Here is a 122,018-nt window from a genome sequence, read left to right as displayed (position 1 = left end):
CTTGGAAACTCTATTGGGCAGTTCTACTCTGTCCTATAGGGTCGCTATGAGTCAGAATCGATTCGACGGCAATGGTTGGTTTGGGTTTAGGAGGCTAGAAGTCTGAATTCAGGACCAGCTCAAGGGGAAACCTTTTTCTATCAGCTCTGGGGGAAGGTCCTTGTCTCCCCAGCTTCTGTTTCCAGGTTTCTTGGAGATCTCCATGTGGCTTGGCATCAATCTTCCCCATCTCTGCTCTACTCGCTTATTCAATCTCTTTTATATCTCAAAAGAGATTGACTCAAGATACACTCTACAGTAATCCTGCCTCATTAACATAACAAAGACAACCTATTCCCAAGTGATATTGAGACAGGCAGCCACCAGATGGTGGGTGGACAGAGCTAAGTCGCTTTTTTCCCTCCTTCAGGGTCCCAGTGCAACTGCATTGACCCGATGATGTCAGATCATTATAGGAACTGTCCACCAATCCTGACAGACCATGCCCCTGAACATGCCTTGAACATGCCCTGCAGAAGAGCCCACCCCTACTCTGTTTCTTCCCCAGATATAAACCCCTGTGCCTGCCGATCGAGGAGGCATCTTGGTGATACTGGTCCCGGTGTGCTCCTTTGCTTGGCTAACCAAAGTTTGATGCTTAGCCACCCGGAGATGCAGTTGATGACATCTTCCCCCTTGGACACCCCCGCTGGGATCACAATCACAGAAAGAGTATGGTATGGTCACCCCTTATCGGGACTGTCTCTTAAAAAAAAAAAAAACTTAAAAATGGAATACCTAAACTCTTAAATTGGAATAAGGTATATGAGATTAAACGGCATAAAGATGAGGATCCTTCAGCTTTCCTCAAAAGGATTTATGGAGTCTTTAGACAATACACTGATCAGGATCCAGAGGACCCAGCAAACGCTCAGATGGTCAATAGTATTTTTATAGGACAATGTGCCCCAGATGTTGGGAAAAAACTTTGCCAGATGGGACAGTAGCTATAAGTACTGGATACCTAGTTAAGATGGCATTCAAGGCCTATAACAACAGGGAAGACAAAGACAGAAAGCACCAGTTTGCCCTATTAGCAGCAGCAGTACAGGCTAGGTCCCCCAAAAGGAGAAGACCCTCAGGCCCTGATAGGGCCCGACCCTGGCCCCCACTGGGAAGGAACCAGGGTGCATATTGTAAGGAAGAGGGCCACTGGAAAAAAGAGTGTCCCAAGAACAACAGTGGGCAGTGAATAACTCAAATGCCAGCCCTCGCTCTGGATGAAGACTCTGACTAGGGCAGACCGAGGGCAGGACCTCCCCCTGAACCTCTGGTTATAATGCATGTGGAAGGAAAACCGACTCAATTTTTAGTTGATACTGGAACTACACACTCGGTCCTCACCAAACCAGTTGGATCTCTGTCCAGACATAAGATCCCAGTAGTTGGGGTAGCAGGTAAGGAGGACACCCACCCATTTCCTCAGCCCCTTACCCGCTCCCTCCCTGGCAAAGTGAACACTCTGACTCACTCTTTCCTGCATATGCCTGATTGCTCTGTCCCATTGTTGGGCCAAGATTTATTAAATAAATTGCAGGCTGAAATACACTTTGGCCAGGGACAGATGCATGTTCAAGTTCTAGTAGAACAGGGGTGAAAGCACACTTGCGGTCGTGTTCCACTCCGCAAAATCAGGGACAAGAAACAATCCGTTTTCTTTGCCAAGCCATGGCGGCAAAGATTAACCCAGTAGTGTGGGCCACTCAAAGACCAGGCAGGGCACACAATGTACACCCAGTAAAGGTGGAGCTACTGCCAGGAATAACCCTGCCTAGGATAAAACAATACCCAATAGGACAAGAGGCTCAGTTGGCAGTACAGCCTTTAATACAGAGATACTTAGAATCTGGACTGCTAAGGCCTTGCATATCTGCCTTCAACACTCCCATCTTGCCTGTGAAGAAGAAAGATGGCTCCTATCAATCATCGAAGATCTGCACGCTATCAACCAGGTAACAGTAACAGTACACCCCACTGTGGCTAATATTTATACCTTGCTCTTTACACTATTACCTGCTTGGAAATTTTTCTCAATTTTTGATTTAAAGGATGCCTTCTTCTGTGTGCCCTTGGATTTCCAGTAGCCAAGAGATTTTTGCCTTTGAATGGGAAAATCCACATACCAGACAAAAACAACAATATTGCCAGCAGGTTCTGCCTCAGGGCTTTAAAAACAGTCCCACTCCAGAATCACCGTGGCCTGAGAGTTCCAAAGGCTGCCACTGACTGATGGCACCCTGTTGCAGTATGTGGACAACTTACTGCCAGCTTTGACGAGCTCAGCTGTGCAGAGAACACTGTGACTGTGTTAAACTTTTTGGCAGAGGCCAGGTACAGGGTGTTGGAAGAAAAGGCCTGAATGGTCCACCAGAAGATCACTTATTTGGGGTTTATCACCAGTAGGGGAAAGCTGGAGCTGCATCCAGACAGGAAAGAAGCTATATGTATACTAGTGCCCCCAGAGAACCAGAAACATCTCTGAGGGTTCCTGGGGATGGCAGGCTTCTGCAGGATTTGGATCCCTAATTTCGGGCTACTTTTTACCAAGCCCCTCTATGTCCTCCTAGAAGGAAAAGATACAGCAGTGGCCCAGGGCAACTGAAGGGCTGAATTAGAGGCCAATGACCCCAGTGGTAGTTGCTGCCCTCTTTCCACACCTTAGCTTGCCACGAGCCAAGGAAGACCCTGGTTACAATGAAAAAGACCCTTATGTGGCCAATCAGTGGCAGCTCCAGAAAAAGGATAAGTGGTTCTGCACAAGGGATGGGAGGCTATTCATCCCATAACACAGGATTCCTGGCATCCAAAAGCACCTACATTAGGCCACCCACTACTGGTGGGAAGCGATGTATGATTGGGTAAAGAGACAGTTTTTCAGTCAGAATTTGCAAGCTATTATCAGAGACATTACTAGACAATGTGTCATCCATCAGACCTTCTCGGCACTGCCAGAGGGGACGCGGTACCAAGGATATGTTCCAGGAGAAGACTGGCAGATAGACTTCACTGAGATGCCCTGGGCTCCAAGTAATTACAGGTATTTGCTAGTGTTTATAGACACCTTTTCTTCTTAGGTCAAAGCATTCCCCTGCAGGACTGAAAAGACCACAGAAGTTGCCAAAAGACTGCTGGAAGACATCATTCCCAGTTATGGCCTTCCCCAAACCACTGGGAGTGACAACAGAACACACTTTACTGCTCAGGTCACACAACTGGGGATTAAGTGACAACTTCACAGTAAAAAAAAATTTTTTTTTTTTCGCAATGCATGGAGACCCCAATCCAGTGGAAATGTAGAAAGAATGAACCAGACTATTAAAACCCATCTGGCCAAATTTTGCCAGGATACCAAATTTACTTGGGTTAAGGTCATTCCCTTGGCTCTGTTCAGGATTAGAGTTGTTCCTTGAGCCAAACTTAGGTAAGCCCCTTTAAGCTTCTGTACAAACATCCCCTCCTCTGTAACTTTTGGGAGGGCTTAAATACTTTGGATCCTGAAAACACTCTGAAGGCTGAGAACATGCATAAGCAAGGCCAGTTTGCTGTTAAACAATATTTGTATTCTGCGGCAGAGGCACTTGACTCTTTACAGGTACACGACGTGGCAGATTCTTCCACAACCCAAAGTCTCTCTCCACATTTCAAAGCCTGGTAGCTGGATATATGTCAAGACGTGGAACACTGCAGACCTGGCAGAAAAATGGAAGGGACTTTTTGAGGTGTCGATGTCAATCCCCACTGCAGTCAAGATCCCTGGAAAGGGGGTGTGGATCCACCACTCTCGCTTCAAACCAGCTCCCACTGCTGATAGCCACCAACAAACCCTGCAAAACAATAAGAACTGGCAAGACGGTGATAATTGGGAGACTCAGCCTTTAGAGGGTTTAAAGTGGTTATTTAAGAGGAAACAGGCAACATAGACAATTGTGTCAGTTGATTGTCATCTCCTGGTGGCTGTGGGGGTTGTTTTAGCCTTATTGGTGGTTATTTTCTGGCTTTCTATGACCTGGTGGTTGTTTCCTGCTGGGCTCAATGACTGTCAGCTAGCTCTGTTCGTAACTCTGTTCACACTTCGGGCTGTGCGCACTGCTGCTCACACGCAACCTTATATCCTTTTTGTTTATCTCCTATGTCTATCTGGGGGAGAGGCAAGGCCCCCAGAATGGCAAAATAACTATCTCATAAGTACCTCGAATGTTCTCCACTTAGATTGCTGGATCTGCTTCACACCTCTCCCCACCGCCCCCAACAGAACTAAAGACAATGTAGAAGCAGTCCAGGTCATCAATTACACCCAAATGCCCTACCTACTAATAACACCAACGGATTCCCCACGCGATGGGTCTCTCTCTGGGCCCATTTTTCATTCACTCCCATATACAGGGTTAACATTTCCTGGGTTGAGAACCGAACCTACTCTGTTCACAACCCATTGACCAAGAGTTTAATTCCTCTAATTACAATAAGGATTTTGTCCAACAGACTATCTGGAGTCTCACTGACTCCAATGCTAAAACCCCAGACAATTAGAATGAGACAACTTATATCCAAACTAATCTGACCAACCAAATCTGCTGCACAGGGGCACCTACCGAGTGAAGGTATCCAGGAATTTCTCAAGAACTTTTTATTTGCTCTCTAACTACTGTTTGCCCTACCACATGGGGCCTACACCCCCAAGGACACTCCATCACCTGCAAAGCATATTTACTATGCCACAGAGAGAATATCAAAGCTCTGCATGCCAGGTATACCAACCTGAACTTTATGGTCCCCTAGCTGTGAACTTGCAGAGCAACGCTTGGCTCAAGCAAGCTAAAACCACCCTCAATAACTGCACCATCACTGAATCTTTATGTGCCCCAGGAGGTATGTCTGGATATGGCTCATACTCAAATAGCCACAGCCCAGCTTATCACTATCCAAGCTATGGATGGGCAACTCCTTCCATCAACCCTGTCACTACCAATGGTCAATCCTCCCTAGGATTTTTGTCCCCCTCAGGCACCAGTGTCCAAATATAGCAGGCCTCCAACTGAACCTCAAGTTATAGACAAAAGAGAGTACTAAGTTTAATTCCGACTGGGTCAGGTACAGTAATAGGGCTCCTGGCCCCTTGGAGAGGATTTGCCTATCATGAAGCCACCCTCTGTAGTCTGATTTTGTCCATAGAAAATATTGCACAGTTCACTGCTCGAGCCATCGAAGATCAACAAAAGAGCCTTGACTACCGTCTGGGGTCTTAAATGCTAGCAAGCGGCCATCTAAGATGCATCAATTGATCTCAACCCACCCGGAGCAAAGGAGAATGAAGAACACCAAAGACACAAGGTTATTATGAGCCCAAGAGACAGAAAGGTCCACATAAATCAGAGACTACATCAACCTGAGACCAGAAGAACTAGATAGTGCCCATCTATAACCGATGACTGCCGTGACAAGCAACACAACAGAGAATTCCTGATGGAGCAGGAGTGCAGTGGGATGCAGACCTCAAATTCTCATAAAAAGACCAGACTTAATGGTCTGACTGAGACTAGAAGGAACCCGGAGGTCATGGCCCCCAGAACTTCTGTCAGCCCAAGACAGAAACCATTCCCAAAGCCAGCTCTTCAGACAGGGATTGGACTGGACTATAAGATAGAAAATGATACTGGTGAGGAGTGAGCTTCTTAGCTCAAGTAGCCACATGAGACTATGTGGGCAGCTCCTGTCTGGAGGGGAGATGAGAAGGCAGAGGGGGACAGAAGCTGGCTGAATGGACACGGGGACTACAGGGTGGAGACAAGAAGTGTGCTGTCCCATTAGGGGAGAACAACTAGGAGTACATAGCAAGGTGTATATAAATTTTTGTATGAGAGACTGACTGGGTTTGTAAACTTTCACTTAAAGCACGTGCATGCACACACACACAAAAAGCGCCTTGACTCCCCAGTGAGGGTGGTCTTAGACCATCGTTTCGTTCTGGACTACCTGTTAGCTGAACAAGAACTCATCTATGCAGTAGCCAACACCTCTTGTTGCACTTATGTCAACACCTCAGAAGAGGTGGAAATACATGTGAGAAAGATTTATGAAAAAGCTAAATGGCTACACAAGTTCTACCAAGGCCCAACTTCACAGGATATCTGGGATGCCGTAAAGGCTGCAATCCTGATCTTAACATGGTTTCTTCCCCTTCTAGGACCCTTGATCATAGTAGTCCTGCTGCTTGTACTCAAGCCTCGTTTGTTTAAGCTTTTAGTAAAGTTTGTATCTTCCAGGTTCCAGAAGTTCCACCTGCAGATGATGTTACAACAGGGATATCGCCCCATCTCCCCTGAACCGGTTACAGCCAGAGTCCAGTTCTACACCAGCACCCCTAGCCAGCATGAAGTAGTTACAGAAGAATGGCCTCTGGCCCACGTCCCCGTCTCACCCAGGATTTGGACCTTATATGGGATCCAAATCCTGAAGAGAAAAGGGAAGGATGAGGCAGGCAGCCTGGATGGCGGCTAGGTGGAGCTAAGCCGCCATTTTCCCCTGTGACAGCTCCAGTATGACTACGCTGACCTGATGACATCGGCATCATTACAGGAGCTGTCCACCAATCCTGATGGACCACACCCCTGAACATGCCCTGAAGAAGAGCCCACCCTTACTCTGTTTCCTCCCTATATATAAACCCCCATGCCTGCCAATTGAGAAGCCATCCTGGCAGTGCAGCTTCTGGTGTGCTCCTTTGCTTGGCCAACCAAATGAAGTTTTTCTTCGTTCATTTTCGCCCGACTCGTGCCTCAGTGTCACAGTGAACAAGACCTGGAGGTCCAGTAACAGTATTATACCCACAGGCATAGAGGTTAGGATTTACAACACATATTTTGGGGGGACATAATTCAATCCATAGGAGCCCCGGTGGTGAAGTAGTTAAGAGCTCAGGCTGCTAACCAAAAGGTCAGCAATTCAAATCCACCAGCCTCTCCTTGGAAACCCTATGGGGCAGTTCTACTCTGTCCTATAGGGTTGCTGTGAGTTGGAATCAATCCAAAGGCACACAAAACAATTCAATCCACAATACTTGCTGTGTAAACTTTCACTTAAAACACAATAAAGTATTATTAAAAAAAAAGCACAGCAGAAATTTATTCTCTCACAGTTCTGAATGTGTTCTTGTTAGGGGCCATCGAATCAGTTCTGACTCATAGCTACCCCATGCACAACAGAACGAAACACCGCCTGGTCCGTACCATCCTCACAATTGTTGCTATGCTTGCGCACATCATTGCAGTCACTGTGTCAATCCATACGGTTGAGGTTCTTCCTCTTTTTCATTGATCCTCTACTTTACCAAGCATGATGTCCTTCTCTGGGAACTGATCCCTCCTGATAACATGTCCAACATGTGAGATGTAGTCTTGCCATCCTTACTTCTAAGGAGCATTCTGGCTATACTTCTTCCAAGAAACATTTGTTCATTCTTTTGGCAGTCCATGGTATATTCAATGTTCTTCGCCAACACCACAATTCAAAGGCATCAATTCTTCTTCGGTCTTCCTTATTCATTGTTCAGCTTTCACATTCATGCATATGAATGCTAGGAGTCCAAAATCTAGGTATCAACAGAACCATGCCCTCTGAAGGCTGTAGGGAAGAATCCTTTTTTGCCTCTTTTAGCTTCTGGGGGCCCCAGACCTTCCTTGGAGTGTGGACATTTTTACCCTGATCTTCACATGACCATCATCCCTGTGTGTCTATGTCCAAATCTCCCTCTCTTTTCCCTTATAAAGACACCAGTCATTGTATTTAGGGCCTATCCTACATCCAAGATGATTTCATCTCGAGATCCTTAAGTAATCACATCTGCAAAGACACAAGGCAATAAGCAAATAAATATAATCTAATGTCAGGTAATGGAAAATGCTAAGCAGGATAAGAGAATAGAAAGTGATAGGGCAGGTGCGATTATAGATTATAGATAGGATGGTCAGACAAGGCCTCGCTGAATTTTATCAGAAATGTGAATGAAGTGAGAGAGCAATCCCTGTAAATATCTTGCAGAAGAGCATACCAAGCAGAGAGAACACCAAGTGTGAGAAGGCCCAAGATGGGAGAATGCTTGGTGTTTTCAAGAGCAAGGAGGTCGTTATGGCCAGAGTTGAACAAGGAAGAGTATGGCAGAAGATGAGGCTGACAAGGTGGCCAGGGGCCAGACCATGGGAGACCTTGTCAGCCATGGTAAGGTATTTGGATTCTATACTGAGTGTGTTCCAGTACAGTTGATCTTCATATTTGCAAATTCCATATTCGTATTGTAGATTCCATATTTGCAAATTCACCTACCCACTAAACTTTATTTGTAACCCCGAAATCAATACTCCTGGCACTTTCGCTGTCATTTGCAGACATGTACAGAGTGGCAAAAAATTTGAGTCATCCAACCCACGTGTTCCCAGCTGAGGTCAAACAGGGTAACACTCAGCCTTCTTGTTTCAGCTTTCATACTGTAAATGTGCCTTTTTCGTGGTCTATTTAGTTCCACGTTTTTTGCATTTTTGTGCTTTTTCATGGTGATTCCACTGTTTAAAATGGCCACCAAGCATGGCGTTGCAGTGCTGTCTAGTGTTCCTAAACTAAAGAAGACTGTGATGTGCTTTACAAAGAAAATATGTGTCTTAGATAAGCTTTGGTCAGGCATGAGTTATACTGCTGTTGGTTGTGAGTACAATATTAATGCATCAAATATACATATATAACCCAATTAAAAATTGGGCAAAGGATATGAACACGCACTTCACTAAAGAAGACACTCAGGCGGCTAACAGATACATGAGAAAATGCTCTCGGTCATTAGCCATTAGAGAAATGCAAATTAAAACTACAGTGAGATTCCATCTCACACCAACAAGGCTGGCATTAATCCAAAAAACACAAAATAGTAAATGAGGCTGTGGAAAGAATGGAACACTTATACACTGATGGTGGGAATGTAAAATGGTATAGCCATTTTGGAAATTGATTTGGCATTTCCTTAAAAAGCTAGAAATAGAACTACCATACGACCCAGCAATCCCACTCTTTGGAATACATCCTAGAGAAATAAGAGCCTTTACACGAACAGATGTATGCACACCCATGTTTATCGCAGCTCTGTTTACAATAGCAAAAAGATGGAAGCAACAAAGGTGTCCATCAACGGATGAATGGATAAATTATGGTATATTCACACAATGGAATACTATGCATCAATAAAGAACAGTGATGAATCTGTGAAACATTTCATAACATGGAGGAACCTGGAAGGCATTATGCTGAATGAAATTAGTCAGGTGCAAAAGGACAAATATTGTATAAGACCACTATTATAAGATCTTGAGAAATAGTTTAAACTGAGAAGAAAACATTCTTTTGTGGTTAGGAGTGGGGAAGGGAGGGAGGGTGGGAGAGAGTTATTTACTGATTAGATAGTATATAAAAACTACTTCAGGTGAGGGGAAGGACAACAGAATACAGGGGAGGTCAACACAACTGGACTAAACCAAAAGCAAAGAATCTTTCCTGAATAAACTGAATGCTTCGAAGGTCAGCAAAGCAAGGGCAGGGGTTTGGGGACTATGGCTTCAGGGGACATCTAAGTCAATTGGCAAAATAAAATCTATTAAGAAAACATTCTGCATCCCACTTTGAAGTGTGGCGTCTGGGGTCTTAAACACTAGCAAGCGGCCATCTAAGATGCATCAATGAGTCTCAACCCACCTGGATCAAAGAAGAACACCAAGCTCACAAGGTAATTATGAGCCCAAGAGACAGAAAGGGCTACACGAACTAGAGACTACATCATCCTGAAGAACTAGATGGTGCCCGGCTACAACCAATGACTGCCCCGACAGGTAACACAACAGAGAACTCCTAGGGAGCAGGAGAGCACTGGGATGCAGACCCCAAATTCTCATAAAAAGACCAGACTTAATGGTCTAACTGAGACTAGAAGGATCCCAGTGGTCATGGTCCCCAAACCTTCTGTTGGCCCAGGACAGGAACCATTCCCAAAGACAACTCATCAGCCATGGATTGGACTGGACAATGTGTTGGAGAGAGATACTGACGAGGAGTGAGCTACTTGCATCAGGTGGACACTTGAGACTATGTTGGCATCTCCTGTCTGGAGGGCAGATGGGAAGGTAGAACAGGTTAGAAACCGGCAAAATGGTCACGAAAGGACAGACTGGAAGGAGGGAGCGGGCTGACTCATTAGGGGGAGAGTAAATGGGAGTTATGTAGTAAGGTATATATAAGTTTGTATGTGAGAGACTGACTTGATTTGTAAACTTTCACTTAAAGCACAATAAAAATTATTTAAAAAAAAAAAAAGACTTCACCAAAAGAGTAAAAAGAGAACCTACAGACTGAGAAAAATTAAAAAAATATATATATATACATATATATTACAGCAGTGGGTTTTTTTTGTTTTGTTTTTATAGAGAGAGAGAGAGAGCCCTGGTGGCGAAGCGGTTAAGAGCTACAGCTGCTAACTAAAAGGTTGGCAGTTTGAATCCATGCTCCATGAAAAACCGACGCTCCATGGAAACCCTATAGGGCAGTTCTACTCTGTCCCATAGGGTTGCTATGAGTCGGAATCAGCTTGACAGCAATGGGCTGGGTTTTTATATATAATTTTTAGATGTCTTTCAGCAGCTACCAAAATGTCAGCAGTTTGAATCCAGCCACTCCCTGGAAACCCTATGGGGCAGTTCTACTCTGTCCTATAGGGTTACTATGAGTTGAAATCAACTCAATGGCAACAGGTTTGTTTTGTTTGTTTGTTTAAATGGAAACACACATAAAATAAGGTTATGTATTATATGTATTGACCAGCTGACTTGCAGGAACTTAACCATGTAATTCCCTTAGGAGCAATGGTTCAGTATTCACTAGTTCATTGTTTGTGGCTAATAACAAAAATCAACTGTAGATGTCTAGAAAATCACTGGAAGGATACACGAGAAAACTGGTAATGGCAATTATGGTTGTTGATTCTTAGGAAGTGGGCTGGGGGACTAGGTGATGAGGTATGGAAGGTAGGTATACTTTTCACTACATATCCTTTAGTCCTGTTTGAATTTGTATCATATATATAGTTACCTTTCAAATTTTAAATAACATATTTCATACAGTTCACCTTCAACATCTTATTCTGAAAAAAAAATACTCATTGGTTCTATGGAAAATACAAAAAAGTAGGACGTGTCCTCAAGGATATTACAATTTGGAGGAGGGAAGTATAATGCATGTTTATAATTTTTTTTAAAGGCGATGCAAAAGAAGGAAGTTGGACCCCTGCTTCACGCCACATACAAACGGCTCAAAAAGAGATCACAGACCTAAATGTAAGAGCTAAAACTATGAAACTTTCAGAAGAAAATGGAGTAACTCTTTGTGCCCTTGTGTTAGGCAAAGCCTTCTTAGATATGACACCAAAAGCACACAAGCAACAACAACAAAAAAAAAATAGATAAACTGGACTTCATCATAATTAAAAACGTCATTTTGCAAATCATACCATCATGAAAGTAAAAAGACACAACGGGAGAAAATATTTCCATATCATGTATGTATGTGAAACAAAGGCTTGCTGTCCTTGCTTCTAAGGAGATTCTGGCTGTACTTTTTCCAAGTCAGACATTTTCATTCTTCTGGCAGTCCATGGTATAATCAATATTCTTCGCCAACACCATAATTCAAAGGCATCAATTCTTCTTCAGTCTTCCTTACTCATTGTCCAGCTTTCACATGCATATGAGGTGACTGGAAATATCACGGCTTGGGTCAAGCACACCTTCGTCCCCAAAAATGTTATCTTTGCTTTTTAACACTTTAAAGAGGTCTTTTGCAGCAGATTTGCCCAATGCAACATGTGATTTGATTTCTTAACTGCTGCTTCCACGAGTGTTTATCCAAGCAAAATGAAATCCTTAACAACTTCAATATTTTCTCTGTATATCACAATGTTGCTTACTGGTCCAGTTGTGAGGATTTTTGTTCTTTATGTTCAGGTGTAATCCATACTGAAGGCTGTAGTCTTTGATCTTCATCAGTAAGTGCTTCAAGTCCTCTTCACTTTCAGCAAGCAAGGTTATGTTATCTGCATAACGCAGGTTGTTAATGAGTCTTCCGCCAATCCTGATGCCATGTTCTTCTTCATATTGTCCAGCTTCTCAGATTATGTGCTCAGCATACAGATCAAATAAGCACGGTAAAAGGACACAGCCTTCACGTGCACCTTTCCTGATTTTAAACCATGTAGTATCCCCTTGTTCTTTTGAGTGACTGCCTCTTGTATGTACAGATTCATGGCTTGGGTCAGGCCACACCTTAGTCCTCAAAGTGATATCCTTTGCTTCTTAAAACTGTAAAGAGAATAATTAAGGGTTCTGGAATTCCCATTCTTCACAATGTTATCCATAATTTGTTATGACCCACACAGTCAAATGCCTTTGCATAGTCAATAAAACACAGGTAAACATCTTTCTGGCATTCTCTGCTTTCAGCCAAGATCCATCTGGCATCAGTAATGATATCCCTTGTTCCACGTCGTCCTCTGAATCCAGCTTGAATTTTTGGCAGTCCCTGTCAATGTACTACTGCTGCAACCATTTGTGAATTATCTTCAGCAGAAGTTTATCTGTATGTGATATTAATGATATTGTTCAATAATTTCCACATTCTGTTGTATCACTTTTCTTTGGAATGGGTACAAATATGGATCTCTTCCAGTTGGTCGGCCAGGTAGCTGTCTTCCAAATTTGTTGGCATAGAAGAGTGAGCATCTCCAGTGCTACATCTGTTTGTTGAAACATCTCATTTGGTATTCTGTCAATTCCTGGAGCCTTGTTTTTTCACCATTCCCTTCAGTGTAGCTTCAACTTCTTCCTTCAATACCATCATTTCTTGATCATATGCTATCTCCTGAAATAGCTGAACATTGACCAGTCCTTTCAGGTAGAGTGACTCTGTATATTCCTTCTACCTTCCTTTGATGCTTCCTGGATTGCTCAATATTTTGCCCATAAAAACCAAACAAATCAAACCCATTGCCATCAAGTTGATTCCAACTCATAGCAACCCTATAGGACAGAGTAGAACTGCCCTGTAGGGTTTCCAAGGAACATCTGGTGGATTCAAACTGCCGATCTTTTGGTTAGCACTGAGTTCTTAACCGCTGCGCCACCACTGCTACATTTTGACCATAGAATCCTTCAAAAATTGCAACTCAAGGGTTGAATTTTTTCTTCAATTCTTTCAGCTTGAAGAATGCTGAGCGTGTTCCTCCCTTTTGGTTTTCTAACTCTAGGTCTTTGCACATTTTGCACACTTTATTATAATACTTTATCTTTCAAGCCACCCTTTGGAATGTTCTCTTCAGCCCTTTTACTTCCTCATTTCTTCCATTCACTTTAGCTACTCTACATTCAAGAGCAAGTTTCAGAATCTCTTCTGACACCCATTTTGGTCTTTTCTTTCTTTCCTGTCTTTTTAATGACCTTTTGCTTTCTTCATGTATGATGTCCTTGATGTCATCTCACAACTTGTCTGGTCTTCAGTCTTTAGTATTCAATGTGTCAAATCTATGCTTGAGATGGTCTCCAAATTCAAGGTCATACTTTGGCTCTCGTGGACTTGTTTTAATTTTCTTCAGCTTCAATTTAAACCTGCATATGAGCAATTGGTTGTTCCACAGTCGGTCCCTGGCCTTGTTCTACTGATGATATTGAGCTTTTCCATTGTCTCTTTCCACAGATGTAGTCAATTTGATTCCTGTGTTCTCTATCTGGTGAGGTCCACATGTATAATCATCGTTTATGTTGTTGAAAAAAGGTATTGCAATGAATAAGTTGTTGGTCTTGCAAAATTCTATCATTTGATCTCTGGAATCATTTCTATCACCAAGGCCATATTTTCAAACTACTAATCCTTCTTCTTGGTTTCCAACTTTTGCATTCCAAACACCAGTACTTATCAATGCATCTTGATTGCATGTTTGATCAATTTCAGACGCAGAAGTTAGTAAAAATCTTCAATTTCCTCATCTTTGGCACTAGTGGTTGCTGAGTAAATTTGCATAGTAATTGTATTAACCGGTCTTCCTTGTAGGCATATGAATATTATCCTATCACTGACAGCCTTGTGCATCAGGATAGATCTTAAAATGTTCTTTTGGTAATGAATGTGACACCATTGCTCTTCAATTTGTCATTCCCAACATAGTAGACCACATGACTGTCTGATTCAAAATGTCCAATACCAGTCCATTTCAGCTCACTTAGGCCTAGGATATTGATCTTTATGCATTCCATTTCATTTTTGATGACTTCCAATTTTCCTAGATTCATAATCTGTACATTCCATGTTCCAATTACTAATGGATGTTTGCAGCTGTTTCTTCTCATTTTGAGTCATGCCACATCAGCAAATGAAGTTCTCAAAAGCTTGACTCCAACCACGTCATTAAGGTCAACTCTACTTTGAGTAGGGAGCTCCTCCCCAATTGTATTTTGAGTGCCATATGACCTCAGGGACTCATCTTACCACACTACATCAGACAATGTTCCGCTGCTATTTGTAAGGTTTTCATTTTTTTCTGAAGTAGACTGCAAGATCCTTCCTCCTAGTCTGTCTTAGTCTGGAAGCTCTGCTGAAACCTGTCCACCATGGGTGACCCTGCTGGTATGTGAAATACCATTGGCATAGCTTCCAGCATCACAGCAACACACAAGCCACCACAGTACGACAAACTGACAGAATCACCATATGACCCAGCAATTCCATTCACAGGAAATGAAAACATGTCTACACAAAAACTTGTGCATGATCACTCAGAGTAGCGTTGCAAATATATACATACTTACGTACGAAATGTACTATGTATATCCATACAATGGAATATTATTGATCAAAAAAAGGAATGAAGTACTGATACATGTTACAACATGGATGAACTCTGAAAACACTATCGTTATGAATGAATTGCGTCCCCCAAAAATACATGTTGTAATTCCTAACGTCTATGCCTGTGGTTACAATCCCATTTGGGAATGGGTTGGCTTTGCTATGTTAATGAGGCAGGATTCATATAGGGTGTGTCTTGAGTCAATTTCTTTAGAGACATAAAGGAGATTAAACAAGCAAGTGAGCTAGAGATGGGGGAAAAGAGATGCCAAGTCACTTGACGATTGCCCAGGAGCAGAAGCTCAGAAGAGAAAAGAATCTTTCTTCAGAGCAGATAGAGAAAGAGAAAGGCTTCTCCTAAACTTGTCATCCTGAATTAGAACTTCTAGCCTCCTAAACTGTGAGAAAATAAATTTGTTTGTTAAACCCACCTACTTGTGGTATTTCTGTTACAGCAGCACTAGATAACTAAGACAATCATGTTAATTGAAAGAAGCCAGTCACAAAAGTCACATATTGAATGGTTCCATTTGTATGAAACGTCCAACATAAGCAAATCTATAAAGACAGAAGGAGCCCTGGTGGTGTAGTGGTTAAGAGCTTGGCTGCTAACCAAAAGGTCAGCAGTTCAAATCTACCAGCCATTCCTTGGAAACCCTATGGGGCAGTTCTGTTCTGTCCTATAGGGTTGCTATGAGTCGGAACCAACTTGACGTGACCTAACAACAAAGACAACATAAAGAAAGAAAGTTGATTAATAGTTGCCAGGGTCTGGGAATTGACTGCAAATGGGCGTGGTGTTTCTTCTGTGGGGACGAAAATGTTCTGGATTAGATTGTAGTGATCGTTGCCCAGCCCTATGATTATACTAAAAGCATTAAATTGTGTACTTTAAATAGGTGAATTGCATGCCCATTTTTTAATTGGGTGTTTGTTTCTTATTATCAAGTTGTAAGAATTCTTTATATATTCTGGATACAAGTCCCTTATCAAATATTTCACTTGAAAATACTTTTTCTCATTCTGTGTCTTTTCACTTTCTTGATGGTATCATTTGCAGCACAAAAATTGAACTCTCAATAGAGCTGTTTCAAAAACAAAAGGAAAACAAGGTATATTGTGCTGGAAGAGAGATACAGGGAGAGTGACCCACTCCTTCTGTCTTCTCCAGACACTTTAATACACTCCCTTACACTCTCATTTTCCTGACTAAATCTTTCCTATGTGTGCTAACCTTCCTGGTACCTAGCTCTTCTTGGAGAAACTATATCCTCTGTAGCCCTCTTGTGTGGAGCTTGCTCAGTCATCTTCCTTCTCTACTCAGGTTCTCCAGCAGAGATGCAGTCCTCCACTCACGTCAGGTGTTCTTTCGGACCGCAACTCCTCAGCCTCTTGCTAAGAAGTAAAAATAAAAACTTTCTCCTTTGAAGCTAGTACTTTGTTATACCAGTGTCCTTCTTCATTGTCATTACCAAATTCCCTCTCACACTCCCTTATTCTCTGAGGACTAGGTGCTTGCCTCTCAGTTCTCCACTCTGCCCAAGGACCTGCCATGATTCTAGACTTCTCCACACACAAGAATGAGTCTGGGCTCTCATTTCCTTTACCCCACCTCAGCTGCCCACTCTCACAGCCACCTACTGGACCTCATCACCAGAACTGTCTTAATTCTGAATTTTTAAACTTATGCCATTCTCTGTCCTCACTCTCCCATCCTTTCAGTCTTCATTCATCACTCCTAGTACACTTATAATTCTACCCCATTGAGACCTCCAGGCTTTTTCTCTCATCTCTCTACAGTCTGTCAACCCTCCCCGCTCTTTACTTCTTTGCCTATCTAGCTCAGACTATACGGACTATCACTTTAATTACTCTCTTGCCAATATTAAATCCCTTGCTCAGATGTTCTATCCTGCCCACAAAGAATGACCCCAATCCTGCAGTTGCCCATTTATTCCATGACTGCATCTGTATTATTGTGTACTGTTGACGAAAAGTATAAAAGGAGTATATCAGTGCCATCAAAAATTCACAGTTCCCAACCTCTATTATGATCTCAAATCTGCCCCCCATTCTCCAAAACTACTACATGGGAGCCTTTCCACATTCCTCAACTTTGAATCTGACTTCCTTCTGCTATCTCTGAACGGATGGCATCACATCTACTTCACAGAGAGGTTAACTTGCCCAAGGTCACTCATTCAACTGAGGAAGTGGGAGAATGAGGACTAGAACCCAGGTCTGCCTGACTTCCAAGTAAAAAAGAAAAAAAAGACTTCCAAGTACATGTGATTAAACCTTCTCTATTACACTTCCTCACATCTATTTTCAGACTGGAAGCACTAGTTGTAGAGTCAGAGGGAAGTCTGAGAGGCTTCCCAAGTTTGCATGTTCCAAACATAGGAAAGCTGATCCTTCTGCTAGGAACCCTGGGACATGGGTATGTGAAAGGACCCAAGATGGGGAGCAGAGCACTGAGAGGCTCTTCTCTTTCATCCCCTATGGGCCTCTCCTTTTCCCAACCTAAACTCTGCATCTATTTCTCGTAGGAGTTCAGGGAGATACTTTTAAGACCAGGGAGCCAAGACCTAGGGAGGTAGTTTAACTGCTGACCACGAATGGGGTCAGTGGTGCTGGGGGTCCAGAAAAGCAGCAAGAATGGTACGAAGAACCATGAGACTGGCAGAGACCTGAAGACAAGCTGTTACCACTCTGCCACCTCCCCTCTCTGGGTTTCAGCTTCCTTGTCCATAAAAACAGGGCATAGTACTCCTTGCCCTGCCTGCTTTACAGGACTGTTTAAGGCACAATATGATAACAGGTAACATTAATGAGTGCCATCTCTGTAGCAGGTACTGTGTTGAGTGCTTTCCATAATCCTCACAGCCCTATGAAATAGGTGTGTTGTTTCTCCCCCTCTACTTTTTATAAATGAGGAAACCAAGGTTTGGAGAACTAAGTTCCTTGCCCAAGGCCTCCAGCTCTAAGTGACATCTGAAATTTGAACCTGGGCAGCTGCGAAACCACAGGAGGGAGAGTGTTGGTGAAGTCTAAAGTATGACCTAACCCTCGTACCCTTTGGGGCATGAATGTACCATACAGTATGCAGCTGGCTATGATTGGGACTGAAGGTGAGTGCCTGGTGGAAAGCATTTTCCAAGGAGACAGTTCAACAGATCTGATGGATAGAGTGGAAGGGCTGTTGCCACCACACTAATTTGATTCGATCTCCATGGACTGGGTGGGAAAGAAGGAGGGGGTAGAGTCTGAATGGCTCTTTTGTGGAAGATCATTCTAGAGCAGGTTGAGGTAGGAGAGGAAGTTCCTGGGGTATCAAGGCAGAGCCACAACAGTCAAAGCCCAGGCCTCCAGCAGGAAGAGAACTATAGTGAGTTGACAGGAGCCTCTCAGATGGGGTGAAGGCAGGGAGCAGCTCTGGTTCTGTCAGAACTTTCCAAGAAACTGGGGACACACAACCCAGGAAATGAGCAAGTTTAAGAGCCAGCCCCACCTGTGACCCATTTGTCCCCTGCCTCTTTGCCCTGGGGTTTCCAGCCACTCAGCTTCAACACTACTCGCCCTGTATCCACAGCCCACTCTTTTGGCTTCCCCATACCCCCCTTCCAGGCTCATTCTCCTTTCGCACACACCAGAACTCTGTCTGCCATGGCAGCTCCTTTGTTTACTTCCAGAGCTCCCAGCCCCACCACCAGCCAAACACAACGAAGCCTGGCCAGGAGGGCTAGGCTCCAGGCTCAGTCTGGCCTCTCAGGGACAGGTAACAGCCTCCAAGCCAAGGAGGCAGCTCTAAGGTAGGCTGCCCCCTGTACTGGCTCTTGCTTCAGCTCCTGACAGCCCAGATTTCAGGCCTAGAGGGAAGGGACACAAGATCCTCCCATAGCTGGGCAGGAATCCCTAAACGTTGAAACAGCTTTGGCTAGGAACCCTGGGAATTAAAGACCCAGCTGGAGAGAGGTGGGGAAAAATCTGAGGCCCCCTGGGTGGCACCCAGAGGCCTAGACTCCCTTCTCCTGGTCCTCCCTGTATCTTTCCTCAGCCAAGTAGAACCTGGTCCTGAGTCCTCGGCCCAAGGACCCAGACCCTCAAGTTTCCCTACCAGAAGGACTTGTGTTCCTCTCCCAAGGGTTCATGTCCCATGCCTCCCAAATGATTCTAATAAAGGAAAGACAGTGAGCATTGACCCTGAGCCAAGTCCCAAGCAGGAAACATTGTCAAGATATGTCTGGTATTGGTCTGTCAGGAGTACTGGGGACGGTACTTATCTAATGTGTAGGCTCCAACATGGTTTCCAGAGATGGGGGTGAGGAGGTGGGAGGTGACATGAGAGCAGCGAGGAGTAGTGAGGATGCCAGCCTGGAGGGCCACAGACAAGGTCATGTGAGGTACAGTGGTCAACAGCAAAAAGAAGTTGCCCCAGTAGGGGGAGATCACCGGCAGCCCTAATTCCCCAGTGGAAAGGCAGATGATGGCCCTTTAAATGGTGGTCGGTTAATTCTGTTACTATGTCGGGGTAGGGCAAGAGGCCAGGGCAGACACTAATGAAGTGGGGATGATTTTAGAGGAAATGAAATCCCTTATTTCCTTACCATTTAGGAGACAACAAACTTGACTGAGGAATGTCAGAAAGAAAACTGAATTTTGTTGCCAGGCTGCAACAGAGCAGATGGAGCTCCAGACCAGCAGACCCTTGGAAGGAACAGGAATGGGGTTAGAGGTGAGCACTGGCCCTGCTCAGCCTGTACTCTCTGTCCCATTCTGCTTCAGTTTCTAGGGGAGGGAGTGGGGAGTGGGCCCTGGAAACGAAGTTTACGTGCAAAGCAACTCTCCTCCGCACCCTGGATCAATTATTCTTTGAGTTTTTAGGGGCCACTGGGTCCCCAGAGTACACAAGAAATTTGCCACAGTTTTAGGCACAGTTTTGCTTTTTATCTCATCAATGAACATTTTAATCTAATAGTCTAACAGCCTCACATACCTCACCCCTGCCCAAGCCCTCTCCCCCTCTCTCCCACCCCTGCCCAATCAGCATCTCATCTGCTTCGGACACAAAGGCATCTCGAGGAGGGGGTGGAACCTGTGGCTCTCCCAAGAGGAGCTCAGGATAGCACCAGATCTCCCTGAAGAGCCCAGAGGCCAAGAAGGCCCAGCTAAAGGAGAGATCGTGGGCTGAGCCTCATTGGAAAATATCCTCCTCTTCCTGGGTCTCAGTCCCACTCAAAGTCTGTCTTCCTGGGCCAAAGCCTATCCCTGCCAGTCAGGGTGGCAGAGGGGCAGAAATCCTCTGACAGGGGGACTTGTAGATGAAAAGGGACCTTTACCCCAAGTCATACAGTGAGCAAGGCTTTTGGAATCCCTTTCATTCAGGCTGTGTAGAAGCTCCTAGCTGCAGCTTCCTGATTCCAGGAGTACAAGGAGGGGCTCTTATGACCAGTACCCTAGGGATGTGCCACCCAGGAAGTCAGAGGGCCAGTGCTGCTACCTGCAGCCACAAGACTCCACAACCATGTCCTCATACTGCTTATAGACCACGTTGTTCGCAGAGTCGATGAAGAGGATGCTGATGGGACTCAGCCTCGTGGGCACACAGCAGGTGGGTGGTGTGGACTCAGGGTCCATGGAGTTCATCAGGGTCTGGATGACCGCATGGTTCGTGGGCTCCAGGTGAGAGCGCAAGGGGAACTCACATAGCCCCTCACAGTGGAAGGCTTCATACTCAAGGGGTGCAATGATCCAGTCATCCCAGCCCATGTCCTTGAAGTTGACGTGCAGTGCCTTCCGACTGCAGCGGGCTTTGGGGTTCTTGCTGGGCCGCTTGCCCTGGCGAGTGGCCAGTGGGGCCCGGCGTTTTCGCCGCTGGCTGAACAGGTACTCATACACAGTCTTGTCATCCTGGCCAGAGCGGGCCTTAATCTCATTAAAGAATAGGTCCCGTTTCTTGGTGCGGCCAAACACCAGGAACAGGGCCTTCTCATGGACCTGTCGTGCAGCCCGGTCAAAGCCCAGGCCACGGAGGTCCACGGCCCGGCCCCGTTCCCAGGCTTCCAGCTCCAGGCACAGCTGGGCTGAGTTCTTAAAGTTTCGAAAAAGCTTCCAGATGTCAAACACCTCCCAGCCAGACCCATCCAGGCCTGGCACGGAGCGCACATCCAGCAATGCTGCCGGCTGCCGGCCGCTGGGGCAGCTGGACAGCTTCAGCTGGGCAGTCCGCCCACCGCCGGGGGCCGCTGGCTTGGCCGTGTCTGAGGGCTTCTTCCGCAGGATCCGCAGCTCAGCCCCCAGCAGCCCGTCCTTCTCCAGGGCACTAATGTCAAACACGTACCTCTGCTTCCTGACAACAGGGCCTCGGTCATCTAGAAAGAACACCCAGAAGTCATCCACTGTACCCTCAGCAAGGGAGTCAGTCACCTCCAGGTCTCAGGGGAGGGCCACAGAACTAGCTTTCCATAACCTGTTCCCTACTCTGACAAGGGCCAAGATATAAACGGCTGAGAGCCTTTTTCGAAATGAAGGATCTTCCTACCCAGCAGACCAAGTAGGGGTGTTTATCTGTAGACATGGCTATCGACGATCTGAGTGGTTCTTTGTGATTCTGGGTGCTTTTGTCAATGATCTATGTTTATCAGAGATTCATTAACTTTATAACTAAAAAAAAAAAATTTTTTTATAACTACCTTCTATATATCCCTCTCTCAGCCATTATCTAATTAGATACCTCATTTGTAAGGTAGGTGGGGTGGGTATTATCATTTCCCCAGTTTTCACAGAGTAAGAACCTGAGGCTCAGAGAAGTTAGGTTACTTGCTCAAGGTCACCCAGCTAGAAAAATACCAGAGTTGGAACTGTAGCCTAGAACTTTTTATATCTAATCCTGAGCTGCTTCTACTATACTTAAAAGAGACCTGGTGTTCTCGCTTTATAGATGAGACACAGAGAGGGCAAGTGGCTTGCTTAAAGGTCACACAGTGAATTAATGACAAAACTGGTCTACAGTCCAGTTTCCCCAAACCTCCCAGTCTAATGATTTTGTTGTATATGTGTTTTACCCTATTCAGTGTGTGAGGGTGTATATGTGACGGTGTGTGTGTGTGTGTGTATGATTGGGCTCATATGCGAATATGAAGGGTAATGCATGTGGTGTTTATGTGTATGTATAATTGGGCTTGTATGAACATTTCAAGGGTGTGTATGATCCCTGTATGTAAGAAGTATCTCTGTGTGTGTGTATGTGTATGATTCTGTATTTGTGAAAAACTGTAAGACTGAGTGTGTACAAGGCTCCATAGTATGTACAAATCAGCATGCCTCCTTCCAAAATTCCAATTTACTATCGGGGAGCTTTCATATATTCTCTAGAAGCTAACTAATTAGGCCTTTAAACTCCCCCATCCCCCCTCCCCAAACTCCCTTAGTGTTGGGGGGCACAGGACTTATTTTATGAGCCCCCAAGGGGTCACAGCTTTCCCTGGCTGGGCAGACAGCCAGGCCACCTCCCCCACCTCAGCCAGACCTGCTGCCTCGGTGCCTCCCCTACCCAACCCCCTATCAGTCCCCTACAGGCCAGCTCTAATAAGGAGCCTCTCCCACTCTCTGACCCCTCCCCCACCCCGCCAGCCAAAGTCCTAAGACTTCCAGAAGCAGGGCATGTCAGCTGAGAGCAACCTTACCAGTCTGCTGGTCTAACCCCCTCTTCACACTTATGGAGAAACTGAGCCCCTGGTAGGAGAAAGGACTTGCTGAAATCACACAGCAAGTTTAGAAAAGCAGCCAAGACACTAACACCCAGTGGGCAGGGGAGAAATGAGAGAAACAGGTATCCTGGATTAATGATGAAAATTATCTGTGTTCCACTGTCAGGACAGGACATAAAGTTTTCATATTTGAAGGGTTCTCGGAAATCTTCCATCCCAACCTCTACATAGCTGTAGAGATGGGCAAACTGAGACCTCAGGGGAAAAGGGCTTTCCCGAGGTCACATCGCGAGTTAGACCCTAGGTCTCCTGCCTCCCAATACATCTAAACATAGTTCCACAACTCCAAGATGCCCCATTTACTGTCTTCACCTACCCTGCCTCCTCTGCCCCCTAACCTGAGGGCAAAGTTGAGAAACCACTTAGAAATTCATTTCTCTCTCTGCCATCTGAGAAAACCTACAAACCCCTGGAGCCTGGAAAGTTTAGCCAACGCACATAGGTACAGAGCATGGCTTGGCAATCAAGGATCTTGGAGTCTGGTCTTCAAGTCTGCCAACGGCTGGCTGTGTGACCCTGAGCAGGTCTCGTCTCTTTCTGGGCTTCAGTGACCCCCTCTGCATCTTGCAGGAATTGGTCTTGGCGATCCCTACGTGCCCTCCAGCTCTGACGTATCATCAGCCCAGGATCTGGTACGTATGAGGCAAGTCCCAGACACCCACCCCAGGCCAGATGCACATACCGTCTCCCAACAGTGCAGTGTCAGGGCTCTGAAAGCCCCTCCATGCGGCCAATGCCCCTCCCTCAAGAGCCATGCCCCTTCGACCCCGCCCCCTCACCTTGCCCTTTGTCAATAAAGCTGGTGATGGTGTTGGCCAGGCCAGCCTCCAACTTCACGCTGCTGTTGCCTCCCTTTCTGTCAGCATCGGACAGTGTCCTGTACAGAGAGAGCATGTACTCGTGGGGCGTGATGGGGGGCGGGCGGAACGGCTCCTTGGGCTCTCGAGAGGGCCCGGGCTCTCTGGCTTTCTTCAGCAGAAAGGGGCTGGGGGCAGATCCTGCCTTTGGGGGTGCCTTACCCCCAGGAAGCTGTCCTTTTGGGGTCACAGTCCGCGCTGCAGCCTGCCTTGTCTGGGGAGGGTGTCCTGGCTTGGGTTCAGGCCCACCCGATCTGGGGGGCAGCTTTTTGGGTTCACCCTTCTTGGGCTGTGTCAGGCCCCCTGTCTGCCCACTGCCCCCCTTTGCCCTGGCATTGGTGGCCCCCCCACCATAGCTGTGACCTCCTGGCCTGAAGATGTTCCGGGCCAGGGGGGGCCTCTCCTTGGCCTCTGCTTTGGCCAATCCTGGCCTGGCCCCCTGGGGTCTCTGGGCCAAGTCTGGGGCACCCAACACAGTGCAGATGAATTCCAGTTCCAGCCAAGCCAGGTGCCAAAGCAAGAAAGTGAGGAGTTTGGGGAGTCTCATCCTCTGGCCAGCCGCTGAATGGCACCAAAGAGAACGGCAGCAGCAGCGAAGGTGCCTCTGGTTTGGCAGGAAAAACCATGAAAGGAGTGGACCCTCAAAAGCAGCGGCAGCAGCAGTAGCAGCAGAAGGAAAGGCTTTCTCCTCAGTCTGAGACTCTTTAAGTCTGCCGGGTGTGTGTTTGTATCCAGTCCCATAGTGGAAATGCTCTCGTATCCAGACGTGCACCGGTCTCCAGTCAGCAGCTGAAAATAACTCGTTCTTGAAAGGAGAAAGCCGACCGCCCCCTTTCTCCTGCACAACTGACTGAGGGCTTGAAGGAGGCTTGTATAAGGCTGAGGGATTTTTCCAAGAAGGAAGAATGGCGTAATGCTGCCTGTGTGCTCCAGTTTTTTTTTTTTTTTTCCAAGTTTTGAATCCTTTCCAGTGAAAACACTTCACACACACAAACACACAGGCCTGCAGGTGCTCAGAAAAATCTTTTACAAACCTGAACTCAGGAATTGGAAACGGAATTCCAACCCAAACCAATTTAATTACTCTCTGATGTCATGCTGTCTAAACTCATTTAAGTGCGATATATTTATGTGAAAAAAATCACTGCTGCCCTTTCGAGGCCATGGCTCACGGGGGCTCTTGGCACAGAGCCCCGCAGTGGGACTTGAGACTTAGGGGCCTCCCAGTCCGTGGAGCAGACTTAGGGGTCTTCACCTCTACCCCACGGAACAGCCCACCCCACCTTCCTAAGGAGAGATGCTGAGGAATGAACTCAAGGATCTTAAGCCCCAGAAGCACGGGGAGTTTGGGTTTTCAGTTAAGTCCTTGGAGTGTTTTCAAAGCAGTTATAGCCCCTGCGTCTAGTCTGGGGCCTGATTTGATGGGGGGGGGGGGGGGATAGCACAGATGGCAGCATTTACCCACAGTTTCTTTTATTTTAATAAACTTGTGGTGACCCAGAGACAGGGAACTATCAATGCCCACTACACCCCTCCCCCACAAATGCCATTGACTGAGCTCAGATTATTTATTCAGGCTCAGGGGCACTACCACCCCTGAGCCCACTCCTCAGAGCAAGCAGGTCTAGGGTGTACCCTACCATCACCCCAGCAAAGACGTCCTCAGAGTTTTCTTGGAAAGGACTGGCTGAGTCCAGAGGCAGCAGCCATAAGCTGGGGCAGCAGCCACAAGCTGGGGCAGCAGCGGCCCCTTCAGGAGGCTGGAAAAAAGATTTCCCACATACTGCTTTTCTCGTAGCTCTGGAAGAAGTCTGAATTACAGCCGACTCAAGGGTTTCTTCAAGTGCCTTATTGAAATGCTGAAGCCCCTTCCTTTGGGGAGACTGCCCCACAGACCCTTTGGGCAACTCACCACAAGTCACTTGAGGAAACGGTTCCCTTCACCTGGAATATCATTCTCTCACTCTCACAACTGGAGGAAGTCCTTCTCATTCTGAGAAGTTCAGCTGAATTTCTCCTCCTTTGGGAAGCCTTCCCTGACCCCCAGACAGCGCCAATCACTCTCACTTGTACATCTCTCTACAGCACTTGTCACATTGTCAGAGTCACAGCAGCAGTAGAAAGCAGTAGTCAGGTAGGCTTCCTTCTCAATCTGAGATTCTCCGAGCTTGTCTAACAGGTCTATTTGCACTCCAAGGTCACCAGATTGGTTTCCCCACCTAGCCCAGCCTAGACCAGAAGCTTAGTATTTGATGAATGAAATAAGATCCAGCCGGTGCCTAGGGTGTCCAAGTGGCTGCCTGACCAGTCTTTTCACAGTGACGTCCCCAGGTCCTCAGAGGCTATCCGAGCACAGAAGCACCACTCGGCCATTTTCCAAGCTTCCTCTGGTAGTCTTAGATCAGGAAACTTCACTGCCCTATCTGTGAAAGCCAGTGCACCACCAGGCACTCTTCGGGGGAGCTTTAGGGATGGCCTACAACAATAGACTCATACCAATGATCATGAAGATGGTACAGTACTGGGCAACATTTTATCCTATTATACACGGGGTCTCCAGGAATCAGAGCCAATTTGATGGCAACTAACAACTAAAAGAAAGGCTGAATTAATTATTGTCACTCCAGTCACCCAGGTTCACAACTCTTGGCTTCTCTTTTGATGTTTTGATATTGTTTCTCCATCCATTATCTCACTGGCACCTCACTGATGACCCACATAACCAGTCATATCCAGTATCTTTGGCATTTCTCCCTCCTCTCCAACCACTGCCTCCCCCACTGTCTCAGTCCTCCTCCCCCCTTGTCCTACTATAACTGGCTTCTAAGCCTCCAGGATCTCTCCCCAAGCCAGCTCTCAATGGCTCCCCCAGCAGAGATCCTTGGGAACTGCACCTTGTCAGAGTGGCTAGGCCTGTTTCCACAGGTCCTTCCTGCTGCAACCCTCCCTCTACCTAAAACGTACCCACTGCAAAAGAGCCAACTCATGAGCCACCTCCTCCGTGAAGCCCTCTCCCTCCCCCAGCCAATGCACATTCCTTCTGAATTGTCGCCACATATGTCCCGTGCCCCTTTTCATTTTGGCAGCTCAATGATTATCCAGTCTGCTGCTGCCTCCTGTCTCTAACACACTTCGTTTCTCCCTCTGTCTGCACTTTTTTCCTATTTTTTTAAAATCACAACTTAATTCCTTTTAACTGTAATAATTTATTTATATATCTCTCCCATTAGATTGTGACTAGACTGTACCTTATTTCTCTTTCAATATTTTCATTGAAATCATTATTCCCAGTGTTTGGCACAAGGCCCGGCACATAGCAGATTCTCAGTATGTGCTGTATGAATGAATGAAACTCTAACTGGCCCTTATATATAAAAGACACCATCTTCTACTTTAAAGTATAGTTACTTGCAGACATATCATGCCTTCTCGTTTGACTCTGAGTTCTTTTAAAGGGATTCTGCCTAGCTTATTTATTAGGCACTTTGTAAGCCTGAGTGAAGAATGAAGGAAGGAGTTAAGCAAATAAGATGTCCCTGCACATAGTCTGAAAAAGAGCAAGGGCTCTAGAGACCACCAAACCTGATCTTGAAGCCTGGTTCTGCTACTTACCCATTGTTCAATCTTTGGAAGTCTCTAAACCTCTCTGGAACTCTAACAGGGATCATGACAGTACTTACAGGGTTTTTGTGACAATTTAATGAATCATAAAAAGTGATTAGCCTACTGCAGATCACCTTTCAGCCAAATAACAGATTGGCTTATAAAATAAACAATATCACCTGTGAGTAATATGCTCCCTTAAACAGTTCACTATACGAGACCAAACGGTCAACAGTTACCCAAAAGCAAAGATTGAGAAAGCAAGGAGGGAAAGGGAAGCTAGACCAATGGAAACAGAACAAACAGAATGGAAATAATGACAATGCTGACACACTGTAAAAATTGTAACCAATGGTATTGAACAATTTGTATAAAAATTGTTAAAAGGGAACCTAATTAGCTGTGTGCACGTAAAATACAATTTTCTTAGCCTAGCACCTGGCAAATGATAATGATAGCTATTACTTACCGAACATTTATTGTAGTAAACTAGACTCTGGCCTATTTTCTCATTGCATTTTTACCTTTATCTTCATAACAACCCTATGGTGAAAAAATGGTGAAGGCACCCTTAATACCCCCATTTTAAAAGATGAAGAAATTGAAGTTCAGAGAGGTTAAATTATTTTTAGCCTAACTCCCACTTCAGCATATTCCATACCTAAGAATCTTAACCTGGCTTCTAGAAACACAAGAAGAACTGAAAGGGGGGCGAGGGGGAGGCAGCTACAATATTCTTGATTTTCAATGAAGGACTCATTCAGTGGGCTGGGACTTTGGGGACATAGAACAGTCTCAGCTAGAGACTGTTGCCTGAGGACCAGGGCATCCCTAGAAATGGGTAGGAGCAGGGTAAGAGGACTCTTAGCTTAGTTAGAAGGGCTTCTCAAGGGAGGAGCCCAGGGGACCTGCCTGGCTCTCACTATAAAGGTGACTAATCACTTCGGTCCCCTCTGGTAATTGCAACCAGATGCTGCCTTTGGCAGTGGTTCAGTCCCGACATGTTTAATTACTGGGACGCAGAGTCCCTGGGTCCCTCGAGTCTCCCTCACCTCCCCCTCGGCTGTCAGCAATATTAATGTCAAACTTGAAGCAGAGGATGGGAGCCTAGAGAAGCCACTGGCATGGAAATAATCTTTAGAGTTCCTTCCATGATATAGAGCCTTTAACTTTTATGAATGTTTCCCCAACCATTATCTCACTGGAACCCCACAAAACATCCTTATAAAGTCAGTAGGGCAGGGTATTATTATCCCCATTCCATAGATGAGCAAACAGTAAACAGAATAATGATAATCCCTTGCTGTTTTCAAGCACTTAACAGTTTTCAAGGTGATTTCACATTCATTATTCTGTCTGAACCTCCCAGGATCTCTTTGGGCTAGTCCAGCCTGGTACAATGGCTAAGTGTAGAGACTTTAGGGCCAGACAGCTGGCTTTGTGTCCCGGCTCTGCCACTTGCCAGTTGGATGATCTTAAGTTTTCGTTCATGTAGTAATTATTCAGAAAATATTTATTGGGTGTAGTGGCGTAGTGGTTAAGAGCTATAGCTGCTAACTAAAAGGTCAGCAGTTCAAATCTACCAGCCACTCCTTGGAAACCTTATAGGACTGTTCTACTCTGTTCCATAGCGTTGCTATGAGTCAGAATTGGCTCGATGGCAACGGGTTTATAGGTACCATGTGGTAGGCCCCGGGCTGGAGCACTGGATATACAGCAAGGGACAAGATAACCAAGTCTATACTTACATGCTGGTGGAAGAGACAAACCCATGCATATGTTCAGAGAACGGTACATGCTATAAAGAATAATTAAGCAGGGTCAAAGAGGTGTCCATTTTAGATAGGCTGGACAGGGAATGTCTCTTTGAGGGGGTTGACATTTGAGTAGAGATATGAATGTAGTGAGGGAACGAGTCATATAAAAGGTCTGGGAGATGAGCATTTCAGGTGGTAGCGGTTGTTAGTTGCTGCTGAGTTGACTGTGACTCATGGCGACTCCATGTGTGCAGAGTAGAACTGCTCCATAGTCTTCAAGACTGTGACCTTTCAGAAGCAGATCGCCAGGCCTGTCTTCCGGGGCGCCTGTGGGTAGATTCAAATCACCAACCCTTCAGCTAGTAGTCAAGCACTTAACGATTTACACCACCCAGGGATTCCATTTCAGGTGGAGGGAACAACAAATGCAAAGACCTTGAGGCAGGAATGAGCTTGACATCTCTGAGGAATGATGAAAAGGTGGTGTGGCTGAACCAGAGTCAGTGAAGGGGGGAGTGGCAGGAGATGGGATCAGATCATGCCAGGGCCATGTTGTGTACGGCCCTGGAAGCCAGGAAAAGGAGGCTGGATTTTATTTTTAGTGCAGTGGAAAGCCCAGTGGAGGATTTTATGCAGGACAGTTGTCTGATTTGTAACATAATGATTAAGAGCTGGGCTACCTGTCTTCAAGAAATCTCAAGCAACTTCATCTCTTTGTGCCTCGGCTTCTTTACCTACCAAATCGGAATAATAATAATATACCTACCTCATACGGTTGTTGTGAGCTAAGTTGTTAAGCTGTTGTGAATAAAGTTCTTAGAACAGTGTTTTGTGCCATGGTAACCACTAGATAAATGTTAGCCATCATTTACATTTTTAAAAGATGCATAATCACTTATCTGAACCTGTGTCTTTACCTGTAAAATTAGGATAACAATACCTGCTTCACAGAGTGGTTTCAAGGACTAAATGTACTTACATATATAAAGAACTCTTCTCTACATCACCAGCAGATAATAGGTGTTCCATAAATCATAATTAAAAAAAAATAATTCAGTTGTTAATATTGTCCCTGTTTCTCAAATCAGAAAACTGAGTCTCAGAGAAGTTAAGTGACTGGCACAAGGTCATACAGCTAGAAATGACAGAGCCGAGATGCAACTCAGACACCTGACTCTGAAACCAGTGCCCTTCACAGCAAGGGAAGACTGGCCTTCTTTCTCTGTATCGCCCTGCAGGGTAGGTCTTGGCCGGAGGCAAGGGTCTACAATCCCTGCCTCTCCATCTGTTCTCCTCCAAACCTCCAGCCAGGGGATCCCAGAGAGCCCCTGCAAGAGCAGAGCCACCCCCTTCCACTACCCTCTCACCCACTCCGCTTTCCATTCCTTTCCTCCCCGCCCCAGCCATTCTGCTTTGTGTTTTTGCAATAAACATGATTTAATTTTTTAAAAAAATTTTAAGCTCATATATACTTAGCCTATCTAGGTGGGGCGCAGGGAGTGTGAGGCGCTGTGGGCTGGGGTGGACCTGGAGGGCACTGAGAAGATGGGGGGGTCACTGTGGCTGAAAGAACTGTCAGGTGTACTGGCCGTGTGCAGGACCATGGCTGGAAAGAGTGGAGCTGCCAAAGAGGGGGACCCCTTGGCCCACTCACAGTGAGCCGAGTGGTGATCTCCACCATGGGGATGAGGGAGTAGGGGAGACATGTCAGAAAGGAAAGGAAGTGGCTGCAGCTCTGAGGATGGCTGGACCCAGCATGGCCTCAGTAGGGGGCCTGGGAGGGAGGAGGCTGTGGGCCCCAAGTGAGAAGAAACCCTCTCACAGCCCAGTCCCAAGTGCATACAGCACATGTGCTGAGTTCCAGCTAGAGCCCAGGAGCCCTTGCTCCTTGTGCTCTGAGTACGTGGTCACCTGTTGCTTGTCCTGGCCAGCTGTGGACACAGCTGGGGTCACGCATTGCACATGTCCTGTGTGCCTGATCACACTTGCTGGACACCCCTTATGACTGTGCACGTGCCTGTTGAACATGGCTGGGACAACTGAGCTTGTCACGCATGTACCTGTGTGTGTTTTTCACATGGCTCCAGAGGCTGAGTTGCAGTTGTCCTGACATGCCACATGTCACACGCCACATGCTTGCCAGCAGGGTGAGTTTTTTTAGGAGGCTAGTTGCTGGAACCTGCCACTGTACTGTAAATTCTCCAGGAATGAGCTCTCAATGGCTCCCCCAGCTAACCACCTTGGGAACTGCACCTTATCAGAGAGGCTGGGCCTTCTGACAGATTAATCCATCCCACCGCAAACACTGCAGTGAACAATCCAAAGCTGGAAATTTTGTGTGTAGGTGTATGTGTGTTTGCATCATGTATTTTTCATTTTTATTATTTATTTAAAATATCTTTTATTTTAAAAATAATGTTAAACTCTTTTAAAAACTAATATACATTAAAAAGAAAAGAAATACAAATTCATGATGAAAAAAATTCTAACAGTACAAAAACATACACAGTAAGAAAAAGTACTCCCTCCCACCTCAGGTCTTCAAGTTCTCCTCCCCAGAATTAATCACTCTTACCAGTCTCCTGGATGACTTTCCAAAGATATGCTACACAAATATAAGCTTATCATTTTTTTATTGAAGTATGATATTCACACCAAATATATCTTAATTAAAAAATTAAATCACACTTATTGTAAAAATAAAAAATACCAAAGTTAATAAAAACGAAAAGAGAAAGCCCCTCCCTCATGTCCTCCCCTTCTTTCCCCACACTCTGCCTGAATCTCTCTTCCCAGAGGTAACCACTGTTAACACTTGCAAAACCAAAAACCAAACCCAGTGCCGAGTCGATTCCAATCATAGCGACCCTACAGGACAGAGCAGAACTGCCCCATAGAGAGCAGAACTGCCCCATAGAGTTTCCAAGGAGCGCCTGGTGGATTCGAACTGCTGGCCCTTTGGTTAGCAGCCGTAGCACTTAACCACTATGCCACCAGGGTTTCCTGTTAACACTTAAAAAAAAAACCAAAAACACTTAGGAACCTGGAAATCTTACTGTCATTCTTGAGCTCAGAAACCTCAGATTCTTGCTGGACTCCATCTACTCCTCCCTTCCTACGTCTAATTCCATCTCACTCTTCCCACACTACAACCCTAGTAGGTGAATATTAGGACCATTCCACAGCTAAGGAGTTTGAGGCTCAGAGAAGGGAAGTGGGTTGCTCTAGGATACAAGGCTTAGCCAGGAGTTCAATCACACCCAGTGAATGTGTCTGACTCCAAGTCCAATGTTCTTTCCACCATGTTCCTTCCTTTGCCTTGTTCCAGCAAATAAGCTCTAAAGCTTAGTTGCTGTGCCACCCGAGGCAGCAGATAAATTTTTAGATTGCAATATAATTAAGGGCTCATTTTTTGAGGAAGGAGAGGACCTTGTTCTGTGGGAGTTGTGACCAAGTGTCCTTAGTGCCCAAGCCCTGAATGGTGGTGAAAAGATGGTACCAGTTTCAAGAAGTGTCAAACTCAGGTGCAGCTGGTTACTTAGAGCACAAGTTGGCTAGGTCTATAACCAGACCTGCCCACTGGGGCAGGGTCAGAATCGAGGGAAAACATCCAGCAAATGGAAGGCACCAAGAAGAGTTTTACAGTCCAATCAAACGGCAGTATCAACAAGAGCTGGTTGTCCAGAGGAAATTCCTGCCGTTCCCCAAATATCCTATGGTCTTGCACATCCCAGCGCCTTTACTCTGCTTGGACCATCCTTCCCACCTTTGTCTGCTCATCATCACATTTATCCTTCACAATCATGTTATAATGTCACTACCTCTGTGAGGTGTTTATTAGGCATTGCTGAGTTGCTTCTGACTCACACTGACCCTATGTACTAAACACTGTCCCTCCTCACAATCATTGCTTTGTTTAAGCCCACTGTTGTAGCCACTATGTCAATCCAGCTTGTTGAGGGTCTTCCTCTTTTTCCCTAACACTCTACTTTACCAAATATCATGGCCTGCAAGGCAGAGCTGAAGGCCAGTGCCGAGGGGCCTCTACCCAGAATCTGGAAAGTGTGGCTAACAACCAGAGTTTGGAGGGCCAGGGCCATTGCCTAAATGGTATTAGAAAACCGAGGATTATTTTCAAGCCTTGAGAGCTAATGCAATATGTTCTGCTGACTTGCTTGATGTCTATTATTCCTTCTTTCCCTCCAAGTTCTTCCATTTGTAATGGAAATGTCTACCTGTGCCTGTTCTACCAATTGTACTTTGGAAGCAGATAACTTGTATTCTAGATTCCACAGATGAAGAAGAATTTTGCAGAAAATGAGATTTTGGACTTGAAGTTGATTTAAGACTTTTGGAATGATATGATGGGGTGAATATGTTTTACATGTGGCAAGGACATGAATTTTGGGGGGCCAAAGGACGGAATGTTATGTATTGAACTGTGTCCACCAAAAACGTGTCAACTTGGCTAGCCCATGATTCCAGCCAGTATTGTGATTACCCACCATTTTGTCATCTGATGTGATTTTCCTATGTGTTGTAAATCCTACCTCTATGGTGTTAATGAGGCAGGATTAGAGGCAGTTATATTAATGAGGTAGGACTTAATCTACAAGATTAGCTTGAGTCAATCTCTTTTAAGATATAAAAGAAAGAAGCCAGCAGAAAGAGAGGGACCTCAAACCACCAAGAAGAGCCAGGAGATCAGCAAGTCCTTTGGAACCAGGGTCTCAGCATTGAGAAACTCCTACACCAGGGGAAGACTGATGACAAAGACTTTCCCCCAGAGCTGACAGAGAGAGAAAGCCTTCCCCTGGACCCGGCACCCTGAATTTGGACTTCTAGCCTCCTAACTGAGAGAGAATAAATTTCTCTTTGTTAAAGCCATCCACTTGTGGTATTTGTTTTATACCAGTACTAGGTAAGGAAGACACCAAGCATGACGTCCTTCTTCAGGTTCTGTTCCCTCCTGATAACATGTCCAAAGTACGTGAGACAAAGTCTTGCCATCCTCATGTCTAAGGAACATTCTGGCTGTACTTCTTCCAAGACAGATTTGTTCATTCTTCTGGTAGTCCATGGTATATTCAACATTCTTCACCAACACCATAACTCAAAGGCATCAATTCTTCTTCAGTCTTCCTAATTACTGTCCAGCTTTCGCATACATACAAGATAATTAAAAATACCATGACTTGGTCCAGGTGCACCTTAGTCCTCAAAGTGACATCTTTGTTTTTTAAGACTTTGAAGAGGTCTTTTGCAGCAGATTCGCCCAATGCAATACGGCATTTGATTTCTTGACTGCTGCTTTCATGGACATTGATTATGAATCCAAGTAAAATGAAATCCTTGACAACTTCAATACTTCCCCATTTATCATGATGTCGCTTATTGGTCCAGTTGCGAGGATTTTTGTCTTATGTTGAGATGCAATCCATACTGTAATCTATAATTCGTACTATGGTGGCTTGGATGTTGCTGTGATGCTGGAAGCTACACCACTGGTATTCAAATACCAGCAGTCACCCTTGGTAGACAGGTTTTAGTGGAGCTTCCAGACTAAGACAGACTAGGAAGAAGGCTCTGGCGATCTGCTTCTAAAAACCTGGCCAGTGAAAACCTTACAAATAGCAGAGGAACACTGTGAAGTGAGCCACCCCATAATGGTAGCACTTAACACACTGTATACGTTTGTGAATTATTTGTTTACATGCCCGCTCTGGGCAGGGTCTCTGTGTTACTGTTCTTTGGGTCTCTCTCCCAGTGTCCAGCTCGGGATCTGTAAGTGCTCAATTGATATTTGTTTAATGATGAATGAATGGACTCAAATGGATAGCAGCAAGTTGTTTAAATTCTATTACTAGAGACTGTGTTCTTTTGGGGCCCCAGCTCTGACCTGCTTCAGATCATTAGCTTGCAGTGACAAAGACGGGGATGTTTGGGTTTCTTCTCTATTTTTCTCCTTTTCCATCCCCAGCTAGCTCACTCCAGTCACTCACGGTGTTAACATGAAGAGCAACATGGGGACAGGGATGGGAAGTTTTTTTGAACTGGTATTGTAGTAAGCTGGCTTTGTGCTTTCTGGGTCTGGGAGAAAGCTGTCTTTGTTCACAAAGGGGTGCTTCAGGGATTCCCTTCTGGGACCCTCTCCTGCAGTTCCCTTAACAGGGCACCTCTATTACCATGGTCATTTGTCTAGCTTCTTACTTCTGGGGTCCCTTTATCTCTCTAAGAGGCCCTACTGAACAGGACCCTATGCTGGCTCTCTTTCTCACACTTGGCCCACTTGTGACTCAAAAAAAAACACTCCCTGACAAATTCTGGGAGAAGAGACCAATCACAACATATCAGCACCCTCCTGGGTCTGCCACAAACCAGCTGGCAGGCTTGTCTTGTTTGCTAGATTTCCTAGGCAGGAGGCAGACCCCAATCACTGTGCTCCCCAACCGCAACGGTGATGGATTCGGCCCCTCAAGCTCTTGTGGAATCCACCCCCCACCCATCACTTGGCTTGAGCAGTGGAAGGTAGAACCCCATCAATCTTCCCCCAAGGAGGGGTGGGGACTCACAGCCAGGCCAAAGCTCGTGTTAAAAAAATAACTCCACACAAATCCTCTCCACTCTCTTGACTCTTATAGTCTTGAAATGGACAAGGAATTTAAGAACTTTAAAACAGACTTTAGGTTATTTCCTTAGGGGGAAAAATATATGGTGATTTAGCACCTCACTTTGAACTTTCTCATACACAATTTTAAAAAGAAAATCAGTCCAAGCAGCCTCTTGGCATGAAGCAGGGAGAATATCTATAAACAATGGGCAGGGCTGGGGGTGCAGGATCCATGTTACAGACCTGGGAGATGGATAGAATATCAGGCATGTTCCCAGAGATGGTATCTGGGACCTAAGGAGAGAAGCCCAGTTCATCTGGAGAGGACCAGGTTGGTTTTCTTCTGACTAATTCATTGTCTTTCAGTCCAAACCAGCCTCCTTTGAATCCTTCTCCCCACCCTGATGCATCAGGCAGGTCTGAACACAGCCAGACTCTAATTGTGTCTGGTTTAAGTCTTTTCCCATAGGGCTCTTGGGCCCCAAGCAATTCAAGTAATGCATGGGCACCTGCTTCTAGGTCTCAAATGTTCCTGGCACTTTACAGTATGTTTGTGGGCTGATGCGCTCTCAGCAGCTAGAGAACCTCTAGGGAGCAATGTTACCCACTTTCACACACCAGCTGACTCCACTTTCTGCTCAGGCCCAGAAAAAAGGCTCTGTTGTACTACTTTATAGTTTTAATACAATTTGCAACTTGCTGTTAATACATTGTATTATTATCCAATACTACTACATAATAAACGTTCAGTAAATATTTGCTGGGTAAGTGAATAAACACGGCAATGAATGAATGAATTTCCCTTCATAAAGATTATTATTTTGTTTAAATCCCCTTCCACTTCAGTCACTCTATTAGTATGTCTTGGAAGCCTGAAACCTTTGCTAACCCCTCACTGTCTCAAAATATACTGTGTAGTTTGCGATGGATTTTACATCATTAACTTTGACTTTTGATAACAATAAGGCTGACTTGATTCATTCGTTCGACAAATACTTATTTAGCACCTACCATGGGTTCTCCAGAAGACCGGCTTAAGCAGAATATTAGACAAATCGCAGTTCTTTGGACGGATGTAGGACATGCAGGCAAAAGGAACAGCCTGTACAAGGACATGGAGGCGAAACATAACTGCTGCGTGTTCGAACGACTCTAAGTAACTATGCTGTGTCATCTGGCCTGAGGTTGCCTGGAGCGCCGGAGTGTGAAAAGGAGAAAAGCCTAAACCCGGTCGCCCTGCAGGTTTTACCACAACCGGGAGCTAGCCGCCTTCTGCTGCACGCAGTTGTAATTGCCGTACTTGGGTTGGTGGGTGGAGCAGTGAGCGGGAGCGCCTAGAACCAGAGACGCATGCGCAGTGTGTAACTACGAAGTCAAAAGGGGGACCAAGGAGGGCAAGTTTTTTCTGCTCCCAAACCCAGCTGCTCGAACCCAGCGACTCTGACGGTCCCCAGCTCTGGTGATGGATCTCATGCCTCTTAATATAACCTTGCCCTTTTCCTTGTGGACCTCGCTAGTAAATCGGCTGCCAGGACGCAACATGGCGGCAGGACGCGGACTCCTGCGCAGTCCTCCTGCGGGCGCGCTATCCGGGGGGACCCAGCCGGAGGGCGGGAGTTTGGGGGCGGGGCCTGGGGCTCAGCGGGGTGGTGGGCCCCCGCCCCCGCCGGGCCTTTGCGGCAGGTCCAGCTGCTCCCGTACTGAGGAACTCGCTGGGAGTCCCCGGGAGCCGATCGTGGTGAGGTGGTACCTCGAGGGCAGGCGGGAGGTGCCTGGGTTAACGGTCCGAGGTTTAGAGGCCGGTCTGCCTAGGGCGCCCGAGGGAATCCCGTTCGGGCAGCAGCCCCCCGTTACCCAGGAGGAAACCGAGGCCCAGAGAGGGACTGGGACGGGTCCTAGGGCTCCCGGCTGGCTTGCTTTAGCTTCCCACTGCCACCACCACTCGGGATTCCAGTCCACGCAGAAAGGGAACTTCCCGAACCTCATATCCAAAAGCCAAAAACCCCCGGATTGTCAGGATAAGGCACGGCACCCTCCGGCGCATCTCGCTCCCTGTGCCCTTGAGGTTTTACAGTAATCTGTCTGAAAACCCAATCCCGCTACCACCCCCGCTGTGGAACTGTGGTTCTTCGTGACCCAACTCAAGTATCACTTTCTCGAAACCTTTCCCACCCTCTTTCCCCTGACTCAGTTAACCTTGCTTCTCCATTCCTGCACTCTTTGCACCGATTTGCTTTTCCTGCTCATTTTATGCACCATGAGCTGTTTGGGGGCATTAGGCCTTGCCTTTTTCCTCTCTATATCTCAGGGTGTAGCACGTGATGATGATGGTGATAATAGCTAATAATAACTGAATAGTCACAAAGTGTCAGCTGCTACGAAATGCATTACGTGTCAAGGCCCACGTAGTCCTCACAGCAATTCTATGAGTTGGTGTGTTGTCTTCACATTTTCACACGAAGAAACTGAGGCACTCAGAGGTTAAGCAATTTGCCTGGAGTCTCGCAAGTTAACAAGTGAGTGAAGCTGGGAAATGAATTCTAGACTGTCCCCAGGGCATGTGAAAATTTCAGTAGATTGCCTTTGGGTTTGGTCAGTGTTTGTGGCTATTCACATCAACCCCATGAGTTATGGAGACCACCGTTCTGATCCTCATTTTACTGAGAAAGTTCAGAGAAGAGAATTGATGTTCCCAAATTTACAGAGTGATTTCATGACAGAACTAAGACGAGAACCTAATTTGTTGTCCTGCTGGTTCTCCCTCTGTTCCTTCAGCCACACTCTTTCTTTGCACCTTTTCTATCAGAGAGCTGCATATGTAGACCTTACCATCTCACACCTTACATGTAATGCCCCTCACCAGAGCTATAATTTCATATTTTGTGCTTTAGGAGGCAGGTGAATGTCATGGAGAGCGCATAGAGTTTGGAATCATATTGCTCTGACACTGACCAGTTATATTTTCATTTTGAGCCTCAGTTTCCTCGTCTGTAAAATGAGGAAAATAATTTTATATTAAAGGGTTTTAATGAAGATTACAGGTAATTGTGAGAGCGTCAAGTGCTGTACAAACTGTAGATTAGATCCATAGTCCCTGGTTATAGACCCCAGGTTAAAGGCCTCTTTTTTGCCTTTTAAAGGGTTATAGACCTATCAGCATTTTGCAAGGCCATGGATGACACTATGGATCATGTTACCCAATGTCCTTATATTCAGTCATTCATGCAGTCAGGTATTTAATGGGCACCTGCTATGTGCCAGCCGCTGTTTTAGAAACTGGGAATACAACAACCAATAAAGTATTCATTTTGTGCTTGTGAAATTCACATTCTGGTGGGAAAGAGACACATAATAAACAAGCACGTAGGGACAAATAAAGCACGGAAGAGAAAAAGAAATGCCAGTGTGTCTGGAGAGGTGGTGCTGGTTTATACTGAGTGGTCAGAAAACAATGAGAGGGTGGCATTTGAACAGAGATCTGAAGGTGGTGAGGGAACGATTCAAGAAGATGACAGGGAAGAGGCCCTGAGGTGGGTGTGAGGTGGGTGTGTGCTTGGTGCGTTCCAGGCGTGCACAGCAAGGAGGGCAGTGTGGCTGGAAGGGTGTGAGTAAAGAGGAGGGGAATAGGAAATGGAATTAAAACAATTGAGGACTGGGTCTAATAATTAGGACCATGTAGGCCATTATGATTTTGTTAGGTGCCATCAAGTCGATTCCGACTCATAGTCAGCCCATGTGACAGAGTAGAAGTGCCCCATAGGGTTTTGTAGTGCGTAGTCTTTACGAGAACAGGTTTCAGTGGAGCTTCCAGAGTAAGACATACTAGAAAGAAAGGCCTGGATTCCTACTTCTGAAAATTAGCCAGTGAAGACCTTATTGATCACATCAGAGCACTGTCTAACTTGATTCCTTTGGACACAGCATCAGGAGGGATCAATTGCTAGGGGAAAATACTGTGTTTCGTGAAATAGGGGACCAATAAGGGTGAGGGAGACCCTTGGTGAGATGGATTGGCACAGTAAGCAACAACAGACTAGAACATGGTGGCGATTGTGAGGATGATGCAGAACTGGGCAATGTTTAGCTCTGTTGTACATACAGTTGCCTTGACTTATGACGAGGAGTCAACTGGATGGCAGCTATCTGTTTATCTGTCTAGGCCATTATAAGGATTTTGGCTTTTACCCTTGAGTAGCCATTCAGAGGGTTCTAAGCAGCACAATGTTTTATGTTCTAAAAGGATCAATCTGGCTGTTCTGCTGAGGAAAAAAAAAATTAGGAAGCAAAGATAGAAGCATAGAGACCAGTTAGAAAGCTCTCGAAGTGATTCAGGTGTATTATCTATTGCTGCTCAAGAAATTACTTCAAAATTGAGTAACTTAAAACAACAAACATTATCTCATACAGTGTCTGGGTCAGGATTCCAGGAGCAGTTTAGCTGGGTGATTCTGGCTTAGGATTTCTCATAAAGTTAGAGTCAGGTTGTCACTTGGGGCTGTGGTGGTCTGAAGGCTTCAGCCGGGGCTGGAGGATCTGCTTCCAAGTTGGCTCATCCGTAGGGCTGTTGGCAGGAGGCCTCAGTTCCTTGCCACAGGGCCTCTTCACAGGGATGCTTGAGTGTCCTGAAGACATGGCAGCTGGCTTTCCCCAGAGCGGATGATCAGAGAGAAGGGGAGAGAGAGCTAGCAGGGAGCAGGAGTCCTTTTATCAGCTTGTCTTGGAAGTCATTTCCACTTTATTCTTCTTTATTCCACTTTATTTTAAAAACCTAATCAGTTGCTGGAAACCCTGGTTAAGTGCTACGGCTGCTAATCAAAGGGTCGGCAGTTCGAATCCACCAGGTGCTCCTTGGAAACTCTACGGGGCAGTTCTACTCTGTCCTATAGGGTCGCTATGAGTCGGAATCGACTCAACGGCGCTGGGTCTGGTTTTTTTGGTTTAATCAGTTGCTGTCAAGTCGGTTCAGACCTCATGGTGACCCTGTGTGTGTCACAGTAGAACTGTACTCCACAGCGTTTTCGATGACTAATTTTTTGGATGTAGATCACTAGACCCTTCTTCCGAGATACCTCTGGTTGGACTGAAACCACCAACCTTTCAGTTAGCAGCATGTGTGTTAACCATTTGTACCACCCAGGGTTAAGGTTAAGGAGAGAAGATTAGGATCCACCTCTTGAAGGAAGGAATATCAAAGAATTTGTGGATATACCTTAAAGCCTCCATACCAGACAAGAGAGAGTGGCTTGGCTCAGAATGGTGGTGATGTGGGGTTGAAAAGTGATAGGATCTGGGAATGTTTGAAGGTAGAGCCAGCAAGAGATTTGCTGATAGGTTGGTTATAGGGTGTGGGAAAATAGAATAAGTATGACTATAAAGCTTTTGGCTTGAGCAGCCAGAAAGTTGGAATTGCCGTTTATTCAGATGGGAAAGGTTGCAGGAGTTCACTTTTGGATAAATTAATGGAGAAATGACATTTAGACACGTAAGTGGAGAAGTTAAATAGATATTTGGATTTAGTATAGGAATGTGAAGGAACACTGGTAGTGCAGTGGTGAAGCACTCAGCTGCTAACCAAAAGGTCGGCAGTTCGAACTCACCTCAGCAGCTCCCTGGGAGAAAGACCTGGTGCTCTCTTTCTGTGAAGGTGACAGCCAAGAAAACCCTATGGGGGCAGTTCTGTTCTGTCACATGGGGTTGCTGTGAGTTAAAATAGACACGACAATACCCAACAACAACAACAACGGAATATGGAGTTCAGAGGGAGGTCTGGAATGGAGACGTAACCTTGGGAGGTGTAAGTGTACAGATGCTATCTTAAGTCGTGAAATTGGGTTCCTAGGATTTCCTAGGAAATGAAGGTAGATGGAAAGGAGAAGTATGAGACCTGAGCCCTGGGGCCTCCAACATTTAGAGTTGGGGAAATGATGAGGAGCCAGCAAAGGAACTCGAATGGAGCCTCTTTTATTAACACTTTGTCAGACCCACCAGGGAGTAAATTAGCAGAGCTCCAAAGGAAAGCTGGGAGATTGGTATAAGGAGCTGCATGCTAATTTTTTTTTTTTTTTAATGGAATAAGATTCAAACAAATTATTTCTGCAGACAAGTATATGCAGTTCCTTTGCTCGGAGAGTAAATTGTCTGTGCCTTTGAGTTTTGGGTTTTTTTCCCCCCTTTTTGCTTTATGTGACAGATTATATTTAGCAATACCTGTCCCTGCCTTGGGCCTGGTAACCTTTATGCCTCTACTCCAAGTTTAAGTGATGTCGCTTCTATTTTTAACTTTGGATACTTTTTATTTAGATAGTACTCCTTTTGGAGTATTTTGGATGGGGGGGGTTAGCTGTGTAATTTATATCACTCTTCTGTCATTTCCTATGCTTTGTGGCTATTGGTCTTTAGCAAGGGTCTGGACCTTCTCAGACTGATTCCAGCAAAATTAGGATGTAGGTTTTGTTCATTTCAGTACCACAATGGCGGAGTCTGGGTATGGCGGAGTGCCTGATACTGGGTTGGACTTCGTGAGTGTTTATGGGATAAATTCATGTTTAAAAGAAGTGAATCTTTTCCTTTTCCTGCAGTAATGATAACATCTGTTCAGTACAGTTTACAAAGTACACTGACACCCATTATCTCATTTGAATGCAACCCAGTCTCTTAACCATTTGCCAGCTGCTAGCCTTTTTCTTTTCTGAGAGACATGGAAACCTACCTTTCCTTTGGAGCTCTGCTAGTTTATTCCTTGGTGATCTGACCCATAAAAAGAAAGAATTTTGTTGTTATCTGGTAGGTTCTGAATCACAGTGATCCTATAGGACAGAGTAGAATTGTCCCCTTGGGTTTCCAGGCAGTGGCTGGCAGAGTCTAACTGCCGACCTTTATGGTTACGCAGAACTGCATCTTGCAGAAGCTCAGAGCTAAAGCTCCATTTCAGAAAGATTCTTGATGTAATTTTTCTCTGTCCTCTCCCTCTTTTTTATTCTTGTCTTAGCAAATTTTCAGTTTCATAGTTTATGGGAATTTTTAGAGGCTTTCATTATAAAACAAGGAGCTCTGGTGGCACAAGGGTTGAATGCTTGGCTGCCAACCTAAAGGTTGGTGGTTGGAACCCACCCAGCAGTTCTGCGGTAGAAAGACCTGGTGATTTGCTTCCATATAGATTACGGCCTAGAAAATCCTATGGGGCAGTTCTACTCTGTCACATGGAGTTGCTATGAGTCGAAATCGACTCTACAACACCTAACAACAACAATCATAGAACACTTCAAATCATTTTTTACAATAAACTTATTTTTTAGAATAGTTTTAGATTTACATCTTATAGTTTCCATATACCCTGCACTCAGCTTTCCCTTTTATTAACATCTTACATTAGTATGGTACATTTGCTACAATTTCAAGTCACTTTTTGAGATAAGTGGTACATATATATAAAATATGAACAAAATGACATTAGTTCATCTACGTAGGTTTCTGTTTCCTTAAAATGAGAGGATTGGAATAAATGTCTAATAGTTCTCAAAATTTTTAATTATCTGCTGAAGTAGAATAACCATATAATTCCGTTTTTCTGCTGAAGCATTACTAACATAATATCACCTTCCCAAATAATATTTGCGTGTTCATAGCAGCCTTATTCTAAAAGAGGATTTGAAATGAGAGTTCTGGGAACTTCAACAGGGCTGCTTATGGAGATATTAGATTGAACTTCATGAAATTGCCATTTCTGTAGTTGAAAGTATGGGTGAATGTTGGCAGTTTCATGTGGTTCAACCTAATATTTGGAAGGATTCAGTGGAGAGTGAGAGGACCTTTGTTGTTGTTAGGTGCCATCGAGTCGATTCCAACTCCTAGTAACCTCATGTAATCTTTATAGGAGCAGATTGCCAGGTCTTTTTCCTGTGGAGCCTCTGGGTGGTTTTGAACCACCAACCTTTTGATTAGCAGTCAAGCACTTAACTGTTGCACCATCAGGGCTCCTTGAGGGGACTTTTGGATCCCTGAAACTCCCACTGTGTGTGCAAAAGCCTGGCCCAACCCACACAGTATTAGGAGAGAAAAGGCTCCCTACCTCCCTTGGAACAACCAAGATGTACCCTTATTGTTGGTAGAGTGTTGCTGAAATCCTGGGATAGAGAGCAATTTCCTGGGAGGTTTGTACCTAGGTGGCAGAGAGGGATTGAGTGCCATTTAATTCAGCAGAGCCAGCATTTCACAGAGCCATAGTGAGTTGGTTGACTAGCCTTGGTGGAAGGGAAGGAAAGAAAAGGAGTATGTTTGGGGTATGTGGGAAGGCTGTATTACCTTGGATTATAGACTAGGAAGAGGCAGTTTGGGTGTTAGTACCCTCAAGCCATATTGGTGTCACCCTCCTCTTCCTGCTTTATGTACTTTCCCTACTGCTTAATACAGGCTCTGCAAACTCAGCTATGTTCATTTGCCCAGCAGATAATATAATGAGTAAAGTGAGGTTTCCTCTGTAACTCTTATAAGACAACAACGCACAAGTGCGATGATAAATGATAGTGGGAATCTGGTATCAACGTGAGGGAGAGAATAGGCAGTGGGGGCCTCTGGAGCCAGAGATTTGGATTTTTATATGCATTCTCCCATTAGTAAATGTTGGCACTTAATTTAAATTTTTAAAAGCCATCGTGTGGATCACACAATAGTTGAAAAGAGCCCGCAGGCCACTGATTTGTAACCTCTGGCCAAGGGTTTATATCTGCTAGGAGTGAGACCCACACACATCTCTTCATTCTGTATTGTTGACGAGGTACTAAAGACTAAAATGAGTAAGACAGCTCCCACCTTTGAGGCACTCACAAGTTAGTAGAGAAATTAGACAAATAATAATGATAAAACGTAATATAGGACATATATTAAAATCAGCCTTAAAAGTGATTGAGTCGTCCTGGGATACATCTGGGAGAGCATCCCTGGAAGTGGCATTTGAGTCAGAATGTATGAGATGAACAGTTTTGTGCATTAAAGGGATTTGGGGCCCCTGAAAATCCCTCTGTGTGTGCAAACGTTAGATTTGTATTTCCTGTATATAGCAGTCTCTTGGTAAAACCAAAAAACCCAAAACCCAGTATTGTTGAGTCGATTCCGACTCATAGTGACCCTACAGGACAGAGTAGAACTGCCCCATAGAGTTTCCAAGGAGAATCTGGTGGATTCTAACTGCTGACCCTTTGGTTAGCAACCGTAGCACTTAACCACTATCCCACCAGGGTTTCCAGTCTCTTGGTAGGTGGTTGGAATTATAGACATTATTTAACCCTGCTGGTGGGAGTCTCAGGGCTAATAAAATGAGAGCTCTAACCTGTCCTGTTTGTCGTCTCCCCCCTCTCCCATTGTTATTATAGGATTATCATGGGATTTAGAGACTTGAGAGACTCAGAGGTCATGTAGCTGGATGCCCTCATTTTTGGATGTGGAGTAAAAGGGAAGCGACATACCTGAGGTCACAGAGCATTGGAGGCAGGGCTTGGACAAGCACCCAAAATTCTTCCTTAGAGCTGTTCCTCTGCTTCTCCCAGGTTCGGCTGGCCTCCCCTGCCTGCCTGTGGCCTGCTGTCCTGTGTGGCTCAGCTCTTGGCAGGTGAGAAAGGTTTGTCATCCTGCTGCAGTGGGTTCTTTCTTCCCTCTCATTTGAGTTCCCTGCCTGGAATACCTGCCACCTGTTTTCTTTGTCAGAGAGTGAGACTACCTGTGTTCAAACCCCCAGTCTACTAAATACCAGCGTGTGACCTGGAACAAGTTGCTTAGCCCTTCTAAGCCTTTTTCCTCATCTACATATCAGGAGTTATAACATCCTAAAGTGTGATGGAAAGGCATTGGAAGGTTTCAAGGTATTTATGCTAAATGCACTGGGTTTTTTTTTTTTTTTATGCTAAATGACGTAATGCGTGTAAGCACTTAACAAAGTGACTGACCTGTAGAAGCACTCAGCAAGTATTAGCTATGATGATGATGATTCGCACAGCTCACAGCCCCCCAGACTGTGCTAAGTGCCCTTCCTTCCCCGTTGCTGTCGAGTTCATTCCAACTCATAGCGAACCTATAGAACGGAGTACAACTGCCCCATAGGGTTTCCAAGGCTGTAATCTTTATGGGAGCAGACCACCACATCTTTCTCCCAAAGAGCGGCTGGTGGGTTCAAACCACCAACCTTCTGATTAGCAGCTGAACGCATTAACCGCTGCACCACCAGGGTTTCTTTGCACTTCCTTAGCGTTCCCATATCATCCCGCGATCTCTCTATTATTTTTGTACATACCACATTTTACCATGACTATATCTGTCTCCGCTGCAAGACTAAGAGCACCTTCAATGCTTCATTTCACAAATGTTAATTTGGCACTGTGTTGGGCGCTAGGGATACAATGGTGAACCAGGAGCTGTTGGCCTGGTGCAGAGCTTGTCTCGTGGTCAAATAAATTTGGGAAATGCTGCTCATCGTTGCCCCCCTTAGAGATTACTGGTAAACCGGTTGTTGGCTGATTTTTCAGAAGTAGATCGCCAGGCTTTTCTTCTGAAGTGCCTCTGGGTGGACTCGAATCTCCAGCCTTTCAGTTAGCAGCTGAGCATGTCAACCGTTTGCATCACCCTGGACTCCCTTAGAGATTAGGGTCCATATTAAAGAGTATGAGTATTTTAAAGCTTCTGAGGAGTCCTGTAGTAACAGAGCCTGTTTACTTTCTCTAACCCAGCTTTGCCAGGCTTCATGAGTGCTTGTTGAATAAATCTGAGTCATTTAGATAGTTCTTTCAACTCCATCGTGTGCTTTGGCCCCCAGCTCAAAAGGAGGTCGAGGTGGCCCAGCAATGGTTAGAGACCCTGCTGGGGGTGAACAGCCTGTGGCTGCCTAGGAGCCTGTGGCCTGTCTGGCCCCCATGGAGACAGGAGGCCCTGAGCTGAACAACATGAAGCCCCAGTCACTGCAGCTGGTGCTGGAGGGGCAAGTGCTGGCACTACAGCAGCAGATGGCAGAGAACCAGGCAGCCTCCTGGCGAAAGCTGAAGAGCTCCCAGGAGGCCCAGCAGAGGCAAGCAAGCCTTGTGAGGAAGCTGCAGGCCAAGGTGAGGCACCCGCCTTTTCTGGGAGGGGAAACGAGAAGAGCGCCCCCTGGAGCTGGGTGCCAAGTTGGGATAAGTGTTGCAGGAGGCAGAACCATGTGGTGGGAATGGCCCAGACCTAGCTTGGCGAGGTAGGGAATCCAGACCTTCCAGCTTTATACACAGCCTCTCCTTTGATGCTCACACCTGCCACATGAGCTGTGTATTAGATCCCTTTTAAAGATTAGTCTTCAAAGGTTAAGTTAGTTGTTCACATGTGCTCTCCTAGTCTGGAGCTAAGGCCTGACCCTGGGTATTCTGGTTCCAAAGCCGACACAAGAGGCATTTAAAGGTATTATTTAAATGCCCAAGTAGAAGCTATAAGATGCTATAGCCTTTCCTCACTCTTGTCACCCAGTTCCCCTATACACAACAGGTTCACCTAAGATCCTGGGGAAAGGCTGATGTCAGTGGGTTTCTTTGGTTTGGACTGTTTGTGCCAGCTGTGCCCATTACCCAGGGCCGGCTCTATTTGCCACAGGTGTTGCAATACCGGAACTGGTGCCAAGACCTGGAGAAGCGGCTGGAAGCCACTGGGGTAAGTGAGGTTGAGTTCTGTGCTCCCCATGAGACCTAAGTGAATATACTTGTTAGGCTTCATTTGCTGACTGAGGGAGCCTGGGGTTGGATAAGGGGATGTTTGGTAGAAGTCACTCTTTTTTCAGTCCTGGAGAGCTTTATCACCCAGATATCTCCAGTGGACCTGGCTATTCTCAGCCCATCAGATTCTGACCCTTTGCTCTCTAAGGATGAAATTCAGCTTCAGGAAACGTAATCAAATTGGAAAAAAACAGTTGCCATCAAGGTGATTCCATCTCATGGTGACCCTATGTGTGTCAGGATAGAACTGTGTTCCATAGGGTTTTCAATGCATGACTTTCCAGAAGTAGGTCACCAGGCCTTTCTTCCAAGGCTCCTCTGAGTAGACTTAAATCACTAATCTTTTGGTTAGCGGCCACCCCCAGGGACTTAGAGGGGAGAAATGCATTTCTCCTCCAGCAGGTGTCAGTGTTTATCTGTCTTAGAGAAATGTGTTTCTTTGAGGGCCTGAAAAACATGTTTGTGGCCCAGGGATTTATTTCTGCTGCTGACTGGGTAGAACTGGCTTTGAAAAACCCAATTTTGTCTTTGTTCCAGCTCCCTCTCTGCACCTTCTGCTATATTCCTCAGAAAAGTTCTCTCTGAGGAAGGAAAAAAACAAAACTTATTGAGCATCTTCTATGTGTAGGCCAGGCACTATTAGGCATTGTTACGGACGTATGTCACCTAATGTACAAAGCGACTTTCTGAGGGACGTGCTGTCACCTTTATTTTGTAGCTGAAGGTATGGTGACCCAGAGAAGATAAGTAATTTTCCAAGGTCCAAAATTTAGTGTAATGGAAGTCAAGGACGTTAGTGAAAGAGGTATCTTATGATTCTTAGTTTGAAGGTTTTTCTCACTATCAAATGTCATCTTTCAAAAGGGGTCACTGGTTTATTTTGGGAAAGAGAAATGCAGTAGATTTGCTCTCAGGATTCAGTGATTGAGAAAAGAATATTGCTAACAAAGGGGAGAGATAATAAAAAGAAAGTAGGCTGGTGTCAAAGGGGCATTAAGGAGTCGGTCTGAGTGATGTTCTCTGTGGAAGTAAATAAAGCTTGTCTCTGTCTGGCCAGGGGCCGATCCCTCAGAGGTGGGAAAGCATGGAAGAGCCAAACCTGGAACAGCTGCTAATCCGATTGGAGGATGAGCAACAGAGGTGATGGACCCCAAATTCCCTGGCCTGGGTGATTGGCTGATGGGTGGACAAGGTTGATGGGAAACCTCTGTCCTGAGGGCTAACATGGATTAACACCATGGACTTCAGCCTGAGCCTGTAATTCCTGCCAGTGGAAAATTCCAATGGTTGTCATCTTACTCCATGAGATCCAAGGGTTGAGCCAGACTTTTATTTTGCCCTTGCTCCCACCCCTCCCCAGTGCAGGTGTGAGAGTCTAGCAGAGGTGAACACCCAGCTTCGGCTGCACATGGAAAAAGCTGATGTGGTGAATAAAGCCCTTCGGGAAGATGTGGAAAAATTGACAGTGGACTGGAGCCGTGCCCGGGATGAGCTAATGAGGAAGGAGAGCCAGTGGAGAATGGAGCAGGAGGTAGGCGGAATAGGAGCTAGAATGTGAGAAGAGGGCTGTACACTCCGGGCATTGCCGTGGTAGTGCTGGAAGGGATTAACTTCAGGGCTTGGGTGGAAACTGCCACAACCCATGCAGGCAGCTCTGGTCTCCTGGGCCCTTAGCTGGATTCTGGCCTTAACCTGCCTAGTCTAGGTTTTGCTGGCAGATGCATGACACTCAAAGCAACTCTGTTCCTGCAAAAGTGACTAGCTTAGGTTTGATGGACCTGAAAGCTTACTGAGCCCTAGTCTGGAGGTCTGCAGGGGGAAGAAAGACCAGATATGGGTCTTGGGACATTTTTAGATCCCATTTAAAGGAAACTAATGTTTCCTAAGCCTTTGCTTCGTGCCAGGTATCATGCTGGGTGATTTACACAGGTTATGTCACTTAATTCTCATTATAACCCTATGATAATAAAGGTAATAGCACCCAATTCTTGAGCAGCTAGTGTGGGTAAGGCACTGTGCTTAGCGCCTAACATTTGTTATATATATTATTTTATCTTCACACGATCTAATGAGATGTAGAAGTTATTGTTCTTATTTTACAGTTGAGTAAACAGACTGAGAAGGTAGTGCCTTAAGTCACTCAACTAAGAAGTGGCAGAGCCTGGAGTCCAACAGAGATGTGTCTGGCTCTCTCTACAATGCCACATTACCTCTGAGATCCCAGCCTCCTGAGGAAGCAAATAAGCTTCCTGAAAGGAAATAGATTAAAGCATGTGCAACTATTTCCTTTTTACCCCCATGTGTGTGTCAGTTTGTCATATTGTGGGGGCTTATATGTCGCTGTGATGCTGGAAGCTGTGCCACCGGTATAAATAATACCAGCAGGGTCACCCATGGTGGACAGGTTTCAGCTGAGCATCCAGACTAAGACAGACTAGGATGAAGGACCCAGTGATCTGCTCCTGAAAAGAATTAGCCAGGAAAAACATTATGAATAGCAGTGCAACATTGTCATTTCCTTTGCCTTCCCCCAATTATAAAAGTAATATGTGTTATTATAAGGAATTTGAAAGATACAGGAAAAAATGAAGAATAAAATAAAAATCATCCATAATCTCACCATCTGAAGGTAACTAATGACAACATTTTGGTATTTAGTTTTCTAGTCTTTTTTGCTATTGCACGTGCACATGTGTTTGTGTGTGTGTATATATACACGTGTACACGCACACATACACATTATATATTCTTACTACTGTTATGTGCCATCGAGTTGATTCCCACTCATAAAAACCCTATAGGACAGAGTAGAACTGCCCCATAGGGTTTCCAAGGCTGTAATCATTACAGGAGCAGACTGCCACATTGTCTCCCATGGCCAATGGGTTCAAACTACTGGCCTTTTGGTTTGAGGCTGAGCGCTTTAACCACTGTGCCACCAGGACTGTATAGATATACATATGTCTGTTTTCTTTACTGACGTTTTACTTAGAAAGTAGTTCACAGTGTGTGGCTTCCAGTGTTTATAGCCCAGGTGATGTCACAGCACATCAAAAGATGTGGTTTCGTGGTAGCGATTGTTCTTAGAAGCCACAATCGCAACATACTAATGGCACCTGCCTAAAATTCCTCTTGTGTTCAGGACAAGTGTGCCTGTGGGTAATGGTATTTCCTGACGTCTTTAGGGAGAAATTTTCTTTTCTGATCTAGCTGAGAAGTAGGCCATATTCCCATACCAGATCTTTTGATCCACTGCCAGCTTTATTAAACCCTTCAACACAACATGAATATAAACTGCCGTGTGTAATTATCTCCTGTAAGTTCCTGCCCCCTGCCCCAATAGTCAAGAGAAATCTAAGACTCCTATGTTGGCAAAAGATAGTCCTCTGCCCTTTGGTATGACCTGGGTTTCTGAACACATAGTTCTTCAAGGACTATCTGAAGGGGGAGCATGGTCGCCTTCTCAGCCTATGGAGGGAGGTGGTGACCTTTCGACGCCACTTCCTGGAAATGAAGTCAGCCACTGACAGGTCAGTGTGGGGATAAGAAGGGAGAAGGTTTGCACTTACCAGTTGTGGACTTATGATGGTGGGCTGCTGTAGAAGGGAGCATCAGAGTGGTATGGAGGGGAGAGGGAAAATTTGGTGGGAAGACATAAGGAGGACATTAGGGAGATTGGCTTTATCTGGGGTACTTGAGTAACTGGGAGTCCCTGGGTAGTGTAAATGGTTAACACACCCAGCTGCTAACCAAAATGTTGGAGATTTGAGTCTACCCAGAGGTGCCTTGGAAGAAAGTCCTGGCAATCTACTTCCAAAAAATCAGCCACTGAAGACCCTGTGAAGCCCAGTTCCGTTCTGACACACACCGGGTTGTCATGTGTCAGGAGCGACTTGATGGCAACCAGTGGTTTTTGGATTCAGATGACTTTTCCCAGACATACTCCTCAGGTCTCATTGGGTCTGACCTCCATGTTCCCTTCGCTGGTCTGTCTTGGAGTCTGCTCTCTTCCTTATTTGTACTCAGAGATCTGACGGAACTAAAGGCTGAGCACATGAGGCTTTCAGGGTCACTGTTGACCTGTTGTCTGCGCTTGACTATGGGAACACAGTCTCGGGAATCTGATGGATCTGGGAGACTAGACGGGAGTGAGCCAGCCCAGCTGCTGCTGCTGTTAGCCAAGACCCAGGAGCTGGAGAAGGAAGCCCAGGAGAAGAGCCAGGAGTTAATACACCTGAAGAGTCAAGGGGATCTGGAGAAGGCCGAGCTTCGGGACCGGTGAGAGGGGGTTCGAGGAAGAGCTCGCAGAGGGCAAGCTAACTCCCGTGGGGATTCAGGTACAGGCAGGGGAGATGCCAAGGGCATTCCTACCATGAGAGGGAAAGGAGATAGGCCAGAGGAAGGCTAGTTTGAAACCCGATGCCACAGCTGGGGCATGTCACCGGCCTCTGCCCTCAGACTGTCCTGTGCTCGTTTCCTCTCCTGTTGATTTCCAGGGCCAGCTGTGCCTCTGTGTTCTTTCAACACGAAACTACTCACTATCCCATCTTCTGTGTTTCCCTGCCTTTCTACCTGCTGACCTTAACCTGGAGTGCCCCCCTCCCTTCTCTGCCTTATCCTTTAAGGCATAGTTCAAATGCCACCTCATCTACGAAGCCTCTGACCTCAATAGGCAGAAGTAATCTGTTAAATTACTATGCCCCTGTGGTCTTTCAACCAGTTCGTTACAGCATCAGTCTCATTGTATCTTACTGAATATTTAGTCCCTGTGCCCTCTTTTTTTGGTTTGGCTGTTTTAATTTTTGGATTGCGATGAAACGTTGTTGTTGTGTGCCATCAAGTTATAGCGACCCTATAGGAGAGTAAAACTGCCCCATAGGGTTTCCTAGGCTGTAATATTTACGGAGATCTTTTCTCCCATGAAGCTGCTGGTGGTTTTGAATTGCCGACCTTTCAGTGAGCAGGCAAGTGCTTAACCATTGTACCACCAGAGCTCCTTATAATAAAATAAATTTTTAAAAAATGATTATAAGATGGGTAGCAACCTAAGCAGGGAACCTCTTTTGAGTCTCAGGCCAAAGTTCAGTTTATGCTCAGTGACTAGGGCTGTGTCACCACCTGCTGGCAGTGTACATAAATTGCAGGGGTTTTGTTTTGTTTTTTGGTCTCGGAGTCACTGAGAAGCACATGGGCAAAGGCCTTGTCTTAGCAAGTTTTGTGTTTCTAGTGCTTTGCACTTTACCTGCTATACGACAGACAATAAATGTCTGTTAACTGATACAATAATTGAACCACCATTTGGTGAGTTAGGGCTCTTAGAGCTGGTATAGGGTAAAAATATTAAAACTTTCAAAAAAAATGACTGTCGTTCAATAAATATTTATTTAGCCACCCATGTAATACCAGGTATTGAGCTCCAATATACAGCGTTAAGTGATAAAGATAAAGTCTTTGAACTTTGAGGTTAATATCAGGGAGGTGGACTGTAATCTCTCCCAAATTGTCCCTCTGTTTCCCCTATCAGAGTCAGAATCTTGGGCTGGAGGGACCTTGGTACTATCCCATGTGGCAATTCTGATGTTCTTATTGGCTTCAGGGTGCTTGACTTCAAGATCAAGCGAGGCCTGGAAGGGCCTGGGCCAGGGCTTCCCTTCAGCTCTCGGGCCCCCAAACACATGTTCCAGCCTTAAGATGTGGTAAATCCCCGCATGTCTTCTGAGTGGCGCTTTTGGCTTCCCCCAGTTCAAGGCTATAGCACCATGTGGTGTGCAGGGGGTGCAGAGGGGCTGGGGGTACCCAGGGACTCTGGGGAGGCTGCAGGGGGAGCATCTGTGTTGGGGTTGGGGTGTGCTGCGTAGTAGCTGTGTCCACAGAAGTGGGTGGCCTAGGTAACAGTACTGTGCTCTTGTCTTTAGGGTAACTGAGCTCTCTGCCCTCCTGACCCAGGCTCAGAAGCAAAATGAAGACTATGAAAAGATGGTAAAGGCTCTGAGAGAGACCATGCACATCCTGGTAGGTGATTCTTTGTTCTGGAAAGGAATTGGGGGTGCTTGTCTCATCTAAAGGGGACATCCACTGTACAGCTAGTATAAATTGCTGCCATGTAGGAATGTGGGCTGGGTATAGACCACTTGTTAAGATTTTGGGAGAAGCTGGGTCCTAGGGGTCAAGCGGGGAGGAGAAAGTCAGATTTTTAATGCAAATTATCTCAGTTTTTAAATGGTGCTTCAGATTTTGTATGTTGTTGTTGTTGGGTGCCATTGACTTGATTCTGACTCATAGCGACCCCATTTGACAGAGCAGAACTGCCGCATAGGGTTTTCTTGGCTGTAATCTTTACGAAAGCAGATCACCATGTCTTTCTCCTGAGGAGGTCTTTTTTCTCTCGGTTAGTGGCCCAGTGCTTACCTGTTGTGCCAGCAGGGTTCCTTAGATTTTGTATAGACTAAATAAGACATACCTGTAGCCCTGAGTGGGCCTTTTGTGCTACCCTATGTCCTCAGGCCTTCGCCAACACAAATATAGGTAGGAAGAGAGGAAATCTTGAGTCTTCTAGCTTTGGGCCCTGAGGTTTCTCTGGTTTCTTCTTACGTCTCAAACATCAGTTTGCTGTGCAGAGGTAGCAGCCACCTCCCCATCCAATAATAACTCATTTGTTGAACATTTGCTTTGTGCCAGGCACTTCGTTGAGTAATTTCAATGCATTTTTTCATTCAAACCTCAAAACAAATCTATGAAATTGTTGCTGTTAATTATTATTTCTGTTTTAAAGAGAAGGAAATGAAAGCTCAAAGACGCAGTTGCCTAGAGCCTCAAGCTAGTAAACGAGAGAGTTGGAATCTGAGCAGTCTAATTTGGAGATTGTAATCACTTAATCTGAACTCTTAATCACTGCATTGCGTTGTCTTCAGACTCTTGAGGGACGCCATTAGGGCTCATGTGTGGCCAGGGAAAAAGTAGGTTGACAGAATGGACAGAATGAGACTTGGGTTGGTGTGGGACCAGGAATTATAAAGTCTCTTCTGAGAGTTTGGCTCATAGGCTCTGCTTTGTTCCCTGTACAGGAGACAAATCATGCAGAATTAATGGAACATGAGGCATCTCTTAGTAGGAATGCCCAAGAAGAGAACCTGTCTTTACAGCAGGTGATCAAGGATATAACCCAGGTACCGGTGAGCCTCTTGTTCTTGGTGACCAGATTGTGCCTCACTACTCTCCTTTCAGTCATGCCTAGATTTCCACTCTCTGCAGGTGTTTGAGCTTAGGGCCTGATGGGGGTGAGTTCCTGAATGTATTTGAAGACTAGAACCCTAAGGGAGGGTAGCTAAGGATTCATGTCTAGACAGGCCTTCTTTCTTCTTGCCAGCTGCAACTCTCAGAGGCTGAATTCTAGCCTCCATTACCTCATTAGCCTCCTCTTCCTTCCTTACTTCATTTGTCATTACATCAGGGAGTGCTCTAGCCCTGTTGCTAGTCCTAGGTTTGGGGGATCAAAGGTGGAGAGTTGAAGGAACCAGACATTTTTAGCCGTTAGATATCCCTCTCCTACCCCCTGGGGAGAGGAGTTGAGATGGAAAACATCAGGTACGTCCAGGTTGTAGACTAAGTCCTCTGTATGGACTCGAGGTCTTGGTCAGTAGGGTGGTGACGCCCTGTGTTGGGTTTCAGGCCATGGTGGAAGAAGGGGACAATATGACCCAAGGCTGTGGTCCTGAAAGCTCCTTGGAGTTGGACTCTAGTGGCTTCTGTTCCCAGCTTGACCCCCAGGACCCAGGCAAGGCTCTTACTCTAGTGTGTTCAGTGCTGACCCAGAGACGCCAGGCGGTGCAGGTGAGAATCCCCAGCATTCCTCCTCAGCCACAAGAGTGGATATCTAAACTGATTTGTACCCCAGGTAACCCCCAGCCTGGACTGCCCCTTTCACTTGGTTGACCCATCATGAGGTGCTTGGGTAACACCCCAGAGTGCTCATTAGAATCTTTCTGTGTCCGCCCCATTGTACTTGTGGATAACAGACACATTCTCCATGTCAGTGGCACACTCCACATGGCACTATGCAAACATTGGCAACCGGAGCACTGGGAGACTACTTTCCCCCATACCACTGTACCCTTGTGCTTTCCCAGGGCTCTCAAGCCACAAAGCATTTGCAGATCATAAACTCTAAGATGCTAGAGCCACAGAAGCCCAATGACCTCTCCTCTTCTGTTTCCTCAGCTGGTCACATCTCTTCTCAGCTTACCCGTGCTGCACCAGCCCCTGCCCAGCCCAGCCCTGCATTGGGGCTTGTGGCATCCCTCCTTTGCCCTTGCCCTCCAGCCCCTTGTACCCTTTCTCTGGCTCTCCCTGCACAGGACCTGAGGCAGCAGCTTTCGGGCTGTCAGGAGGCTGTGAGCTTCTTGCAGCAGCAGCACGACCAGTGGGAGGAAGAGGGCGAGGCCTTGCGACAGCAGCTGCAGACACTCACTGGGGAGCGGGACACCCTGGCAGGGCAGACGGTGGACCTCCAGGGAGAGGTGGACTCTCTCAGCAAGTGAGCAGCAACGGTTCCTCCACCCTTGCATTCCTGCTCTCAGTCCTCATGTAGCCATTTATCTACTCCCATCATGCTTTTGGTTGGCTGACCCTGCTCTCCCTGAGACCCAGGGCTGCTCGGGGCTGCCTAGCTTTGGATGGTGCTTGTTCCTTCCCACTTGGTGCTGGGTCTTGGTGATTCTAAAAAAGGTTTCTCATTCAAAAGAGAAGATGAGACGCTTAATAGAAACTGTGCCTCTTCCCTTCGATGCTGTGATGTCTACTTCTAGGAAGAATTTTGGGTCCCAGGATCTCTGTCCATCTCCAGCACTTTCTTCTTCCAGGGAGCGAGAGCTCCTAGAGAAGGCCAGGGAAGGGCTGCAGCAGCAACTGGAAGTGCTGGAGCAGGAGGCCTGGCGACTACGAAGGGCAAACGTGGAGCTTCAGCTGCAGGGGGACTCTGCCCAGGGGGAGAAGGAGGAGCAGCAGGAGGAGCTGCACCTGGCCGTCCGTGAAAGGGAGCGCCTGTAAGTGTGCCCAGTCTCCCCCTCACTGGGGCCTGGCCTTCCCTTCAATTGCATGCCCTCCCTCACCCCCACCCACTCCCCTCTCTTGGAAAGTGGAGTAAATTGAAGCCTGGCCTGCAGTGGGTTCAGATTAGCGTACTGCTCCTTCCTTTGCAGAAAGATGAATACGGAAAGTTCACCCAGGCTTTGCTGAGCATCCACAATGGGTGAGGCACCATGCGGGATAGAGAAATGAGCATGACAAGGGTCCTGCTCTCAGGGAGCTTAGTCTAGTAGGGAAGACAGACAAGTTAACAGCTAACTGACATGAGGCCAGATGAAATACAGGTTACTCAAGCTAGGTCCTTCGGTGGGTCAGAGTAACAGTTAATTATTGAGGACCAGGGAAAGCTTCATGGACCAGGGGTAGCCTTTGAGCTGGGCTTAACGTATTTTAATTGGTAGGGAATCAAAGAAGGACTAAAGGAAAGGAAGCAGGAAAGTTTGTAGTTTGGGTCGGCTAAAGGGTAGGAAGGAAAGGGATTATTTCCCCAGCTAATCTGTGAATTCCCTCTGTGATGTCATGGAAAGAGCAAAGGCTTTAGAGCCAGGCAAACTCTTGGTTTAAATTATGACTCTGCCACTTGGGCAAATTTGTAAAATTGGAATGATGATTCTTACCTGGAAGCGCTGTGGTGAAGATTAGAGCGGTGTTCGCAAAATGCCAGCATAAGCCTGACATATGTTGGGTCTTCAGTACCTGGTGGCAAGGACTCTATCTTCTCCGTCTTTGGTATGCCCCCTCCACCTGGCCCTAGTTCTTTGCATCCACTAGGCGTGAATAATTGAATCTTGCAGGACTGCCATAAGGGTCATGACTTGTACTCAGAGTGATCTCCTAGGTACCAATGGGAAAGACCAACAATCTACAGAGATAATTATATATTTTAAAGTTTTTATTTTTTAAGTCATTTATGCATTTGTATGGTTCAAAAGTCAAAACTATACAAAAAGATATACCCAGAGAAGTCTCACTCCCACCCCAGCCCCCATCATCCCACAGCTCCTCCTTGGATAACCATTTTAACTAATTTCTTGTTCATCTTCCCAGTGCTGCTTTATACAAATACAAGCCTCTATTCTTATTTTCTCCAATTTCTCACATGAAAGGTAGCATACTATATATACTGTTCTTTACCTTGCTTTTTTCACTTAACTATGCCTTAGAGATGTTTCCTTTTCAGTTTTTAGAGACCTTCCTCATTTTTTTTTCTTTTTTGTCTAGCAGAGGTAATTATATTCCTTTTACCTTTAGGGGTGGCCACTCCCTAAGACTTCTCTAACCCCTTTCCTTCCCATCTTAGTCAGGAGACACTGGTGGGCCTGGAAGCCAAACAGTCGGAATCCCTCAGTGAATTGATCACACTTCGGGAAGCCCTGGAGTCGAGTCACTTGGAAGGGGAGTTACTGAGGCAGGAGCAAGCAGAGGTGACCTCAGCGCTGGCTAGGGTGCGTAGGGCTTCTCTGTCAGTTGCTGGGTGGGCAGCCTCCAAAGATGTGTTTATAGGTAAAGGGTATGCAGTCTGCCTCATTCCTCACCCCTCAAGCCATGATCCCTCATATTTCTTGCCTCAGTTACTGTCTTTGCTTCTGGATTCGCTCCCTCCCAGCATATCCTCTATACTGGAATTTGCATGAGTTTTTTAATGTATAAACCTGATTATGGCAGTCTCTTTGTTAAAACCATTCAATGACTTCCAGGCTTCTTGGTGCCACATTCGAAGCCTATTGCCATCTGGCCCAAACTGTATTTCTAGCATCCTCTTCCACTCCAAATTCCCTATGCTAACTTCTCATTTATATATCTTTGTTCCTGCCGTTGTCATTACTAGCTGCTACGCAGTTGGCCCCTGACTCATGGTGACCCCATGCGCAATGGTATGAAACACTGCCTGGTCCTGCACCGTCCACATGATTGCTTACAGATTGGACCATTGCAATCCATGGGGCTTTCGCTGGCTGATTTCCAAAAGTAGATCTCCAGGCCTTTCTTCCTTGCTCCTGCTCGCAGCACTAATTGCATTCTCAGTTTTACCATGTTTTTTCTTGACACTAATACTTTGCGTATACTCTTCCCTTTGCCTGGACTGCCTGTGTCCTCTGTATTCAACCAGCACGCTCTTCCTCATCTCTCCATACCCAAGTTAATTGTCAACTCCCCTGCCAAGCATGTTTGAGTCTCCCAGACTGAATTAATACCTTCTTTGAGCTCCAGACCACTTCACCCTTACATTTTCAATAGAATCATTACAGTTGTAATTGTTTATGTATCCTGTGTCTGTGCCTTACACTGTGAGTTGCGGTCTTACTCATCAATGACTGAAGGGAAAACTTGCTTAGGATGTAACGGAGGGAATGGAGTGTTTAATGATCTTTGTACAAAGAAAGCAGCAGATGCTGAGGATGTGAGCTGTTTAAGTTTGCAGGAAAACTGGAAGTAGGGAACTCTTTCACCCTCTTTGTTTTTAGGCAGAACAGTCAATTGCAGAGCTGTCGAGTTCTGAGAACAGCCTGAAGGTAGAAGTAGCTGATCTTCGGGCTGCAGCTGTCAAGCTCAGTGCCTTAAATGAGGCTTTGGCCTTAGATAAAATTGGATTGAACCAGCAGCTTCTCCAGGTGAGCAATGATTTCTCTGATCTCTGGCGTAGGACTGGCCCTGATCGAGGGCAAGTTAGCGACAGCTACAGCTGGTGCCCATGACAAAGAAGAGTCCCCAAATGGAACAGTCCCAGACAGATTGCTCCCAAATGTAGTTGTGAAATGAGCAAAAGGAACATTTACAATGTGGAGCAGAGCAAAGAGTATAAGGATTGACCTTAGCCATTAAAAATATTCCCTTCCACACCCAAAAGAAAACCATCTTTGGACTTTAAGGTAAATCACCAGGGCTAGGAAGGAGCCCCATGTCCTGTAGAAGGGGGCTCCTTCCTAGCCCTGGTGATTTACCTTAAAGTCCAGAGATGGTTTTTTTTTTTATCATGCTTTAGGTGAACGTTTAGTTTTTTAATCTATGAGATAATAGCCGTCACCAGACAAAGATCTGGCAAAGAGCCCAAGTCTTAAAGAATCTTCTTTATAGGTTACAAATTTAACGTATCTCCTCCCTACCCCTGTTTTCTTGAGCCCCAGAAATGTTTTGTGTTCCATTTTACTAAAGTCTTTGAGAGCAAGGTTTTGTCCTTTTGATCTCTATCCTCATCAGCCAGCCCATCTAGTACCTGGAATGTAGGCACTGGTTCAAATGAATGGGTTCTCCCCTCTCTTATAAGCACTCCTGTGTTCATCTTTGGAGAATAGATTCAAATCTCACTTGGATTTCAGCTTCAGCACCTGATCCCTAAACTGTAACCATGTGTTGTCAATGTCCTTTTACCCCTTTCCCTTTTTGACCAGTAGTTAGAACAGGAGAACCAGTCTGTGTGCAGCAGAATGGAGGCAGCAGAGCAGGCAAGAAATGCTTTGCAGATGGACCTGGCAGAGACAGAGAGGAGCAGGGAAGCCCTGTGGGAACAGAAAACGCACCTGGAGGCACAGCTGCAGAAAGCAGAGGAGACTGGGGCTGAGCTGCAGGCAGATCTCAGGGGCATCCAAGAAGAGAAGGAAGAAATTCAGGGGAAGCTGAGTGAGGTGAGAAGACAAAACAAACTAAACGCCGTCACCTTAGAGTATGATGCATGTTCATTATACAAAGTTATAACACTACAGAGATTCCAGAAGTGAAAGTCTTAACTTCCTAGAAGTGACCAGTGCTACTAATTTGGGATATAATCTTCCAGTTTTTTCTAAGAAGAAATGTATAGAAATGGGATGTATGTTTATATATACTGTCTTAGTTATCTAGTGCTGCTACAGCAGAAATACCACAAGTGGGTGGCTTTAACAAACAGACATTTATTTTCTCACAGTTTAGGAGACTAGAAGAGTTCTGTCTCTGTAAGCACTGAAGGTCCTTGTCTCTTAGAGCTTCTGTTCCTGGGCGGTCATCACGTGGCTTGGTATCTTTCTTCCCCCATTTCTGCTTCTCTAGCTTGCTTGTTTAATCTCTTTTATATTTCAAGCGATTGGCTCAAAACACACCCTACACTAACCCTGCCTCATTAACATAACAAAGACAACCCATCCCCAAATGGGATTATAATCACAGGCATAGACACTAGGATTTACAACATGTATTTTTGGGGGACACATTTCAATCCGTAACACATACACATATATATCTATATAAATTATGATTATTTACAGAAATGGCTTTCCAGAATTTCTTTTTAAATTTATTTTACTACTTCCTTCTAAAAATTTCCAGGATCCCTCTTTTTTACATCAACCCTCTGAAAGCAGCAGTGGCAGTACCTACACAAGAGATTGTTCACAGTTTGGAGTTCTGTGGCCCCTTTCTGTACCAGTTCTGCTACCTTAGCATCCCTTGACTCTCCTCTCCCCTTCGCTGTCTGTAGGAATCTCTGCTTCCCACTCCCCTTAGGCCCTACTTCACACAACCCAGTTTGATTAGATGCCTCTCAGGCACTCTGACGGCACATCAGACTTCTTTCAACCATCACACCCTTCAGACTATATTGACTTGTCTCCCCCATTAGACCAAAAGCTCCTTGAAGGCAGGGCTATGTCTTGCTTGTTTTTATTCCTCCAGCTTTTAGCACAGTGCCCAACATTTAGCAGGGATTCTATTTTTAAAAAAAAAATTTTTTTAACCAATGACCAGGTTCAAAAGTCACCTGTCCACTTAGTGCCCCAATAATTATTCATTATTTCTCCTCGGAGTCTCTTTCTCAGGGCACTGATCACTTTCTTTCTGGTACTATGTGTTTCACTTCTTAAGACTAAAAACTCCTTAGGGGCAGGTCTCCTGCAGTCCCTAGCACAGGGTCTTGCTCACATAAAAGTATGCTTCCTAGGCTGGGTACTCTATGGGATGATCAGGGAAGCAGATAAATTGAGTGGAGGCGGGCAGGGCTCAGGGCTCACAGCTGGGCTCAGCATCTCTGAAGAGCTGATGGCCCTATCCTAGCAGTTGGCCCCAGGGAACATCCTGCCCCTACTGCGCCTCACCACGTTCTTCCCCTCAGGCGTGCCACCAGCAGGAGGCAGCCACAACTCAGCTGGAGCAGCTACAGCAGGAGGCAAAGCGACAAGAAGAAGTGCTGGCCAGGGCGGTCCAGGAGAGGGAGACCCTAGTACGAGAGAAGGCAGCTTTAGAGGTGCGGCTGCAAGCTGTGGAACGGGACCGGCAGGGCCTCTCTGAGCAACTGCTGGGGCTCAGGTAGGGCCCAGACCCAGTTCAGCCAAAGGCAGAGCAGAGTTTTGCAAGGCAAGGGGTAGCCAAGCTAAGCTCCCTGCCCTACGTGGTTGGGTTCTAAAAGAGTTATGAATTTATGGTTGCCCCCCTAACCTTCTCCAGGTAGTTACTACTTAGAACACTACTATTCTTAATGAAGGCAAGGAGCCCTGTGGTGCAATGGTTAAATGCTCGGCTGCTAACCAAGAGGTTAGAAGCTTGAACCTACCCAGCTGCTCCACGGGAGAAAGACCTGGTAATCTTCTCCCATAAAGATTATAGCTTAGAAAACTCTATAGGTAGTTCTACTCTGACACATGGGGTTGCTATGAGTCAAAAATCAACAGCACCTAAACAACAACAACAACGAAGGGCTTGAAGGGTAAGACTTCTTCCTGATTCTTGAATCTCACAGCTCGGTCAAGGAGCTACTGGAAAGCAGTCTCTTTGAGGCCCAACAACAAAATTCTCTGATAGAGGTCACCAAGGGGCAGCTGGAGATCCAGATTCAAACTGTCACGCAAGCCAAGGACGTGATCCAAGGTGAGAATCCAACTGGAATGGGGCCTACTCCTTCCCCAGCCAGGCCCAGAGCCTCTGAGATAGGAGGTGCTCATGAAGTGGAGGAGGGGGCAATGTTAATAGGAGGCAGGAGTGGGGCAGAGGCTCAGAGACCTGATCCTGTTTGCTGGCATCTTAGGGGAGGTGAGGTGCCTAAAGCTGGAACTGGACACTGAACGGAGCCGGGCAGAGCAGGAGCGGGATGCAGCAGCCAGACAGCTGGCCCAGGCTGAGCAAGAGGGGCAGACTGCCCTGCAGCGGCAGAAGGCAGCCCATGAAGAGGAGGTGGAGCGGCTCCAGGAGAAATGGGTAGGTGGTAAATGTGGCTGGGGGTGGGAGAGGCAAACGTGGCCTCCCTCAAGTGAGTGCTCCACTGCTGACCAGATATTGCTGCTTATAAGAGGAAAAGCTGAACCCCTCTTTCCCATCTTTTTAGTGGCTTTTTGAACTAGAGTGCAAGATTTGATTCATAATGGGTATATAACTGTGACATTATAGATCGCTGCTCTTAGGCATCTTAACAGTCCAGTAGCTTATTCACTGGAGCCCTGGTGGTGCAACGGTTAAGCTATTGGCCACTAACCAAGTGGTTGGTGGTTCAAACCTACCCAGAGGCTCCATGGGAGAAAAACCTGGCGATCTGCTTCCATAAAGATTACAGCCAAGAAAACCCTATGGGGCAGTTCTGCTCTGTCACATGGGGTCATTATGAGTAGGAATTAACCTGACAGCACCTAACAACAACAGCTTACTGGGTCATTCAAGCAGTGTTGATGGAGTACTAACCATGTGCCAGCACGATGTTGGGGGCTGAGGATACAGTGAGAGTGACCCAGACATAGTTCTCCAATGGAGCTTGAGTGTTGGGAAAAGACAGGTATTAAATGAGTTAACACATAAATGAGTAAATGACTATAAATTATAAAAGGTCTACGAAGAAAAAGAACTGGGTGTCATAAGAAAAAATAACAAGGGGGATTTATTTAAGTTGCGTGGTTGGGGAAGTCCTCTCCAAAAAAGTGTCAGTTAAGCTGAGATGTAAGGAACGATGGGATGGGGCCAAGGAAGAGTGTTCCAGGTGGTATGAAAGAGCTTACTGTGCTCAAGGAACTGAAAGGAGGCCAGTGTAGCCAGAGTGTCAAAAGTGGGGGGAAAGCTGCACAAGATGACATGGTGGAAAGGGGTGAAACACTAGAGTCACTCCATTAAATAAATGTTGTTGTTGTTAGGCGCCGTCAAGTCGGTTCCAACTCATAGCAACCCCATGTATAACAGAATGAAACACTGCCTGGTCCTGCACCATCCTCACAATCGTTGCCATGTTTGAGACCATTGTTACAGCCACTGTGTCAATCCGCCTCGTTGAGGGTCTTCTTCTTTACCAAGCATGATGTCCTTCTCCAGGGACTGGTCTCTCCTGATAACATGTCCAAAGTAGATGAGACAAAGCCCTGCCACCCTCACTTCTAAGGAGCATTCTGGCTATACTCCTTCCAAGACAGATTGTTCATTCTTCTGGCAGCCCATGGTACATTCAGTATTCTTTGCCAGCACTGTAATTCAAAGGCGTCAATTCTTCTGTCTTCCTTATTCATTGTCCAGCTTTTGCATGCATATGAGGTGATCAAAAAGACCATGGCACTAAGCCAAAAGCAAACAAGTTTCCTGAATAAACTGAATGCTTTGAAGGCCAGCGTAGCAGGGGCAGAGGTTTGGGGACCATGGTTTCAGGGGACATCTAAGTCAATTGGCATAATAAAATCTATTAAGAAAACATTCTGCATCCCACTTTGGAGAGTGGCATCTGGGCTCTTAAACACTAGCAAGAAGCCATCTAAGATGCATCAATTGGTCTCAACCCACCTGGATCAAAGGAGAATGAAGAACACCAAGGACACAAGGTAATTACGAGCCCAAGAGAGAGAAAGGACCACATGAACCGGAGACTATATCATCCTGAGACCAGAAGAACTAGATGGTGCCCAGCTACAACCGATGACTGCCCTGACAGGGAGCACAGCAGAGAACCCCTGAGGGAGCAGGAGAGCAGTGGGATGCAGACCCCAAATTCTCATGAAAAGACAAGACTTAATGGTCTGACTGAGACTAGAAGGACCCTGGTGGTCATGGACCCCAGACCTTCTGTTGCCCCAGGACAGGAACCATTCCCAAAGCCAACTCTTCAGACGTGGATTGGACTGGACAATGGGTTGGAGAGGGATGCTGGTGAGGAGTGAGCTTCTTGGATCAGGTGGACGCTTGAGACTATGTTGGCATCTCCTGCCTGGAGGGTAGATGAGAGGGTGCAGGGGGTTAGAAGCTGGCGACATGGACACAAAAAGAGAGAGTGGAGGGAGGGAGCGGGCTGTCTCATTAGGGGGAGAGTAATTGGGAGTATGTAGCAAGGTGTATGTAAGTTTTTGTGTGAGAGACTGACTTGATTTGTAAACTCACTTAAAGCACAGTAAAAATTATAAAAAAAAAAAAAGACCATGGCTTGGTTCAGGTGCACCTTAGTCCTCAGTGTGAAATCATTGCTTTTTAACACTTGAAAGAGGTCTTTTGCAGATTTGCCCAATGAAATAAATACATCACTACAAATTTATATGTATTTTAAAGGAAAGGTGCAGGGAAACACTAATGGGATGACGATAGCTATTATACACTGAATGCTTCCTCTGCTGAGCACTGTTTAAAGCACTTTCATGAATTATCTCAGTCCTTAGTACAACCCTTGGAGGGCACTATTGCTATCCCCATTTTCACAGATGAGAAAACAGGCATAGAGATGTTTAGAAATTGAGGTCACCTAAGTAGCCTGACTCCAGAGCCCAAGTTCTTAACCACCGTACTGAGAGCTGCTAATAGAAGAACCTGGACTGGTCTGGGACACTGGTGGACCTCTGGGAAAACCAGGGCTCCCCTATCCTACGCCCTCGTGTAATATAGGGAGACACCCTAGCTAGGCCCTAGTTGCCGTCAACTCATGGCGATGCCGTGTGCATCAGAGTAAAAGTGTGCTCCATAGGGTTTTCAATGGTTGATTTGAGGGGGGAGAGGGGTAGATTACCAGGCCTTTCTTCTGAGGCACCCCTGGATGGACTTGAACCTTCAGTCTTTTGATTAGCAACCAAGCATGTTAACTGTTTGCACCACCCAAGGACTCCCTAGCTAGGCTAGGTCTGGTTTTTTGGGGAGGCCAACTTTGCAGCCCTGAGTAGAGGGACATGGGCAGCAGAGAGCCAGGGTCTGCTGCCTCAGTTCATCGTTACAGCTGTTGATCATGTTGTGGTTGCTTTAAAATAACAAATATTCATAGCTTAAGTTAGGGATAATTGCACTTTAGAAAGCACTTTCGCATGTATTATATCATTTGATTTTATAAATATCATTTGAAAAATGATATTTATAAAATATCATCTTAAAAAATCTGGTGAGATAGATAAGACAGGGATTATTAGCCTCACTCTGCAGATGAGGAAACAGTCTCAGAGATATAGCAAGGTCACACAGCTATTCCAATACAGTTCTCCTGCCTCTTCTTACCTTTCTGGTTCTAACAAGTGTTTCCTTCATGTGACCAGGAACAAGAGCGCTCCTGGCACCAGCAGGAGCTGGATAAGGCTGTGGAGGGTCTAAAGAGGGAGAAAATGGAGCTGGAAATGAGGCTGAAGGAGCAGCAGACAGAAACCGAGGCCATCCAGGTGCAGAAAGAGGAAGAACGGGCCCAGGCTGAGAGTGCCCTGCGCCAGGTGAGGAGATCTGAGGGCTGGAGCTGCACGTTCAGTCTGTGATCCCCTGACCTGTGGACACTCCCTTTTCCTCTTCCAAGAGTGCTGTGGCAGAGGGGCTGCCAGAGGAGGGAAGAGCTGCCCACTGTACTACCGGTGTGCAGGGTGATGAGCACCGTTAGCTAGAGGACCTACAGCATGTCCTGCTTCCTGAGGGAGGGCTCACATTTACCACTTCCTGTCAGCTTGCAAACCACTGGCAGTCTTTGCACTTCCTGGTTCTGCATCAGTGGGTGTAGAACCTTCCTTCACCCTCAGCCCTCACCCCATTTGCTAGAACAGCCCTAGAACAGCTGCCGTGTACTCACAGGTGAACATGATAACCCCCACCCAGCAAGCCCTTGCCCCTCCTACCACTCCACAGATGCAGCTCGAGATGGAGAAGGAGAGAGTGTCCCTCCTGGAGACACTGCTGCAGACCCAGAAGGAGCTGGCAGATGCCAGCCAACAACTGGAACAGTTGAGGCAGGACATGAAGGTTCAGAAGCTAAAGGAACAGGTATGAAGGATGGCCCTGGGCAGGGAAGAAAAAGGGGCCTTCATTTGCTATTCCAACAATAAGTAGTTATTTGGCACTTATGCTCCAGGCCCTGTGTAAGGTGCTGACACATAATAAGTACATAAAGGTCTGGCATAACAGAACATGACAGACACCGTCCCTGCCCTCAGGGAACTTGCATTCTAGTGGCAGAGACAAAGAAAAACAAGCAGATGCAAAATAAATAATTACAGGCTGTAATAAGTGCTGTGAAAGAAACAAATAGGATGATTTCATTGAGAGTGATTCAAAAGAGGCCACTTTGGAAAAGATGGTCAGAGAAGGCCACACTGAGAAAGTGACATTTGAGCCTTGACTTGACGGTTAAAAAACAAGCCAACCACATGCTAACAACATGGATGAGCCTTGAAAATATTGTGCTAGGTGAAAAAAAACAGCCACAGAAGACCACATATTACATGATTCCTTTATATGAAATGTCCAAAATAGGCAAATCTATAGAGACATCAAAGATTTTGACACCTCCTTAGACGGGAGGATGACGTGGCTTTGTCTTACATACTTCAGACATTATCAGGAGGGATCAGTCTCTGGAGAAGGACATCATGCTTGGTAAAGTAGAAGGTCAGCAAAAAAGAGGAAGGCCCTCAATGAGGTGGATTGGCACAGTGGCTGCAACAATGGGCTGAAATATAGCAACGATTGTGAGGATGGTGCAGGACCAGGCAGTATTTCGTTCTGTTGTACACAGGGTCGCTATGAGTCAGAACCGACTCAATGGCACCTAACAACAACAATAATGTAGAGAAAGAAATTAGATTCATGGTTGACTAGGGCTGGGGGTGTGGTGGGGGAGAAAATGGAGAGTGACTGCTAAAGAGTATGTGGTTTCTTTTTGGGGTGATGAAAGTGTTCTAAAATCAATGGTGGTGATGGTTGTATGACTTTGTGAATATACTTAAACCATTGAATTGTACATTTTAAATAGGTGAATTATATGATATGTGAATTATATCTCAATAAAGCTATTTTTTAAAAAAAGGCAGTAGAAGCTAGCCACTCGAAGGATACTTTAGGCGGAAGAAATAGCAACCATAAGGGCCCAGGGACAGACAGGAAAGGGCTTGAGGAGTTCGAGGACAAAAAAGGAGGCCAGGGTGGCTTGGGCATGATAAACTAAGGAGAGAGGTAGGCAGGAGTCCTTTGGCAGTCAGGTTGGTGCTTAGGTTTTGTTCTAAGGGCTGTGGGAAACTGAGGATGGTATTATTTAAAAGCAGAGCTGTCAACTCTTCAGACATGTATTGGACTGGACAGTGGGTTGGAGAGGGATGCTGGTGAGGAGTGAGCTTCTTGGATCAGGTGGACACTTGAGACTATGTTGGCATCTCCTGCCTGGAGGAGAGATGAGAGGGTGGAGGGGGTTAGAAGCTGGCAAAAAGGACACGAAAAGAGAGAGTGGAGGGAGAGAACAGGTTGTCTCATTAGGGGGAGAGTAATTGGGAGTGTGTAGCAAGGTGTATGTAAGTTTTTGTGTGAGAGACTGACTTGATTTGTAAACTTTCCCTTAAAGCACAATAAAAATTATTAAAAAAAAAAAAAGGGCTGGGGCGTGTTCCAATAATAGATTTTAAACAACATAGTTTCTGTGTGTATGTGTGTATACATAGGGGACAATGGGGGTGGCATCAAATGGAAGTAAGGGTATGGTCAGTTAGACTACTAGCAACTCAAGGACCCTGGCCGAGAAAGCCTGGGGGAGCCAGTGCTCTTAGAGAGAGAGGAAAGGGACTATGAGGCAAGGAGTTTAGGGAGCTTGAGGTGGTAGGGCATCATAGAAACAACATGGGTTGCTATATGCCCCTCAACTTTTGCCAACCCAGCTAAAAAGCTAGTATTTATATACCTTCCTCTACTCCTTGATGTCTCTGCCCCTGCAGGAGACCAGTGGGATGCTGCAGACCCAGCTCCAGGAGGCCCAGCAGGAACTGGAGGAGGCAGCCCAGCAACACAGAGATGACCTTGTTGCCGTCAGAGCAGAGGGCAACACCTTGCTGCAGGATAACATGGACCTGCAGAAGCAGGTCTCCGCCTCTCCAGCCCCACAGCCCTTCCCCAGCATGGCCAGCTCTCCACTCTCTCCTGCAGACTAGGAGGAGCCGTGGCCCTGCTGCCTGACCTTGAGGGGGGAAGGGTAGCCACAGTACTGAGTAGAATGTTGAAGGGTGCTCAAAACAAAATCAAAAACCTGTTGCCATCGAGTCGATCCCCACTCATAGTGACCCTATAGGACAGAGTAGAACTGTCCCATGGGGTTTCCAAGGAGTGGCTGATGGATTCAAACTGCTGACCTTTTGGTTAGCAGCCAAGTGCTTAACCACTGTATCACCAGGACTCCCTAAAGGTATTCAGACCCTTGCAACAGTAATCTCTTCCTCTGTTGTGACCACAGAGCTTAGGTTTTCTCAGGCAGTCCCAGCTTCAATTGTTCTTCCCATCCTCCCCATAAATCTAATATTTTTATATACCAGATTGTTTTTCCTGCTCAGTTGCTTCTCCTTCTCAGAATCCTATATTAATAATATTCTGATTTTTACTTTAAAAAACACGATCACCAAACACTCTCCCATCACTTTGCCTTTGGGCACAGTTCCGTTCAGCCAATATTTTTATTCAGGCCTGCCTTTATACAGCATATGTGGGGCTGGGGAGACAGATGACTAAGCTGGGTAATGTTGGGGAGGGGCATGGCTAAGGACAGCCAGAGGGATTGATGGAGACTCCAGAGCATTGGAAATGGGCCGGTGACTGTGGTAAGTCTTGAAGGGCCCCAAAGCCTTAGGTGAGAAGCACTTTCCCACTGGCCCTCTACCCTGTTATCTTGGTCTTCATGTCCTTAACTTTCTAGGTAGAGAACTTGAAGTCTCAGCTGGTTGCCAAGGATGACTCCTGGAGGCTCATGGAACACGAGGTTCAGGAGAAGCTAAGAGAAGCCCAAGAGTATACCCAGATTCAGAAGGAGCTGGAAAGAGAGAAAGCCAGGTAGGCTAGACAGGCCATGGAGTTGGCTTTTGCCCATCTACCTACAGTGGTCACCATGTGGTTGACACTTCTTTACTCAGGTCACCTCACATGAATTTCTTGAGCCTTTCAAGTCTCCAGGTCTGGTCTGTATATGTACTGTGTGGAGAGGACACTCCCTGTCTTCACAGCTTACACTCCATTCATTTAATAACTATTTAGAGAACACCCGTTACGCACCAGGCACTGTGCCAGGAGCTGGGGACACAGCGCGGTCTCTGCCTCAATAGAGTTTATAGGTTTGTGGGGAAGATGTTAATTAAATAATCCCCCAAATAAATGATAATAGGTTACGATACATAGTATGGAGGAGAGAAACAGGGTGCTGCAATAGAAATAAGAGAGAGGAGACCGACTTCAGATACGTAGCTAGGAAAGGGCTTTCTCAGCAGACAGCATTTAAACTGAACACCGAGGATGAAATGGAGCAGCCCATTCCCAAAAGCCCTGAGGAAGATGAAAGCTTGGGTGTTTGGTCCAACTGAAAGGGTATGGCATGGTTGGAGCACCGTGCATGAGAGAGTGGCAGGAGCCAGACAAGTGCCATATCACTGAGGATTTTATAGGCCAAGCAAGTGGTTTGCAGTTTTAAGTTTGGTGGGAAAGTGCTGGAGAATTTTCAGCGGGAAAGTTGACATGAGCCAATTTATGATATGTCAGAGGGATAGTAATGACATGAAACATAAGGACCAAAGTGAGACCATTCAGAATGAGGAGCAGCACGTATTCCCAGTGCTGTGGGAGTTTGAGAAGGGACAAACCCCTTTGGTGATGAAACTGGAGTCAGGAAGACAAGTTTAGGAGGTTGGTACAATTGTCTGGATGAGAGAGGCCAAGGCTGAACCGGGGTGGGAGTAGTGGGGAAGGAGAGGAGAAGATGGGCTTCAGGGACATTAAGGGAGTTAGAATCAGTTACGTTTAGTCATAGATCAGAAGTGGATGAAATGAAGGAAGAACTTTGATATGGCCAAGGTTTCTAGCTTGGGGCACTAGGTGGATACAGTTGCTTTTTACTGAGCTAGAGAACGTAGTAAAAGGCGATAGCTGTGGGCGAGGGGAAGCGCAGAGGGATGGGAAGTTTTGGACAGGTTGAGTTTGAGGTACTTGTCTGGAATACCTGGAATTTGCCAGAGAAGAGTAAGTCGTGTCACTAAAATGAAGTGCTCCATGCATGCAGGATCTAGGGCAGTACTTGGCATTCAGTAGGTGCTCAGTAAAAGTAGCTGTTATTTACACTATAATCGTTATCATTACCCTTTCTACCTGCATTACTAATGCTGTATTTAGGAAACAGATGAGAAGGTAGTTCTTTGTTTCCCTGAGAGAATGCCCCAGCCCTCTGACCCCTCTCATTTTAGCCTGACTCAATCCCTGGTGGAAAAGGAACAGAAACTTCTTGTTTTGCAAGAAGCTGACTCTGCTCGACAACAAGAGCTGAACTCCTTGCGCCAGGACATGCAGGAGGCCCAGGGAGGGCAGAAAGAGCTCAGTGCCCAGGTACTTCCCACCCTGATTATGAGCCCTGCTTCCTTGGTGGAAGCCTGTCCAGGAGTGGCAGGATGATTGTTCAGAGTTCCCTCACTGAGAGGCCATTGTCTTGTTCCATACTACAGAATAGGCTGTGACCTCAGTAGCCCTGGCAGGAGGGGGCAGCCAGGGCTGGGCAGGGTGGGGGCTTGGAAACCTGACCCAGAAATGACAATGGCCCTTGACATTGGGAATGTGACAACCTAGAACATAGTGCCCAAAGTGGTAGAGCACACGTGAGCCTGCTTCACATACAGCCACATCTAAGACACAGCTTGGGGAATTGAGCGACAAGTACTGTGCCAGTTAGGTAGGCAGCAATAAGTGGACTTTCCAGGGACTCAGTCTACTCACAGCAGGACCCCAGACCTTGGGTGCAGAAGAAAGATGGAGTTGGGAGGGGAAGGGGAGGAGAGTTAAGAGCTAGACAGTAGGTTGCAGCAGTTAAGGTGCAGGTCTGTTGTTAGATAATCCCGGGTTTGACTCCCAGCTGTACTGCTTCCCAGTTGTGTGAGCATCAGTTTCTTCATCCATAAAATACGATGACAATCCTAACCGTTATAGGAATATGAGGAAACAATGGGATTGTGGACCTAAAGTGTCAAGAACACAGTAAGCATCCAGTAAATGGAAGGCATTATTATTGTGACTGCTCAATGTCAAGTGTCAGGGCAGAGTTCTAATCCTAGCAGAAAGCTGCCATATCTGCCAGGGGAACCGGAGCAAAAGCCCATTTCTGTAGCCCGGGCCCATGTGTCCAGCATCAGGGGAAGGCCAATCGGTAGATAGGCATCTACCTACTAGGTGTCAGATCTAGGCTAACACTCATTTCAGAGCCCTGCCTACTTATTGAAGAGCTGACCCCACTGAAATCCCTCCAGCCCTGATCAAGGTTTGCACAGGGATTGAGTGAGATCTGGCCCAGGAGGAAAAAGCACCCCCTCCCTGCTCCAAGTGACTGCACATCTTCCCTGGCAGGTGGAATTACTGAGGCAGGAGGTGAAGGAAAAGGAGGCTGACTTTCTGGCCCAGGAAGCACAGCTGCTGGAGGAGCTGGAGGCATCCCGGGTCACGGAGCAGCAGCTGCGAGCTTCTTTGTGGGCCCAGGAAGCCAAGGGAGCACAACTCCAGCTGCGACTGAGAAGCATGGAGAGCCAGCTGGAAGCGCTGGCGGCAGAGCAGCGGCCCGGGCACCAGGCCCAGGCCCACCTGGCCAGTCTCTATTCTGTCCTGCAGCGGTGCCTGGGGCCTGTTAGTGAGAGCAGGCCTGACCTCAGTGGTGGGGGAGACTCTGCACCCTCCCTCAGGGGCCCCGAGCCAGGTGAGGCAGCTACCCAGGAACTCAACCCTTTGGGTCAGGCCCAGATCCCAGGGGAAAGGGAAGAGCAATGTAGTTGCTTAGGCAAGGCTGCACCAAGGTTCAGGTCACAGCTTCTGGAATTCATTCTGAGTGAACCCCAGCTCTGCTGTTTGATAGCTGTGTGTCCTTGGGCAAGTCACCTATCCTCTCTGAGCTTAATTTTCTTCAACTATAAAATGAGAATACTAAAAGTCCCAGAAGTCCCTGCATGGTGCAAACAGTTAAACACTTGACTACTAGCTGAAAGGTTGGTAATTCGAACCTACCCATTAAGTGCCTCACAAGACAGACCTGGCAGTCTGCTTCCTAAAGGTCACAGCCTTGAAAACTCTATGGAGCAGTTCTACTCTGCATGCGTGAGGTTGCCATGAGCCAGAATTGACTTGATGCCAACTAACAACAACATGAATACCTAATCTCCGAACTTTTCAGAGGAGCTAATGAGATTACAGATGTAAATTAGCTCACAGAGTTCCTGGCACTTACTAAAGGCCTAACACAGTAGCCAGCATTGCCTAGTGCCCTATGCAGAAAATAATGTGAATGAACTGCTAAGAAGGGGTTCTTTGAGGAGAGGAGGGGTCAGTGGTAAGGCCAAAGCATGTCTGGGTGCTATGGCTGTTTCTTTTCATAGAGGCAGCCAGGTCAAGAGGTTGCTCCTCATTTTTTCAGACCAGAATGAAGTTGGGAGCCTCTTTAAAGGAAGGCCCCTTCTGACTGCTCTCTCAGCTGAGGCAGTGGCATCGGCCCTCCACAAGCTTCACCAAGACCTGTGGAAGACTCGACAGGCCCGGGTAGGTCTCTCTGCTCTCTTTCCACCTCCACCTACGGCTTGAGAAAAAGGCTCTGAAGCAGTTTGACCCGTTTTGCTCCTGAGATCACGTTGGGGTGCATTCCACCTCCAGCACTTACCACCTGGCAGCTACGAAAAAGCATTTGGATTTTCTGGGCCTTGGTTTCATTTGTAAAGTAAGGCAAATAATACCTGCCTTACAGGGTAGCTGTGAGGGCTAAATGAGTAAGAGGTTTGAATGAGCCCTGTAAGCTATGAAACTCTTACAGATACATGCTATTGTGTTGCAACATATTTTCCTCTCAGCCATGGATTATTTCCATACCAAGACCTCCAGGAAAAACCTGACAAGCTGGGGGCACGTGATATTTGATGTTGCCATTTACAGGAACATTCTAGGGCTACACCTGACCTAAATGTCCCACAAATTCCCCCTTACAGTGAACTTATCAGTTAACAAAACTTGAGGGCCACCAATGTGCCAACCACTCTGGGATACAAAAGGAGAAAGACCTGATCTCTGCCTTTAAGAATGGCCTGTGACATGGCTGAGAAACGAACCTGCATTCCAATATAAGGCAGAATTAATAGAGTCAATAATAGATGCAACTGTTGTACTGTTGAAACTAGGAGGAAGGGGCAATTCATTCTGACTTGGGAGGGAATTCAGGAAGGATGAGGCGACCTATGAGCTAACTCTTGAAGTCATAGTTCAGGGAGGAAAGAGAAGACACTTGGGCTAGGACTTCAATCAGAAGTTCAGTTTCAAAATACATAGGCTTGACAGAAGGAGATTCTAGCCTCCAGCCATTTGGAGCAGAGCCTGTTATCACTTCAGGAAGTCAGAGAGTTCAGTTACAACCCAGCAGCCTGCGAGTAGGTCCACGATGGCTGGCCACCACAGAGGGTGAGGATGAGGAGAGAGCTTGAGTCTGGGACTGGGACAGCTTTGTGAACGAGGAGGAACTTGAGTTTAGCTGGCCCTTTATTTCCCAGGATGATCTGAAGGATCAGGCCCAGAAGCTGGAACAGCGTCTAACTGTTATTGAGGCTGAGAAGAACCAGGTTCACACAGAGTTGCAGGAGCTACAGAGCCAGCTTTCCCAGTACCAGGAAGGTGAGAAGCTCAAAGCAGGAAGGGGGACTTGGAGGGAAGAGAAAGAAAAGTGGGAAGCCCAGGAGTGGCAGGAGCCGGCCTAGCAGCCACTTTTTCTACTGCTTACCCACAGCTGTGAGAAGGTACCTAGAGGCATTTCAAAATGGGTGATGACCCCCCTTGAGCTGTTTTTCTGCTTTGCTTGACCTTTGAGGGCTATCCTGGAAGAAGGGTTTGGGGGAGACAGATTTGGTGCACTGAGAGGAGGAGCTGGCCGGACTTCCATTTTCTGTCTCTGGAGGAGGTAGAGAATTGAAAACCCAGGACCAGGGCTATGGGAAAATGATAAAATTCTGTGTTGTTTGTGCTTTGTCCAGGTTACTTATTTTTATCATCTCCAACTGTGTCCTCAAAATGATTAGCCTTTGATGGCAGAAGGATTGTCGGCTGGTCAGGGAGATAGCAAGGAGGGGGAATCTGGGAGAACATATTCGTGCCACAACCCAGGGCTGGAAAGAGTGGTGACTGATTGGAGAGGAGAGGAGAGGGTCTTAAAGCTTAAAGCTTGACTCCGGAAGAGAAGAGGACAACTTGGGGAGTGGGCCTAGGCTTTGAGAATGTCCCAGAGAGCTTCCTGAGAGACATACAAATAGAGCCGGCTATTCATTCATTCATCAGAGACTAATCATTTTGAGGACATGGTTGAGAACATAATGCACGTTCCAGAAATGGAAAGCAGCTAACAGAGCAGCCCGTGGTTCTAGGAACCTCAGCAAAATCACAGAATTGGGGCTGGAAGAGACCTCCGATGTCATCTTGCTCAGCCCTGTCTGGTGCCCAGGGTTGAGGATTTATGTGTGTCCGGATGAGGAAGTGTTAGGATGATTATCAGGCAGTGCTGGGTCTGGAAGCAGCAGGGAGCCTAGACAAATAGGAGCAGCTGACAGATGGGAAATGTCTCTATGAAACTGGATGTAATTCTCCCCTTTTCGGCTGTCTTCCTCCTTGAGTCTGTTTCCCCATCCTGCATCTGCCTCCGCATGCCTCTTTTCCCCACTCCCCCAGTCATGATCATGGGCCTTGCTTCACTGCCTCTCCTTTTCCCAAAGAGAAATCCAAATGGGAAGGAAAACAGGACGCCCTAGAATCTGAGCTGACGGAACTGCATGAAAGTGTGGCATCCTTACAGAGTCGCCTACGGCAAGCGGAGCTACAGGGAATAGAAGCCCAGGTAAGATGGTGCTGGTTTGGCGGAGGGGATTGCTTTAGGCCCAGGGTTCCAGCTCCTGGGCCCACCTTGGCTTGTGGTCATGCCCCATTTATATGCAGTACCCGGTTTCCTCTAAGTGTCTCAGTCCTTCTGACTGTCCCCATGTCCCTGAGGCCCATTATTAAGGCCCCAGTGAAAAAAAAAAAAAACCAGTGAAGCCTCCTTTAATTACTTTTTCTAAGTTGAGGTGGAGATTTTTATCCCTTGCCCTGAAGGACCAGAATAGGGGATGGCTCATTTGCACCAGGTTTTCTCCCGGGCATAGCAGAGCCCTGGGATGTGGTAGGAATGTTCATTTTCAGTGTCAGCTTAAGTGAAATGCACCAGATCTTTTTGCCCAAGCTTTTGTCACTGCTGGTACCACAGGGTAACAGTGGGAAGGGCCTGCATTGAAACAACAATATCAGGGAAGTGTAGTCTAAGGTGGTTTTACATCTTGTTTTCCAGAATGAGCGAGAGCTACTTCAGGCAGCAAAGGAGAACCTGACAGCCCAGGTGGAACATCTGCAAGCATCTATCACAGAAGCGAGGGCCCAAGCAAATGCTGCTGGGGTCCTGGAAGAATACCTGAGAACTGCCCGCTCAGCCCTGAAACTGAAAAATGAGCAGGTGGAGAGTGAGCGTGAGAAAGCCCAGGCTCTGCAAGAACAGGGCGAACTGAAGGTGGCCCAAGGGAAGGCTTTGCAGGAGAATCTGGCCCTCCTGGCCCAGGCCCTATCTAAAAGAGAAGAGGAGGTGGAGACTTTACGGGGGAAAATCCAGGAACTTGAGACGCAACGGGAAATGCAGAAGGCTGCTCTGGAAGTGCTATCTCTGGACCTAAAGAAGAGGAACCAAGAGGTGGATCTGCAACAAGAACAGATTCAGGAGCTGGAGAAGTGTAGGTCTGTTTTAGAGCATCTGCCCGTGGCCGTCCAGGAGCGAGAGCAGAAGCTGTCCGTGCAGAAGGAGCAGATCGAAGAGCTTGAGAAGGACCGGGCGACCCAGCGGAACATCTTGGAACGTCAGCTTCTAGAACTTGAGAAGAAGGCCCAAGTGATTGAGTCCCAGAGAGGCCAGATTCAGGATCTGAAAAAGCAGTTGGTTACCCTGGAATGCCTGGCCCTGGAGCTAGAGGAAAACCATCACAAAATGGAGTGCCAGCAAAAGGCAATCGAGGAGCTGGAAGGCCAAAGGGAAATGCAGAGGGTGACTCTGACCCATATGACACTGGACCTGGAGGAAAGGGGCCAGGAGCTGCAGGCCCAAAGCAACCAGATCCAGGAGCTGGAGAGCCACAGCACCCTCCTGGCAGGGGAGCTCCGGGAGAGGGGCCAGGAGGTGAAGTGCCAGCGAGAACAGATCGAGGAGCTGCAGAGGCAGAAGGAGCGTCTGACCCAGGATCTTGAGAGGAGGGACCAGGAGATGAGGCTCCAGAAGGAGAGGATTCAGGTCCTAGAAGATCAGAGGACACTACAGACCAAGATTCTAGAGGAGGATCTAGAACAGATCAAGTTGTCCTTGAGGGAGCGAGGCCGGGAGCTGGCCATTCAGAGACCACACACGCAGGAGCGGGCAGAGGAAGGGAAAGGCCAGAGTAAGGCACAGCGCGGGAGCCTTGAGCACATGAAGCTGATCCTGCGTGACAAGGAGAAGGAGGTGGAATGCCAGCAGGAGAGGATCCAGGAACTTGAGGAGCACAAGGACCAGCTGGAACAGCAGCTCCAGGGCCTACACAGGAAGGTGGGAGAGGCCAGCCTGCTCCTGACACAGCGAGAGCAGGAGGTGGTGGTCCTGCAGCGGCACCTGCAGGAAGCCAGGGAACAAGGGCAGCTGAAAGAACAGTCACTTCAGGATCAGTTGGAAGATGCCCAGAGGACGCTGGTCCAGAGGAACCAGGAGCTGGAGACCCTGCAGCAGGAACATCGGCAGGCCCAGGGGCAGGAGGAGAATGTGAGGGAACAGGCACGCTCACTCCAGGGAGCTCTGGAGCAGGCCCATGTGACACTGAAGGAGCACCAGGAGGAGCTTGAGGAACACAAGGAGGAGGTGCGAAGACTCCAGGAAGAGCTGGCAGTGGAGGGACAGCAGGTACAGGCCCTGGAGGAGGTGTTGGGTGACCTGAGGGCTGAGTCTCGGGAGCAGGAGGAAGCCCTGCTGGCCCTCCAGCAGCAGTGTGCTGAGCGGGCACAGGAGCATGAGGCAGAGGTCAGGGCCCTGCAGGACAGCTGGCTGCAGGCAGAGGCAGTGCTCAAGGAACAGGACCAGGAGCTGGAGGCCCTGCGGGCAGATAGCCAGTCCTGCCAGCATCGGGAGGAAGCTGCCCGGGACCAGGTGGAGGCCCTCCAGGAGGCCCTTAGCAAAGCACAGGCTGCCCTGCAGGAGAAAGAACAGCATCTCCTTGGACAGGCAGAGTTGAACCGCAGCCTGGAGGCCAGCACTGCCACCCTGCAGGCTACGCTGGACTCCTGCCAGGCACAAACCCGGCAGCTGGAGGAGGCCCTGAGGATGCGGGAAAGTGAGATCCAGAACCAGGATCTTCGACACCAGGAGGCCATGCAGCAGCTCCAGCAGGCACTTGCCCAGAGAGATGAAGAGCTGAAACACCAGAAGGAACAGGGGCAGCTGCTGGAGAAGTTTCTGGCCCAGAGGGACCGAGAGGATGTGGTCCAAGGGGGGCAGAGGAAAGAAGAGGAAGAGATGAGGGAGCTTCATGAGAATCTAAGGGAGCTCCAACTGACTCTAGCCCAAAAGGAAGAGGAGATCTTGGAACTGAGAGAAGCCCAGCAAAGGAGGAACCCAGAGGACTCACCCCAAAGCCACAAAGCCTCTCCAGTGGAGAAGTCCTCTCCAACATTTGATTCTTTAGTACCCAGGATGCAACAGGAGCTGGAGCGACTACAGGGAGCCCTGAAGCAGACAGAGGCCAGGGAGATCGAGTGGAGGGAAAAGGCCCAGGACTTGGCACTATCCCTGGCCCAGAGCAAGGCCAGTATCAGCAGTCTGCAGGAGGTGGCCATGTTCCTACAAGCCTCTGTCCTGGAGCGGGACTCGGAGCAGCAGAAGCTGCAGGTGAGTCACTGCAGGAGTGTAAGGGCCTGGGGCAGAGCCCATCTGGCTGAGCTCAGGGCGTGCTGCCATTGTGGGCCTTGCGGCACCTTAGAGGGATGAGAAAGCTGAGATCAGGAGCACTGCTGTGTAATGGAACTGGGAAACTATGCTAGCCCTGCCCTCACAGAGCTTACTGTCTGGTGGATAAGCAGATATAATGCAGTGTGATGGGAAGGGAAGTGCAATGTGCTCTGAGAACACTGGAAGGGCATCTACCACTCCTGGGGGTGAATGCTGGGAAGAGTGGCAGTTAAGACTAGATCTGAAGGGGCCAGTAAGGAATTAGCCAAGCGCCTATAGGGAATGAGCTTTCTGAGCAAGAGGGAAAAGGAGGAAGAAGAGCAGGAAACATCTGTGTAGGTGCTTTAGGCTGCCTGGGACATAGATGAGGGAGTTGGCTAGAGAACAAAGGACAGCAGGTGCCTCATCATTCAGGGCTTGTAAGCCATGCTGAGGAACCTGGGTGACCATGGGAAGCAGGTGAAGGGTTTGGGACAGGGGGGCAACATGATCAGATACACAATTCAGAAGAAAGATCGTTCTTGCTGCTGTGTGGGGCAATAGTAGATCTGGGGAGACCAGCTAAGAGGCTGTAATACAAGTCCAGGGATGCGGTGGTAACCTAAGATAGTAAGAGTGTGGATGGAGACTCATGGGTGGATTTAGGAGTTTCATTGGACTTCTGGCATTGATTGGCCTTGAGGTTGGGGGAGTAAAGAAAGGGCAGAAAGATGTCAAGGACAACACCCAGGTTTCTGGCTGGAGCAACTGGCTTGATGATAGTACAGTTCACTGAGATGAGGAAAAGTAGGTTTGAGGAAGAGGACTGGGATGATGAGTTCAGTTTGGAAATGGAGTGAGACATCTGTGGGACATGCAAGGGGAGACACCCAGTAGGCAGATTTGTAAAGTGGTCTGGAATTCAAAAATGAATTTGGGTATAGAGACAGAGACTTTGGAGTCATCAACAGTTAGGAAGAAGTGTGTTCCTCTGGGTAGAATGGTGAGTGAGAAAGGAAATGGGCTTAGGATAGAACGTTGGGGTATAACATTTAACCTCAGGGTCAGGGACCATGTCTTAGTCACCTCTGTGCCCCAGCACTAAGCACAAGGCCTGTACAGAGTAGGCAATTGGGAAAGATTGGTTGACTGATAGACATAGATAGGCATTGCCCCTTTTATCAAGAGGAACCCAGCCCATTTTTCCAGGGGAATTGACTCACATCCTGGTCCTCTGAACTTGGCTAAACCCCAGAAGGCCCCTCCCTCATCTCAGACACACAACCCTCAAGTACTCTCTTTGAGGGAGCTCACAAAGCACTACTCTTGATAATGGGCAATGTCTAAAGAGGGAATTAAGTTTATGAACTTTGGAGTCAAGTTCTTTGGTTGAAATTACAGTTCTGCAATTTATTAGCAGCGTGACCCTGGGTAACTGCCTTCATTTCTCTGATCCTTGGTTTTCTCATCTATACAATAGGACTATGATAGCACCAACTCCATTGGGTCATTCTGAGTACAAAGTATAACACATACAGAGTACCTAGCTTAGACATGAAGGAAGCCATCAACATGTGGAACTCTTTTCCTATTTCCAGAACTACTCTTACAGGGCACTTCCCATCCCTTTTGGGTTACTGAGCAGTGAAAGTTCACTCAATAATGTCACTACACCCAAACACTCAAGGGCATCTTTCAGATGCAGCCCCTCAACATAGTAAGACATTTTTATTAAGTTTTTTTTTTTTATTTTACATGTCAGCCACTGTGTATTCCTACTTTCTTCCACAACAACCCTGAAAAGTAGGAACCGGTATTATCCTCATTTTAGCGTTGAGGAATGGAGACTCAGAGAAGTAACGTGCCCAAGGCCACACAGCTGGTAAATGGTAGAGCTACATTAGACTTCAGCAGTCTGACTCCAGAACCCAGCCTATTTTACCACCAAGTTCTTTTTCTCTCCCAGACAGCATCATTTTCTTTTGTCCGTCTCTCTTCTTGTCCATTACCATCTATGAAACATAGGGTGCCTAGAAAATATATAGCATTAGCTTTCTCCGTTTATCCAAAGAATTTAATTCCCTAAGATTTGACCTATGCTTCCCAGAGCATGTAGTCCTTTTACAAACGAGGAAGTCGGGGTTTGGAGAGAGCTCATATCTTCACTGAGGTCACATAGCAAATACTAAAAACCAAACCTGTTGCCATCGAGTTGATTCTGACTCAGCGGCCCTATAGGACAGAGTAGAACTGCCCTATAGGGTTTCCAAGGAGCCCCTGGTGGATTCGAACTGCTGACCTTTGGGTTAGCAGCTGTAGCTCTTAACCGCTATGCCACATAGCCAGTAAGTGGTGACATAACACCCAGATTCCATGCCTCTCCACAGGACCTCAGAGCACTTAATCACTTCGCTTTGTGGGACATCTAGAAAGGCTGGACTTCCAGTCCTAGTTCGCTTACTAGCTTACCATATACCCTTGGATAGATGTGTCTCTGATCCTTTGTTTTATCCATCTGTAAAAGGAAGGTTCTGGACTAGAATAGCTCAGAGGCCCTGGGAAAAATAAGATTGTAACCTGATAAGAAGAGCAAGCTGGCTTTTATGAGGATGGAGGGCAGGGTAGGCCTAGATATGAGGTTGGCATGGTATGATTTTGTTCCACACCTTGATACCCAGGATGAGTTGGACCTTACCAGACAGGCTCTGGAGAAGGAGCGGCTGCACAGCCCAGGCCCGACCAGAAGAGCTGAGCCAGGGACTAGAGGAGAGCAGACTGTACAGCCGGGAGTGGTGAGCTAGAGCCCTGTGGGAACAGATGGCCCAGGAGGGAGCTCCTATCCAGGAGCTTGTCCCCTTCCCTTGGGAGCTGTATCCCTGAAGCCCAGGCCTGCCAGATTTTCCCTGCGTCCTCTCTCTGCTCCCCACCTATCTGAGAGGCTGCCCAGGTGAGATTCACAGGTTCCCCACAGGTCTCGGGAGTGGAGGCTGAGCCTAGTCCTGGGATGGAGGAGAAGCAGAGACAAAGGCTTGAGCAGCTACAGCAAGCAGTGGCGCGGCTAGAGATTGACCGGAGCAGGCTGCAGCGCCACAATGTACAGCTGCGGACCGCCTTGGAACAGGTGAGCAGCTTCCTCTGTCCCCAGCTCCCTCCTTGGGGGTAGGCATGCAACCTTTGTATTCAGCAAACTACAGCCCACGGGCCAAATCCAGCCCACTGCTTATTTTTGAAAACAAAGTTTTATTGGAATCCAGCCATGCCGCATTCATTTATGTGTTGTCTAGGGCTGTTTTCCTGCTGCAACAGCAGAGTTGAGTAGTTGCACAGAGACCATGTGACCCACAAAGCCTAAGATATTTACTGCAGAATAAGTGTGCTGACCCTTGCACACTTGACCTTGAGAGCATGACCCTCCCCTTGAGGACCTCTGCCCCAGGAGCACCTCTTTGCACTCAGGGCTGCCCTAGCATGTACTTTCCTCAGCCCAGGAGTTTTGGTTCCCATGGCTGCTGTCCTCTCACACCCACTCACCCATGCACTGGCCCCCTCTCTTGAGAGACAACTCTGCTCCAGACCGAGAGGCAAAAACCAAGTCTTGATTTCTTGCTGGCATCTGGGCAGGTGGAGCGGGAGCGGAGGAAGCTGAAGAGGGACTCCATACGTGCTTCCCGGGCAGGGGTCCTGGAGATCGGTGAAGCCACAGCACCACCACCCACACAACAGGTTTGCCACCTCACAGTGCCTAACCTGCAAACCCCAAAACCCACTGCTGTCAAGTTGATTCCAACTCATAGCGACCCTACGGGACAGAGTAGAACTGCCCCATAGGGTTTCCAAAAAGCAGCTGGTGGATTTGAACTGCTGACCTTTTGGTTAGCATTTCCAGCCACCCAGAAACTCAGCCCTAGGCCATCCATGGAGGGAAGACATCCGCTTCAGCCAATCCCGAGAGCCGTTCCTGACTGGCCCCAGGGAGGAGGCCTAGCTTCAGTGGGTGGGGGGTGGAGTTAAGGCCAGCAGGCCTGTCTTCTGAGGAACTCTGAAAGCCTTCACTAAGATCTAATCTGCCTCGCCACCGCCCCCGACCAGAGCCTTGGGCTGCCTGAGAGCAAGCCTCACTGGGCTTCTGGTCAGAATCCCTGATATGTAGGTGCTGTGTGGTACCTGCCAGCCCCTGATGTACCCAGGAGCTTGATGGCAGCTTTGCAGGTCTCTTAGACCTCCTTGCCTCTTCCGGTATTGAGTTTATAAAACTAAGGTCTGTGGTATTTCCCAGGGCCAGAGTCCCCTTTGTGGGTAAGGGGTTCAGGAAAAAAAACCCAAACCAGTACTCTTTGCTAATGTATGCCTATCGGTATCCATAGCCCTGCAGCCTGCCAGGGAGGGACTGTGTCTGGTGGCTGAGCACCTCCCAGCTCTCCACCCCCTTTTCTTTAAGTGAGAGCTTCCCAAGGGCAAGCACCTTGTCTGACTTCCCCTCTGCATCTTTGGCTCACAGCACAGAGCTAGCACAGAATAGATGCATGGTATACATCTATTAAATGAAGAAGTGCCTCAAAGAAGCAAATGCCACCCAAGCCTCTTTGATGTTCAGCATCAGGTCTCCATGGGCATTACCCATTAGGCTGGCATAGGCCCTCCTGGGCCTCTCCTTAACCCAGGGCCATGTGTCCCAAAGAGGTCCAGTCTGATTGCAGGCACTTCTGGCCCATAGCCCTTGGCCAGGCCCCCCAAATTGTGATAAGATAGCTGGAGGATGCCTGCAGAAACTCCAGAGAGGAAAAGCCTATTCCAGTAGGAATGGTATTTGTCTTCCACAGGATGGGATAGGAGGACAGAAGGGCTTCTCCGATGTCAAGCATGTGGCTGAACTGCAGAAAGAGGTACATTCTGGAAGAATCCATTGTCCAAGTCCTTTTACCCTCCTTTTTGCATGCAGGCAACAAGGCTTTAGTGTCTGCATGTGCTTGGCCCTTTGTGCACCTCCTCAGGAGAGAGGAAATAGTGCTTGCCTTCAGAGAACTTCAATCTATGTGGGGAGGCAAAAGGGGCCCTAGTCCCAATTCAGAGGGCGGGAGTGGGGAAAAAAAGCATGATCTAGGCCCCAGGCCTGCAGATTCATACTTAGGAAGGGGAAGGAAAAGGAAGAGGGTTCAGGAGCAGACAGAAGATTCTAGGAGGACAGACTAAAACAAACAGAATTATCCTGGCCTCCTCTGCCTCCAAGTGCACCCTTGCTGGCAAGGCTGTTGCCAGCACACCAGCAGAGTAGCCTGGCACCAGGACCACGATCCATACCTCATAGCCCAGGTCAGGTGGCCACACTCAGGGAAACTGTATAATGTACCTTCTTGCCTCTTAGGTCTCACCTCAACACTGGGGAAACTAGGACTGTAGAATCTTGATTTCTGAGCCTAGTTCAGAAATCAGTAGCCACTCCTGGCAGGGCTTGGCTATCTAGCTAGACATAAATTATTACTTTGAACTCTGTTAAACTCATGAAAAGCAATCCCTGAGACAGGGCCAAGACTAAGGTGAAGCAAGAGAGGCACTTGGGTGCAAAATTTAAGGAGCGCTCTCTCCTGACCTGGCATGTTTCCTTAAATTTTGCTTCCTAGGTGCCTCTTGTCTCACCCTGGTCCCAGACCTGCTCTAAGGTCCCAATAACTTCACTCTCTGGTAGTCTCAGTATACTCATGTGAAAAATAGAAGGGCTAATCAGTGATTAGCGACACCATCTGGGAATCACCTGAGACGCTTTGAAAAAAATACTGTTGCCCAGGGCCTCATCCCAATATAATTAAGCCAGAACAGTTTTTAAAAGCTCCCAAAAGGGCCATGATGGAACTTTCTGCAGTGTTTAAAATGTTCTCTATCTTGATTGGGATGGTGGTTACATGGGTATATACTTTGTCAAAGTCATCAAAATATATATAGGCAGTCCCCGACTTAGGACCGGGTTCTATTCCGATGACTCTGTGAGTCAAATACCTCATTTTTTTTTTTTTTTCCAGTTTTCATTATTATTGCCTTCTATTATCAGTGTCTTTATAAATCTGATTTTTACTTGTCTTTGGGGCTTGGAAACATTACATAAATACATACCACTGCAACATTGTATGTAATATAGGTAGTCCCCGACTTATGACAGGGTTCCATTCCAACATAAGTGCAATTCGTCATAACTTGAATATGTCGTAAGTCAGGAACCACCTGTATTAAAATCTGGGTATTTTATTACATGTAAATTATCCCTCAATAAGAGAAGCCCTGGTGGCACAGTGGTTAAAAGTTGATAAAAATAGTTGTGCTATTTTTTTTTAAAGCTTAGGTTGAGAATCACTAGGTTCTCTATGGCTCCTAGGCATCCTTCCCCCAAACACCCTAAAGCCTGACTCTGAAATTTGTGTATGTGGTAGAGTTTATTCAAATACTGACCCAACAAGAGCCACAGGAGCACAGAGCAGGCCAAGTTGGGGCAGCTTCGAAGCACTCAGCTCCTCCCTTCTTTGTTCTTCTGTCACCAGGTGGCCCTGCTACGAGCCCAGCTGGCCTTGGAGCGGAAGCAGAAGCAGGACTACATCGCTCGCTCCGTGCAGACCAGCCGCGAGCTAGCAGGCCTGCACCACAACCTCTCCCACTCACTCCTTGCCGTGGCCCAGGCCCCAGAGCCCACTGTCCTAGAGGCCGAGACCCGCAAGCTGGATGAGTCCCTGACCCAAAGCCTGGCATCTCCAGGCCCAATCTTGCTATACCCGAGCCCCAGCCCCAGCCCTAGTGCTGCCCAAGCCACCTCCAGGTAGCAGCCACAGCCAGGGCAGGATATAAGCCAACCTGGAAGCACTCAGATAGGCAGATGATGATTGTCCAGTAAGTCGTGGCCCAATGACACAGCTACAGCTTGCCAAAGGAAGGTTCTGGTTCTCTTGCCCAACCCAGGAGCCCCAGGCCAGCTGACGTTGTCAGGAAGAGGCAAGTAGGAGTCTGGAGGAGAGCCCCAACTCACATGGGAATGAGGTGAATCACATTGACTTACAGGGCCACCCAGAGGGTGCCTTGCTTGCCCTGCTCTTGCCTAGAATTTATTATCCCAGCACTCCACCCTCTCCTTCCCCTTCAACAATAAACCCTCATCTTTGCATTTGTTTGCTGCGCCTCTCGACTCATACAGCTGGGCAGCAACAGCACATCAAGGCTGCTTATTGAGGAAGAATTTGCCAAATATTCACATCTGGTGGCATGAATATTTGGCTGTCCTGTGCCCTGCTAGAGAAGAGTTACAGAAGAAACACAAGACAAAGCCCCTGTCCACAGAGAGCTTGTAGTCTGATTGATAATAACAGACTAATGCTCATTAATCAGTCAGAGACAATTCTGTGTGTCAACTACAGGTGCTATCAAAATCCCAAGGGAATGGGGAAGGGAGGCATGAAGTGTCCCTTGAGGGATGGAGAAGAGTTGGGAAAGGTGGCTAAGCATATTGGAGAATACTGGTCTGTTTGTGGCAGAGTTTCTGTTGGGCTGAGGCTGGATGCATGGCAAGATTATAGAGGGCCTGGAATCTAGACTTGAACTCATGGGTTATGAAGAAACATCAAAAGTTCTTGCCTTAAAACAAGTTCTGCGGCCTCAAAAGCACCAAGGTGACGTTTGGCTAAAGTCGGAGTCTAGCGTTCAAAGCCTCCTTCTGGCCTCATTCCTCTTCTACTCTGGGTGAATGCCCTTGAAGTGTTCCTTCCTGGGCATATCAGCTGGAACTGACTCTGGTCCCCTTGTAGTTCAGCCACGTGTCAAGCCAGTCAAGAGGATGGACTGTGGCAGAACTTGTCACTTATGCACTGGCAGTGGTGGAGGCAGTCTGGACTGAACCCAGCCCACAGGCTTAAGACCCATATTTGGCAACTTCCTCAAAGTGTAAGAGAGCAGAACAATTTTTAAAGAAGCAGGACGTAGCCTATCATTTCATTCAGGTCTCCAAGGTCAAGGTGAGATTATAAACACATGTGTTTACTATGCCCCCTTAAGTCCCAAATCCTGGTTAATTTTGCAACTAGAAAAACATATTCCAAAGAAATAACAGAAGAGATATTGGACTCCTGGGCTTTTTTGATGCGGTGATATATTTGCCATTGAGAGTCTGGAATAGAATGTAGACCTTTAAAGCCACCAGGACTCCAGTGAGAAAAAACAAGCTAGGGTTTTATTTAGCAGAGTGATCTCCATCCAGGGTTCACCTGAAGCCCAGTCCCTCCTTGATACTCCAAGTCCCCGTTGAGTCCTTGTCAGCCTGCTGTGGCCTCCAGTGGGCTGAAACAGGTTGGGGACAATCTCATTTGTAGATAACAACCTTTCCCTCACACCATAGCCGAAGGATGATATTGTACTCTGCCTTGGGATTGTGCATGGTGTTCATGAACCAATATTTATCATCCCAGTAATGAGACCACCTTTGGAGATTGTCTGTTCCAAAACCAAACAAGGAGACCTGGGAGATGGGTAAGATAGGAGATGGTCATGGGGTGGCAGGCTGGATCCTGCCCTGCCCCCATGACCGCCAACCATCCATTCAGCAAACATCCACTCAACATCTAGTGTGGCAAGCCACCTCCTTGAGCTGAGAGGGAGAATGCAGTTCACCTTCTCCACAGAAGACAAATACTGGACGCGGTGAGGTGAATACATTCACAGAGTGACCCCAGAGCCCAGAAAAGAGTATCAACTAGCTGCTGCTGATCATATTGAAAGAAGAGAGATTCTCCAGGGAGACAAGGGAAGGGCATTCCAGGTAGAGGGAACAGCATGTGAGAAGGCATGAGGCAACTCTTATGTTTGGGGAACCCCAAGAAGACCAGTGTGTGAACCTGGAAGAACAGATGAGGGGAGCAACCAGATCACGTAGTGTCTGAAAGCCAAGCAGAAAACTTTAGACTTTAACCTGAAGTCCCTGAGAAGACAGAAATTTTTAGTGGCAGAATGATGAAGGCCTGTGAATTGGAGAAGGTCTCTTACCTGGTCACAGGTGTGCAAGGCATAGAACAGAGCCACAAGCCCCAAGGATGGATACAGACCCTGTTTTTTCAGCCAATTTTCCTGGATGTACTTGAGGAAGGTGAGGCTGATCACCAAGACCTGGGGAAGAAAAGGGAGAGGGTTGACCTAAGGCTTGTCCCATGGCTTGCCCACGGCCACATCCTGTTCCTTCACTTTTCCCCTCCTGGGTGTCTCACCTTGTCTTTGCTCTTTTTGTTTCCACCAGGGAACTGGGCTATCTGAAATCTAAAAAAGGATTGAGGGTGGGGGCATTTCAGAGTCATCTGATACAGCAACCCCCTAAAACTGAGGCAATCCAATCCAGCAAGTGTCTCCCTGGAGTCTCCTCTTGTCATCCCCTACAATACCCCCCTTTACTACCATACCCTGGATTTTTTGGCTTCCAAATGAGACTGTCTTCAAACAGTGTATTCATGAACCGCTGCAGACCAGATGAATTCATTGGAAGCACCAGAAGCTGGGTGCCAGGATCTTGAATCCTGACAGCCTCAGGATACATAATGCGCATGGTGGTTGTGTTCCCCACATCTGTCTCAAAACCCTGGACAGGGGCCTGGTTCATCCTTGGAAAGAAGGGCAGGATGGTCGTTTAAGGGAGGAGGAAGATTTGGCTTGACCTTCCTGGTCTCCACCTACTACCCTGAACCCACCTGAGGACCACGTCATGTTGGTTAACCCTGAAGCCTAAGCCAGAGTCTCGTAGGAACCATGAGTTCCCCACCACTGCACAGGTCCGGCAAGGAGACACTTCAGTCTGCTGCTGCTGCTTCCTATTCATAAACTGCATCTCTGACTTACTCTGAACTCCCTAGGAGCATAAAAAAAAAAGAAGGGAGGAATTCGACAGCTTAGTTCAGGCTCCAGCTACTTGTGGAAGAAGTTTAGAGCCTGGAGCCATGAACAGGGAGATGGGTAGTGCCTAGGGATGGGGACAGGGACTGAACAGAGGCCCAAATTATACACTGAGCATCCGTAATATAAGAGCATCAGAGGACATAGGTACCTCTGAGCTATGCAGGGGCTCAATGGCTCTTTCAAAGCGTTTGTCAAACCAGTCAGACTCGCCAGGTGTATGGAGGCAGGTGGAGCACTTGAGGGTCCCAGGTGGGCAGCCACACTTTCTGGAAGAGACCCTGGGGCAGTGGCAGTTCTTTGGGAGTGTTCTGGCCATCTCACGGAGATTCTTCTGGCTGAACTCCTGGTCCAGGAAGGAGGCCATCATCCACAATGAAAGCATACAGGTAGCCACCACCAGACCCAGCTTCGCATATCGAACCTTCATCTCTGGCCCCAAAATGTTGGTGTCCCTGGCAGGCAGTAGATTGGCTCTGACAGCTGGTACTGGGGAGGATGAGGGGTTGGGGACACAGACATCCCCAGTATCCCCTGTCCTGATTGCTTCCATCCCTTCCCAACCCACCCCCGACATCTCACCTCTTGCCTCTCTGTCCACCTGCTAACCACTAAAGGGAACTCTGCCAAGGAGACGGAATTCAGCTGGAGGCTGAAAGAAGGGGAGATGTTACAGTTGGTGTGTCCTATGCCCTCCAGGAGGAAGTTGATGCCCAAGGGGCACTTTCATACAGGCCCAGTTATATCAGGGACCTCATCACAGAGGCCACATTGTGACCTTCTCCAGGTAAGCTTATGGGCAAGGCCCCCTCCTTCACTTTGGCTTTCAGCCCAGAGCCCAGCTAACAAGGGAGGCTTGGAAGTCAAGTGTTGAAGGGGACAGAAGGGTGAGAAAGTAGAGGATGTGGTGCCAAGGCTGATGTGGATGAGCAGAAGGCAGAGAAGGGAGAGGAAGTGTCACTTGCAACCTCCTGGGTCAGACAGAATTTATGATATTGATGAAAGTGAATATTTGTTACTTTCAACCCTTAAAACCTCTCAGGGGTTGACTTCCTTTCCTTTTTGAGAATTGCCACCAAGGTTAATAATCCCTCAGGCAGGAGACTCCCTCTGAGAAAACTCACCCAAGAGAAAAACCTAAAGATGCTGACATTTGGGTATTTCCCCGATAAGAAGACTGGCAGTTCTGTTTCCTTCCTCTTGGAATGCTCCTTGGATCCCATTTGCCATGTTCTGAGAACACCTAAGCAGCCACATGAAGAGGCCCACATGGAGGAGAATCCAGGTCCCCAGCTAATAATCACTACTAAACACCGGCCCGTGCCCCCTGCTGACAGCCAGAATCAACTTGCCATCTATGTGAGTGAGCCATCTTGAAAGTGGTCATCCAATGTGGAACAGAGTGTTGTCCCCACTGAGCTCTGCCCCAGTCGTAAAATCATGAACAAAGGATTGTTTCTGTTTCAAGCCACTAAGTTTGGGGGTAGTTTATTAAACAGCAGTAGATAATTGAAACAGTGGCTCATTCTTAAAGCAAAAGATTGTAAGACATTTGAGAAAAGCAAACTAGAGACCAGAGTATACAGAGGAAAGGAACTCAGAGGAAATAAATACAACACAGAGAATAGAACATCTCAAAATCCTGTTATCAGGAGCTGAGAGAAGATTGGGGTCCATGGAGTGTGAACAGGAGCCCATTTAAAGAAGTGACATTCAGATAACTTGCGCTGATGAATGGAAGGGTTATCTTCAGTTTTTTGTTACTGGAAACAGTTCTGCTAAGAACGGTATTATGCACGTATCTTATACACGTAGAAGTTTCTCCGTGTCTACCTAGGAATGTAATTTCTGGGTCAGACAGAGAGTTTGTGAATGTTCGCCTTTTTTTTTTTCACATTTTTTGCCATTGGTGTTTACACCAATGTTTAAGAGATCCGTGGCTCCACGTCCTCTCCATTACTTGACGTAGTTAGACTTTTAACGATTTGCCTATTGAAAATTAGACAGAAAATGGTATCTCATTTGTGGTCTTGATATGAATTTCCCTGATTACCAGTAATGTTGATCAAATGTTTGTAGGCCATGTGCATTTCTTGCCTCTGTAAATGTTTGTCTTTTGCCCATTTTTTCTAATGGGTTGTTTTCACTCTTCTTATTTCAGAATTCTTTATAGTATTGATGCTAACTTTTATCAGTCTTGTGTATAGCAATTATCTTCTCTGAATTTAAAAATTTTTTTAACGTTCTTAAAGGTGTCTTTGGATGAACAAAGTTCTTACATTTAATATAGTCAAATTTTATTTTATAATCAATGCTTTTTGTGTCCTATTTAAGCAATCTTTTCCTACCCCAAGGTCTAAAAAGATATTTATGTGTATTTTCTACTAAAGTTTCTAGTTTTGTTTTTGACATTTAAATTCTTAATCTACCTGGGGTTGATTTTTTCATATATGTGGTAGGAATCCACTGTTATCTTTTTCATACAGACAATCATTTTGTCCAGTTTCATGTATTGAACAGTCCTCACCTACTTCACAAAAGTCATAGATAGCACATAGCATGTACCCAAAAAACAGTTTTTAAAATTCGTATTGACATATAGCACAAATCTAAGGTGTACAGACAGAGATTTTACAAAGGTATATACCTGCGTAATCACCACCCAATCAAGATACAAACATTACCAGCACTCCAGAAGCCTCTTTGATAACCCCTCCTGGTTAATGCCACTTCAAGGTATCTGATGTCGCCTTAGTTTAGTTTTGCCTCGGTTTGAACTTCCTATTAATGGAATTTTCCAGTATATCATCTTTTGTGACTGACTAAAGAGAATGAGGACAGAGGGCTCCAGGACTGATGTCCCAAAATATTAATGAAACTGATTAATTTGATGTGTCTGATCATATTCAGAGGGGATTTGCAGATCTGTCCACATTTGAGAAAGAATTAGTGATAGGTACATTGAAGCTAAGCCATTTTTAAAGTCAGTTGTGAAGTTAACCAAAATGGTGATGCAGCTATTTTTGGAGGCTAGGAAGGGGAGAATTGGGAGGAAGAATAGTGTAAATCTTGCATAGTAGGAACCAATAGATAATACCTAAAACCAAAAAAAAAGTTTTTAAAGCAATATACCCAAGTTATTCCCCAGCCTCCTCAGTGCTTAATGATCATATGATCAAAGTGGCTAGCATGGTGTCTACATTGAACTTAACACGGACTTCCCCTCACCCAGACTGACCTGCGTACTGTCATTCTGAACCCCTCCCCCCCATTTGCCAGCAGTCTCCCTTCTCCCCTCCCCCAAGTTCCTGATATGGTACCATTCTCAGAGGGAACAGTGGTTAAGAGCTCAGCTGCTAACCAAAAGGTCAGCAGTTCAAATCCACCAGCTGCTTCTTGGAAATCCTATGGGGCATTTCTACTCTGTCCTATAGGGTCCCTATGAGTCAGAAATGACTTGACAGCAACAGGTTTCTGCCTGCCCATCATGCTTTGGGCAGCACTGTGATCTGTGGTCAGAGATGCCTGATCCTCTGACATGGTATGGCGCTCAGTGGGAGAAATAAGGCTGCTGCCCATGGAACTTACTGGCCTTATCACGTACTGGCCTCACCCAGAAGCAGCCAACTCATGGCACTGAAGGATAACTATGAAGATTTCGCTTTTATTCCTGTTCTAGCAAAGGGACAAATTAAAAGATAACCTGAACCTTGAAAACATTATGCTGAGTGAAATAAGTCAGTCACAAAAAGACAAACATTTTATGAACCCACTTATACAAAATATCTAGAATTTAGCAAATGTATAGAGATCAAAGTTTATTGGTAGTTTCTGGGGCAGGAGGGAAGGGGAAAGCAGGAGTCATTGCCTAGGGAGCACTGAATTAAGGGTGACGGAAAAATCTGGAAACGGACAGTGGTGATGGTTGCACAACATGATGAACATAATGTCACTGAATTATACATGTAAAAAATGTTGAAATGGCAAATGTTTTGTTATATGTATTTTTACCACACACACACAAAAGATAACCTGAAAACCTTCCCGCTACAAATACCCAGAACTAGTGGACCAATATACGTAAAAATTTTGAACTGTGTTTGTTTTCAAATGGATCATATGGGTCAGTACATAATCCAAAAGGTACAAAAAGTAAATGAAAAGAAAGTATCCATCCTCTCCTTGTTCCCCAACTACCCAATCTCCTCCCCACAAGCAACTACCATTCCTAATGTCTTGAGGTAATTGGAAAATTGTAAGCATATATATAGAGTTTTAATAAAAATGATTTTAAATGCAGATCAGAAGAAAAACAGGAAGTCTCCAGTTGCCAGAAATAAAGAGAGCCCTAAAAAAACAGGCTGGAGAGTGTTTGAGCAGCCAACGTGGCGGTGGCCCAGGAATTCAGGGATTTTAATGCCCGTGGAAGGAGCCCTGGTGGTTCAATGATTAAGCAGTCAGCTCCTAACCAAAAAGGTCCATGGCTCAAATCCACCAGTATCTCTACAGGAGAAAGATGTGGCAGTCTGCTCCTGTAAAATTACAGCCTTGGAAACTATATGGGGCAGTTCTACTCTGTCCTTTAGGGTCGCTATGAGTCAGACTCCACGGCAACGGGTTTGGGTTGTTTTGGTTTGGTTTGGTTTGGTTTTATGCCCATGTGGGCACAGGGCCTTGAGCCCAACGGAAGCAGAGAATTGGAACTGAGGGCCCTACAAAAAACTTGGAACCTCAAAGAGCTGAACTTTCAGAGCAAGGCTGAACTAGAAAAAAAATCCACCCTCTAGTACAGGGTGCAATGAAGAGCTTTGTCTCTTTGAGTGGTTAAAAAAAAAAAAAAAAGCCTCCCCCAGGAATTTGAGGTCTTAGCTTGCATTTTGCATGGAACTGGGTCTAAATTTACTCCCTGTGCATGATCCAAGGGATCAAGTAGAGAAATTAATGTAAATACTGCCCTTGAGATTTGGAAATCAAGTCTGGCCCTTGCTCACCTGCTGCTAGTGCTTTCTAATAGGAGAATCAAGCCAGAAGTTTATTCAGTACCAGACTGATCTCCATACAATTTCCTCTTGCCCTTCACCCCTAAAAGCCCTCATGGTACTGCTGCTGCTGCTACTGCCATTCCGAGACCCCCTTGCATTCAGGCCCAGAGGACTAGGGGTTGTAGTGGATGTGTGGACAGTGAGCTTGCCCTCACACTTTAGCTGATGAACAGCCTCCATTCCTGCTTCTACGCTGTGCATGGACAGTATTGCCCTGGAGCCATTGGTTTGATGATCATCATTCCAGTAATGGGATCGCTTTCCTTGCTCTTCTGACCCAAACCCAAAGAGGGTAACCTGGTGGAAGAGACAGGAGTGTGTGGGTCACCAGGCTGAATCTGTCTTTGTTCCCATTTCCCCTCACTCACCATCTAGTGTGCCAGGCTGCCTTTTGGAGTTGGGAGGGAGAATGTTCCTCACCTTCTCCAGGGAAGACAGACACTGAACACGGTGAGATAAACACACTCACAGAGTGACCCCCGTGCCCAGAAAAGAGAGAGTCAACTTTCTGTTTAGGTTGATCAAAAACTTGGAAACAGTAGTCACGGTTGTACAACATTGTGAATGTAATTAATATCACTGAGTTATATATACACTTAAAAATGGTGAAAATGGCAAATATTTTGTCATACTGTATATGTTTTACCACAATAAAAGACGGGAAAGAGTATCAATTAACTAGCTGTTCCTGTTCATATTGGAGGAAGAGAAGGGATCCCCCTGGGAGACAAAGGAAGGGCATGCCAGCCAAAGGAAACCACGTGTGAGACGGTGTGAGGCAGCTGTTGTGTTTGGGGAACCCCAAGAAGCCTAGCGTGTGAGCCCGGGAAAGAGCAGGTGAAGGGAGAAGCCAGATCATGCAGGGTTTTGAAAGCCAGGTAGAAACTTTTAGACTATGATAAAGGCATTGGGGGATAGAAGTTTTAAGTGAGGAAGGGACATGAATCTTTCTTACCTAGTCACAGGTGTCCAAGGCATACAACAGAGCCGTGAGCCCCTAGGATGGATACTGACCCTGGTTGTCCAGCCAATTGCCCTGGGTGTACTTGAGGAAGGTGACATTGATCACCAGGACTTGGGGAAGATGGAGAGAGGACTGACCTGGGGCTACCTCCTACTTCTTCCCCTTTCCCCTCACCTTGCCTTTGTGATCTTCCACTCCACTAGGGAACTGGAGTCTTCTGAAATCTAGGAAAAAAATGGGAGGTGGGGGAGTTTCAGCAGCCCCCAAGGCCTAGGAAAGTCCTGGAGGTGCCCCCAATAAGCCAGCAAAGGGTCTCCCTGGAGCTCTTGCTCTCTTCTCTGGGGTGAACTCCCCTTACCCCCATACTGAGAATTTCTGAGTTCCCAGACCACCACTTCCTCACTCTGGATGTCTAAAGTCCATGCCAGGTTGGACAGCTTCAGCAGCAGCAGCACCAGCCAGCTCCGGTCACCCTGGTCACCAGCATTCTTGGGATAGATGAAGCGCCCTGTGGTTCGGTTGCTCACATCCGTCTCAAAGTCCTGGACAGGAGCCTGGTTCATCCTGGGAAGGAGAGCAGAAGCTGACAGAACTGGGGGTAGGGAGGGATGCCTGGCCTTCCTACTTTGTGCCCTCTGCTCAGCACCCACCTGAAGACCTTGGTGTATTGATTGATGCTGTGGCCGGTGCCCCACAAGATCTGCGAGCTCCCCATAACCACACAAGTTTTGCAGTAGAGATCAAAATGGCTCCCCGAGGGTCTGGGAATCACTGTCAGCAGCAGCTTCCACACTTTTCTAAGCTTGCTCTCTGAGTTCAGGCCCTAGAAACAGCAGGAGGGAGGAGATTGGGGCCTGGGGCCCAGCTATCAGCTCTCAGTGGAAGGAAAACAAACCTGGGTTGATGAGAGTAGCTCAGAGACAGGGTTGGAGGTCAGGGGTTGGGACTGGAGGATGGGTGATGGGCTCAGCCTGGGAAAGATAAGAGTTGGGAACGGGCCCAGTGCTGGTCACTGACCAACCACCAGAGCACCGCATCAGGGATCACAGACTCTTTTGTCCCCCTCAGGGTCTCCACGGTCCTGTCCTAGTATGCATTAAACTAGTTTAACCCTCCGGCTGTGTGGTAGCAAGAGGAGCAGTTGAGGGTCCCAGAAGAGCAGACGTATTTCCTGAATTTGAACCAAGGACAAGAGCAATGCCATATTACCAGGTACATCAGGTCTTCCTGGGGTGCTGGTTCAGGTGTCAGATCCAGGCGGGGAGCCACCAACCACAGGATGAGCATCCAGAAGACCCAGAACACAAAAATCTGCCACCAGCACCTCATGTCTGGCCTAGGCCACAGATTGTGGCTGGCAGCAAGCTGGCTTCTTTACCTGGAAATGTTAAGGATGAGTGGCTGAGACCACAGACACCTCCGGAATCTTTTTCCCCTGTTGACCCATATGGCTTCCCAACCATTCACACCATACCTCCTCTGAGGCCCTCACCTCCTGCCTCCCTATCCATTTGCTCACCTCAAAGGGCCTGGGATGGAAGCTGCAAGAGAAGAGAGGTAACATATGGTGTGTCCTGTATCCTCCCTGCAGGATGAAGGATTATCAGTCAGTGGGGTCCTTTGTGCCAGTCCAGTTATATCAGAGACCTCATCACAAAGTACACATTGTGACCTCCCACCTTTAGCCTGTCTAGACAAAGCCACCACCCTATCCTTTCTCTAATACACAAGCTGCCTCCACTGAATGTAAGTTCTACAAAGATAGGACTGACCTCATCCCTCTTCTTTACCTCCACATCCCTAAAACTTAGAATCGTCTTATAAATATTTATGGAATAAATGAGCAGGGGTTTTGAGGGCGTTTTTTTTTAGTATGATTTTTTTTTTTAATTTTTGTTTTTGTTGTGCTTTAAGTGAAAGTTCACAAATCAAATCAGCCTCTCATACAAGAATTTATATACTCACACCTTGCTATATACTCCTAATTGCTCTCTTGAGGGAGTTTTAAATACTATTTATGTGCTGATGTTGTTGTTGTTATTATTAGGTGCCACCTAGTCAGTTCCAACTCACAGCGACCCCATATACAACAGAACGAAACACTGCTCAGTCCTGCGCCATTCTCACAATCATTGTGCTTGAGCCCATTGTTGCAGCCACTGTGTTAATCCATCTCCGTGAAGCTCTTCCTCTTTTTCGATGACCCTCTACTTTACCAAGCATGATGTCCTTCTTCAGGTACTGGTCCCTCCTGATAACATGTCCAAAGTATGTGAGATGTAGTCTCGGCATCCTTGCTTCTAAGGAGCATTCTGGTTGTACTTCTTCCAAGACAGATTTGTTCATTCTTTTGGCAGTCCATGGTATATTCAATACTCTTTACCAACACTACAATTCAAAGTAATCAGTTCTTCTTTGGTCTTCTTTAGTCATCATTCAGCTTTCACATGCATATGAGGTGACTGAAAACACCATGGCTTGGGTCAGGCGCACCTTAGTCTTCAATGTAACATCTTTGCTTTTCAATGCTTTAGCGAGGTCCTTTGCAGCAGAGTTGCCCAAAACAACACGTGGTTTGATTTCTTGACTGCTGCTTCCATGGGTGTTGATTGTGGATCCAAATAAAATGAAATCCTGTGCTAATGCCCCTCTCCAAATGTCTAACTTCAGTTCAGACCTCTACTCTGCTCTCTGATTCCATATCCTACAGCCTATCTGACTTCTACATAGATGTAGACATTTCACACTGAATAAGCCTGAGACTGAACCCATGATTTTCCCTATAAACCAGTCCCTTCCCAAGACTTCCCTATCTCAATAAATTCATCTCACTATTCATGCAGTTGCTGAAGCCAGAAACCCACACATTTTCTTTGATTCCTCTCTCTCCTATTACATCCAAAAACATTTTTCAATCCTTTTAATCCTATCTCTAAACCAAGTGTTCCTCTTTATCTTCACTGCTGCCTCCTTAATTCAATCCTAGCCTTGTGGGATATATTAGAAAACAAAATGAAAAACTTTGAGTTGTTTTTAAAGTTCAGGAAAAAAAAGTTCAGATATCATTTAATTTTTTTTTTAATTAAAAATTTTATTCGAGATGGGCGGAGCCAAGATGGAGGACTAGGCAGACGCTAACTCGGATCCCTCTTACAACAAAGACACGGAAAAACAAGTAAATCGATCACATACATAACAATCTACAAACCCTGAACAACAAACACAGATTTAGAGACGGAGAACGAACTAATACGGGGAAGCAGCTATTGTTTCCAGAGCCTGGAACCAGCGTACCAGTCAGGTACGGCACAAGCACAGAGAGCTGCTCCACCCCCCCAACTAACCCCGGGAGGGGGACCAGCCAGTTCCGCGGGCGGCGTGGGACGCAGCCGGTAGGAGAAGTCCCCGGGAGGCAGTGACTGGTCTTGGAGCAGGAAGAGCAGTGTCCCAGCCAGGGAACCGTCTCGCCGGGATTTGGACTGGACGCAGGTACGGCATAAACACGGAGAGCTGCTCCACCCCCCTGAACTAACCCCGGGAAGGGGCCCAGCCGGGTCGCGCGGGTGGCGTGGGACGCAGCCGATAGGAGAAGTCCCCGGGAGGCAGCGACTGGTATTGTAGCGGGGAGAACAGCGTCCCAGCCGGAACACTCGGTCACGGCACAAGCACGGGGAGCTGCTCTACCCATCGGAACTAACCCCGGGAGGGGGCCCACCTGGTTCACGGGGGCGGCACGGCCATGCGGCTGGAGGGACGAGAAGTCCCCGGGAGGCAGCGACTGATTTTGGAGTCAAGAGTGCACCATCCCAGTAGGGGAGCCTTGACGCTGGGCGTGGGGCTGGAAGCGGAGGATCTGACCTTGACTTCAGCGGGCCAGACCCCCCGGGGGCAATCTCCACACAGCCAGCACACATAGGCGACGCGCCCGCGGGAATCTCAGATATAATAGTCATTCCAAGCAAGACAAGCAACTCTGGCTATATTCTGAGGTGCTACTCTCCTATCTCTCTGTTCCCTCCCCCACCCTCCCCAGGCGGCTTCATTAACATCCGAATAGCCTGAACCAGAGGGAGAACTCTGATAGGGGTCTGACTGCATTTTTTTTTTAGCGGATTTTCTGGAAAAACTAGTTTCCCAGTGATGGCTCAGAGACAACAATCCATATTAAACCACTTAAAGAAGCAGACCATGACAGCTTCTCCAACCCCCCAAACAAAAGAATCAAAATCTTTCCCAAATGAAGATACAATCCTGGAATTATCAGATACAGAATATAAAAAACTAATTTACAGAATGCTTAAAGATATCACAAATGAAATTAGGATAACTGCAGAAAAAGCCAAGGAACACACCGATAAAACTGTTGAAGAACTCAAAAAGATTATTCAAGAACATAGTGGAAAAATTAATAAGTTGCAAGAATCCATAGAGAGACAACATGTAGAAATCCAAAAGATTAACAATAAAATTACAGAATTAGACAACGCAATAGGAAGTCAGAGGAGCAGACTCGAGCAATTAGAATGCAGACTGGGACATCTGGAGGACCAGGGAATCAACACCAACATAGCTGAAAAAAAATCAGATAAAAGAATTTAAAAAAATGAAGAAACCCTAAGAATTATGTGGGACTCTATCAAGAAGGATAACCTGCGGATGATTGGAGTCCCAGAACAGGGAGGGGGGACAGAAAACACAGAGAAAATAGTTGAAGAACTCCTGACAGAAAACTTCCCTGACATCATGAAAGACGAAAGGATATCTATCCAAGACGCTCATCGAACCCCGTTTAAGATTGATCCAAAAAGAAAAACACCAAGACATATTGTCATCAAACTCATCAAAACCAAAGATAAACAGAAAATTTTAAAAGCAGCCAGGGAGAAAAGAAAGGTTTCCTTCAAGGGAGAATCAATAAGAATAAGTTCAGACTACTCATCAGAAACCATGCAGGCAAGAAGGGAATGGGACGACATATACAGAACACTAAAGGAGAAAAACTGCCAGCCAAGGATCATATATCCAGCAAAACTCTCTCTGAAATATGAAGGCGAAATCAAGATATTTACAGACAAACACAAGTTTAGAGAATTTGCAAAAACCAAACCAAAGCTACAAGAAATACTAAAGGATATTGTTTGGTCAGAGAACCAATAATATCAGATATTAGCACAACACAAGGTCACAAAACAGAACGCCCTGATATCAACTCAAATAGGGAAATCACAAAAACAAACAAATTAAGATTAATTAAAAAAAAAATACACATAACAGGGAATCATGGAAGTCAATAGGTAAAAGATCTCAATAATCAAAAAGAGGGACTAAATACAGGAGGCATTGAACTGCCATACGGAGAGTGATACAAGGCGATATAGAACAATACAAGTTAGGTTTTTACTTAGAAAAATAGGGGTAAATAATAAGGTAACCACAAAAAGGTATAACAACTCTATAACTCAAGATAAAAGCCAAGAAAAAGTAACGACTCAACTAACATAAAGTCAAACACTATGAAAATGAGGATCTCACAATTTACTAAGAAAAACGCCTCAGCACAAAAAAGTATGCGGAAAAATGAAATTGTCAACAACACACATAAAAAGGCATCAAAATGACAGCACTAAAAACTTATTTATCTATAATTACCCTGAATGTAAATGGACTAAATGCACCAATAAAGAGACAGAGAGTCACAGACTGGATAAAGAAACACGATCCATCTATATGCTTCCTACAAGAGACACACCTTAGACTTAGAGACACAAACAAACTAAAACTCAAAGGATGGAAAAAAGTATATCAAGCAAACAATAAGCAAAAAAGAAGAGGAGTAGCAATATTAATTTCTGACAAAATAGACTTTAGACTTAAATCCACCACAAAGGATAAAGAAGGACACTATATAATGATAAAAGGGACAATTGATCAGGAAGACATAACCATATTAAATATTTATGCACCCAATGACAGGGCTGCAAGATACATAAATCAAATTTTAACAGAATTGAAAAGCGAGATAGATACCTCCACAATTATAGTAGGAGACTTCAACACACCACTTTCGGAGGACAGGACATCCAGTAAGAAGCTCAAGAGAGACACGGAAGATCTAATTACAACAATCAACCAACTTGACCTCATTGACTTATACCGAACTCTCCACCCAACTGCTGCAAAATATACTTTTTTTTCTAGTGCACATGGAACATTCTCTAGAATAGACCACATATTAGGTCATAAAACAAACCTTTGCAGAGTCCAAAACATCGAAATATTACAAAGCATCTTCTCAGACCACAAGGCAATAAAACTAGAGATCAATAACAGAAAAACTAGGGAAAAGAAATCAAATACTTGGAAAATGAACAATACCCTCCTGAAAAAAGACTGGGTTATAGAAGACATCAAGGAGGGAATAAGGAAATTCTTAGAAAGCAACGAGAATGAAAATACTTCCTATCAAAACCTCTGGGACACAGCAAAAGCAGTGCTCAGAGGCCAATTTATATCGATAAATGCACACATACAAAAAGAAGAAAGAGCCAAAATCAGAGAACTGTCCCTACAACTTGAACAAATAGAAAGTGAGCAACAAAAGAATCCATCAGGCACCAGAAGAAAACAAATAATAAAAATTAGAGCTGAACTAAATGAATTAGAGAACAGAAAAACAATTGAAAGAATTAACAAAGCCAAAAGCTGGTTCTTTGAAAAAATTAACAGAATTGATAAACCATTGGCTAGACTGACTAAAGAAATACAGGAAAGGAAACAAATAACCCGAATAAGAAACGAGAAGGACCACATCACAACAGAACCAAATGAAATTAAAAGAATCATTTCAGATTATTATGAAAAATTGTACTCTAACAAATTTAAAAACCTAGAAGAAATGGATGAATTCCTGGAAAAACACTACCTACCTAAACTAACACATTCAGAAGTAGAACAACTAAATAGACCCATAACAAAAAAAGAGATTGAAACCGTAATCAAAAAACTCCCAACAAAAAAAAGCCCTGGCCCGGACGGCTTCACTGCAGAGTTCTACCAAACTTTCAGAGAAGAGTTAACACCACTACTTCTGAAGGTATTCCAAAGCATAGAAAATGACGGAATACTACCCAACTCATTCTATGAAGCCACCATCTCCCTGATACCAAAACCAGGTAAAGACATCACAAAAAAAGAAAATTATAGACCTATTTCCCTCATGAACATTGATGCAAAAATCCTCAACAAAATTCTAGCCAATAGAATCCAACAACACATCAAAAAAATAATTCACCCTGATCAAGTGGGATTTATACCAGGTATGCAAGGCTGGTTTAATATCAGAAAAACCATTAATGTAATCCATCACATAAATAAAACAAAAGACAAAAACCACATGATCTTATCAATTGATGCAGAAAAGGCATTTGACAAAGTCCAACACCCATTTATGATAAAAACTCTTACCAAAATAGGAATTGAAGGAAAATTCCTCAACATAAGAAAGGGCATCTATGCAAAGCCAACAGCCAATATCACTCTAAATGGAGAGAACCTGAAAGCATTTCCCTTGAGAACGGGAACCAGACAAGGATGCCCTTTATCACCGCTCTTATTCAACATCGTGCTAGAAGTCCTAGCCAGGGCAATTAGGCTAGACAAAGAAATAAAAGGTATCCAGATTGGCAAGGAAGAAGTAAAGTTATCACTATTTGCAGATGACATGATTATATACACAGAAAACCCTAAGGAATCCTCCAGAAAACTACTGAAACTAATAAAAGAGTTTGGCAGAGTCTCAGGTTATAAAATAAACATACAAAAATCACTTGGATTCCTCTACATCAACAAAAAGAACACCGAAGAGGAAATAACCAAATCAATACCATTCACAGTAGCCCCCAAGAAGATAAGAGACTTAGGAATAAATCTTACCGAGGATGTAAAAGACCTATACAAAGAAAACTACAAAGCTCTACTACAAGAAATTCAAAAGGACATACTTAAGTGGAAAAACATACCTTGCTCATGGATAGGAAGACTCAACATAGTAAAAATGTCTATTCTACCAAAAGCCATCTATACATTTAATGCACTTCCAATCCAAATTCCAATGTCATATTTTAAGGGGATAGAGAAACAAATCACCAATTTCATATGGAAGGGAAAGAACCCCCGGATAAGCAAAGCACTACTGAAAAAGAAGAAGAAAGTGGGAGGCCTCACTTTACCTGACTTCAGAACCTATTATACAGCCACAGTAGTCAAAACAGCCTGGTACTGGTACAACAACAGGCACATAGACCAATGGAACAGAATTGAGAACCCAGACATAGATCCATCCACGTATGAGCAGCTGATATTTGACAAAGGACCAGTGTCAATTAATTGGGGAAAAGATAGCCTTTTTAACAAATGGTGCTGGCATAACTGGATATCCATTTGCAAAAAAATGAAACAGGACCCATACCTCACACCATGCACAAAAACTAACTCCAAGTGGATCAAAGACCTAAACATAAAGACTAAAACGATAAAGATCATGGAAGAAAAAATTGGGACAACCCTAGGAGCCCTAATACAAGGTATAAACAGAATACAAAACATTACCAAAAATGATGAAGAGAAACCCGATAACTGGGAGCTCCTAAAAATCAAACACCTATGCTCATCTAAAGACTTCTCCAAAAGAGTAAAAAGACCACCTACAGATTGGGAAAGAATTTTCAGCTATGACATCTCCGACCAGCGCCTGATCTCTAAAACCTACATGATTCTGTCAAAACTCAACCACAAAAAGACAAACAACCCAATCAAGAAGTGGGCAAAGGATATGAACACACATTTCACTAAAGAAGATATTCAGGCAGCCAACAGATACATGAGAAAATGCTCTCGATCATTAGCCATTAGAGAAATGCAAATTAAAACTACGATGAGATTTCATCTCACACCAGCAAGGCTGGCATTAATCCAAAAAACACAAAATAATAAATGTTGGAGAGGCTGCGGAGAGATTGGAACTCTCATACACTGCTGGTGGGAATGTAAAATGGTACAACCACTTTGGAAATCTATCTGGCGTTATCTTAAACAGTTAGAAATAGAACTACCATACAACCCAGAAATCCCACTCCTGGGAATATACCCTAGAGATACAAGAGCCTTCATACAAACAGATATATGCACACCCATGTTTATTGCAGCTCTGTTTACAATAGCAAAAAGTTGGAAGCAACCAAGGTGTCCATCAACGGATGAATGGGTAAATAAATTGTGGTATATTCACACAATGGAATACTACGCATCGATAAAGAACAGTGACGAATCTCTGAAACATTTCATAACATGGAGGAACCTGGAAGGCATTATGCTGAGCGAAATTAGTCAGAGGCAAAAGGACAAATATTGTATAAGACCACTATTATAAGATCTGGAGAAATAGTAAACCTGAGAAGAACACATACTTTTGTGGTTACGAGGTGGGGAGGGAGGGAGGGTGGGAGAGGGTTTTTTTATTGATTAATCAGTAGATAAGAACTGCTTTAGGTGAAGGGAAAGACAACACTCAATACATGGAAGGTCAGCTCAATTGGACTGGACCAAAAGCAAAGAAGTTTCCGGGATAAAATGAATGCTTCAAAGGTCAGCGAAGCAAGCGCGGGGGTCTGGGGAACATGGTTTGCGGGGACTTCTAAGTCAATTGGCAAAATAATTCTATTATGAAATCATTCTGCATCCCACTTTGAAATGTGGCGTCTGGGGTCTTAAATGCTAACAAGCGGCCATCTAAGATGCATCAATTGGTCTCAACCCACCTGGAGCAAAGGAAAATGAAGAACACCAAGGCCACACGACAACTAAGAGCCCAAGAGACAGAAAGGGCCACATGAACCAGAGACCTACATCATCCTGAGACCAGAAGAACTAGTTGGTGCCCAGCCACAATCGATGACTGCCCTGACAGGGAGCACAGCAGAGGACCCCTGAGGGAGCAGGAGATCAGTGGGATACAGACCCCAAATTCTCATAAAAAGACCAAACTTAATGGTCTGACTGAGACTAGAGGAATCTCGGCGGCCATGCTCCCCAGACCTTCTGTTGGCACAGGACAGGAACCATCCCCGAAGACAACTCATCAGACATGAAAGGGACTGGTCAGCGGGTGGGAGAGAGACGCTGATGAAGAGTGAGCTAATTACATCAGGTGGACACTTGAGATTCTGTTGGCAACTCTTGTCTGGAGGGGGGATGGGAGGATAGAGAGAGAGGGAAGCCGGCAAAATTGTCAAGAAAGGAGAGACTGAAAGGGCTGACTCAAGAGGGGGAGAGCAAGTGGGAGTAGGGAGTGAGATGTATGTAAACTTATATGTGACAGACTGATTGGATTTGTAAACGTTCACTAGAAGCTTAATAAAAGTTATTAAAAAAAATTTTATTCAATGGAATGGGGACACTAAAAATGTTCATATTAACTAGTGGAAGTCTGCACTCAATACTTTATATCTTTTAAAGTAATTCATCAAAAAAATCTAAGTAAGGTCTGTACTTTAGTTAATTGCATTGTGCCAATGTCAATTTCCTGGTGTTGATAACGTACTATAGTTATGTAAGATGTTACCGTTAAAGGAAACTAGATGGTGGGTACATGGGACCGCTCTTGAAATATTATTAACCTTGCTTTTTTAAGCAGTTTTATTGAGGTACAAGTTACATACCATAAATTTCACACATTTTAAGTGTAAGATTCAATGATTTTTAGCAAACATCGCCTCAATCCAATTTTAGAACATTTCCATCGGAGATCCCTCATTCACGTTTGCAGTCTATCCCACTCCAGGTAATCACTAATCTACTTTCTGTCTGTATAGATTTGCCTTGTCTGAATATGTTATGGGAAACCCTGATGGCATACTGGTTAAAAGCTACGGCTGCTAACCAAAAAATGTCAGCAGTTCAAATCCACCAGGCGGTCCTTGGAAGCCCTGTGGGGCAGTTCTGCTCTGTCGCAGAGGGTCACTATGAGTCAGAATCGACTTGACGGCAATGGTTTTTTTTTTTTTTAAAACAGGAACATGTTATGTAAATGTGTTACATAAATATATACAGTATGTGATCTTTTGTGTCTGGCTTCTTTCTCTTAGCATAATGTTTTTGTTTTGTTCAGTTTTTAATTTTTTTTTTTTGGTGAAAATATGTACAACAAAACATACACCCGTTCCGCAGTTTTTACATGTGAGTTCAGTGACAAAGGTTACATACTCACATTGTGTCACCATTCTCACTGTCTTTACCCATATTGTTTCACCACTGTTAACTTAGAGTCTCTGCCCCTTAAAGTTCTCACCGTGCTTTAGGGTTACTGTTGTCAGTTTGATCTCATATAGATAATTCTTTAAAAGAGCAAAATGCTCAAGGCAAACATTCTTTATTAATTCAGCTAAACTATTGTTTAGCTTAAAATGACTTCATGGGATGTGGCGTCTGGAGTCTTAAACGCTAACAAGCGGCCATCTAAGATACATCAATTGGTCTCAACCCACCTGGAGCAAAGGAGAATGAAGAACACCAAGGTCACACGATAACTATGAGCCCAAGAGACAGAAAGGGCCACATGAACCAGAGACTACATCAGCCTGAGACCAGAAGAACTAGAGGGTACCTGGCTACAATCGATGACTGGCCTGACAGGGAGCACAACAGAGAAGCCCTGAGGGGGCAGAAGAACAGTGGGATGCAGCCCCCAAATTCTCATAAAAAGACCAGACTTAATGGTCTGACTGAGACTAGAGGAATCCCGGTGGTCATGGTCCCCAAACCTTCTGTTGGCCCAGGACAGGAACCATTCCTGAAGACAACTCATCGGACATGGAAGGGACTGCACAATGGGTTGGAGAGAGTTGCTGACGAAGAGTGAGCTACTTGTATTGGGTGGACACTTGAGACTGTATTGGCATCTCCTGTCTGGAGGGGAGATGGAAGGGTAGAGAGGGTTAGAAACTGGCAAAATCGTCACGAAAGGAGAGACTGGAAGGAGGGAGCGGGCTGACTCATTGGGGGGAGAGTAAGTGGGAGTATGGAGTAAGGTGTATATAAGCTTATATGTGACAGACTGACTTGATTTGTAAACTTTCACTTAAAGCACAATAAAAATTATTAAAAAAAAAAATTACTTCATGGGATAGGTTCAGTTCAAGGTTTAAAAATTGTTTCCAGGCAGGAGATTCAGGGGTTCACGCAGTCTCAATGAATCCAGTAAGTCTGATTTCCATGAGAATTTAAAGTTCTATTCCATATTTTTTCTTCTTTTGATCAGGATCCATCTATTGGGTCCTTGATCAAAACGTTCGGTAACGATAGCTGGGCACAATCCATTTCTACTAGTCTCATGGCAAAGGAGTAAATAATTCATGGATGCAATTAGACCCTCAGTCCATTTCCTTGGTCTTCTTCCTCTGTTAGTACAATGTTTTTGAGGTTCATGTTGTAGAATGTATCAGTAGTTAGTTCCTTTTCATCAGTGAGAAGTATCCCATTGTATGGGAATGCCATATTTTATTTATCCATTCACCAGTTGATGGACATTTGGATTGTTTCCAATTTGGGGCTTTTATAATGTTGTTATGAACTTTTGCTTCTGGGTCTTGAGGAGGACATACATTTTCATTACCTTGGATAGATACCTAGGAACTGCTAGTTCATGTGGTAAATTTATGCTTAACTTTTTAAAAAACTTCCAAACGATTTTCCAAAGTGGATGTACCCTTTTACATTTCCACCAGAAATGTATGAGGGTTTCAATTTCTCCATATCCTTACCAACACTTGTTATTGTCTATCTTTTTAAGTATAGCTATTTTTTTTTTTTATCCTAGTAGGTATGAAGTAGTATCTTGTTATGGTTTTGATTTGCATTTCTCTAAAGACTAATGGTGTTGAGCATTCTTTCATGTGCTTATTAGCCAGACATTCGTATATCTTCCTTAGTGAAATGTCTGTTCTAATCTTTTGCCCATTTTTAATTGGGCTGTCTTCTTATTATTGAATTTTAAGAGTTCTTTATATATTGTGGATACAAGTCCCATATCAGATACATGGTTTGCAAATGTTTTCTCCATGTCTGTAGCTTGTGTTTTCATTTTCTTGATGTCTTTTGAAGCACGAAAAAATTTAATTTTGATGAAGTCCAATTTATTTCATGGATTGTGGTTTTGGAATCATATCTAAAAATTATTGGCCTAACCCAAGTTCATAAAAATTTATATTTACATAAATTGAGCATTCTAGTTTTGTTAGGTCTTTGATCCATTTTGAGTTAATTTTTGTGTATGGTGCATGATAAGCGTAGTATTCATCTTTTTGAATTGATCAAGCACCATTTGCTGAAGTCATGGTAGAATGCCTTGTAATCCTCCTGGAACATAAGGTGTGGGAGGCTTGGGAGGAGCTGCCTCAGGTCCATGTCCCACTCACTTCTCTATCACCCCTGGAAGGCACAATTTACTGTTTTTTACAACTCCTTCGCTTTTAGCCCTTAGGAATTCCTCTTACTTTTTCATGAGTCAGCTATATATTCATATAAAGGGATATTTATTATTCAGCATATCAAGGTAGTTTACAATGAGAAGATGTCTATGTTTAAGTTTCATATTGCTACAACTGGAACTTTTATTATTAATTTTATTCGTGACTTATGTAATCATCAAAATAATGCTTTGCAAATATTGAAGAAGGGTTCCTCCTTGGGAGGAGTGCACTATAGTGCAAAAAAAAAAATGTATTTGTCTTGAGATTTTTCCTTAGCCCAGTGCTTCTCACATTTCAGAATCACCTGGAGGGCTTCATTGCTGGGCCCCCATCCCCAAAGTTTGTGATTTGGTTTCGCATTTCTAGCAAGTTCCCAGGTGTTGCCAGTGATACTGGTTGAGGGACCACATTCTGAGACCCACTATCTCAGCCTGGGAAACCCTGGTGGTGTAGTGGTTAAAAGCTACATCAGCTAACCAAAAGGTCGGTAGTTCAAATCCACGGGGTGCTCCTTGGAAACCCTATGGAGCAGTTCTACTCTGTCATTTACGGTTGTTGTAAGTCAGAATTGACTCGGCAGCAACGGGTTCAGGCTTTTTTAATCTCAGCTTGAAACCCTGGTTGCATAGTGGTTCAGAGCTATGGTAGTTTGAATCCACCAACCTCTCCTTGGAAACCCTATGGGGCAAAGACACTCTGTCCTATAGGTTTACTATAGAGTCAGAATCGACTTGGGGTTGGTTTTGGATTTAGCTTAGCTTAACAAATCCAGCCACCAAAATATTTTACAGAGAAAAATTAATTTCTTAAAATGGAAGCTCATATTCTAATTATGCTTTTGATTTCTAAAGAGGAGTTTATAATGTTTTCCCTTCACAGGCTGTAATAGCTTCCTAACTCGTATCTTTGCTTCTGCTCTAACCAACCTCAACTATTCTTCACCCAAATCTGGCGTGATCTTAAATGAATTTCCTGCTTGAGATGGTATCCTATCGCCCTCGGTATAAAATCTAAAATCTTCGCTCATTTCATAATTCTGCAGCCACTCTGGCTTCTTCCTGTTCCTAGAACTTTCCAAGCTCTTTCCTGCCTCAGGTTCTCTGCACTTGCAGTTCCTGGAACACATTATGCTCTCCTACCTCTACCCCCAGCACTTTACCTCTCTGGTTCCTTTCTTCAGGTCTCACTTTAAATGTTACTTATTTTGAGGTTCCTTCCCTAACCCCTGTAAGTCCCTAAAAAGCTCACCTAATTAGGCCCTGGCACTCCTGTGTTATGATTCTTCCATCTCAGGGAAAGCAGTGGGATCTCTACACTGTGACTATTGTTTTCAATCTAGATACTTTGAAGTCTGTGTTTCTCCCAAGAGAAAAACTGGCCGTCTGGACTGGGGAAGGAGAACAGCTAACATTTGCAAATATATTTATTTCATACAGATTTCATACAGATTTCGGAAAAGCTCATTTATCAGTGTCCCAAATAAGGTGAAAGAAGGCTGACACTGGGCAGAATGAAACAATGAAAGGGGCCCAAAACCTTCTCCTTCTCCAGCCTGACTTGCAGGCCTCAGCTACAAGTGCCCAGTGACCTCGTCTGCTGGCTGCTCCATGTGTGAAATGAGCCACTCCTGTGTAGACACCAACTGCTCCAAAGACCAAAGGATCCCACCTTGAGGGAGAAGGCTGAAGCACAAGGGCAAAACTTGACATTGTGGAGTAAAGCCTCTAACTAGTCAGTGTCTTGATTTCCTGTAAATTCTGTGTTATGCCCATCTAAAAGAATCCCAAAAAGGGGGGAAAAAAAAAGAAGAACCCTCTAATTTTGGAGTCCCTATTCTTTTTTTTTTTAAAACAGTAAGTCCCCTACCCGTGTTGTCTCTGTTACAGCTCCCTATTTTTTTTTTTATAACTTTTATTAAGCTTCAAGTGAACGTTTACAAATCCAATCAGTCTGTCACATATAAGTTTACATACATCTCACTCCCTACTCCCACTTGCTCTCCCCCTCTTGAGTCAGCCCTTTCAGTCTCTCCTTTCTTGACAATTTTGCCGGCTTCCCTCTCTCTCTATCCTCCCATCCCCCCTCCAGACAAGAGTTGCCAACAGAATCTCAAGTGTCCACCTGATGTAATTAGCTCACTCTTCATCAGCGTCTCTCTCCCACCCGCTGACCAGTCCCTTTCATGTCTGATGAGCTGTCTTCGGGGATGGTTCCTGTCCTGTGCCAACAGAAGGTCTGGGGAGCATGGCCGCCGAGATTCCTCTAGTCTCAGTCAGACCATTAAGTTTGGTCTTTTTATGAGAATTTGGGGTCTGTATCCCACTGATCTCCTGCTCCCTCAGGGGTCCTCTGCTGTGCTCCCTGTCAGGGCAGTCATCGATTGTGGCTGGGCACCAACTAGTTCTTCTGGTCTCAGGATGATGTAGGTCTCTGGTTCATGTGGCCCTTTCTGTCTCTTGGGCTCTTAGTTGTCGTGTGGCCTTGGTGTTCTTCATTTTCCTTTGCTCCAGGTGGGTTGAGACCAATTGATGCATCTTAGATGGCCGCTTGTTAGCATTTAAGACCCCAGACGCCACATTTCAAAGTGGGATGCAGAATGATTTCATAATAGAATTATTTTGCCAATTGACTTAGAAGTCCCCGCAAACCATGTTCCCCAGACCCCCGCGCTTGCTTCGCTGACCTTTGAAGCATTCATTTTATCCCGGAAACTTCTTTGCTTTTGGTCCAGTCCAATTGAGCTGACCTTCCATGTATTGAGTGTTGTCTTTCCCTTCACCTAAAGCAGTTCTTATCTACTGATTAATCAATAAAAAAACCCTCTCCCACCCTCCCTCCCTCCCCACCTCGTAACCACAAAAGTATGTGTTCTTCTCAGGTTTACTATTTCTCCAGATCTTATAATAGTGGTCTTATACAATATTTGTCCTTTTGCCTCTGACTAATTTCGCTCAGCATAATGCCTTCCAGGTTCCTCCATGTTATGAAATGTTTCAGAGATTCGTCACTGTTCTTTATCGATGCGTAGTATTCCATTGTGTGAATATACCACAATTTATTTACCCATTCATCCGTTGATGGACACCTTGGTTGCTTCCAACTTTTTGCTATTGTAAACAGAGCTGCAATAAACATGGGTGTGCATATATCTGTTTGTATGAAGGCTCTTGTATCTCTAGGGTATATTCCCAGGAGTGGGATTTCTGGGTTGTATGGTAGTTCTATTTCTAACTGTTTAAGATAACGCCAGATAGATTTCCAAAGTGGTTGTACCATTTTACATTCCCACCAGCAGTGTATGAGAGTTCCAATCTCTCCGCAGCCTCTCCAACATTTATTATTTTGTGTTTTTTGGATTAATGCCAGCCTTGCTGGTGTGAGATGAAATCTCATCGTAGTTTTAATTTGCATTTCTCTAATGGCTAATGATCGAGAGCATTTTCTCATGTATCTGTTGGCTGCCTGAATATCTTCTTTAGTGAAATGTGTGTTCATATCCTTTGCCCACTTCTTGATTGGGTTGTTTGTCTTTTTGTGGTTGAGTTTTGACAGAATCATGTAGGTTTTAGAGATCAGGCGCTGGTCGGAGATGTCATAGCTGAAAATTCTTTCCCAATCTGTAGGTGGTCTTTTTACTCTTTTGGAGAAGTCTTTAGATGAGCATAGGTGTTTGATTTTTAGGAGCTCCCAGTTATCGGGTTTCTCTTCATCATTTTTGGTAATGTTTTGTATTCTGTTTATACCTTGTATTAGGGCTCCTAGGGTTGTCCCAATTTTTTCTTCCATGATCTTTATCGTTTTAGTCTTTATGTTTAGGTCTTTGATCCACTTGGAGTTAGTTTTTGTGCATGGTGTGAGGTATGGGTCCTGTTTCATTTTTTTGCAAATGGATATCCAGTTATGCCAGCACCATTTGTTAAAAAGGCTATCTTTTCCCCAATTAATTGACACTGGTCCTTTGTCAAATATCAGCTGCTCATACGTGGATGGATCTATGTCTGGGTTCTCAATTCTGTTCCATTGGTCTATGTGCCTGTTGTTGTACCAGTACCAGGCTGTTTTGACTACTGTGGCTGTATAATAGGTTCTGAAGTCAGGTAAAGTGAGGCCTCCCACTTTCTTCTTCTTTTTCAGTAGTGCTTTGCTTATCCGGGGCTTTACAGCTCCCTATTTATTTCCTCCACAGTACAAAGCACATTCTGCTTTTTTTAGTTATTTTGTTTATTATTAACTATTATAATTATTTATATTAATAAATTTATAAATAATTACATAGGATCATAAAATAGTATAATTATAAACAATATGATTCTATATCATAATGATACATTATGTAATATTATTAATTATTGTACTTATTTTTATGTATATATTTTTTGTTTATCTCCCCTACCCCAGGCTTTGAGGACTAAGGAACACCTCATATGCACGTGAAAGTTGGACAATGGATAAAGAAGACTGAAGAAGAATTGATGCCTTCGAATTATGGTGTTGGTGAAGAATATTGAATACCATGGACTGCCAGAAGAATGAACAAACCTGTCTTGGAAGCAGTATAGCCAGAATGCTCGTTAGAAGCAAGGATGGCAAGACTTTGTCTCACATATTTTGGGCATGTTATCAGGAAGGATCAGTCCCTGGAGAAGGACATCATGCTTGGTAAAGTAGAGGGTCAGGAAAAAAGAGGAAGACCCTCAACAAGATGAATTGAGACAGTGGCTACAACAATGGGCTCAAACATAGCAGCAATTGTGAGGATGACGCAGCGCTTTATTCCATTGTACGGGTCACTGTGAGTTAGAACCAACTAGATGGCACCTAACAACAACAAATAGCACCCCAGGCTGAAAATTCTTTGAGGGTAGGCATTCCTCTCTTATTTACCATGGCATTCTCATAATCCGGGGAGGCAGGAGGACTGAGTGAGCAAATGCATCTTTCAGCTTCTCATTTAGCCTGGAGCCCCACTCAGAAGAGAGGGCTTGGAAGTCAAATATGGATAGCCACAGGCCAGAGAGGAGAGGAGAATTTCTGCTAACGTCCCTGCGCATTCACTTGAGAGTAGGTGCCTTCTGCACTTGGTGGTGGCACCTAATGAATAGAAGAGACCCAGGCTCTGGAGCCAGAGAAACCTGGCCTTGAAAGTCAGTTCCAACCCTTTACCTACCCCCTGTCTTAGGCTAGGTTCTCTGAAGAAATAAAACCAGTGAAGCGTATATGTACATAGTTGTAGAGGCTGAAAAGTCCCAAGTTTGTGGGTTAGGCTGGAGGCTCCGCCTGACTCACGTAGCTGCAGGGGCTGGTGAATCACAAGATCAGCAGGTAAGGCAGTAGGTTGCTGCCTCACAGGCTGCAGAGGTTGATGAATCCCAAGATCAGCAGTTAAGCTGCTCCAAGAACTGGAGGTCAGATGAACAGGTGCCAGCTGCAGAATCCAGGGCAAGCAAAAGCCAGCAAGCTTTGCCAGAAAGTCCATATATATTGGATGCAGGCCACATCCCCAAGGAAACTCCCTTTCAACTGATTGGCTGCTCATAGCAGATCTCATCATGGAGGTGATTACGTTATATCAGAGATCATTATGAAGGCAATAACATCATTACATAGCTGCCAAACTACATCATAACTGCCAAACCATTGAGAATCATGGCCCAGCCAAGCTGACACACAACCTTAACTATAACAGAGATCTATGGCCTTTTATGAGAGTGGCTGTTCATTGATGGGTCTAACCTGATAAGTCCACTCTAACATGCCAATTTCCCTAAGCCTTTGGATACCTTCTTCTACAGTATACCAAGGCAGGTCTGGTACTTCAACCTGATTCAGTGTAGGCTACTGCATAATCCATACTTCAATGACCCAACCAAATAAACTGTTATATCCTTTCCTAGCCTCTCAAGCTGAAACACTGAATGAAGAATCTGTGCTTAGTGGACCCATATCAATAAACTCAGGCTGATTCAACTTTACATTCCTTGAGCAATTATCCCACATCCTTAATAGCCATTCCCACACATATTCCCCACGTCTCTGTACGTATTAGAAAACTCAAGCAGTTCTTTTGGAGTGTAGTGCACCTCCTCCTGGGTCATGCTTTGTACTTAACCTTTGGGGTTTACTGGGACTTATATCTAGAAGCAAAAATGGGTGGTGGGATGTGTTCTGAAAACATTCACCAATGTCTTGTAAGACATCTGCCTCAGGCAATGCCCCAGGCAATGACTCAGACACCTCCCCAGGGAATGACTCAGATAAAGACTTTTCAGACACATCTGGGCTTATCTCATCAGATGGGGGTGTAGGGGCTAATAGTTTTATTGGGGATGGTGCATTAGCAGATGAAAATGGAGTAATCTCTTCAGATGGGAGTAGGAGAGCTGGTTCTGTTAACAGGAGTGATCCAGAAGAATTTAGGGGGTCAGTATCCCCAGCTTCCTGATTATCTACCCATATGTCCGCATCCCAAGTTTTAGGATCCCATTTCTTCCTAATCAATTCCCTCACTTTAACTTCAGACACCATTCGAGGTTGGGAATTGAATTGCTGTTGTAATTCAGCTGCTCTTACAATATGAGTCTGGGTTTGGTTTTCTGCAATATCGGCTCTGTTACTACAAGAAATAAGGCTTTCTGTCAAGGCACAAGTGGAAACTTTGAGGTCATTTACCTGGCTCTTAAGCTGTAACTCTGAAGCCTTGAGCTCAACTCTTTCTTTCACCACTTTGTCTAGTGAAAGTAAGACCAACCAACCAACTTCCCTATACTTCTCATTCTGACAAAATTGTAGAAAGAAATCAAACATGCAATCACCAGAGCCTTGCCTCTCACCAATACCTTATTTATTGCTGGTGATATTTTGCATATTTGTATTGCCACCTCAAGCCATGGCTTAACAGTGCCCGCTTTACTACTGGGAGCACAGTCATCAACATCTTTAAGACTAACCAGACTTGAGACCAACTTAGAAAACATCCTTACCATTTTGTTTTTCTAGAACCACTCTCAGTACCAAATGTCTTAGGCTGGGTTCTCTAGAGAAGCAAAGCCAATGAAGAGTATATATATATATATATATACACACACACAAACATATATACATATATATATACAGAGAGAGACAGATATCAAGGCAATGGCTCATGCGGTTGTAGAGGCTGGAAATTCCCAAGTCTGTATCAGGTCGGAGGCTTCTCCTGATTCATATAGCTGCAGGGGCTGGCAAATTCCAAGATCAGCGGGTAAGCTGCTAGCTCAAGTCCCAAAATCTGGAGGTCAAATGAATAGGATCCAGCCGCAGGATACAGAGTGAGCAAAAGGCAGTGAGCTTTGCCAGAAAGTCCACATATATTGGATACAGGCCACACCCCCAAGGAACGTCCTTTCAACTGATTGGCTGCTCATAGCAGATCTCATCATGGAGGTGATTACATTATATAAGATCTTATTATGGAGGTGATTACCTTATAACTGCTGAGCTAGTGAGAATCACGGCCCAGACAAATTGACACACAACTTTAACCATCACACCCTTGTTGCTGTTGTTAGGTGCCATCAAGTCAGTTCCAACTCATAGTGACCCTAGAGTAGTACTGCCCCATAGGGTTTCTAAGGGACAGCTGGTGGATTCCAGCTGCTGACCTCTTGGTAAGCAGCTGAGCTCTTCACCACTATGCCACCAGGGTTCCCATCACACCCTGCAAACTTCAAACAAACAAACCTCTTGCCATCATCAAATCCAAATCATAGCGGCCCTATAGGACGGAATAGAACTGCTCCATAGGGTTTCCAAGGCTGTAATCTTTATGGAAGCAAACTGCCACATCTTTCTCCAGCAGAGAGGCTGGTAAATTCGAACCACTGACCTCTTTAGGTTAGCAGCTGAGCTCTTAACTATTGTGCCTTGACCTCCTTATCTATTTGATGGAATTTGAAATAGTGCCCAGGGTTGTTTAGAGGATAGAATGGAATACGGTACAGTAGTCATAGTCCTATAGCATATATCAGTTCAGTTAATATGAGTTTCTCCTTTGCTTCTCCTCTTCCTTAGCAAACTGTACCCGAGGGCAAAAGGGAGACATCGCTTCTCCTAAGTCAGATTGCCACCAGGCACCCAGCTCCAGTGTCCCGCCTCTTCTTCCTGGAAGCCTTCTTGATCCAGCGAGTCAGTCACTTTCTCCTGTATACTCCCATAGTCTCTTGTGCCACCTCTTATCAAAGTCTGAATGTTATGTCATCAACATCATTTGAGCCATGGACCTTGAAATGAAATAGATCAGAATTTACGGCTTAGCATATTACTCATGTGACCACTCAAAGCTAAAATTTCTTCATTTTTAAATTGAGGATAGTAGTACTTCACCGTCTACATTGGTAGCTGACATGAAACAAATGCAGGTGAAGAGTCTAGCACAGTGCCTGTGACATAGCTGTTGTTGATTTCAACTCATAGCAACCCCACGTGACAGAGTAGAACTGCTCCAAAGAGTTTCATAGGTTGTTATCTTACAGAAGCAGATCACCAGGTCTTTCTTCCACAGAGCATCTGTGTGAGTTTGAACCACCCTTTTGGTTAGCAGCTGAGTGCTTAACTGTTCCTCCACCAAGGCTCCTCAAATACACAGTAGGAGCTCAATAAATGTTACTCCTATTTTTATTATTCTTGCTTGCTGATATCCCTTGCTAGGACTGTGATTTTCTTGAAGGCAAGAATTCAACTCTCTCTTTGTAGGACCCAGCACCAGGCAGAGAACACATAGTGTGGGATGTTTGAGTGTTGCTTGCATGAATGAATTATTAAGTTTTTGAATGTGAATTCAATGCAATCTTTGAGTCACTTAGGTTTTTTTTTTTTCTGTACTATTGCTCATGGCCCTGTGTGGGCAGTTCTGTGTTAGAGCAAGGAGCCTTTTAGGGAAGTACTTTTCAAACTTTACTGTATGTATTAATCACTTGGGGAATCTTGTTAGAATGAAGATTCTGATTCTGCAAGTTTGAAGCAGACCCTGAAATTCTGCATTTCTAACAAGCTCCCATGTAAAGACACTGCTCTGGTTCAAGGACCATACTTAGGGTATCAAGGCTTTAGACATAATTACATCAGTAGATTCCTTACTACCTATTTCTGGTAGAATCATTGCCTCTCCCAGGACTCTGGAACCCAGATAACAGAAGGGAACATCAGGTTTCCTCTGCTGCCTGTTTGTTCAAGGTGACCAAGAAATTTTGCTTCATGCCACCCAAGGTGTAGCATGAATCCCTCCAAATCTTTTTCCATGATCACACAAACACATATTCCCCTGGATAGGATTATTTTTAATTTAAAAATGGAATCATGCAATACACTTTACTTTGCAACTTAATTTTCCCCTCAACAATACATTTTTAATATCCCTACAGGAGTAAATCTACCTTGTTTTTTTTTTTTTAATAATTTTTATTGTGCTTTAAGTGAAAGTTTACAAATCAAGTCAGTCTCTCACACAAAAACCCACATACACCTTGCTACACACTCCCAATTACTCTCCCCCAAATGAGACAGTCTGCTCTCTCCCTCCACTCTCTCTTTTCGTGTCCTTTTCGCCAGCTTCTAACCCCCTCCACCCTCTCGTCTCCCCTCCAGGCAGGAGATGCCAACATAGTCTCAAGTGTCCACCTGATCCAAGAAGCTCACTCCTCACCAGCATCCCTCTCCAGCCCATTGTCCAGTCCAAACCATGTCTGACAAGTTGGCTTTGGGAATGGTTCCTGTCCTGGGCCAACAGAAGGTCTCAGGGCCATGACCACCGGGTCCTTCCAGTCTCAGTCAGACCATTAAGTCTAGTCTTATGAGAATTTGGGGTCTGCATCCCACTGCTCTCCTGCTCCCTCAGGGGTTCTCTGTTGTGTTCCCTGTCAGGGCCATCATCGGTTGTAGCCAGACACCATCTAGTTCTGGTCTCAGGATGATGTAGTCACTGGTTCATGTGGCCCTTTCTGTCTCTTGGGCTTGTAATCACCTTGTCTCCTTGGTGTTCTTCATTCTCCTTTGATCCACTACCTTGTTCTTTTGAAAAGCTCCATAATATTCCATAGAATTGATATGCTGTGATTTATTCAACCATTCCCTATCAGTGGACATTCCAGTTGATTCCATCTTCTGTCAGTGAACAATCTCACATGTATATGATGAGATTTATGATTTTTTTTTTTAAATATATCTTTAAATGGAAGGGACAGAGCTAACATTGTGGGGTGTAACCACCACCCAGCAACTTTATTTCCTAAAGTGCAGTTCCTGAATCAAAGCCTATGAGCGTTTTATATTTTGATCCTCATAGCTGGATTACTGTGGGAGCTGTCCTTCCAGACAGGAGCTGTTCTGGGCTGTACGGGAAGTGTCAAGGGAGAGCTATTTAAGCTTCACATTACTTGAGCGATCGGAGTCCAAGCCTAGAGGCTGGATCATGTCCTGGAAAAGCCCAGGCCCGGGAAGGGACCTAGGTTAACCAGAACACGCTCAGGAGAGTCACTGGGAGGCTGTTTGAATAAAATTAACCCAAAAGGCTCTGGTTCCCAGTGCATTTTGAGATTCAGAACTGGGTTCAAATCAGACCCTATCACTAATTGGCTGCAGTCTTGGGAAAGTTACTTAGCTTCTCCAGGCAGCAGTTTCCTTTTCAGAAAACGGAGCTAAACGTCACACCTACTTTTTTAGGGCCGTGAGTCTCAAACTTTAGCTGCATCAGAATCACCTGGGTGTCACTCCTAGCGTTTCTGATTCAGTAGGTGTATGGTAGGCCTGATAATTTCCATTTCTAACTAGGTCTCAGGTGAAAATGAAGCCGCTGATCCACGGGCAACAGTTTGAAAACCACTGTTCTAGAATGTTCCAAAAGTCTGATGTGAAACACATACCGCAGATCCTGGCACAAGGTCAGCTAATACTGCTATGACGGTTTCTACCGCACAGAGGGCACTCTAATCTACACACGATCCCCTGACTACGGAGCCCACCGCTCAGCTACGCCTAGACTCAGCGGCTAAGAGCGCGAGGGGGCGTGGCAAGAAGCATCGGTGGGCGTGGAAGCATCGGTGGGCTAGAAGCTATCGGAGCGAAAACGAGGCTTAGGGGTGGAGCCAAACGTGCGCACTACTGCGCCTGCTTGCGGAAAGGGAGGGGCCGTGGCTCAGGCCCCGCGCCGGAAGCGGCGGGCTGCAGGGCGGGCCGGCTGGTATCCCCTTTCCGGATGCTCTCTATGGAGGCTCTGGGGAAACTGAAGCAGTTCGATGCCTACCCCAAGACTCTGGAAGACTTCCGGATCAAGACCTGCGGGGGCGCCACGGGTAGGCCGCCGCGGGGCCGGGGTCGCGGGGAGGGAGGTGTCCTAGAGTTTGGCTCAAGCGCCTGGACTGTGACCGGCCTGCCAGGGGCTGAGGGAGCAAAGCAGAGGCTATTCTGACCCTCGCTTCCCGCCCTGCAGTGACCATTGTTAGCGGCCTTCTCATGCTGCTACTGTTCCTGTCCGAGCTACAGTATTACCTCACCACTGAGGTAAGGGGCGGGGCCTAGAACATGGGCGGGGCTTGGCATTCTAGGGGTAGGACCTGTGGAGGTGGGAACGGTGACGGAGAGGCGTGGGGCCACATCTTACTGAGGTAGTGCTGTCCCAGGTGCACCCGGAGCTCTACGTGGACAAGTCGCGGGGAGATAAATTGAAGATCAATATCGATGTACTTTTTCCGCACATGCCTTGTGCCTGTGAGTACCTCACCATGGTTGGAGGTTGAAAGTCCCCAGGGTCCTCAGATGGGCTTCCAGATTCACACCTCCAGCCTTAGGTTCTGGACTGGACCCCAGGACAGCCTCCTTTCCCTGATGCATTTCTGCCTTAAGACGGACCCACATCCCCTTTCCCTCCAAAACCTAAATCTCCTCACCCCTAGGATCCCAGTACCTTAGCCTGACTTCCTGCTTCCAGATCTGAGCATCGATGCCATGGATGTGGCTGGGGAACAGCAGCTGGATGTGGAACACAACCTGTTCAAGCAACGGCTAGACAAGGATGGCATCCCCGTGAGCTCAGAGGCAGAGCGGCATGGTAATCAGGGAAGGGGACCAGGTCTCAGAGTTGGACATGCCAAGCCCTACTTTCTGGCAAGTGAGCTGTGGTAGTCTAAGGGGCAAATGAAGCAACTAAGACCCAGAGAAGTCAAGTGGCTTGCCTAGATTCCCCCAGGCAGAGGAAGCTGAAATTCAGACCTCTGGCCTCAGAGTACTCTACCTGGTTATCATTCTGAGAGGCTCCCGATCCCAACCTGTCATCATTTGGGTAACAGAAGTTTGATGGGTCTTATGTGCTGCTGTCTTGGTGGAGCTCCTCTAGATGGACTCAAGCTCTTTGATTGTTTGCTTCCCCAGCCCTTTGGCTAAAATAATTGAGTCCTTAATGCTTTTCTCCTTTGGGATGCAGAGTGACTCAAGGTTAAGAGTTTAGAGTCTAGAATCAGACTTGCTGGGTTCAGATCTAGCTTTGTTTCGTGCAATCTGTGAGCCTCAGCTATACGACAATGATAAACAGTAGTACCCACCATATGGAAATGTAGGATCAAATGAGGTAATATATGTACAGTGCCTAGTACAGAGTGAGTGCCCACTTTTAGCTTTCTTCCCTTTTCTCTATCCTGTCTCCTAGCAGCTCCATTAACTCAGTTTTCCACCACTCTGCAAAAGTAGGATTTTTCAAACCTGAGGGATTGCTCTGGTGGGAAGCTTTATCATTTATTCATTCAATAGATATATATGTTGAATACCAGTAGAACCAATAGGATTTTTTTAATAACATTGTGTTTTTGTTGAAAATTTACACAGCAAATTAGGTTCCCATTCAGCAATTTCTACACAAATTTTTCATTGACATTGGTTGCGTTCTTCACAGCGTATGAACATTCTCATTTCCATTCTGGTTGTTCTATTTCTGTTAATCTAGTTTCCCTGTCCCCTTACCTTCACATGTTGTTTCTTTAAAGTAATTGCTGACAATTTGGTCTCACATAGATGACTTTTTAGAGAAGCACAGTACTCACAAGTGATGTTCTTTATTTTGTGAGCTAATCTGTGATTTAGCTAAAAGGTGACCTCTGGATAGTTTCGGTTTAAGGTTTAAAGAGTATTTCAGGGCCATAGTTTCAGAGAGTCATCTAGTCTTAATGAGTCCAAAGTGTGAACTTTTTAAGAATTTGATGTCTGGCCCAAATTTTTCTCTGATTCTGTCAGGATCCATCTATTGTGGCCCTCATCAGAACAGTCAGTAGTGGTAACGAAGCACCATCTAGTTTTTCTGGTCTTGGGATAGAAGAAGCCTTGGTTCATTTAGACAGCCCTGTAGACTAGTTTCTTCTCAGAGTTTGGATTACCTTTTTTCTCTTTTGCACCAGATGAGTAGAGACCAATAGTTGTATCTTAGATGGCCGCTTGCAAGCTTTTAAGACTCTAGAGGCTACTTACCAACCTGGGATGTAGAACATGAACTTTATTATGCCAGTTGTCCGAGTTGTCCCATGAGACTATGATCCTAAGCTTTCAAACCCAGAAAACCAATCCAGCAAGGTGTTTAATTATATCTAAGTAGTACCCATAACTGTGCCTTTTACGGGCTTAATTATATATATGCATGTATGTGCATGTACACTGATAATGTATATATATTTATACGTACATACCCCCATGTATACACATATTTACATACCTATACAGGTGCATGCGTACATACATACACATATATCCACACATACATTTTTTGGTTGTTGTTGCTGTTGTTGTAGGCTTATGTATGTCATAGCATTTACCAAAACATCCATTTTTCTTGTGTACATCTTAGTGAGATCATTAAC

At 45.8% G+C, this 122,018-nt stretch overlaps 3 protein-coding genes across 15 annotated transcripts in view; 2 read left to right on the top strand and 1 right to left on the bottom strand.

The window, feature by feature from the left end:
* Positions 1 to 19,999: 19,999 nt before the first annotated feature.
* Positions 20,000 to 24,474, bottom strand: GDF5 (growth differentiation factor 5). Its single transcript, XM_049870108.1, has 2 exons — positions 23,510 to 24,474; positions 20,000 to 21,332 (listed from the first exon to the last, which is right to left on the bottom strand). Exons 1-2 carry the CDS (start codon positions 24,132 to 24,134, stop codon positions 20,458 to 20,460), a joined length of 1,500 nt encoding a protein of 499 aa, XP_049726065.1. The 5' UTR covers positions 24,135 to 24,474; the 3' UTR covers positions 20,000 to 20,457.
* Positions 24,475 to 37,180: 12,706 nt separating this feature from the next.
* Positions 37,181 to 85,666, top strand: CEP250 (centrosomal protein 250). 13 transcript variants are annotated; one of them, XM_049870099.1, is made up of 35 exons: positions 37,181 to 37,295; positions 45,100 to 45,161; positions 45,257 to 45,411; positions 46,359 to 46,641; positions 47,159 to 47,215; positions 48,335 to 48,417; positions 48,643 to 48,808; positions 50,701 to 50,807; positions 51,304 to 51,555; positions 53,193 to 53,289; positions 54,342 to 54,443; positions 54,946 to 55,107; positions 55,632 to 55,810; positions 56,136 to 56,318; positions 57,662 to 57,806; positions 58,827 to 58,973; positions 59,754 to 59,984; positions 61,442 to 61,635; positions 62,066 to 62,193; positions 62,351 to 62,520; positions 65,796 to 65,963; positions 66,367 to 66,501; positions 68,439 to 68,582; positions 69,407 to 69,540; positions 70,938 to 71,076; positions 72,085 to 72,427; positions 73,139 to 73,260; positions 74,256 to 74,376; positions 75,465 to 75,586; positions 76,073 to 78,676; positions 81,394 to 81,507; positions 81,687 to 81,836; positions 82,337 to 82,438; positions 83,536 to 83,598; positions 85,243 to 85,666. In XM_049870099.1, exons 4-35 carry the CDS (start codon positions 46,456 to 46,458, stop codon positions 85,516 to 85,518), a joined length of 7,326 nt encoding a protein of 2,441 aa, XP_049726056.1. In that variant the 5' UTR covers positions 37,181 to 37,295; positions 45,100 to 45,161; positions 45,257 to 45,411; positions 46,359 to 46,455; the 3' UTR covers positions 85,519 to 85,666. The 13 variants fall into 13 exon arrangements, with proteins under 13 accessions (XP_049726056.1, XP_049726053.1, XP_049726054.1 ...); XM_049870096.1 differs by having other exon boundaries at positions 44,926 to 45,161; XM_049870097.1 differs by having other exon boundaries at positions 37,181 to 37,300.
* A 33,636-nt stretch (positions 85,667 to 119,302) lies between these two features.
* The window catches only part of ERGIC3 (ERGIC and golgi 3), a 13,088-nt gene continuing 10,372 nt past the window's right edge, over positions 119,303 to 122,018 (top strand). Inside the window, exons 1-4 of the mRNA XM_049869551.1 lie at positions 119,303 to 119,471; positions 119,609 to 119,679; positions 119,799 to 119,886; positions 120,107 to 120,226. Of these exons, the coding sequence (XP_049725508.1) occupies positions 119,375 to 119,471; positions 119,609 to 119,679; positions 119,799 to 119,886; positions 120,107 to 120,226 (376 nt within the window). The 5' untranslated portion in view covers positions 119,303 to 119,374. The remainder of the gene's footprint in view (positions 119,472 to 119,608; positions 119,680 to 119,798; positions 119,887 to 120,106; positions 120,227 to 122,018) is intronic.

The sequence above is a fragment of the Elephas maximus genome, chromosome 25 (genome assembly GCF_024166365.1).
Source record: "Elephas maximus indicus isolate mEleMax1 chromosome 25, mEleMax1 primary haplotype, whole genome shotgun sequence".
NCBI classification, from domain to species: domain Eukaryota; kingdom Metazoa; phylum Chordata; class Mammalia; order Proboscidea; family Elephantidae; genus Elephas; species Elephas maximus.
The sequence above is the reverse complement of the archived record's forward strand: the minus strand, read 5'-3'. Positions and strand labels throughout refer to the sequence as shown.

Bases quoted from the DNA above. Each gene is read 5' to 3' on its own strand.
- GDF5 (XM_049870108.1), bottom strand. From the start codon at position 24,134: ATGAGACTCCCCAAACTCCTCACTTTCTTGCTTTGGCACCTGGCTTGG. The intron at 21,333-23,509 runs GTGAGGGGGCGG...TGTTCTTTCTAG, and splicing joins CTTTATTGACAAAGGGCAAG to ATGACCGAGGCCCTGTTGTC.
- CEP250 (XM_049870104.1), top strand. From the start codon at position 46,456: ATGGAGACAGGAGGCCCTGAGCTGAACAACATGAAGCCCCAGTCACTG. The intron at 53,290-54,341 runs GTAGGTGATTCT...TTCCCTGTACAG, and splicing joins GAGAGACCATGCACATCCTG to GAGACAAATCATGCAGAATT. The intron at 82,439-83,535 runs GTTTGCCACCTC...TGTCTTCCACAG, and splicing joins CACCACCACCCACACAACAG to GATGGGATAGGAGGACAGAA.